The sequence below is a fragment of the Rhamphochromis longiceps genome, linkage group LG11, assembly GCF_057381845.1.
Source record: "Rhamphochromis longiceps isolate RC_006_pf linkage group LG11, R_longiceps_female_GT1.1, whole genome shotgun sequence".
Taxonomy (NCBI): domain Eukaryota; kingdom Metazoa; phylum Chordata; class Actinopteri; order Cichliformes; family Cichlidae; genus Rhamphochromis; species Rhamphochromis longiceps.
Window position 1 is genome coordinate 17598139 of NC_140567.1, and position 139860 is coordinate 17737998.

A 139860-nucleotide genomic window follows, 5' to 3' on the forward strand; every position below is an offset into this window, starting at 1 on the left:
AGCTCTTTGGTCTTGGCCATGGCGGAGTTTGGAGTCTGACTGTTTGAGGCTGTGGACAGGTGTCTTTTATACAGATGATGAGTTCAAACAGGTCCCATTCATACAGGTAACGAGTGGGGGACAGAAAAGCTTCTTACAGAAGACGTTACAGGTCTGTGAGAGCCAGAGATTTTCCTTGTTTGAGGTGACCAAATACTTATTTTCCACCCTAATTTACGAATAAATTCTTTACAAATCCTACCATGTGGATTCATGGATTTTTTTTTCACATTCTGTCTCTCACAGTTGAAGTGTACCTCTGGTGCAAATTACTGACCTCTGTCATCATTTTAGGTGGGGGAACTTGCACAATCGGTGGCTGACTAAATACTTTTTTGCCCCACTGTATATTGGTGAAGTTTCAATCCATCAGTTTTCTATAACAATTAATCTGTTATGAATCACAGGGAACCTGGATTTTAGAAACTTGTTTCTATTCCCATTTCCTAGTTCTACCTAGTAAAGAGCTGTTTGAAACTGAGAGTTAGCAGATTGCACATTTTCATATTAGTGAGATATTTAATGGTGTGTAAAGGGAAAAACTCCTAAACAGGAAACGACTACAGCATCACAAAGAGGGCAAAAAATGTATTAAATGTAATCAGTCATTTGCAACTTTAGTATGTATGTTTGTTTTTTTTATCTAACTATGCATATAAGGAGAAATAAGCATCATTCTTAACTTGCGCAATGTCAGATGAGTGGGAAATATCAGGTTATGTTAGCAGGCATGACTACGGGATTTATTAAAATGTTCTTTACACTTTCACAGATATACAAGCCCACAGATGATGAAAAGTTTGGCTGTTTTGTAACTCATGGTGTGAATACAGCATTAGTCTAAATAGGAAATATTTTCACAAACTAATAAAGTGTACTTGTGCTAGTTTGATGTACTGCTTTACTGGCTTTTTTGACTCGAGTCAGAGTTCATTAGCACATTTCTTCTTCTTTTTTTAGTTCTATTTCTAATTTTAACCAGAACTTGAATCAGAACTATCTACAATGGCATCGGGGCATCTTTACTTAATTAGTACTTAAATCTGTTTGGCAGTTTTATCCAAAATACTGTCAAGCGAGTCCATTTTTCACGTGTTGCATCGTGGCATTGCTTTTAGCAGACAACATGGAGATGTTTGCTCAGTACTGAGAATTGCTGAGGGCTCTGGGTGGCACTATAGAATATGAGCAAGCATAGGGGGAGTAACATGCATGATTTACAGGTAATTTCAAATGTAACCCTAACCCAGGGGTCGGCAACCTGCGGCTCCGGAGCCGCATGTGGCTCTTTAGTCCTTATAGTGCGGCTCCGCGTGGTTTGGGAAAATAAATTTGTTTTTTTAAGTATTTAGCTGAAGTGTATTTTATTTATATTAGTTCTTTTTTAACTTGTAGTTCTAAATTGGAAGATTATTGTGATATTGAAATACAAAAAAAAATATATTCTATTATTTTTTTTCATCGCTCAAAATAAGCGTCACACTCGCGGAAGCCGGTATACCCGCCAAAACGCCATGCATTTACCAAGACTTTCAACCCCAGATAGGCCAATTATGGATCTTCGGATCCACATTATGTCAGCAGCTGTTCTCCACCGTGAACTATGTTAAAAACAAACACCGCTCACGCCTCACAGATGACAGCTTACAGTCCTGCGTAAAGATGAAAGTGACTTCGTACAGCCCTGATTTGCAGACGCTGTGCGCAGAGGTTCAGGAGCAGAAGTCCCATTGTAAACATGTCACGGCAGACCCAACGATGTTTCCATGAACATGCTTTTCAGCATCTACCACTTTTCACACACGATTGCTGTACGCATACAGCCGGCTGTAGCTTTTCAGCTCACAGCCCGACACCCACCAACACAACAGCATAGATGGCACAGACGTTAAGGCGGCGAGGCGTGTTTGCGGGTGCCGCTCAGGCGCGTCCACTTCCCCTGCACCCCACCACACACATTAGCCAGGTAAAATACATATTTAGGCAGAATTTTGCAAATATCTATTTTTCATTTTTTTTGCAGCATAGTGCTTTTTTTCCCAATCATTTTGTTAAAAGTCAGGTCAAGGCTCCTAAAGCCCAAAGGCGATATAAGGGTGGTGGCTCACAGCAGTTTTTGTTTGCTACATGGATCATTTTAGTTCCTTTTGTTATATTTCTTTAAGAGTTCAAAATGTGTTAATTACATAAATCAAATGTAATTTTCTCTGTAGGACTTCATGGATTTCACAAGCAACACACCTTAGTTGTTCACACAAAGCATAAAGGTAAAAAACAATATATACAGTGTTATCTTCATTTTAGATGTCAAAAAGTATTTGCGGCTCCCAGAGTTTTCTTTTGTGTGGAAATCGCGTCCTAATGGCTCTTTGGGTGTTAAAGGTTGCTGACCCCTGACCTAACCCCTTTTGCCAGTAATGAAAATTACTTAATAATTATGTCAGTTGTCTCAGTTACTAATTACCTTCTATTGTTTTGGTAGCATTTGCATGCGTGTCATTCTGTCGGTAAACACAAGAGCACAAAATGTTTACTTGAACTCTGATAAAACTGTGTAGGGGTGTAGAGTGGTTTTATATTAACAATCCATTAAAATTTGTCTTACATCCAACAAGGTCTCCAAGGTCAACTCAACGATTTATTGGTTGGAAACTGACCCAAAAAAATCCTTAAAACTTAGAAACAAATTATGGTTATTGAAAGTGTAGTGCGTGTTGTCAACATAAAAAATGTACTGCATAAAAATTTAAAATGTGTCACATTTGACCTCTGACCTCTACCTCAAGGTTGATACATTATTTGGAAGGTTAAAATGATAGATATAGATATTTAAAACTAGCTTTGTCACTCTCACTTCCATTGTTTGCGCTGACAATATATAGGCATACAGGAAATGATATGGGGAATCTAAAGATTACGTGACATTGGACCTTTGACCTCTTCTTCAAGGCCAATAGGGTCAAAGTTTCATAAAGTGTCTTTTATGTATTAAAACTGTGCTTAAAATTCTGCTGTCTTTGTTTTAATTGGCAACATTTATGAAACGATCCTGGTGTTCCTGGATTCTAAATATCACTTTATTGGTCACATTTGACCTCTGCTCTCATTTTCACATTTCACATATACTTTTCTTTCAAGTCAACCCAAACAGGCATTATTTTACTGCACCACAAACTTCTTTACATACATACATACATTAACAAAGAACAAAGAAAACAACTAACAATTAATATGTAGGTAAGAGATCGTGGAGTGAGCTGGCTTGGTGGAAGTTTGAGCTCTCTGAGTGCTTCTTGTTAGTTTATAAAACACACAAATGAAAACCAAATAAACGGAGTAATGCATATCTTTTCACAAGTTAAAGTCTGAATTTTGAAAGAGCTGCTGGAGCAGGGTGCTGAATATGAGCTTATCAAGACATAGCTTGGCGCTGCAAATGCAAACCCATTGACAAGAGTTTACTGTACCGGGAAGACAATATGTTTGAACACTGAGCTCTGAGGAATGTGTTTACTAGGTTTGCTATTTTTTGTGACTACTTGCCTGTAATGTCTTAGGCAGCAGTGTGTTGAACTGCCAGGGCCACCACACAATGTAGCATGGTTTTCAATGCAGAACAGCCAAAGAAATGCAAAACGAAACAAAAGGTCTCCTGCAGCAGTTTACTGTTATTTTCAGTCTGTAAAGTAAACTTGGCACTCACTGGGTACACAACAACACAGCAATGAATGCCCTTGAGGATCGAAGAGAAAGGTTTGCCTTCTGAGACCTTGGCCAGTACTCTAAATGGTAATGACTAGTGCATTAGCAGTCGCCTGGTTGTTTAGTAGGCTGAGGGTAATGAGGAAATCAATGGACCACATTCAACAAATATTTAGAGTCTTTTTTAGGAGTAGAACTTATTCACCCTCAGCTCAGTGAACATTGCCTCGGCAGTCAAATACCATTCACATAAGATTAGTTTGAGCACATTGATATAGCCATGACTTACCACAGATGTTAGATAATATGTTAACTCGTAGTCTCTTATGGACATAAACAGTCTATCGATAGTAACTTGTAGCAGCCTGTGGGCTTCAATTAAATCCAACTATTCACCCGCCAGTTAGTCGATGAGAGCTAGACCTGCTACTTTTGTGGCTCACACTTGTTCCCTGTCTGTTCGATCCATCTTCTTCCACAGCGCAGTCCAGATTGTCACGGTTCAGCCCCATTATTTCCAAAATGTCTTCACTTTGTTTTGGTATAACAGAACTCATTTAGGAGAAGATTTTTTTCTCAGTCAGAATTCACTGAAGAGTTGCTTTATTGTCACAGCATTGACTTTAATGTAGTAATGTAATGCATTACATTTATTAGTTTTTTATTTGTCTTAAAAACCTTCAGTTATCTGCAAGATGAGCAGGTGGAAAGAAAAAAACTCACACAAGCATTTTTCCTGCACACTTATGCTAGCATCACCTGACTTCAGTTCATGTGCAGGAAGGAGTGGTCGAGCAGTTTACCACTGTTGAGGAGTGGCGATGTGGACATTACATTTTTCTCTGTAACATGAAAGGACAAGAGCACAATGGTAAGGTCCAATCTGTGCACTAGCAGAAAACAGCTATCCACTGCTGGCGACACAAGATTGAGTCTCTGCAAGCATCTGCGCAGACAGCATGCTAGCACAAAGCTAGCAAGAACCAGTGAAAAAGCTAAGTGTTTGCTGACACTAGTGGCACTGTAGACTCAATTTCTGCCTCTACCTTTTTCCGACACTGCATCACACACCATGTCAGTGTAATGAGTAGTGCAACAAATAACTTTTCCTGGGTAGTTTTAAAGTAGTGTATAGCATTATTTTTTTAAAGTACCAAGTAGTGTGTAATATCTTATTTATTTTAAATTTAAAATTGGTATTTATTTTAAATTTTAAATTTTAAATACCAATTTTTAATTTTAAATACCAATGCCAACAGTGGTCCACTCACAAATGTGTATATTCAGTTGGGGTCTTGCTCCAAAGTCAGGGCTTAAATCTAGAGGTGACCTCAGAGTTTGGACCTAGATACCATGGTATCTGTGACCTAGATGGACACAGAAACCATGACATCACCCACTGGTTTGCAGAAGTCTCACATGGAAAGCCTCAATTTCAGTGCTTTCACTATTTTATTGGGGGGTCAGAATCAGAATCAGGAGTGGATATGGCTATAAAGATGCTGCTTCATTGGCTGAGGACTTATCCACAAATCCTTATCCATTCAGGATACAACACGTTCTCACTCCCATAGCGTAACATTTTACACCAGGTGACAAATCGTCAACATATTACGTTTTCGGGCACCCAACACGTTCCTACATTACGACATCGGAAAACTGAGGACAGGCTAATCTTCCTTTTTGACACTTAGAACAACCACAATTTGCAAAATGGACTTTTTTAGTATCATCTTAAATAAAACTGAGCCTGTGTACTCAGTGGGAAAGTAATTACTGAGTTCGGGCCCAAAATACTTTTTTGCAAGTTTTTTTGCAACCACAGTGATGGTGACAGTCATTTAAAAAAAGGGCAGGTTTCATTTTAATATTGGATTCACTTTTCAGACCCGAGAACTACTCTATGTCCGTCTTTTATGCTGTCTGTGTTTGGAACATTCCTTTATATCTATTATTACTGTTACACTATCTCTTACCGTACATTACCAAATCTCCATTTGCACTATTTGCCCATTTGCACTACTCTGCCTGGTTTGCACTCAATGTCATTTACTCATTATATTGTATATTGTATAGCTTTCTTGTTATATGTAAAAATTGTATTGTATTTATTTATTTAAATTTTACTTTTTAATTATTTTACTTGCATTTTTAATCACTCTTATATTTAAATGTTCATTTGCTATTTTATCTAGGGATTGAGAGTAACGTAGTTTCTATTCTCTGTATGTCCTGTACATGTGGCAGAATTGACAATAAAGCTGACTTTGACTTTGACTTTGACTTATTATAACACATTTGTCATTTTACCAATAGTAATTTTAGTTTTTAAGACTTGTGTATTCTCTCTCTTCTGAGACATTCAGGTTTGTGGGTGTGTGCGTATACCAGCAGCTAGTACACTAACAGCAACCTTAGTTTTTTGTGAGCTTGGTGTTCTTCCTACATGCTCTTTATAATCACGTGTGTACGTCTCCTAAGTTTAGTTCATCTGCTCAGGGAGAGAAGGCTGCCAGCAGGACTTCACATCCACTTCATCAGATGTCCATCATGTCAAGGAGGAGCCTTGTGTGTGCACTGATGCTTAACATGCTGAGCATCAAAAGAAGACCACAGTTTATTTGACTTGGTAGCACAGTCAGTCTCACGTAGCCACAATATCTTCACTAAAACCTGTCATTAATGTGTATTTGAAACTTGCACATAAACAGACTCCCGAGCTCACAGAGCTGACTGCTTGATGTGAGAAGACTAAACAATAGGCATTATAATTTTCAGAAACCTGCGCAAATGAAAATTCATCCTCATTATTCATGACATCAAACGGGGCTGGGGGCCCTGAGCAGGCTCATTTGCAGCTGAATGTGGGAGCCGGTGGAGACAGTGCCCTGTTTAGCATGTGTTTGTGTTGCAGAAGTGGTGGAGGGACAGAGGAGGAGAGGGTACCAGTGGGCCACAGCTGGTGTGCCACAGTCTAAACCTTCTACCTGCTGATATCACAACTGACAAGCTGGGCCGTGATCAGGGATTAATAGTCTCTCTCTGACTTAAGTTGAGGAAGTGGACTCCCACACAGCAGTCTGCCTGCTTGACCGACTGAGCCAAAGTTGTCAGCTTGTTTCACTGGCTGTACATCTCATGCTCGTCCATCTGTCCATTTTTCTGATTACAATTTGTGTCCCTCCTTTTACCTCTTTGTGCAACTCCCTACAGATATGTGCGTGCATGTCAACATGCATCATTTTCTTTCTGCGCTCCTTTATGTATTTCTTCTCACATGTGTGTATTTCTTCTCTCTCTGCAGCTCTGTGAAACCAGCTGTGTGTGTTTACTCTACCTGGTTTACCTGCTCCAGGAGAGCAAGCTGCCTGCAGCCACTCTGTCACTTGACATGCCGGCTGACAGACTCCCGTCATGGCTATGAGGCCTGCTCGTCTGCTACATGATTTTGCAGACATCATTTGTACAGCTAGGTGGTGTGCACACACGATTCTATTTGTTTGATCTCTTTCAAGCTCTGTCTGACCAGTTGTGCATGCTGGCTCTACCTGCTTTCATTTCCTGGTCTACCTGCTCCAGGAGAGCCAGCTGCCAGCAGTAGAGCAGTCAGGCAACATCAGCTCTGTCACGTTGAGAGACTGAGACAAACATTCGCTGTGTCCTTTTCAGAGACATGATTTGTTTTAGCAGCCATGCTTGACAACAAAAAATAACAGTATGCTGAAATATTCAGCTGTGCAGAAAACACACTTCTATTGCTACATGCTTTTTTTTTTAAAAAGTCTCAGCAGTGGATTTTTCCCTTTACAGACTGGTGAACATTATAAAAAACGTGGGCCGTGGCCTTGAAATAACAAAACAGCAACATCACATTATGCTAGTATTTCTTTTTGCCTGTCTGTGCTTGTGGGAAAGGCAGGTGCTTCAGTAAAATAAAATAAAAAAAACATTAATGGTATTGAAGAAAAACCTATTTCTTAATATTCGGTAATGAAAGCTGTTGTGTGCTTCATCCAGTGGCTCCTGGAGACCAGGTTGCTCTTTGGTGTCTGTGCTGATTCTGACCCAGTTCCTTGCAGGTTTTATTCGTGCTATTGATTCTCTTTTACACATAACTGAGTGGCTGCCATCATGGAGCTGGATTTGAATGCCATTTGTGTAGGTGTTCCAAGACTACGTGCGTCTAGCGGGGATTTACTTTGTCCTCGATCTGAGCAGAACAGCTACTCAGATCAGATCTTCCGTCGAGAAATCAATAGATGTGTTTTTAAACCGACCTAAAATGTTCAGGGCCAAATTTTGAAACTGCCTCAGATTTTTGAGGCGGACTTCTTGGAGAGGAGTCCTTTATAAACGACACCTGGATTGTGCATCTCTCTCTATTGCCTCCATTATTGTAGGGTTTTTACAATACAATATAAAGCACCTAGAGGCAACCGTTGTTGTGATTTGGCGCTGTATAAATGAAGCCGAACTGAACTGTGATGTTGATGTTGGGATACACATGAAACCACTGGTTCAACGATACTGCACAAAAACTTTGTGTTGATCTGAGTGCCTGCTGCAACCCCCGTATGTTGGAAAGGGATGGAATTTCATTCATGATGACTAAAGAATTGAAGAAAAAAACTTTAAAATATAAATGAAAGGTCTGCCCTGTGAAAATCTTCCAATTACCTTCTCGTGAACAGTATTCATCGGAACTTTTTACTTACTTGAAAATTCCAAAAGTGTTTTCAGAGTTCTGCAATTGTGAATCCACTGAATTGGGATTTAGGCAGACATCGCAAGAAACAATTTTTCAAAACCTGGTCAAATAAAACCAGACATTAGAGAAGGAAAGCTGTATTTTGGGTGTCCTGACACATTAATGAAGGCACACTCACTCAGCCCAATGCTTTGATCGAGCTACCACCTGATAGAGTTATCCTAAAGCACTGCACTTTCCACTGTGACAATAAAAATCTGAAATACACTTAGCATCAAGTCGTTTACGCATCTGTCAGGTCTTACACTGTAGCAAGATTTTGCATGGTGTTTTCAGGGCTTAACACACCCAAGGTGTTCCGGCAGACAGGAAGGCAGGGCAGGTGTGAACAGCTGGTCTTGAGAGACATGATAACAGACCAAAGGAACGCAACAACCGGGGTGAGAGAACGCATAAACCCATTAAAAAAAACACAAAACTGCGAGAGAGATGTTTGTGATTTGAAGAGAAATTTTTAAAAATTCCTTTGCTATTCTCCAAAAAAAATAAGGCAGCCTTGAGATTTTTTAAACTTTATTTTGTTTTTGCCAGTAGGAAAAATCGGGCTCTTCAGTATTGTGTGGGCAAGTTGAACCTGTTATGGTGTGCAACACTGAATATAAGGAAAGGTCAAATAACACACAACAATTTTATTTTTGTAAACTGCTGAAATCATGAATCATAAAAGGGTCAAAGCATAATTTCTGTCTTTCTTTCTACTCGTTTTACTTCTTTCACTCTTATTATTTTTATCTTTAAGAATTATCAGATGCAGTGAAGGACTAGAATTGGTCACATCACATTACCACGTAAGCATACATGTTCAAATTTTATATTGACGCTTCAATGCAAGGCATGTTAGTATTGGGGTTGGCTGTAGCTCTGGTGGTAGAGCAGATCACCAACTAATCAGAAGGTTGGAGCTTTGATCCCCATCTGTTCCCACCTGCATGGCCAAGATACTAACCCCAAGTTCTCTGTCAGAGTGGGAATGTTGGATAGAAAGCACTTACATAGAAAGAGCATAGAGAGCAACTTGTGTAAAGTGCTTTGATACACATAAGAACCAACCCATTTACCATAGTTTTGCATTACGGCCATGTGGAAGCAACGTAGCTAAAAAAAAAAATTAAAGTTATGTGATCATGAGACATATTAGAGTTCCTTTTTGTTCAGAATAAACCCAATAATGGTAGATTGAGGGGAAAATAGGGGAAGGGGGATTCATCGTGTGGTGATTGTGAACATTCTGGTCAGCCAGTGTAATAGTTGCTGAGATAATTCACATTAAAGACTGTGGCGGTCTGACTGACAGACACTGCTGTCCATAGGGCCCAGTAGTGGCATAGCTAAACATCGTGTGAATTGTTCTTTCAAGAAAACGTCTAGCTCTTGATTAAAATGGTGTGATCTTTTAGTTCTTAAGGCGTTAAAGACTTTATTTTAGTACGTTTTACTTTTTTTTACTACAAGTAACAACAGATGTTTGACTGTTTGTTTGTTACTTGTAGTGTAGCTCTGTAACCTCATGCTAAAAGAGTGCCCTGTAGTTTCTTATTGACTCCAACTTTGACAGTGCTACAGCATAAACTATTAACCAGCTAATAGCCAACCTACTCTTCAGTTCAGTAACGTCCTCTAACATGACTGGAAAGAGGGCACGATCATGGACTGTGGAAAACAGAAGTATGACCTCTGGGCAGCGCTTGTGTCTTACAAATGTTTTTTTTCATGCAAGGATATGAGATGATGCTAGCACGATAGCATGCTAAACTTCAGCAGATATCTCAGCAACTGTTTATTCTTCATAATTATCTGGTGTTCAGTTCATTGTGCTTCCTTTAAACTAGCAGTCTTAAATGTCTATGCAAACTCCTGACAGGCCTGTTAGTTGCCTGGGTGGATGGTCATTTTTAGATAGCCTTCATCCTGGTATTTGCAATCACACTGTATTAACAATTCTCTGGCCTTCGATTGTCAGAAGCTGTTGACTAAAAGTGAAATTAATTCAGTCATTCCTGTAAGGGAAAAGCAAAGATAAAGGCACGGAACTTTAAGCTGTTTCAAATTTGTTATCACTGATGCTTTTTAAAGCATTTAAACACTGCATTTATTTTGAAAATCCAAAAACAGGTGAGAAATAGACCCTCAAACTTATAATTGAAGATCTCCTCCAAGCAGTGCAGCTAGAGATTTCATTCAACTATCCATTCCAGTCCCTACTTAATAAATATATCCAGTCCAACATCACTTTTATTTCTCTTATGAAAGCGATGGATGGACACAGTCTTTGTGTCCTTGTTGTAATCATACTCTTTTTTTTCTGTACACTTGCCAAGAACGTTCTGTTTGTGTTATGGATGATAACCGGTGCTGAGTTTTGCATTGCTTTATATTCATCCTTTTGCAATGAGAGGGTGCAAAAAAAAAAACAATGCACTTCCATTTGAAATGATTAAAGATATTTAGATCACTTTTAAATCCATGAGTTTAAAATTGCATGTGTAACTTATTAATGCACAAAACTGCATGTTTAGAAGTTTAGATCAACAACATGGTTGTCGGCAGAGGTAAGCAGTTTAAAAAGGATTCCTAAAATTGGAAGAATGGACTGATGTAATCGAGGACATATATATAATGGAGAAAATGACCTACACTTTGAGACTGAAATCTGATAAACACCGAAAACAGTGGACAAAATGGATAGCCTATAAGACTCACTCAGCCCCATAGGGCAGGGACCTCTCCTCATTGTTGTTGTTTTTTTTTGTTTTGTTTTGTTTTTTCCCCCTTTTCCCCTCTTCCACAGATTGGGTGTCCTTTATTTTTTTTGGTTTGTTTCTTTTGTGTTCTTTTTTTTTTTCGTGTTTTTTGTTTGCATGTACTATAAAATTGGAAAAAGCACAAAATAAAAAGTTAAAAAACAAAAAAAGGATTCCTGTGATCGAGGATACCTGCACCAAGCCTCTAGAAGAGGCTTAGCTGTAGCCTGGAAACAAGTCTGTCTGGAGTGGTGGTCAGCTTCCCAATGAAGGCGAGTTTTGGATCAAATTCTAGGCTGGGAGTCAAACCCCCCAGTCAAACTCTTTTTTTCCCTCACCGGTGTTCCCACTAATGAACGGCACTAATTGATTGAAAACGCTGGTGGGAGGGGATGAGCAAGCGGGGTTTGAGAGAGTGGGGTGGGGGGTGGATTGCAAACAGTGTCTGGATCAGATCCAGACTTATGCGGGGGCCCACAGTAATGAGCCCTGAGTATTGTGGGCTTAAACGGAGGAGGGACAATAATACAGGGTACAGTGAGTACAAGTGAACAGACACATAAAGGGGACATGTGATCCCTCCAGAAGCTGCAGCCCTGCTGAGTTTATTTTTAATTACATTAATTCCTGGAGGTCAAATCATGGTGTGCATTTGTGGCTAAATATAATGAGATTACATGTTCAGTATACATTCTGCTGAGAGTTTCATGTGCCTCATGCTGCCCCGTTGTTCTTCTTGTCTTAAACTATGCAAGTCCCAAGGAACGTAACTGCATCCAAAATAAAATCAGCAGCACAACGCTATGTCTTTATTTTAAAGATAATACACTGCAGCCAAGGGAGCTTTGGTATGCAATCACTAGGATTACAAGAGAAGCGAGTCACCTTCCCCCTTGGAAAAAAAATCTAATTGTATCTCTTGTATGTGCAATAGAATTCTTTCCGCCACTATCCAGGGCTCGTGACCAGCAGGTGAACCAAGATCAAGCACAAATCAAAAGCTTCTCTTTGTTGTTCATTTGTACCTTTACCGTCACGGAGGCCTGACTCACACTCAACCCCACCATCCATTTCACCTCACTAATGGAAGGAAAGAGTCACAGCTTTCACTCATATCCATTAAAGCATAACACATGGTGCTTGGATTGGAATAGTACTCGCTGATATGGAGCACAAGCATGTCATATTTCTTTCCAACCCGTTACACAGCAGTAAATTGTCATTGTGTAGTGCCAGGCGGGTCAATTTCTTTCTCAAAGAGCACTTTTGCCACAAAAGAGGCAAAAGTGGTCAGAGATGTTGGGGAAAGAAAAGTGTGTTTGGTTTGCTTTGAGGATTGTCTTTAAATGGCAGCGATCTGGTGCAAGACTTCTGATGATTTGTGCACATGCGTTCCTGCATTCAGTGGGAATAGCATTACATTTTCAGGGATTGCATTTTAACATCCAGTAATTACAGTCAGTATTCTCAGTAATGCTCAATATCTTAGGGGCTAGAGACTCTTGATTGGACAGCGAAGTACTTGCCTGGTAGAAGGACAGATAAGCAGAAAAATGACTCTAAAGTTATTATATTCAGATATTTTTCTTGGCTGCTTCTTTTTTTCTTGCCATTGCCTTATGTTAACAAACGTTTTTGCGCAGAGCTCAGAGCACTTCACATAACCTTCAAATTTACTGTCCATCAGCAGGTAGCAGATGGACAGAAAACCTGGTTGCTTGTGAAGCTGAAATGCCTCATTTCCTTTCTCTCGTGTTTACTACACGCTGTGAGGTTTGTAAAGGAACATTAAATCATTTACAGGCAGACTGAGCTCTGCTGCATGCAAAAATAAGGTAACCGCTTTCTTCGCTGTTTGCAAGGAGCAACGTTATTAATGAAAAAATAGTTCTTGTAATTACTCTTGCTTTTCGTGGAACTTCACTTTTTTGAACTGCTAATTCATAAACTGCTAATTCTGCTAATTCATATCGCATTTCTGACATTTCTCCTTGTACTGCACTTCGATCCCGGGGTTTTATTCATGTGTGAGGGAACAAAAGAACAGGAGTTTGACTGACGGATTGGTGCGGCATCTGCAGCAGGCTATGCAGATGTTTTACAGGTCTATTGTGGTGAAGCGAGAGCTGAGCGTGAAGCTGAGAGTTTGATTTTACTGGTCGATCTACCTTCCTGCCCTCACCTGTGATAGTGACCAAACGAATGAGAGCATGCATAAAAGCAAAATAAATGAAGGTGGCGCGGCTTTCCCTAGGAGATAAAGTGAGGAGCTCAATCAGCTCCAAGCAGACATGCAATGGAGCCAGCTGATGCGGTTCAGCACCTTTAAAAAAAAATAAATCTGTGTAAGTATTAGGAAACATCAAGTAGCATATTAACTGCACCTTAACATCATGTCCAAGCCAAACCTTTTAAACTTTTAAACTGTACCCACACTGAGCTGAGATTACGTTGTTCTCATATGTTGTAAACAGGACACAACGCAGCCTGGAATCATTTTTTATTGTCCTCATTATTTTCTTACTGTCTTACTGTTGAAACATGTTTTCGTTTAGAGACTCTTTATTAATTAATAATAGTCATTCTTTAATGACATTTGCTTGGAGTTTTCCTGTGTGCTAAGACAAACAGTGTTGGGTTCACACTTCCACAGGTGTGATTGTGGAAGTGTGTGGTTGTCGCTCTGTGTTATGCCTGTGACGGATTGGCAACTTGTTCAGGGTGTACCCGGGATGTGATCTGGAACGGGTTTCAACCCCACTGCAACCTTCCGGGCCATGCTTTAATTTCAAAATGATGGGATGGACTCCAATCAACGGTGCTCATTTAAAATTAGCAGGAGGAAGTTGGTAAATTAACACGTAGCTCATGACGCATTTTTAAATACCGTGATTTATAAAAGAAAGCCACAACAAATGGATTTTATGTATTACTGAATTTCTGATTGTGATTGCTCTTATACTGGACACTGTCGCTCCTTAACCGAGGGGGACTGTGTGCAGAACAAAGGGGTGTAGCAATGTCCGCCCTGCTAGCAGGAAAAAAACAAACAACAAAAAAAGCTTGCCTCCGTCCAGAGCATCCACACGGGATGAAACCTTCACCCACTCTATGCAGTCGTGGGCCGGAGCAGACCTTTGGCTTTCGTTTAATTTTCGCGAAAAAAAATCCTCCAATTTATTCAATTTTGGTTTTTTTATGTTTAATTAATTTTACTCGATTTTATTTTCATTTAAATATTGTACGGTTATAAACCATTTCATTAGACGACAGCTACTTTAGAAAATGTCTTTATTGTGGCGCATATACAGAAACAAAATGCCTTCTTTAATGCAGCAAAGAGAATAAAATGCTGCTGACGCATGAATGCAACCGCTTTAACGATCTGCTAATACAATATGTAAAAGTGTGACAAATACAGGGGTCCGCTTTTTTGCTATTTTAATTGTAAATATTTCTAACATACCTTAGCTTACAAAGACGCGGGCCTACTGTCTTCCACCACGCAGGAGACGTCTTTAAACAAGTCCTTTTGGGAAGCCGGGTTTACCCAGTTGAAGTTGAGTGGCATTTTCTCTTCCGCTAGCTACTTGTTTGTTAATTTTTTTTATTTATGTATATTTTAAAAAGAAATCCTGCTTTATTGTCACATATATTCTGCTTGTTTTAAGGGCAATATAGGGGCGACTCACTGCGCAGAGGAATTTACGCCCACTTTGAACGCCTCCAAAATCTGAGTAAATACAATAAAATAGATTAATAAATAAAAATGTATTTATTACCGTGTATTAGCTGAAGTTTTATGTCTGAAGTAGCAGATGATTATAAGACACACACACACAGCTTGTTTAAGAAAAAAAATTAAATTAAATTTATTTAAAAAGCAACCGACTCAATGACAGGAGTAAAACATTGTCCGTCGTGGACAAGATCACTTTGAAACGAACGTATACATCACTTCTCCACTGAAATTTGAAATATCATACTTTACAACTTCTTTACATAGGCTATAACTGCACTCAATACATACTCTTTGTCTAGACGTGATTCCTTAAATAAACTGGACGCTATCGGGTGCCTCAGCGAGAGGCGCGCGCCTCGGCAAGAAAGTGCAAGTTTAAGAACAGTGCGCGAGGCGCCGGTGTGTGTGTGTGAGTGAGTGAGTGAGTGAGAGAGAGAGTGGGAAGGAGGAGGAGGGTGCGGGTGAGGCTATAGATACAATATTCAAATCAATAATCAGCAGCTAATTAAGCAGCCGTGTCCTGGAGATGAAATGCCCATTGCTGTTTTTTTGTTTGCTTGTTTGTTAAAGTGCAACTGACAGTCCGAGGGAGGGGAAATACAACAATGATCATGTGTCTACATCCCGTGTTAGTGAATGTAACGCTAACCCCTCCTCTGGTGGGCCTTTAGTTAAGAACCAGTTCCAAACATGAAATTAATTGGCGAGGAGGGGGATGTGGGGTATTTTACAAGAGATAGTTTTACACTGCAAACCAAATCAAGGAGATGTGTTTTAGCGTCATATTCAGTCTTGTGAGCTTTTGTTTTTCTTGTGTGACTGAGGTTTGCTTGTTTTGCGCTGCTGCCTTCACGGTTTTGCTGAAATGTGAATATTTTTATTTATTTATTTTTTGAATCGCTGGCAGATGTGTTTTCGTCGGCATCAAAAGGAATGTGGAAAAGAGCGAGGATTGAAATAAAATTCGAAAGCTTCCTCGTTTGTTTTTCACTTTTGTTGTGGTTTGGTTTGCATGGCAAAAAACGCAACGATCATCTTTTTCTTTTTTCTTTATTTGTTTTTTGTTTTTCTTAAAGGGTTTTTAGGGGTCCGAAGTAGCCGGGAAACGTGAGAAAACTGAATACTAAGCCTAGCTCCCCACTTATTACTGAGATTAACAGCTAGGCTGTGGATTGTGACGTTTATTTCGAGGCCAGAAACATGTTTTCTTCATGTTTGTAGTTCGCGAGCCTTCCAGGCATCTAAAATATAAAAATGCAAGACTTCATACAAGACTAAATGACACGTGTTGCTGTGTACAATATTTAAAGACAATGCCAGTCTTTATGTGGCCGTGAAAACCATCTCAGTCGTTGTTTTTGCTCGACTCCTGGTCGCTCTGGTCATCGGTGAAGCACACGTCCACGTCGCTGTCATTGTCGCTCTTTTGCTCGGCTTCCTCGAACAGACCGCCCGGTTTGTCCTCCAGTTTCTTGACGGTCTGTCCGGGGTGTCTGGACTTGACGTGCCTCTCCAGGTCCCGCCTCCGCACCAGCACCTTTCCGCAGAAGTCACACCTGTAGGGCGTGTTTCCCTCAGCGTGGAGTCGGATGTGTTTGTTCAGGTTGCTGGGATCTCCGAAGGGCCTGAAGCACACCTTGCACTTGAGCGGCTTGTAGCCTGTGTGAGTCCTCATGTGGATTTTCAGGCCGTATTTCCTGGAGTACAGCTTGCCGCAGTAAAGACACAGATGTCCCTTTTTAGGCTTGCCAGAAGTGGTGTTGCTCGTGCTTCCAGCGGGGATGGAATCCAGCCGTGTCCGGTTCTTCTCTGCTGCGATCTCTGACAGCTGTTGTGTGTGCATGGCGATCTCCCGGTCAATGTTCGTGATCGACCCCAGGTCGTGGCTCAGCGAGGGTGCACCAAAGTATGACATGGATTCTGGGTACTTGAGGAGGTTGCTGAAGTGGAATTTCAGCGGATAGTAGGAGGAGCTGTATAAAAGCTCCCCGTTGTAGACAGTGAAGGGCATCAGGGGGATGTTACAGTCTCCACCGTAAGTCTTGACACCGTCGAAGTGAGGGAGGGAGAGTCTTTCAAAATGGAGACCAGGGGGCATTTGTGGGTAACGGGACGGGGACAGGCCGGAGTGGAAACGACTTTCTACGTGCTTGAAAGCTGAGGTCTCCTCCATGTGAGGCAGCAGCGGGAAACCTCGGATTGCGTTTGTGCACGGCACCATCGGAGATGTGGAGTCCATAATTGCAGGTGGGCACTTGGGAGGGTGGTTCCCTCCTGCGTTTAGACCCTCGCCCACGTTGCGGATTGGTTTCATGTTCCCAATGAGTTTGCTGAATCCCATAGAGCTCAGCTTTCCGTTGGCCTCCTCTCTGGAGCTCTCCGCTCCCGGGACTTTTGAGACACCAGTTGGCTTAAAGGCTGAGCGCACACCAGGATGGAAGCCCATGCTGCTTAGCATTGAAGTGGTGGCGCCCAGGCTGAGGAGATGCCCCTGGTTTCTGCCTGAAGTGACGCTCATGTCGAGGGCCCTGTCCTGCTCCTCGGAGCTGCTTTTCTTTGACAGTCCCGTTTTGTTCAAAAACGGGGACGAGGACACCGCCCGCCGACCCGAGTCTGTGATGGAGGAGTTACTGTGAGCGCTCCTCGGTGAGGCGGAGTTGTTGGGAATGTCTCCAGATTTTGGTGACCTGCTGAAGGTCTCTGTGCCCCTGGCCTGTTCGCTGCTCACAAACCCTCGCCCGTTGCTCAGTGCGCAGTGGAAGTGAACGTGAGCCTTGAGTGTGTTCGGGTATTTGAATATCCTCCAACAGTACCAGCAGATATAACGCTCCTCACCTACAGAGACAACACATACGACAACAACAGAGACATTAATGTGGAGCGTTAGACCCCGTGCGTAAAATGGCAATAACAGCCACTGTAACTTGTAAAAAAAAAACCCAAAAAACAACAACAACTGTACATGTAACCACACACACACACACACACACACACACACACACACAAAGTCAAACAAACATAAGCTTGGGCTGAAAGGATTGAAAAATCAGAAAATACACGTTTCCCATTCCCAACTACATTATCGCAAAAAAAAAAAAAACAACCTATAACATTAAAACCTATTTAAATATCCCATTTACTCTGACAGATTTTTATCAGTCACTGCTACACATCACCTGAAATTTCAATTCAAGCCTAATGGATATGATCCGGTTTCTAAGATCTGGTGCCAAATGGTAATAGACACATGGAGCCATCATAATGACCCCCAGTCCAGCACTCTGAGGTTAGGCCTAATATAGATGTAATGATTTTGTAATCCTCATACGGGCCATTGTTTATGATCACCATCAAAAGGGCAAACGCCCAGCCCAATCTGGCGCTCAGAAAACGACGCATTGAATGCGGGACTTTTCCTCTCTGTGCTCTTTCCCGTGGAAGTGACAGCAGCTGTTGCTTGAAATCGCAAGTCCCCGGAAACAATGGCGGCGGCCCATCTGTTGACGCCTCATAATGGAGGAGAGCGTATGTCCAGGAGCGCACACGGTGTGTTGGGCCGGAGAATCAGGGCAATATACACCCCACATAAAAGTTAGCATTCATTAGCCCACAATACCTTAACGCACCCACCTAATTTACCGTGAAGCACTTGTTTTTGAATTTATTTGCTTTTGAATACATGAATATTAATGGCGCGATGACATTTGTTAACCTCCAGTCTCGCGACTGAATCACCAGCCTCTTCTTTCTCCATGGTCGCCGAGGCGCGTCAGTTTCTGCTTTTAATTGCTTTTTTATTCTGTGTTTCAAGAACCGCAACTTCCAGCTCGAAATTAAATGTGCAAGATAAAATAATCGCCTGTTGATGGAATTTCCAATGAAGTATCGGTGGATAATCTTTTTTAAACCGATTAAATTCTTCTGAGCTTTTTTTTTTTTTTAACCAAGATTAAGTGTTTAATCCCCGACGCGCAAACGCCTACTTTGCACCAATTTGGCCCGCACAAATTGATTATAAATTCGAAGACGGGCTGATGAAAAATCTTAACCCATCGAGAAATTATCTTTCACAAAACTGAAATCCTCTTGTGTTCTGTATTTTAATCTTAGCAAATCGAATCATTTCATCCTAGCATTTTATTCCAAAAAATGATTTGCGTTGATGACCTGTTATCCACTGTATCGTCTTCATCCGCCCACAAGAACTAGTTTTTAATAATTAAACACCACCCAAAATACAGCTAAAAGTTCAGTTTTCTCTCCCTTCACGAATCTTTTTATTCCAGTAGGCTATATTATTCTTCACTTGATTTCTTAACCACGATATTTTATTTAACGCGCGACATGAAGAATTGCAAATGAATAAATAATCCGCCTGCAGGGAAGCAAAAAACATCCAATTGATTTCCATCTCTGAGCGATAAAGCAGTCACATTATGGGGTATTGGCAGTCATTTAACTGCACGGTGATAAAAACCCTCAACATGTCGATGTGTCAGATCTGTAAATCGGAGGCCATGGCCACAGAAGGTAGTGTTCACGTGAAAACGACACACGCGTCCTTAGAAGGAAAAAAAAAGTCACAGATTTTTTATGATATTGTTATTATTGTTGTTGGATTAAAAATCGTTCAACTGTCCACGTTAGCAGCACCACTCTCTGCAGACTCGTTTACCTTTCTCGTCGTGCGTGGGAGTGGCCGTGGTGGGGATGTCGTACCACTGGGCCAGAGCGTTGGAGTACCACACACTAAGCTCCTCTCCTGCGGGGATTTCTCTCAGCACGCGGTAGAAAATCTCAAGAAAAAACAAAAGCAGTGTTAACTTAAGAGTCCATATAGAGGGGCAAGGAATTTGCTCATGAGAAACTTCACGAGGCCGTTAACTGTGATGTCACGGGCTTAAAATATTCACCTGTCCGCCAGGCAGGTCCGACAAAGCCTCCAGGTTCTGCTCTTGGCTGTTCCTGGCGGCGCGGATTAATCCGATCCAGTCCGGGACGGGACATCCTGACTCATCTACGAACCCCCCCCTTACCAAGCGGATCTGAGCCAGGGGGGAAAAGAGAAACACGATGAAGACAAACGTGAGCAGTGAGGGCCATTTTTGACCATCAGAAAAAGGAACATTTTTAAAAGAAAGGTCGCTGCCTTCTTTAAAAAAAATGCAGTTTTGCTATTTTTGTCTTTTTTCACATTACAAAAAACGAAATTGCCACAAACGACTGTCTTCCAAGTCGAGCTACCTGAAGGGTTCAGCGGCCACTAATAATATTCCTTAAAACGCGCTTAATGCGTCTTTTTCCGCTCTGCTGATAATTCATTAAAGAGGATGACACACGGGCCTAATTGAGTTGATATGGGAAACGAATTTGAGGAGTGTCAGAGCGTTTCTAAACTGTTCAAGGACATTAAAGATCGAAGCGTGACATTTGACACAGAGATTGCACCTGATGATCGCCGGCAGCCCGGGGCCACGCATTTAGACACATCAATCACCCCCGATGACAGCTTCAACAATAACACGGCGCAGTTCAGTTAAAGATGCTCACAGAGCCGCAAAGTCTTCACTACTGCGCGTGTAAAAAAAAAAGGGGGGCAGATATATTGGTTTGCCCCCCCCCCCCCCCCCCCCCCCCCCCCCCCCCATACTTCCAGTCCGAAGTACTTAAAAAGTGCAAAAATGCTGGTCTTTGAATGGGCATCATTTAACCCCCAAGCTTCACTTAATTTAAATAATTAATTGCTGATAACGTGGGTCTAATTCATGTTTCACTGTTTCAATCTAGTTGTTTATTTATGTTTTTTAAAATTAATTTTATTTTCCTTTATTTTTGCTGATTTGTTTTAGGATGTTGTCTCAGTGGCATCTTTCTGTGGCCGGATTAGATTAAAATTAAACGGCTCATCGGAATAACAGGCCCGCCAGGCAGAGAAATGTGAGGCGGCTGAGGGGTTGAAATCCCACACAGCAGACCCGGGTCGCCCATTAGGCCGGTTAAGTAGAAGCACAGACTGACAAGTCAGCCGCTAATGGAACTCAATTATTTCCAACTTGACAGGCCAAACCAATTAAAAGCCTAACTCAAGGCCCGATGGAGTTTGACAGAGCAAGTTTAAAAAAATATACATCTAATTTCTAGTGTTGCTGGAGCTACTTATGTTTAAAAACATAAGATAATATACATAATTCTAATCACGTGTAAAATATACTATATAAATATAGTAAAATGCTTTAATGTATATTATATCAGCGAAAGAATAAAGCAGTTCCGATACAAACTTGGAATAACGAAAATGATTTTGAATAAAGGCAAGCTTACAAAAATAAATCAATCTTTATATCTTCCAAATTAATTTAAAAATAAAACCGTTATTAATAAAAAAAATATATAACAAAAAAAAACTCGAAAATGCAAAGTAAAAACAAGAACTTTCCAGAAAGAGACAATTATTCCACGTTTCTTCTTTTAATGCTCTAAACTTACCTTTTTCTTGGGCCCTACTTCCTTGCGGTCCGACACGTACTTCCCGAGTTTGAAGATGCCCGGTACCGGTCCAATCCGGAGCCCGGCCGGGATGCTGCAGTCCGCAAACACACTGACGGTGGTGGACGCCCGGGTGGCTTGCATGGCGTGGGGTGAGATCAGAACCATGAAGACTGATGGAGACGGAAGTATGGAGAGCGCGCAGGGAAGGGGGATGAAGCGAGAGGAGATGATGAGGACAGGCCGATGTCCGCCCTCAAAGTGACGCGGTGGCGTTATGCTCTCCGGCTTTTCTAGTGATGGAGCAGAGTAAGTTTACCCCCCACCCTACCCCCAGCCACGCACCCACCCACCCACTCCTGTATCTGGGGATGCAAGTGTGTGAGGGTGTTTCAGATTGGGGGGATTGTAGCAAAGAGGTGATGCTGTGCTGTAAGGTCGGAGGGAGAGAAGGAGGAGGACGTGGTGGTGGGGGGTGGGAGCGGTCCTGAGTTTGTAGCAGCAGCGGTGACTGTGTGGAAGTGAGTGTGAGAGAGTTGGGCTCACCCAGCAGCTGTGTGGAGAGAGAAAACGGGCCGGCCTGGTCACATGGAGACTTTCCCTCACCCCGCTGTATAATGAATTGCTCCAAAACGGTCAAGAGACACAAAGGGCCAGGCGACCTTCCCATCCCCGAAATCCAATTTGTCAAGGCCAGAGAAAAGAGGGTGCAGAATCAAAGGTCCAGAGCGGCCATTAATCCTCAGCATGTGGCTTTGTCCTCCAGACAGTTCCGATATTTTAACTGACAAATCCACTGTATAATTTCTCCATAAATCCTCACCCTTTTCCATTCTTCCCTTTCAAGGCAGGTTTTTGGAAATCAGTGGCTACTTTAAATCTACTTGGCTGGCATTCTTTAGGCTTTGCATACTTCAAAGGGCTTTATTCTGCCTCCGCCTTTGTGTCCTTAGATTAACAAAAGGCGCAGGAAAGTTTAGAGGACTTGTTAACTTCTATTGACTCTCGGCGTGTGCCGGGTTGAGATCAGGCAGGTACTGAAAAGAGAGAACCACCAGCAGGAGGAGAGAGAAAGAAACAACCATCATCATCTTCTTCACGACGCTCACACTTTGTTTGTTTGTGGCTCTCTTGGCTCAAGATACAACAGATTATTTTTTTTTTCTTTTTGGTTGCTCAGGGACACGAAGATAATAGAATTATTGCAGAATATATTTATTTATACCTTCATAAAAATACCATATATATATATGGTATTTTATGAATGTATATATATGTAAACATGGAAAATCGTTTGTACAAAAGGCTGTTTCTTTTAACAAAGAAATATATTCTCAAAAAATATATTGTCATTGTTATTAATATTTTTATTATTATGACAAAAAGAAAAAAATATGCTCAGTCTGTCTCTCTTATTAAAAAGGCTAGAAATAGAAACGCTGGATTCAAGGTGATTCTACTGGCTGCTTCCTGTGGCTGGACTGACATAGTAATTGAACCTGTTGGTTGATTGAATGATTAATTGATTGATTAAAATAAATAAATAAATAAATAAATAAATAAATAAATAAATAAAGTCAAATAACCATGGTAACATCGCTGCCCTATGAAAGCCATGTATCTCCAAAACTTTGCATGAGCTCACACAGGCAGGTCTGGCTATACAGTGTACTTCTTTTTTTCTTTTTCTTTTTTTTTTTTTTGCGATGTTAAGTCATTTGAGAATGGATGTTAATATATTTTAATTATTCTTTCCATATTCTTTCCAAAACTGTTATTTCTAACAACATTTTTCTTGGATCTGTAGCTCTTATGTGATGCCCACCAAAACCCACTTGTTTGGCGAACACAGTGTCTGTGTACTGGCAGACTTAGAATCACATTCACAATGAGGCTCCGCGCAGCAGGTTGTTTAAAGATACGGATGCTTTTTGATGCTGTCTATGAGTCTGAACTGAAAAAACAACAACTGGGTGATCAGTTCAGACCATGAACAAGTTGACCTCTGACCTGTCCACTGTGCACGTCTCCCTGTGTCTCTCTCTTACACACAAACGCAATTAATGTAAAACATGTGGTACTAAAACTATCTTGGAAGGGGATTAGAGTGAGGAAAGACTGTGGGTATGCGACATTAGAACCAAAAAGATGGTGATAAATAAAGAGACCCCCCCCCCCCCCCAAAAAAAAAACCCAAATAAATAAATAAATAAATAAATAATTTAAAAAATAAAATGAAATAAAAGCACTTCATTAGTGCATTTCCGCTAGTTATCTCTCCACAAAATGAAAATAAACTATTTCACACAAAATGAAAATAAACTATTTCAGGTACTATTTTCCCCCTTCGCCCCCACCTCCCTGCGCTCCTCCACAGTCCTGAACTACACGCGAACAATCTCGTCAATGTTTTTGCGCCCGGCTGTGCGGGGGAGTTATTTATTAACGCCTCGCCATTTGCGACTGGTTCCCATCCACCCCTGCTTTGCTTTAAAGGCCCGCACTTCTCCACAGTGAAATTAATTATTCTCTGAGGAGGAGGTGGGGTGAATGAAAGGAGGAAAGAAAACGAAGAAAAAAGAGGGGAAGACGTTGCCTTTCTGTTAGCGGAAAAAGTCGCCGGGGTGAATCCCCGCTCCGCTGTGCGCTCTGAAGCCCTGAAGAGTGGTCAAAAGGCTCGGTGTCAGAGTGACGGCAGTGTTGGAGGCAAATGGGATGGAAAATTAAATGAAATTAAATGGCTGGAGCGGCCTTATTGTGCCTCCTCCTATTCTTTTTTTTTCTATTTTTTTTAAGAAAAACATTAATTACATAGTTGGATCTTTATTCAGAAACTATTGCGGATTCTGCGAGTGCTCTTTCTTTTTAATGAACTCTTCTTCTCTTTAATAAACTTAAATAACGACCTGAGAAGAATTGGTGCTCGGAAGAGGTGGGAGTCGGGTTTTTTCTTCTTTTTTATGGCCCTCTCTGCCTGCCTCTTGCCAGCCTTTTTTGGATTAAAACTGTCTAAACGGTGGGGCTCTCTCTGATTTAACTGGTTGGCCATTAATGACCCATGAATATAGAGGAACAACCTGTCTGCAAAGCAACGCGGTAAATACGGAGAGCAATGCCCCACCAGGGATCTCCATTCATGCGCCCTGACTATACTTCAGGGGTGCCAAGGGTTCACCACCACCTCTCCTGGACTGGTTTCAATGGTCTAACCATTGAAGACCCCTCTGAGTGCAGAAGAAAACACATTTTTTATGTCGACCCATAAACTTTCTTTGGGTCTATTCAGGGGAGGGAGGGGGGAGAGAGCCCAATCATTGTCCCACTTAGCAATGTGGCCTATTTCTCACAGATTCCCACGTTTTAGAAATGACTTTGTTTTCCTCTAAATCCATTTATTTCTCCGCGTGTAAGCCAGCACATCTTGTGTAGCCCACCTCTCGCATTCAGTCGGTCACACTTAAATTTTGATTCAAGAAAAAAAAGGAGAAGACGAAAGAAAGAAAACTGAAATCCTCGCGCGTATGGCTCTCTGGCCCCTCCGAATCCCACCCAGCAAAACAATCATTATTATTCCTTTCAGATTCGTGCCTGCTCTCAGAGCAGACCGTCCATCTTCTCCGTGCTTTTCTTTGCTTTTGCAGAAACACCCTCCCCTGCTCATCTATGAGGTGTTTCACACTCTGAGAAACCTGGAGAAAGATGCAAGCTGCACCGTGGGCAGACCAGCTGCCTTGATGCGGGTGGGACATTTGAGACGCGTTTGAATAGTAATTGTGCTTGTATGGGACTCCCACCAGATGACATGATTGGGATTTTAACCCAGACTAATATTCAAAATCGCATTAGAGAGGAGCCGAATAAATGGCATCCGATTCAGCGCTGTTCATGCGTGATTGCATTCAAAAAAATCCCTACTCAAAAGTGGGCTGCAGCGTTTTGGTATTCAAAGTCTCAACAAAGTTTTTTTTTTTTTTTTTTTTTGGAAGGCCACTTTTCCCTGACTTCAACTCACTTTGTCTCGCGTGAGAAGACGCGGATAAAGGCGCGTGAAGTTCCGTGAATTGATATGTTTCGGTGTACCTTATAAATTCATACCTTTTCTCACTCGACCGCCTCAGAAAGAAAGTGTCACTCAGGCCGATTTTCTCTGCTGTCCGGCGCATTTAGCAGCAGATCTATTTGAGGAGTTCATTCCTAGGCAAATGTATGCAGGCAGGGTCGCCCGTGAATAGAGCAGCGTGTCAGCCGACCCTAATTGGGATTTAGCTACCCAAAGCATATGCGCCGAAGTAACAGAGAATCACCGGCTTCAAAGAAAGTCGCAACTTTTGCCCTTCTCGGTGAATCTGAGGAGCTCTTTCCCTCGCCCCGAGCAAAAGCGCATTTTTTCTCCCAGGATGAAGGTTAGTGACCCACTTCGGCGGGTTTGTCTCTGCAAGCTGGCAATGTGAGACAAACAAATATAAAGGCAAAGAGCACGCTTAAAGACATGATACCTTGACTCGCCTGCATGGCTGAATATGGTTAGACATTTTTAGCGAACTTCACGGTTATTATCTCAACAAGGAGGTCAATATTTTCTAACATTTTTCTGCGACAAGTTAAACGTTAAAAGAATTTTAAAAAAAAAACAACCCAACATTTAATTCAGTCTCGTATTTTTTTACATCCTAAAAGGAAATTGCAACTAATAATAAACATAAGCGATAAAAATATCAATGATCAGGTACACTGTCTTTGAGGGTTTTTTAAAAAATATATATTTTAAAGGAGCGCATTTTGCCTCTTTGTTTTATATGCTGTGGAATTCAGAATACTTATTTATTTATTTATTTATTTATTTATTTATTTATTTATTTATCATATTTAAATAAAAATGTACTCACTTTTTCCCCCAATGAGTTTTCTCAGTGTGAAGACGGAAGCACCATGGAGAGCTCCACACATTTAAAAAAAACACGTGAGGCTATCGATAATAAATGCTTTCCTGTTTCATTCTCACATGAGCGTCATATTTTCGACGGACAGCTTCGGGTTCAAACTAATTTCTCCTCCGTGTTTGAGTGGACTGAGCTCGTGAAAATGACGTGAGTTTAAAATGAAGTCAGTGCATATTATTCAGATAAATAATTTGTGCAGCAAGAAATACGGGGTTACACACTAAAATACTTGACTAAGTCTAATTTACTAATTTTCTTCTCTGTTCTTTTCCCCCTTTTTCTTTGTTTTGCTTTGACTGTTTTTGCTATTTTAAAATGTATTTATTGATCTTTTAATTAACTCACTCATATTTATCCCACGTGTATCACTGTTTCTGGTTTTCCTTTTTAAGTTATTTACTCAGAAAAAAAAAAAAATAATTGTCTATTGACATATATCCACTCTAAAGCTGCCAATGAAACATCAAAAAATCTTCAATCAAACAACTAAAAGTTCCATTGAAGCCTTATTACGTTGAACTGAGGAAGCCTTTCTGGGTTTCCATCCACCGAGAATTATTTGTTTTATTTATTTACTTGCTATCTTTCCTGAGATGTGCCAAATTATAATAATAATGGTACAGTAATGTTACTGCTGCCATGACAGCACAGGACCACCGGTTCTACTCCAGTCTTTGTTGCGCTTTCTGTCTCTGATTGGTGTGTTGCATGTCTTCACTCTCTGCCCCTGAGCAGGACACTGAGCGTGTTTGGCATCTGCTGGCCACATCCAATCTCTCCCGATCAGCCGCAGTGGGAAAAGGTGTGGAAATGGATGGAATGAGGACAGGAAACGGCTGTGTGCAGTCACTCTGCTGCAGGACCGCATTTGAGTGACGGATTCCTCAGCCCTGCAGAAAGTGTCAGGGCAACCATCTCGACCCTCAGGTGACTCTGTCCCTTTCCCCCTCTCTTTCTCTGTTTTGCTGTTCCCTCATGACTTCCTTTTCCCTTTTTCACTCTGCATCATTTCAAGCCAAAGCCAGGATTCTAAGGAGCATTTCTTTGTGCTAAGCAAAACATGAGGTTTAACCAGCATTGAATTATTGCTGAATGACGTTCTCTATCCTCATATAAACTCTTCAAAAGGACACAAAATAAAAGAGCAACAAGGTAATTCAATGCTGATAGCTTTATTTGTGGCATGTAGAAAAAAAAGGGGGGGGGGGTCACAAAAGTTTAGAGAATATGTTGAGTTGTCTAGTGAGGCATAGTTAAAGCCCCTGATTTGAAGCAAAAGGGTCAGTCATGGTCTTCTTGTCTGGGGCAAAAGGGCAAAGGTCAGTGTCCAAACATGGGGCTTGGTCAGTGCAAAGCTCAGAGGGGCGTGGAGGTTTAAGGGTGAGAGGAGGTCACTTGGGAATTCGTGTTGCTCACTCGTTGTCCGACTCATCGGCCGCTCCGGTGATGGTGTAGGTCTGTTCTTGGTGGTCCATTTCCAGCACATCATCCTCATTTTTGACTGTTCTGTAGAGAGACAGAGAGACAAAGTGACTGAAACAAGCATGTTAAACCACACCCGACTCTGTCACAGACCAGGTTAAGTCATTGTTTCTTAATGAAGGGTAGTGTTTGGTTGTACTTTCTGGGTGTGAGTGCTTGTCCTGTTTGAAAGAACTGCAAAAACACCTGATGGTACCTTTACCTAATGAGCACCGTCCTCCTCTCCGTCAGCTCCACAGCCTGCTCTGCATAGGCCTCGATGTTCTTATCATGTCCATCTGAGCCATATGTAGTCCCGGTGCCACTAATGCCACCCTTTCCTCCACCTGTCTTCCCCATGCCACTAGCAGCTGACAGAGCAGCATCGTCACTACCCACACCCCCACTTCCTCCACTGCCTCCAACTCCACCACCCATTCCACGGGCTACACTACCCTCTTCACTTATTCCTCCAGCAAGTCCAACACTCTTTCCTACAACTACACCACCATTTCCTCCACCAAACCCAGTGCCAGTTCTACCCATCCCACCTGAACCTCCAGTTTTACCACCTCCACCCATTCCAGTCCCACCTATGCTGCTGTCACTCTTGCCTCCAGTACCGAATCCCAGGTTTCCCACACCTCCAGCACCAGAACCACTTGTTCCTCCAGTGCCCATTGCTCTGCTGCCATTGCCTTTGCCCACAACCCCACCATTAGCTTCAGTACCTACACCTACACCCCCAGCTCCTAATCCATGACTACCAGTAAAGTCTGCCCCAGCTGATGTACCAGCAGGACCTTTTTTACCACTGGCTCCCTCAGCACCCATTCTTCCACCTAAACCTGCAATTCCTGGACCTGTTCCCATGCCTCCTGCATCTATGCCCCCACCCATTCCTACTCTGCCCCCAATGTCTCCCCCACCACCACGTCCTATCAGTCCACCACCCATTCCACCTGCACCTCCCATGCCTCCTCCACTGATGCTCATCCCGGCACCAATGGCGCTCATGCTACAGCTAGTGAGAGATAAGGTTTGCATCATGCCAGAAAGCCGCAGGTCCTCGCCCTCGATCAATTTTCTGCAGAGGAAAAAAAAGACAAAAAATTACCAAATTTATTAATATTCACTCAAAGACACAACCCAAAAATCATTTTCAGGTGGCTATTTTTCACTTACCTGTAAGTTGTGATCTCAATCTCCAGAGCCATCTTGATATTCAGAAGCTCCTGGTACTCACGCAGGTGCAGCGCAATTTTCTCCTTGGTGGATTTCAGCTCGAGCTGCAGGGCCTCAATCCGAGCCTATCAGGAAATCGGGGTTATAAAATGAATGTGTTGTTGTAGTGGCTTTGTGTTTGCATGTATGAATGTGAGAGCATGTGTGTATTTATGACTGACTCTGGTGGGATCAGGTGTGCACCCTGGGACAACATGAGCCGACATTTACCTGCAGGTCTTCCAGTTCTTTTCTGTACTTCTCTTGTGTCTCACGGATCTGAGCTTCAAGAGCCTCGTTTCTGGTCCGCATGGCATCCAAATCTCGTTCTTTACTTTGGATCTAGGGACAGTTTCAGCCCAATTATAGACACTCAATATTAATAAACGGTTCTTACATATTAATTTTCACTTGTAATACTCACATCTTTTTTGGCACTGGCTATTTCTTCTCTAACGCTTCGAACTTTATCAACATGCCTCGACGTCTTCTGGGTTAGATCTTCAAATTTGCTTTTATACCACGAATCCATTTCCTAACAGTGGAGAATGATAACGTTACAGAAGACTCAACTGTGTACTTTTCATCATCTGGAAGCGGTTTTGTGTGATATTTTTGTACCTGGAGATTTTTGGCTGCGATATCGTCATACTGGGTTTGAATTTGTTTCAAAGCAGCAGCCAAGTCGGGCAGAGTGAACGCACTCTGGGCTGAGACGTGAGCGGCGTAGATCTGTTTCATGAGTTCATCAATTTCCTAAACCAAAAAAAAAAAAAGAGAGGCCTTTAGGAATCATTAAAAATAAAAGGCAAACTTGGAATAGCTAATTCCTACGTAAAGATGTCACCCACCTGCTGATGGATTCGTTTAAGGAATTCAATTTCAACCTCTAACTGCTCCAGCTTCTTCTCCAAGGCAATGCGGGAGGAGGTGGCTTTGTCCACATCCTGAAAAATAAACAGAAGTGTTATCATGTATGTCTGCCCCTGAGAAATAATGTGTAGGCGACATTCACACCCAGGACAGTGGCTAATTTAATGTCACTCACTGGACGGAAGGCCTCAATGTCTAACTCGGCTTTCTTCCTCAGCTCCACCGCCTCCTCATATTTGACTTTGATTGCCTTTAGTTGAGCAGCTGCAGACTCTTTGGACGCCAAGGAAATGTCCTGAAAACCAAGAACGCATAAGTAAGACGCCTGTCTGCTAGATTTGAAGGTGAACACAAGGGTGTGCGCAAAATCTAGCTGAGCCTTTTGCATTTTATATTTCAGCTTCATTCTTGTGTGTGTGCCTGCCAGCACATTATCAAGTCATCTCATCTGTGCATAAAACACATCTGACAACAGCTGTAGTCTGACACCCAAATACGGTCAGGATCCCCCTCAAATTGCCTGCCAGAAATGAGCTTGTTACCAGGTAAAGAACTTTGAAAACACCAAGTTGACGTCTTGTATCGTTGTTTGGGTGGATCTTCTACAGATCGGTGAGGTGTAAACTTAATGCCCTCTTGAGTGTCTAAGCAAAGGAAGAGCAGAGGCAGGATCCGGGAGATTTCTCGTCTCACCCTCTGAACTCTCATTTGTTCAGCAATCTTCTTCAGCTCTTTCAGCTGTTCCTCATAGAGCAGGCGCAGACCCACAGGCTTCTCAAACCGGTTCTGATAGGCCTCAATCTCAGTTTCCAGTAGCTTGTTCTGCTGCTCGAGCGATCGCACCTGTAAGGACACGAAAACTCAGTCTAAACCACACTCCACAAGATGAGAATTACTCCTGTGCAACATGTTTGAGTTCAGTGTGATATCTGCTTTTCGCTGCGCCTATCAAAATAAGTAAAATCGAGTTGAAAAAGGTTGTTTCACCTTGTCGATGTATACGGCCAGTCTGTCGTTGAGAACGATCATCTCCTGTCTTTCGCTTGTCCGGGTGCTGAGGAATTCCTGGTTTTCAGCTGAAGCCACATCCAGGTCTATGGCAGGCTCTCCGCTCGGCCCAACGCACACCATGGCACCTGCACTCACACTGAAATGACTGATACAAGTTAACCTACAGCCACAGGCACCAAAATATGTTCCTTTAAGTGATTAAAATTATTCCTAAAGACAGCCTGTAGAAGAAGAATTTATTTTCGCGGCCTCGCCTGTAAAACAAAAATCCAATGGCTTACCCTGCTCCTACCATGCGAGACCTGCGTGCTGCAGACATGGTCCTTCGTCCCACTGAGTCCACACGCATGCTGCTGGCCCCGGCTCTAGAGGAGAAGCAGCCGGTGGAGGCACGACGGGCCTCTCTCCTGGTGGGGGATGGGCTCGACACCCTGATCTGGTAGGACGAGCTGCTGCTGTCCTCAAAGTGACGGCGGTAGGACGAGATCCTCTCTGGGCTGAAGCTCATGGCAGCGGTTTCTATGTGGCTTTGGTTCTGTGAAGGGAAACAGTCAGTGGTTTGCTGCACTTTACTGCTCCTGAACCTTCCTTTGTTGCACTCTCTGGTTGTCAGCACAGTCTGAGGTTTTATACTCCCCATTGACAGTCATGCTCCTGCTCTGTTCAAAACAGCCCAGGTCATGAGCCGACGCATGCGGAATCTTGAACCTCCGTACTAAAGCAGGCTTGACCTGCCTCTCAGATATGTATCAGCAGCTTGTGAGAAGCAGAAATGGGCTGGGATCATGGCTGTGGGCACAAGTCTCTCAGACTCCTTATTTTATCCAAATCATAATGGGTTTTTGCCTGGGTTACAACACATCCACCACCTTAATGTCCTGCATCAGAGGACAAGCAGGGAGACAGGCAGGCAGGCAATGAGGCAGGGTCCAGTAAGTCATTGCAGCCAGTAGGTGCATCTCTGATGTGATGTGCTCTGATGGGACGAGGGACTTTAATTGAATGCTGAGCAGAAGCTAGAGGGTGACCTGATGAGGCTGTGGCTGCAGAGGAACAAAAGAGCGCTGGCAAGATTTTGACGTAAATTAGTACTTATTAGTCTGCTCTGTTTTCAACATATTAAAACTGGAGTATGCAGAAAAAAGAAAATGGAATTAACTGCTTCAGCGGGAAGATGAGGAAGCGGAAGAAAAGGAGGGGGGAGATTACAGTCTGGAGTTTACGGATGACATGACACAGTGATAAAAGGGCATAAATGCCAGTCAGCCCTGTTCATGGTTTACATTGACACCTACAGAATCACATGGGCAGGGGTTGGACGATATTACAATGAGCTCAATTATAAAAAAGAAGGTACCACAGCAACATGGTAAACCACAAAAAAACTCAAAATATGCATAAAGCCGATGTTGGTTTAGTCCGCTTAGAACATTAAAATCCAACTTATGAGATGATTTATTCACAGTTCCATGTGAAAACTTGCCGTGATGGATTAAGTGAGCATCTATTCTCTCCTACTGACCTCACATCTTGCAGCCGCATGGGACTTTTGGGAAGAGCCGGAATATTTCAGTCATGTGAATAGTCATCTCTCTACTAAGCTGCTTGTTTCACATTCCACCAACCGTTGTTCACTATGATGATGCTTTCTGTTACAGTATTTATAAAACCTCACTTCATTTACTAAGACCACAAACTCTTATACATCATTGTGTGGTATTATAACTTTTTTTGCCTGATACTCATTTAAATATTTAATTATTACTTATTAAAATGGATGATAATATTGAACTAAAAATGCTTTGTTATTATCATTATTATTATTGGTGTTAAATGACAAATACCAGATAATTATATTATATTTAGAGGGTGGTGGCATTTGCTATGAAAGACGCCCTTGTGGCAGCAGAGAACGTTTCATTTCATTTCATTTCATTTTTATTTATTTCACACTTGGTACTACAAATCAAACAAAACAACCACATCTTCTATCAACAAAACACAACAACCATGTGTGAAAAGGAGCAGGAAGAAGAAAATATTCTTATTAAACCCTGCCCCCTATCTACCATCGAACTTATATCACCGATGGGCACCAAAAATCAGGAACAAACTAATATTGACATTTCTCTCCGGTCGAATCCCAAACCAACATCACATTCATTCGCATTCTTCATACTGAGTTATCGTTTTAAACATATAACACTTTTTAAAACATTGTAGATTTATACAATTCTTTAAATTATAATGAAGTGAATTCCACAGTCTTATACCCCTAACCGTTGTGCTCATTAATCTTTGTGTAGTCCTGGCTAACTGATGTTTAAAATAAAATTTCCTTCTATTCTCTTCTCCCCTTGAACACATCAAAAATACTCTTTGTAACTTAAAAGGCAAAATATTATTTTTAGCCTTAAACATAATTAATAATGTCCGTAATTTCACTAAATCTCCTAATTTTAATAATTTTGATTCTATAAATAATCCCAGCAAACTGATTGAATAAATGTATTATTTAATAATAAATTTAGTTAATAAATAAAGTTAAGACTACTTTAAGATACTCCTTTACTAGATGGAGTATCTCAAGGTAGTGGTTTTCTGTATGACATTATCAGTCCGTCAAATGTCAAACAGATGGCCTTATATTTGACTCTACAGTACTTTGGTATACAGAGTTCATTGTCAACTGAGTGACTGTAAGGTACCCAGGTCCTGTAGCTGCAAAACAAGCCCAGATCATCACCCATCCACCACCATGCTGGCAGCATGTTTGAGGTGTTTGTGTTGATATATTGTGTTTAGTTTTTACAAAATGTAGCACGGAGCATTATAGCCAAACATCTCCATGTTGGTGTTATCTGTTCAATGGACATTGTTCCAGAAATCTTGTGGTTTCTTCAGATGTAACTTTGTAAACATAATCTTCCATGTTCTTTCTCCTGGCAACCACTGCAAGCAAGACTAGTCTGTGTTTTTCTAACTGTCATGAACTTTAACATGCTAACTGAGCCTGTAGAGTCTGAGATGTTACCCTTGGGTTTTTTGCAGTTTTTGAGCGCAGTCTGACCTTGGGGTGGGGATTTGCTAGGATGTCCACTCCTGGAAAGCTTGTGGTATTGAATGCTCCAGACCAGCAAACTGCCAAAACGTCTCTTTTGATGGAGATGTTCACACATGCTGATGATCATTTGATCAAGTGCAATTACCAGTAACCATATGGATGCACATAGTTTTTCACAGAGCTATTAAGTCCTGTGAAAACTTAATTTTTTACAACGTTGTGTAAAGATTATTCTGTCTTGAATACCATGCAAAGCTTTGCTGTCAATTAATAGAATTTTTCACAAATTCTTGACAAATTTACCAATGGAACTGCTCATACAATATATATGCATCAATATATGGTATTAAATATGTTTAAGTGTTCATAAAACTATTTTTTCATATATATTTCTTAAATATTTTCTTATTTATTTAAAAACTGTATCAGAGAGGTGAAAACTCTAAAACAATCAAAATTAAATATTTATATAGATGTAAATCTTAAGTAAATATATTATTGCATCACAAAATTTTCTGATTCTCAAAAACTGTTTATTTTTATTTACAAGTCATTACTGTCAACACCAAGCTCAAATATAAAAGAAACAAAAATCCCTGTAAAGTGCTGAGGTGATACAACAATGTCAGGTATGTTTTAAAGCTATCAATTATGTCCCCAAAGAAAACCAATAAACACTTCTAGATAATTTACTAACGCATCTGAAAAGTCACCTAGAGGCCAGTTTCCTGTCACTCACAATGATTAAGCTGAATTTTAGGATAAACTAAAGTAACTTAAAACAATATTGTCCAAATTAAACAAGACAGTGAGATTAAAATTTGCTGATTCTGCAGGGACTTTCAGCTCAAGCTGTGAAAGAAGGAATAGGGAACAAGGTCCATGGCGGTGGTCAGCAAACTGTAGTGGAAACATTCTTCCCTGCTGAAAACAAACCCATTTATTATCACGGATGATGAAGGAACCTGTGGAGAGTTGGTGACAAATTCATACAGGATATTAGACAAGGACTTTCAATACAGTAAATCGTAGTACTTCCCCAGCAGCTGTCACCCCGGCAAGCCTCTCTATGCCTATTTATATCTGGAATTACTTAAACGAATGTCCTCTTAGGTCATCTACTAATCCTGCCCAATATATAAATAATAAAAATAATAATAAACACACACAGACTCAAGTTAAATATTAGTTTATTTAGCTTTGATAACTTTATTAAATAGTACATTTATTAATAAATGCATTAAGTATTGGCAAAGTCTGCACTGCCTGTTGAGCAATTTAATATTTACAATATGTCAACAGGAAATAATAAAATAGTTCACATTATGGAGTGGAAGACTTTATTTGCATAATTAATCTTTAGCACTTCAGAAGATTCTTTGAGCTTATTTCAAAAAGCTGTAAAGGGTTTAGAAGGAGGTTAAGCCTGAGAGAAATTAAAGAGGGGTTTCAAGAAATATTGTATGGCAGATGTGGATTTAAGCAAACTGGTTTCACCTCTTTGAGATTTTAACATTGAAATGAGGAGCCATGAAATTTTTTTAAGCCCTTTACAAGGCTGCGCCATCACTTCACATTCTAAACTCGAATAATTGCAAAAATAGCTTCAAATAAATATATAAATATCTTTCCAGTTCCATGATCACTGATTATGCTGCTCATGCTTCACCCAGTTTTGCCATCCTCCAGAGTAATGCTGAACACTGAAACAAGACACAAAAGAAAGAAAAAAGTGAACATTTGCTTTGACGAAATCACACTTTTCATAATTTAAGACTTTTAAACAAAATCATGCATTTGTATGTGACTTTACCATCACCAGACAATCACAGTGTTTTAATACTTGACACATAGACATAGAAAATGTGATGTGGGACATGTGGTATCCTTCCGAGGAGGAACAGCATTGTGTAACTACAAGGCAATAACCTCAACTATAGTAAATGCTGTCTCATGGTGGTAACTATAAAAGTCTAAGTTTAACCACAATACTGGTAAATTTTCTCGTGACTGAAAATGGCCAAGTCTAGTAAGAAACATAATGACGAGGTGGAAACCAGTGACGGTGACAGACATAAGCCAAGGACACATATCTCACTCTTTGTATCCCAGTGTGATGGCCATGTTCAGCGCAGTCTTGCTCCTGATTCCCGCCAAACAAGTAAACACAACGTTATCTGTCTGGTGAGGTAATTCACCACCATACTTTTCTTTGAAGTCTTCTGGACCCAGCTGGAGTGCAGTGTTCACTTGCGCCACTGTAAAGTCAAAAACACAAAGGTTAAGGAAGTATGATGGGTTTGGTGCTCTGGAGAACAGTTGGTTGGAAGCATTGTAGTAATATTTTAGAATAATGCCCTCCTTCGTACCATATAATATGAAGTGGCTCATATTGCTTGCGTTTTACTCCATTTAGAATTGTATGTCAAATTGAGCACATTTCAAACCTAATTAAACTTGCCATTATGAAGCCACGGGGACAAAGCACACCTTCAAATGTTTGTTTTATGAACAATATAAAAACTGTGTATGAGTTTGCTTCATTTTGGACATTTACGATTTGTTATTTACCCCCAACCCACACAAACTGCAGTATACTACACTAGTATACAAGTCTACAGCCCTGGCAGCCCAGCCGGACAACAATGTTGCAGGTAGAGAGAGCAGTACTCACGGGGGACGTTAATGGAGCCGGGGATGAAGCCGTATTCTCGGAGCTCCCAGGGCTCTCGCACATCTATAACTACCGCTTTCCGCCCAACCAGGAGCTCCTTCAGCTGCTCATAACTCACGACTGTGCTCGCTGGCGTTGAACTGAATGTGCGGAACAGCAACTCTGCGTTTAAAAACAAGACAGACAATATACTTAATGCAGTATATGAGCTCCTTCAAAACATGACAGTGAGTCACTCATGTTAAACCTCACTTTTGTAACCGGGGCGAGTGCTGACACTGCTGGACACAGAGCCTTGTCCTCTCGGGACGCAAGCTTCAAACTGGACGGTATTATTCCATAAAAGCCGCGGGACAACACCGGCAAGTCTCCAACAACTTCTCAAGGCCATGTGTGATTATCAAAGCCAGATACTGCACTCTAAATTATCACTGCTCTTCAACACAAACCCTCACTTAAGCGTATCTGCGTGGGACAACTAAAAAAAGTCACAATGCCGACAATTATCTGCGCTTGCGCAGACGTACGGATATCCTAATGGGCCAAAATTCTTTCCCCACAAATGCCTTAGTGATAGTTTCAAACAAGTAATAACTAACTATTTATCAACACAAATTAGCATCATGTCCCCTAATTAGATCAAACAAGTGCATCAAGTAAAAACAAAAAACATTATTTATGTTGCATTCGCCGCCATGGGAAACTGGGAAACGCATAAAGATGGGAAACAAGCTTTTATTTACCTCTAGTAAAAAAGAGATTTTCCCACTCAACTTGAATGCAGCATTGGGCCAACCTGAGCTGCCGTAGTGCGTCACACATAACCAGTGCTGCCTGTAAATGCTAACGAAAGCTTGACACATGTTTTAAAAGTCAAGGGTGGAAACAAAAAGATATTGAGATAACTGTTGACGGTATTGCGCGTTTTTTCTTTGAATAGCCATAATGTCTGCGTGTAATTTTGGATAAAACACACCAGTTCAGTTTTTATCCTACCAAGCTAATGTAGCTGGCCTTTTTTTGCAACCCAGGAAGAGCTGACATCTCAGTGTTGGCTTCATATTAGCTGACAAAGTCAACATAGGAGCCTAACTTTAAGAGGTGAGTTAATACATATTCCATTTTCGCTAAATCTAGTATGAAAAAGATAAACTAATTTTTAAAATTTCCGTAATAAATGGGTTAGGCGCCTCTTATTCTCACCCAAACCGGGCTGCCGGGGTTGTTAAGGCCTCTTAATCATGGTGTTGTCCATTAATAGAGTTATCTGTCGTAAAAACTCTGATTTTCTCCTACTGCCTTTATTTAGCAGTGGCATATCATGTAGCCGTAGGTATTGTGACCGTTCGCTTCCAGATTTCTTGCAGTTTAGAAAACGTTTAGGTCAGTAGCATGTTAGGCGAAGGGTGTAAAAATTATTTCAAAAGGAGTCCACCAGGAAAATCAGCTTAAACCTACAAGCAGTGGAAAGTTTTTGATTGGTTAAATCAGTCACCTGATTTAATCGCCCCGAACACACCAGCTTGAGAGTAGCGTCAAACACACCAACTTATAACAGCCAAACCACATATTGCATTTACCGTTTAATTATTTAAATAATCTTCAGCAGAGGCTATTCTGGTATGGCAAAAAAAAAAAAAAAAAAATTTTTGTTGTTGTTGTTTTTAGTGCTGTTGTCTTGAAAGTGGATTTCGTTGAGTCGGAGCCCAGCAAGGAGGAGTTGGCTTGGGCTTTTGAATGAAGGAGAGAAAAAACAACTGCTTTAATGAAAAGTAGTTTACTGAATATATATAAAATATGAGAAAGCAAGAGTGTAATTGTGCAAACATAATTAGTTATTCTATCCTAATATATTTTTTTTCACTATTGTTGGAAGCAAAGTAGTGCTTGACGATTCAATGTTTATTTGTTTATTTATAAGGAACCCCATTAGCTTCCACAACAGTGGTTGCTAGTCTTCCTGGGGCCCAAGCCATCAAATATCTCCAAATAAAATGTTACAACAATTAGATCTACAGTAAAGTTTTACAATACTGAAATGTAAACATGTGAATATTAAAAATTATATAAAAGCAGAAAACCAAAACAAAACACTCAAACAAAATACACAATTTCCATTACAAGTGATATTACCCTCTACAATTTTTACAAATACATTAAAAACTGCCTAAATAGGCTTTTAGGTGATATGTATGCATAGCTATTTGAATGTAAACACATGCTGTCATAAAGTTTTGATTTGGCACATTTCTGTAGGACTGTGCTGTAGTACAATGACAACACAATAAATGTGTGTGAGTGTGTGCATTTAACAATTCCTGATATAAACTGTAGGGGTTTTTTTTTTTTTTTGCTATTTTGAAAGTACCTCATTCTGTTGTGAAGAAAATAATAATAGCAGTTGTGTAGTACCTGGATAAACAAAATTATGTGTGGGTGTCCTAAATGTGTAAAACTAAACCAGTGTTGTCCCTTCTTGCTTTCAGAGCACCAGATGCGGCTGAAGGACCCCTTCTCCTTGAAAGCCGCCGACATGACTAAGCGGACTAATAAACCAAGAAAACCTCGAGATGAGGAATCATCAGATGAAGTCAGCGGTAAGTCACCGTAACAGTACATGCCACCGGACTGTTACGGTTAAGACTATGAATTTTGACTTGGTAGAGTCCTATAGACTATTCTTGAGTATTTTTTGTCAATGTTGAAAAGTCTGTGAGGTTTCATTCATTATTCTTATGGGATCAGTGCAATTCACCTTCAATTAAAAGGATCCTTGCTTACAAGACACCTTGTCTGTTAACAGGACTGACTTGCCAGCATGTGAGTAGAGCAGTGGACCTGAACTCAGTAAAGAAATCAGTCCTCTCGAGTGTGTGGTCGGTATGCTCAGAGTGCCTAAAGGAAAGGACAATGATTGATGGCGAGCCAGCAGCCTCTCTGGACATTCTGGTGTGTCTAAAGTGTGGTTTTCAGGTAAGTTTTTTTTTTTTGTTTTTTTTTTTAAATGATAAATAAAGCAAAATGTGATGCAGCAGAGTTTAAACTAAATTGAAATAAACAACAGAGTAAGAACGTCATTATCATATTCAAGAGTCTTTAATTCTTATTTGTGTATGAACTTGACTGCTTCTTTACTTTCATGTGTACACTCACTGGACACTTTATTAAATGTGCCTTAATAGTGCCGGGTTGGACTGCATTTTGCCTCTAGAACTGCCATAATTCTCCACAGTATAGGTTCAACAAGGTGCTGGAAACATTACTTGGAAACTTTAGTCGTTGTTGATTTGATAGTATCATACAGTTGCTGCTTGCATGTCCAAAATGCTAATTTTACATTCTGCCCTGCTCTGTTGCATCGAGATCTGGTAACTGTGGAGGCCATTTGAATACAATGAACTCATTGTCATGCTCAACAAACCAATTTTTTAAAAATTATTTATTTACTTTTATGTTGTTGTTCAATTTTGGTGAGCCCGTGTAAATTGTGGCTTCATTTTTCTGCAGACACAGTCTTCTGCTGCTGTAACGCAGCTGCTTCTAGGTTTGATGTGTTCTATGTTCAGAGATGCTCTTCTGCATTCCTCTGTTGTAACAAGTAGTTATTTGAGTTACTGTTGCCTTGGCTTTGTGGGGGAAATCATAGATCAGCAGTTTCTAAAATATTCAGCCCTTCTACCACCAACAGCCAAGCTATGCCCAAAGTCACTTATATCATCATTCTGATGCTCAGTTATTGCCCCTCCCCTTGAGGTTGAAGGTATTTTTGAGACTTAAAATGTGGTTTTAGTTTCAGGGTTACAATTAGGTCATGGTTAGGTTTGGGCTTGGGGTTAGGCATTCAGGTTTGTTTGTTAGGGTACGTGGCTAGTGAAGAAAATGTCCATAATGAAGTGGTTAGGCCTGTTGGAACTTTCAAGAAAAGAGGAAGTCTAAACATGACCCTGAATAAAGATTTTCACCCTACTGTGCTCTTGAAGATTTGTTGCACCTTAAATGTTGTGAGCCCAGAGTGTATTTTATGGTTGCCAACAAAGATTTCTGTTTTTACAGGGCTGTAACCAGTCAGGGATCCAGCATGTTGTGAAGCATCAACAGGCTTTCCACCCAGAGTCACACTGCATCACCATCAGTTTGAGCACATGGAAGGCCTGGTGAGAAACCCAGGAAGTTAATTGTGAACTGTCATGAAAAGAAGCAAAGGCTGCACACAATGGTGCCCTGTTTGTCACCTTGCGATGGCATGTGTCAGAATGCTGCCAGCATGTGAGCTCAAATAGAAAACAACAGGCACCTGCAGTCTTTTTGATCCTGGCTACCACAATTCTAAGACCAGTTTGTTTATTTGTAAATTATTTTACATCATTTTAGGCTCATAAATAATAAAATAAAATTTGTTTTCCACCATTATAATTAGGAATGGGAATCGAGAACCAGCTCCCAGTAGTCCAATCCATTGGAACCATTAGTCTGCCTGCTTATCGATCCTGCTTATCAGATCTTGAGCTCTTGCTGCAATCAGCTGATTTCAGTTTGTGTGTCAGGGGAGGAAAAAAGTGTCACAGTTTACAGCATGGATATGGACATTACTTTTATTTTTATTGCATAAAAGGATGAGAGCACGATAATGAAGTGGAGACTGCTCCAAGACAGAAACAACTGCATTATATTGTTAACACAACTTTGGCTCTTTACAAGCACTTTCACCGACACTGTGCTAAGCTAGATGGGATGTTAAAGCTGAGTAAATGCTGACACCAGAACAGCACCGTGATAAAGTAAGCAGTTATTCGCGGTGAAGCCGCTGCTTAAATTCAACAGGTAACAGAGCCTGAGCGGTCTGGCTGCAGCCTCCGTGTCTACCTGTTCATGTTTCTACAGTAAAATCACTGTGACGATCAGTTTAAAGTCTCTTTTCTGGTTTTCATCTTTGATTTGTGTTCATACATCAATACTAAGAGAAAGATCACGTGTGTTCTTATTAGGATAGGGATTTGTGCTGGTGTGTGGGGCTGTAGCCTGTAGGTTTATGTAGTTAAATGGTAATTATGAGACGTTGCGTTTCAGATCATTTTACAGAGTAACATGAAAGTAACGTAATGAGTAGTTTTTAGTAGAAGTAATTAAGTAGAAGAACACTTTAAGAAAGGTGTTCTGTGTAATATATGTAATATATTTTTGAGTAATGACCCCAACACTGATTCATTTTTATCAATTCCCATCCCTAATCATGATTTCTAAACTGCTTTCCACTCTAGCCAAGCAATTCGGATGTTAAATACTGTCTTATTAGTTTCTAAAGTAAAATGAACCCGGTCTTATTAACCTCTCTCTTTGTGACAGGTGTTTCGAATGCAGTGAAGAGCTCTCGACTCATTGCAACAAGAAGGCCTTGGCTCAGAGCCTGGACTTTTTACAAAAGCACTCTGTCAAGGCAACATCAGGTAAGGTGTTTTCTGGCCATCCACTGTTGTCAAATTAAGCCTCAGTTATACAAAACGTACATGCTTACTGCAGTTTCAGCAGGGCCAAATGACAGTGTAGCTCAAGATTTATCATTCCTTTAAACTGGTGATCCTTTCTTTAGTTGAATACATCTCATGTTACATAATTTGCTTAATATTCTGGTCAGTCTAGGTTTTGTGTCTATGAGTAGAAGGCAAAAGCACAATAACAGTATATGAGCCAGTTAGCGGCTGCGTTGTGGCCAGATCCACAAATAAGACGGGCTCCTATCAGAAAAGTTATTCTTCTAAGTGAAGGGCTGACATTCCAGCAGTCGGCTGCAGTACACCTGCTCCCCCTGGTGGCAATGGTCATGTGAAGTTTGACCTACTGTTCTTCATGCAGAGACACCCCACACTATTCAAATGGGTGAAATGGTTGTCTGATTTTTTTGTTTTGTTTTGTTCTGCTTTTCTATGCTGCTAAGTGCTTGAAGAATATTCTTTCTACCCTTCTGTCGGTCTAAAATTGAATTAGAGCAGCAAACTTGTCATTAAAAGCAATAAAACTTACTAGAAATACTAAGAACTAGATGTAGAATAGAGTTGGATTTTAGTTGCAGCATTTTCAGCATTACTTACTACCTTCAGACTTGTCCTTTTCCCTCACTTAGACCACCTGAGCCCCCCACCCCACACTGAGTCAGTCATCCATATAGACATCAACTCCCATTCTCAATACTTACATGTACCTACACCTTCAGCTCAGTGTGCATCTCTTGCTTTGTGCTGGCGTGCTGAAAGACCTCCTAGCAGACTGTAGTTGATCAGGGTGGTGGGCATCATCACTTTCAGTCTCTCAGGCCGTCTCTGCATCGCCCGCTGCATGCTGCCCAGTTGCCAGTGGCCAGAGGCCAGCCACTGAGGCCCAGGCAAGCTGGTCCCCAATCTAAGCCATGGCTGTGGAAGTTGCAAGATTGATTCTGCCGCTATCTCTCCCCTCACTCCCTCCCTTGCCCCCACCTTGCATATTGCATGACTGCACATATTTGTGGAATTAAGCGCTTGAGCGCTGCTTCCCCGGCTGGGTTCCCTGAAGAACAAGCGCAGCTGCGCAGGGTTCAGCCCTGTGATCTGTCGTTCTTTGTCTTTCCATCGCTATCCGTTTCTGTCCCTAGCTTCCTCTGTTAAGTTGCTGTATGTCTCACCACCTCTGGGCCTGTGTGCTGCACTAGTGGGAGCCAGGGTCCTCAACAAGTCTGAGCAACTGGATCCTAACAGCTGGAGCGCGTTAACTCTCAGTGGACATGCACACACATTCACAGATACACATAACGCCGAATGTTAAAAATAACTTTCAAGTCAAGCAGATACCCTATTTTCTTCCAGCTCATACTATACACTTGGCCTCTACAAAGAGCTTTAAGTTTCAGTAATACACTTAACTGAATTCTCACTGGCACAAAGTGTTCTTTGCAGCACAGAGTACAAGCTCTTCCTGGCACAATAAATCTGAATATCTTTTCTCCTCTAAGTACATTACATACCTGAAAAATTCAGATTATTTGAAGTGTTTTAAAAGTGTCTACATAGTGTGTGTTACACACAGACTCCAAAAGAAATGTACAGAGAATTCATAAGTTAGACATGTGGTGGGTTGACAAATTTACATAGGTATACACTTTTGATTTTGTGTTGTTCATTTTTAAAGACTATAGGTGAGCAGTGTTGCGTGTTTTGTTTTATATACCTATGTCTGTGGAATAGCCTTTTTTTGTGCACAGTGCCAGGCCACAGTCCGTTGTTGGTGGGGATTGATCTGCCGAGCTGGACTGTAGCTACCAACAGCTCTGCTTCTTTAAATTATGTGTCACCTTTTTGTCACCTTTCTTGCCACTTGATTGTTTCACACCGGTCGGCCAAATGGGTATAGAAGCGGACAGCCATTGTTGCAGCAAAATAGATGGTCGTTGCTTGTTGAGGAGCTTGTGAAATTGCATTTCAGTGGAGGCCAGGGTTTCTCAAGAAGCTGCTGTTGTACTCTGTTTTTTTTTTTCTTTCTCTTTCCTATAGTCCCTAAGCACAAAAGAGCCCAGCAAGGATTTTTTTCCAAATCTATAATAATTTTGTACAACAACAGCTTCAGGAAGAAAGAAAGTCGATTAACTGTGGTCTCTCACCATCAAGGCCTTCAGCTCAAGTGCCAGAGTCCCGGGTAAAAAAGCGACTTGACCTCAGGGGGGCTAGAATGCAGCATGTAAGACAGCTGGGGAGTCTTTGTGGAGCAAATTAAAATGTTGGTTGTGAATCGAGTCATTCTTTGCATTATAATTGTAAGAAAATCTGAGTGTTAATATACAGTATCACTGGACTGCATGTGTGTATTAATGTATTCAAGCAATTTTCTTTAAATATCTTTGAAAATGATTCAGGGTTGCTTTACAATTTTTTTTCTTTTTTTTTAACATAGCCAAATCATCATAAACATCCTTGTATTAAACATTAATTTTAACATTAATTAAAGCCCACCCTGTGCACATGAACTTGCACCAGTAAAGCCTTATCCACATATAATGTGCTTCATTGGTTGTGTCATTGCTGTGTGGTTGACAGCTTGCTATAGTCGACATTCCTAAGTTTTGGATGTGAAGGTAACCTTGTTGCATGTTTCCAGAAACATTCTAAATGGAGGACTTTGACCTGATGTCAGATTGCGATATCCTTCCCTCTCATAGGTTGTTGCTTCGGTCACTCTCCTCTAAAAGCGCCAGACCAGTTCACACAGTTTTAGTTGATATCCAGCCACTTTGCCCTGTGTGTACGCCCAACATTTTCTGCATTCCCAATAGGAGGCATGCAGTAAAGAACTGTACAGACTGCAGCATCACTACTACTGACCTGACCTGAATACAGTGCACAGTCGTGTCAGACAAATGTAGCTGCACAACTTATATATGTGCTCTGCCTTTGTTTCTTTTCCTATTGTAAGAAGTTTCATGTTCTCATATCTGCTGACACAGACACGGACCCCTAGGTAAGAGTCAGCACATCAAAGCTGCATTAAGTGGCTGACTCTGAATGTTGCTGGATCAGAAATAACATGGATTTATCTCTCATTTCCCTTTTATAATTTTTTTTCTCCAATTCTCAAAGGCCAAAACAATTTTGTTTGCAAAAAGTTTATTGCTGTGTGGTGTTGGTCACACTCACATTAAATCCTTTTCTAAATAGGTTGCTGTCATGGTGGGAAATTTATCACATGTTTATATGAGGAATATTTACATATTGTTTGCACCAGGGCTGTTTGTCTCTGTTGTACTCAGAATTGCACTTCTAGCCTCCAGTTTTGAGACCGTGGCTTAAGTCAGAGATATTCTGTAGTTGGATTACGGCACTTTTATTCACCTGATTTCCTCACCCTGGTTGTTAATTTTGTAAGCCATAATTCTTAGTTTACTGTCAGTTTAGCTTTGCCGAGTCAGTAGCCAGTAAGAGGCTTGTCCCCTGGTGGTGCTTTCATGGAGGTAATCAAGAGTGCTTCTGTCTTTATTCCCACCACCGCACATGAAAGTAGGCCAGATAGTGGGTAGTAAAATCTGTGCGCTTAAATGTGTGTGTGTGTCTGTAAGTAACATGGCACTGGGTTCTCTTGGCCTCAGATGGCAAGGAAACGGGCTTCTCATGCCCTGCAGTCACAACAAATTAGCAAATTAATAAGACATTTGGTGTTGCCTGGCCTTCCTCTTGACTGGCTGCTCTGCATGAAGTGAGCCGGCCTTGGCCCTCTGCACTGCTGCACTGTAAGTGAACGTGGATGACGCCCACTGGCCTTTGCATTTGACAGTCTCCCAGCCCAACTGTGAACTGCATTAAGAAGGCAGAGTAAAGGCCTTTTGAAAATAGACTTTTGCAGACTCCTGTGCTTTGTCTTGATGATATCAGTATAAATTTACATTAAGTTTCTCTTAGATATAAAAAAAAAAGTCTTTGTGGTGCGCTGCTGCTAAAAATAAAGTTGAAAATATTAATTTTTAACAAAACTGGTTATGTTTTGTTTTGTGAGCTTGAATTTTAGTCTGATGTTAGCCTTGCTTCAGCTTGATAATGTCGAACATGTAAGGCAGTTCGTTGTTTTTTTCTCTTTCTCTTTTGCAAGTACTTTTAGTAATATTCCCTGCCAAAGTAAGCATGTTTCTTTGTATTTCCGTTGTGTGAAAAAGAGCAGGGAGTACAGGAGGTGTTGGTGTATATGCATGCATGTGGGTGAGCTCGAGCACCACGATGCTTTCCTCTGCCCTGGGGAAAGGCTCCACAGTGTCACTGCTGCCCATACTCGGTGGCTGAGCAAGGAGAGCCAGGTGGTGGTGCCGAGTGCAGCACAGTCAAGCGTGGATGCAGCTCATGCTGACATTTGCCTGCGCTGACTGCTGCGGGGAGAGGAAAAATCTGCTTTTCCATATGCTTGTGCTCGTCGCAACCCTTCCCTCCACGCTCTACTCCCCCACACTGCCCTCTTCTGCCCATCGCTCCCCCACACCCTCCTCCGCCTCCAGTCTCAGCCAGATGGCTCCCTGAACATTGTTTACCTTGGGTGACGGTCCCAGATGCAGTGTGTGTCCATCGGCATCCCCATTCCATCCATTTCATTCCCTCATTCCTCTGCTTCTCTCTTAGCTCAAGTGCAGGTCTCGGCTCTCGCACTCAAGTTGCACTTTGTTGATTTTTGTGTCTCTCAAATACCACAACAAGTAGACATGCTCATTTACACACTCTTACTCCCACTCAACTATCTCTTCTGCTCAATTGTCCATACTTGCGTAAATGTCTCTTTTCACACCTTCTCAGTCTCACACCAAAACTCCAAAAATACACCGATTTTTTTTTTCCCTTCGATCAGGCCATGGCCTTTCCTCATCCCCACTTGTTTTCCATGCATTGTATGTGATGACATATGGGAGCTCCCTTATGGCTGCATATTGAAATTGAAAATAGGCCTCCAGATGTTGCCAGCACAGAGAGCCAGATGCATTTAGCACCACTGGGTGGAGCGTCTCAGCAGCATGTTGTCCCGACAAGCTGAACCTCGCCCCTGCCTTCTTGATCCCAAATCTAGAGGACAAGCTTAAATACGCTTGCTTCATTTCTCATCAGCGCTAAATATTTTCTGTTAAAGCAATATAATTTAAGGCAGCAGCATTGGTGCAGGCAAGAAAATACAACGGAAAAAAAAAACTATGCACTGTGCATTGTGACAGAGTTGTTGTGGTATTTCTTCTCAAATCTATGTAAAAGAAAAGCTGACCTTTTTTTTTTTTTAGACACTGTTTAGTGGAATTTGATTTAGTATAAAATGCAAATTTTTAAGGCCACAAATAAAAGTCCAAGGCTCACATTCCACCGACTGTGACCAGGACGGTCGTTTTAATGCCCTTGGCCTTGGGGAGGGAAAGCTTGCTTGGTAGCGGCCAAGAGTGGGCTTACCTATCGCTGTATGTTGAATAGCTTTTTCAGTAAACATGCACAAAGAGTGATTCTATAAATTCAATATGTGCAAATGCAGGGCCATTTTGTTTTGAGGAAGAGAATGGCAAGAGCAAAGGTGCAGGTTCTTTTAAAGGTTTACTGTTGTATTGAATTTCTCGGTTTGGACATAAGCAGGTTCAGGCTAGTGACCTCGCTGCTAGCTTGCTCTCTTGACTCGCTTATATGTATAAAGTGTTCATGGACCAAACTCTCTTTGTGTTTCTCTGCAATTATTGGATTTCTCAACAGCCTTTGGACCTGAAAGTGCTTCCATCAGTCCCTGCAAGAATTTGCCATTTTGTAATGAAATGTCTTATTATCAGCTCAGAAGAGAGGTTATATTTTCTATGCAGTAGGAAACTCATTGAATTTTTTTTTTTTTTTTACGTCAACTGTTGTAACTTCTGTTCAGCAATATTTTTTAAATACGATTAAAATGACATGAAAATCCTTTGACTCTGAATTTTTTTAATACTACAATAACAAACTATTAGATTTTTTTTTTTTTAAATCATGCTGGCGTATTCACAAATTCTTTACACTGAGGACTGACTACTGCTAAGAAGAATTCAGTTCTCAATGTTAATAGAATAGAATAGAATAATCCTTTAATTGTCCCACAAGGGGAAATTTGGTTGTAACAGCAGCCAAAAAGACATATACAAACAAACAGGACACAGGACACGGAACAGAAACATACACAATTGGATAATATGGATGCCATTCAGAGCGTATTGCAAATGGCATATTTCAATTGTCCTGTACTGCATCAAAGAATATATTTTAGCTTTTTACAAACCCAGCTTGAAAGATTGCTGCAGTCTTGGTCATAACAGGGATTGTCCGTGTTCACTTCTATCACTTGTGCCTTACTCTGACCACGGGGGGGAGGGGATCATCTACAAGATGATCTGCCTCACTATAGCGTACTGGGCTAAAGACTTTGGCCACTATTTCTATATATACTACTAATTTTCTAGAAAATGGAAAATGGTTGTTGTGGTTTATTTAAATGGTAAATGGCCTGTATTTGTATAGCGCTTTACTTAGTCTCTATGGACCCCAAAGCACTTTACACTACATTCAATCATCCATCCATTCACACACACATTCACACACTGGTGATGGCAAGCTATATTGTAGCCACAGCTGCCCTGGGGCGCACTGACAGAGGCGAGGCTGCCGGACACTGGCGCCACCGGGCCCTCTGACCATTTAAACATATGCAAACATAAAGGAAAGTACAGGATACAAATCAAAAACTGGGTTTGTACAATTCTAACAAGTTCATGTGCTCATTATTTTTTAAGAAGCACTCCAACACAATCCTCTGAAATTTAGCATTAAACCATGGCAGAGCCTCCAGCGTGCTTTTAAGACGGCTGTAGACACTGTGGTAAATCTTTCCTGACCTCTGTAAATACTGAAAAGATTTTGACTAATAATTTCACATATTGATTCATCACTCCATCAGTACTGTTGCCACTGATCTTCAGTCCAGTTCTTGTATAAGCCTTTTCTCCCTGTTTCCGTTCCTTAAGAATGGCTAACTGCCAGCAACACTTCCAGTGAGACCATTTCTGATGAGGCTTTAGTGAACAGTAGAACTGAAGGGTCAGATGCATCATATTTCTTTTTGAGCTATGATGACTTCTTAGGTGCATCATACCTAGATATTTTATACCAAGTTTTCAGCTAATAGCTCTTTGGTAATCACCTTGCTGGTGCAAGAAGTTTATTATATACCTGTCAAAACTGTGATTCTGACATTATTCACACATTCTAGTGAAGAAAAGGAAACAAATTGTGTATTGCAACAGGCTGCTATTACAGTTATCTGTTATGTATGGATACAACACTGGTTCATCCTTAATTTAGGGGCATTTTTTTTCTTTTTAAGTGGATTAACAAAGAAATAAACAAAAACAAGAAAATATTCCTCTAAAAAATGAGTGAAAAAAGAGCTTCAGAAGAGTTTCAGAAAGCCTGGAGAACTATTGCTCAAGACCAGTTTAAAAGATTACAAGAAAGTCTGGTTGCTGGGAAGCAAAATATAAAGAAATGAACGGTGGCTCAATGCTTTTGCCCTTTACTGTTTAAGGCAGAAAAACAGATCCTGTTAATGAAAATCCCAAAGTACTAGGACTAAATAGACAAAAATATGATGAACATCAAGTTTCCAGATCATTAGAGAAATTAAAGAAAAGCTTTCTCCTGACAGACAAACAAATAAATCTTTCAAAATATTCATGAATTAATTTGACAAATGAAATGCACTCTGACTGAAATATCTTCTCATTCTTCACTGCAAATAGGTAATGTTAATTAAAGAGTAGTACATTTTTGAGTTGCTTGTGTGTCTCATTCCTGGCTTGGTTATTGTTTAGCATTTAAAATAGTCTATTTTCTTCTTTAATACCAAACAGAACACATTCATTGTTTCTCATTTCAGTATTCAGCTGTGTACAGTGATCGTTTTAGGGAGTTGATAATGGCTACATTGGTATTCTCATTACTGCTGGTTCACTGCGTAGACCTCTTTCTGTGCCTAAGGCTGCTAAATTAAAAAAGCCAATCTGTAGAGGATTATGGTGTGTTCCCACATCGGCGTTTGTTTCTGAACAACAGCTGCGTTTTACCTGAAGAAGCTGCAACTGTCACATATTTATGTTTTTTATTTATTCATGATTTTTTACCATGATAAACTCCAAAAGTAAGATGTCATGTTAAGAACAATAAGTTAACTAGTGAAGAAGACTAGCATGTGTCAGTAACGTGTTATTGTTGACCCATCATGGTTTTAGCTATATTGCTAGCTGCTGGCACGCCATCAGCCCACACTGCTCCAGTACTAACTCTAGTCTGTCCCCAGCAAGCTGTATGCCACTGTTAGATTCTGACCATCTGTGTCTTACTTTCTGTGGAAGGTTAGTTTTCATTGGTGATCAGGAGTAACAGCTGGCTCTGGAGAGCCATCTCTCCAACCCCAGCCCCCACTCCTCCACCACTAACCAGCGGAAACTTCTACAGCTGTCATCTGCTTTCCCAAATGACCCAGCTCTCCTTCCAGCTGCCATCCCAATACCTTACTCCCAGTCCCAGTTTTGGTGCAAGGCAAAGTCTTTTTTTTTTCTTTCTTTTTTTTGGCCAGTATTCCAGGACAATGGAAATTTGTTCAAGACCCCCACTTCACTTGGTGCATCTTGACTTCAGTCTTGTTATGAAAAATAATATTAAGGTTTAATTCAAAACCACGTGCACACTATAATCCTGCCATTTAACTCTAACTTATAGCCTTTTACTGTACCTCTTTGTTTTATGTGTTCCAGCAGTATCACCCAAGATCATAAAACTCAGAGAAGAACCACCAGATTATGCTGACCCACCAAAAGGCAAGAGCTCAGTCAGCAGTGCTTTGGTCCCTGTTAAGGGAATCAATAACCTTGGTAACACCTGCTTCTTCAATGCTGTTATGCAGGTTGGTATTGCTATTCTGTTTCTGTTACTCGTCCTTGATGATTTTGTTTTTACTTGAATCTTACTCTTTTTATAATATTGGGTCAGAACTCAAGAACTGAGAAACTTTTGCCATTAACAGAACACTAAAATATTCAGAAGCATTGTTTTTGGCATACAGCTCCCAAGGAAAGTGACACCAGTGGCATCCTTTAAAAAGAAAGAAGCCATAGATAGTAAATGTGCATGAACTCTTGGACATCTGTGGAAGACAAGAGTGGTGGATGATCATAGTATCCTTTCTATGGTAAAGAAGAACTGCTTGAGAACATGCAGCCAGGTGAAGAACACTGTGAAGGAGGGAAAAAACACAGGGTGTTCACCACGAGTTGCAAACAAGTGATCTGTGGCCTGAAGCATACTATGATCTGAAAGACAGTAAAACTCGTATCAACTATATTGTCAGCTCGCTTTCAACAGTGTTGACTGGTTGGTGTTTGCAACTCAAAGATAAGTTAAAACATATTCTGAAAGCAATCCAGACACTTTTGAAGGTAATGAAGTGAACTACTGCAATGGCCAAGTCTATCACTTACTTGCAATACTGGAAAGCCAGAAAGACCTTCAAACAACTGGAGACCACTACAGCATAAAGGCCTGGAAAAGCATCACAAAGTATCAAGCTCCTCCTTTAGGGAGGTGCACGGATTCTAAACATCAGGGAGTCATTGCTTTCAAAGGATACTCAACGTATTTAAAATGGACATTTTATTTTAGACCTTACATTGGAGACCTTGAAAATGGATGACTCTGGACAAAAAATAGTTGTGATTCCTCTGTGGTTGATGTGATATTGGCATTCAAAGCCAAGATTATTTAATTTGAATCACTGTACAAATATTTCCAGACTTTACTGTACACAACTGGCACTCGGTTGGTGCAGAGCACGTTCACAGCACAGCACAGCTATAGAGCCCTCCTCAGTTTTTCCCTGGTCATGTCATGGTGACTGCAAACTGACATGCCTCTTCAACAATGAAGCTGTTTTTTTTCCGCCATTTTGTTAATCACCCTCAGGGTCTCCCTCGTTGATTGAAATTCGAGTGAGCGTGCTTTACATGCTTTTCCCTCCCTCTCCCTGTCTGTTTGTATTGTCTCCTTGAAAATTGCAATCTTTCTGGTGAAAACACATAATTGTCAGAGGATGAGCTGTGTCTGTGTTCACAATGCCAGCTCCATTGTGTGTTTTCCATAGCAACAGTCTTTATTGCCAGGATGTGACAAAACAAATATCTCTTGAAAAGGGAGGAAAAGATGCTTCTCTAACATGAAGGGACAATGACTGCTTCAAGCAATCTCCTCGCCAAGGATCTTCTCTGCATTTAATTCATACAGATCATAGATAATTTTGCCTTTTTCAGTGATAAACTCGACACAAGTTTCTAAATCATACTAAAATGGAGAAAACATTGTTGCGCAGCTATTTTAGTTGACTACATGATATTGCCACAAGCTAAGTGCAGAAACATTTTTATATCTCTAAAACATTATAGCTTTTCTTGTTTCTTTGCCTTATGAAAGAAAATCTTAGAATCTGTGGTTTTGATCAGTTGGAGCCACTTCTTTAATGTACAATATTCTCTAGTTAAAACCAGTTGATCTAATGCACCTGATGAATATTGTTCCCCAGTTGAAATCAGAGGCAGAGTGTCAGATATGGTGGGGGAAATCAACACAGCTTGGTATTGTGTTATTTTGTATGGATATAAAGACACCAAATATCAATATTTTATTAAATAAATTCTAATACTTAGAAAAAAAGAGGGCCCACCTCATTTACCTCATCTGAGATAATGTTAGCTAATTAAAATTAACCGAAAAACCATCCAACACTGGACACACTTGGTTTGACAAAGCTACCTTCAGTCACACAACTACAAAATAGGATCTTCAGTACATTTTTAAAAATTGCCCTTTTTTCACATTCTGCATCTTGTGGTGAGTAAATGGTTGCTTAGACCTTGAGAGTGTTAGATCCTCACAACAACTTTTGATTGCAAGAGGCAATGTTTCCGCAAACAGTTCCAGTCTGACTTGGACCGACTGCAATCCCTCTGAAAGATTGTCAAAAGTGTGAAAATAATTTCTGTTTAATTCATAAATACAGACAGATTGTCTGCATGTTGCCATCAGTCTGAATGAGTCTTTGTCACTGAGGACAACTCCATAGGATTCAACTGGCTGCCAAATGGTTGTATACTGGTTATATAAAGCAGGAATGTTGCTAAGTCCAAATGTAATGGTTAAATGTGAATTTCACATGTGAGTTTTAATGAGTTATCACAGTTAATTGCTGTACTGTCATAAATGATTGCAAGTAATTGCCAACTTGACCCAAATTTAAATTGCAGACTGATAGCAGACTTACTGGCAACATTTATGGCAGGTTTTAGTGACAGTGTTGGTGTGCTTGACCATTATTTACAACAAAACCATAACATGAATGAAACAGATACTGACAAAGTCTAACTTTGAGGACATAATTTGCAGTTGGGGAAAGGTGACAAATCACAATAGATGTTATTGCAGTACTCAGTATATTGCAAAATGTTAAACTGCATTAATATTGTATAAGCGAGTCCCACCTTTAGAAAACGATGACCCCGCTTAACAGTCTTAACATGATTCTGTTTTCCTCACAGAACCTGTCCCAGACACACATGCTCATTGACCTTATCCAAGAGGTGAAGGAGAAGGGGTACAAATTGAGGATCTGCCCCCCTCCAGAGACAAATCTGGTACAGCTTATTATTCTCATTAATAAAGGAGAATTATGCATATTTTAATATGCATAATTACAGAAATTTTTGAATGCTGTTAGAACTTAGTAGTAGTTAAAATTGAAGTATTTTCATGTTTTCTGTATTTCTGGCCTTATTTCATAAACAAGATACTAATTACTTCAAATAAGAACAACATGTTTTACTTTCATGTGTTCTTCCTATTCCAGAGTCCACTAACAGTAGTGCTGCCCAGTCCAGAACCCTTGACTGCCGCCATGTTTGCCTTCCTCCACAACATGAAGGATCCAGGGAAAGGCTGTGTCAATCCCAAAATCCTCTTCAACCAACTCTGCCAAAAGTAAGGCACAACCTTTCATATCACCTGCTACTTCCTGTGAACCCAGAGCCTCTGCTTTATGTGTCCCCTCATCTGTGGGGAACATGAGAAGTAATGTAAGCTAGTGAAGCTGGAGCAGAGGCTATGTTGATTTGAATATTTTCATTCTGAAGCAAGCAGAGTTGGCAAAAGCAAAGGCATTCTGTACTTAAGTAGAAGTACAAATACTACTGGTAACAAATACTCCAGTAAAAGTTGAAGTACTGATACAACTTCTATACTCAAGTAAAAAAGCACAGGCTCAGAAATGCACTTAAAGTAAGAAACTTCTGTGGAGGATGCTTCTATTTTTATGCAAGGCTAACTGAACCTTGTGCTATATTAACGTAATGATAACATAATCTCAGTAGATTGAAATCACTTTCACTTTCGTCTAACTTTTTTCATTCTAATGATACTCATCTTGAATCAGAAGACAAAGAAGGAAAATAAAAAATGTGTATCTATTTTCTGTTGCCTACACTGTAGAGGGTCCTGCAGAGTATGTGGCAGTCTGAAGTCTAATCACTACCATCTATTCTGGTCCTGCCCAAAAATTAGGGTTAGGCAAGATATCCACAAATGTTTGAAAAAGATTTTCTGCACACAAATCCCCTTTGATTTCTTATATATGTACTTAGGCCTCCCAAATATAACTAATCCAGCAGATAAATATCTACTGAGAATTATGTTAATGTCAGCTAAGAAAACCCTGACAAGAAAATGGCTCCAAGCATTGGAAGGAATACAAGAACTGCACCATACTGTCTACCAAATATTTATAATGGTGAGGCTCACTATGTCTTTGCAGCTTTAAAGAGAGAAATTCAACAAACCCTGGTTTAAGTGGACCCAGTATATTAAAGAGATAAGAAGTAATTTTGTCTAAATAGCTTACCTTACCTAGTAAAACAACTATGAGGTGGAAAATGCCATCAAGACTGGGCCAGCTGTTTCCACCGGTCCTACTGTTCGGTTTGTTGGTTTCTTTCTTGTTTTTTGTGTGTGTGTGTGTGTTTTGTTTTGTTTGTGGTTTTTTTGGTTTTCTTTTCTTTTTTTGCCTACAATTAAAATCACAACCAGATATTTATTAAAAAAAAACATTTTACATAAAAAACATCTGGAAAATTCAATCGGGACATACCACTTCCATCTTGCTACAACTTTGAGGAGTTGAAATTGTTTGTCATATGTTTGTCTCCAATGTTTAGCAAAATTGCGTATGGACAAATACTATACATATAAATGCCAGGTTTCTTATTTTCAGGAATGTTATAACGCTCCTAATGTAAATACTTTGTGCAAGATAATCAATAAAAACTTACAAATATTTAAAAAATGTAGGGAGTAAAAGCAAAAAGTAGGCAGAAAAAAAAAACAACTTGCATATATCTGAAAATAGTACGTAAGCACAGTAAAAAAGTATCTGTACTTTGAGTACACAGATTTTATTGACAAACCTTTCAGACATTTTGAACTCTGGTTGTGTAATTGCGGACCTAAAATCACCAATCATCATACACCAGCTTCAGACTCCTGCCAATGTTTGGTTTCAGGGTCAGTGAAGTCTCTGCTGAATGTCTTTCACACACACTAACCTTGACGTACACGGAACATGCACTCAAATCACTGTACCGCTGTAGCTAGCCATTTGTAGTTCTCCTGCTTCTCTCCACATGGCTGTGCCACCTGTGTCGCATTTGATCCAAGGTCTGACAGACTGTGTGACAGGCAGACCTTGCTCTTACATGAAAAGTGTGGGTGTCTGGTTGGCTGACTTATTGGTTGAGCTTGGTACCCTGCTGGTTGGGTCCACCGTGTTTGTGTGTATGGAGGGGGCTGGGGCCTCACACTGTTTAGTAGTGCAGGTGGATGACCAGAGCATTTGACATTGGATGACTGGATCGTTCTCTGGTGCGGCTTTTACAGTTATTCTGGTACCTAGCTTTTATCAGACAGACCTCTGTGGGTGTTTGTGTAGTGTGTGTTTGTGGGATGCCACCTCACCTGGCACCACCTCGCCCTGCAACGCATGCAGGCAATTGTGCATTCAGACAGCAAGCACTGCACACTCTTATGCACTCATACATGTCTAATTTCAAGTAGAACTAATCTATTCCACTAATATACATTTGAATAGACAGATTTGACTTTAAGCTTCACCACACTTTATGCTACTCTTTGTTTAAACTGTATCAAATGATTAATCTATTCATTTTTCCATACAGCTTTATTGTAGTACAGTAAAATGACAGATTTAATACATTGTTTTTATGCTTCAAATGGCAAAGAGGTGGGAAACAGGGGATATGTTATTTTATTTTATTGCTCAATTACAGCGTTCATGTTTATTCCCAATGACAATAATATTTGATGCACTTTATTATCAATGTTTTGTTTTTATAACTTTTTTTTTTTTTTTAAGGTAAATTCAACTCACATAATCTAATACAGCGGTCTCCAACCTTTTTTGCGCCACGGACCGGTTTATGCCCGACAATATTTTCACGGACTGGCCTTTAAGGTGTCGCGGATAAATACAACAAAATAAAACTAGTACCGGTACCGAAAAAAAGAAGATTTATTCATAACACGCGTGAAAAGACCCAGGAAAACAGAGTTAACGATCAAAACGATAACAAAATAACGCTGAAAACCGATAAAAACCCTGAAAACCATACATTGCACACCTGAGCCTCAACTCTCGCAGCCCAGTACCAAACGACTCACGTACCGGTCCGAGGCCCAGGGGTCGGGGACCGCTGATCTAATGGATAGAGATATAAGCATTCAAGTTATTGTATGTTGTAGCCTTTTACAGGTATGAAGTTTATGTAGACTTTTTGCATCCCATGGTGTAGTGGTTAACACATTCACTTGGCAGGTGAAAAGTTGCTGGTTTGCTCCAGCCAGAGACATAAATCCCCTTCATGGTTGCGTCAAACCAAACGTGCAGAGCTATTCGTTTTGGTGAACCCCTTGTTTATGGCAAGGAAGCAGGGATGACTGTTTTTGGTATCGCCATCTTGATGTCTTGAAGCCAAATTATCCAATTCAAAAAGTGAGGAACACTGAAGTAACGCATTCATCACACATCGCTTTGAAGCTGACGGACGGTTGTTTGTGGATAGCCAGGTTCCAGTGGTCTGGGCGAGCCTCTAATGTATGTACTATCACCTGGAATTGAGAGAAATTTTTCTTGGGTGTCGCCCACTTCCCATCGCCAGCAGTTATTTTGCTTGTAGTCACTTGTCTCTGGTCACAATTGCTGCAGATTCCTTTCAGGCTGTATGTAGTGTTCAATATATATTTATTTTTAATGAGGGGTTTTGTTTTGTCTGGGTTGTTTTTTTTTTTGGGGGGGGGGGGGGGGGGGGTTGTTTTGGGTTTTGTTTTTGTTTTTTGTTTGTTGCTTTTTTGTTAGTGTTGTGATTGGCAACTTAACTTTTTTTAAATTTACTTATACACCACAGAACATGCATGATTCTGAGCCTGATGATAGCCTGCGCTATCACCTGTTTTTAGACGACTCCTCACAGCAGCCTATCTACATTTACTCAGGCCTAAAGCCTTTGATCTGAAAGGCCAAGGCCAAGAACTGCTCTTGTTTACTGGGACATTTTTCTTTCTGTTGCAGCGACCTTTACAGTACCTGTACTCTGAAAATGTCCTGCCATCCTCTGCAAGTTCTTCTCACTCAAAGAGGATTGGGTCTGCCCTTGGCCTGTGAGGGCTAACAGCGCTTTTATCATTTCTTTATCAGTCTTTCCCTGTATGTTTGTGTTAGCACACTGCATAATGGGGCCTTCAGTCTGTGATCAGCACAGTTTAAATGGTTTTTTTCTACTTAGCAGGGGTTAATGATTATAGCCATGGCTGATCCAGTGTTTTACAGTATTCCCACGCAGAGCAGACTCTGATTTAGGCTTTACTCTCGGTAAAGGGAAGTAAATCTGCAGGCTGGAGCTGTTGTGCTTTGAAAATAAGGTAGAAGTTGGAATAAACAGCACTAATCTTCTGAATTATAATGACAAACACAGTCTGTTTCCGACACCTTGAAACAGCCATATGAGTCAACCTATTCTACTCAGCTCATCCTGAAGTCGAGCCCATTTTTGTGTTAAATGTGCGTGTGTTCACATGGATTTGACCTTAACCAGCTGAGTACCCCACAGCTTGCTTCCTCATCCTCCTGCCAACAGCACGGGGTCTGGTCTGTGCTCAGACCAGTGCCAAGCAGTGTGTGTCGGACGGCCAGCACCACACTCTGTATCTGGTGCCAGTGAGGGTCCCAGCTTGTACCCAGTGTACTACAAAGCCAGTCAGTGGCACAACCGGGAAAAAAAAAATTACAGACACAACTGTTTGTCTGTTTTCCTTTTTGGACCTGGACTTGAAATGTCTTAAGTATTAAAAATGACATTTTTTTGAGAATTTTCATCATTAATGTCCATCACTTTATCTGGATGCATTCGCTACACATGTGTAATGCACAATCTGGAGGAAAAAAGGCCACACAGAGGGCATTCATCAACACCTGCTTCTTTCAAGGACTGATTCCATTTTCAGGACAGCCACTGGACACTCTTGTGGTGCAAAAAAATGAAAAGTATGCTGGCTCTCTTCTCTGTCCGTGTACTGTGTCCACATACTCACATCTTTCAAAAATTGTTCATAAATAAGCCTTGTGAGAAGCCTTTCATCCCTGATAGAAATAGCACATGACAACAATGGATCCCATCTAGTGCTGGCATCCAGGTCACTTGCACATACAGCACACACCACATTAAAAGAAGAGAGACAGATTCAGAGTTGGTATAAAAATAAGAATAATAATTTTGACATGTGCACATATTCAAAGCTGGCATTGAAACTTTACATCCTTTCCCTCAGCTCTGCTGCTCTCTATCTGGTTTGTGAACACAGGACACCTTCGAATAATGATGTTGAGAGCTTCATGATCAAAACCAGAAAAATATGAATTAAAAGTACAAAGCCAATCTTTGATGGCGGTTCAGTGATTTTTTTTTCTTTGTATTTTTTCCCTGTTGCACTAGAATTTTTGTGCGTTTTTATGGAATATTTCAATAGGCATAAAATCTTTTTATATTACAGTTTCAAACATTGTGCCATTTCTCATTGACGAATCAACCTTTAAATACGTTACTGTGTCATGATATATGAGTTTTCTTTCTCTTATACAGCACTAGTATGTCAGCATCAGTGAGGGTGCAGACCAATCCATGTAGTCAGAATGAATGTTTTTGGGGGGTTTGTCTCTCAATTTCCCATTAGTGAAGTCAGTAGTTAAACTAACAATGTTCTCAGAGTGACAACAAATGTTTATTATTTTTAATTTGAAATTATTCATAGTGTTTAAATGCTGCAGTGAATGCAAACATTGAACTGCAATGTTTTAAAGCCGTCTAAGAGTAAAGGACTAATAATAATAAACGTGTGTGTGTGTGTGTGTGTGTGTGTGTGTGTGTGTGTGTGTGTGTGTGTGTGTGTGTGTGTGTGTGTGTGTGTGTGTGTTCGACTTGGGGGGAGCTTGTGTGGCCTTGTGTCTGGTACTAACTCATCCGGCTATTAATTGTGTTAGCACCGCAGCTGTTTGTATTGGCCAGATTGAGAGCAGGGCTACAGGGCCCTTCTGCTTTGTCTCCACTGGGATGAACTTCCAGACCTCCTCATTCCCACTGATACCAACCATGTGCATTCATTTTTTTTTCTTTTTCACTGCCTCTCTCTTTCCCCCCCTTTTTTTTCTGTCTCACGCATTCTCCTCTCTGTTTTGTCTTCATATTTCTCTCTTTTAGTTGATCAACAAATTCAGTTGGCAAAGCTAGATGGAGGCATTCCTTTACTTGCTGCTCTTCCTGGAGGCTCGCCAGTAAATAACATATGTTCTCTGTACCATCTTCACCCCTGCACGTTGCCTTCTGTTTGCACAAAAAGAGGCATGAAAGACAGAGATTAGGATTAGATGCGAGTATGTGGGGCAACTTTGATCTCCTCCAGATTTACAGGTTCTGACCTGTGTTGAAGAGAGGTGCTTGGCCATTTCTCTCCTGGACATCCATTTGTTCATGGCAATGTGTCAAGGGTGTAAAAAGCTGTTTTGGTCTGAGTGATCTTCCCACATAAGTAGGATTAGGAATGTCATTAGGAGAATGTATTGGTCAGAATTTATATTTGACACACTGCATTCCTTTTTAATAATTATAATAGGATTAACTGCTTTCATCAGACAGGAACAGGTGTGCAGCATTCCTATTCAGAACATTTTGGCAAACAAAGAAACTTAACATACAAAGATCATAGCATAGCAAAAGCTCCACAATGGCTTGAAAGGAGTTAACCCACTACTACGCACTGCCCACCTCTGACCACCCTCAATGTTGTCTAATCAGGAATGTGGCCTCTCAGTATGTGTTATCCCTGTTGAACCAACCTGTCCTTTGGTTATGTGGTTGCCTCGGCCCAACAGGTTGCAGTAGCTCCAACCTTGGCTACCCATCTGCCCCTGGCATCTGTCCTCACATCTGCTTCACCGTGGACAGCCAGGGGTCGGAGCCAAGGAGAGCCTCCCCTCTAACCACTCTAATGGTGTCCATTCGCTTTACCAAGAAGATTTGTGCACAGCAGAAAGTCTGTTTTGTGGAAGTATCCAACATAGAGGAGTGGTGACTTGCCTATGAACCTCTTCTTATATTGCTTAGAGAGCTTCATTGTATTTATTTTTTACTTTTTTATGGATGGAAGAATGGTATTTAATAAGACTTATTTAAATCTTTTTTTTTCATCCAGTATAATTTTTTTTTATAATAAAGTATAATGAATTTATAATTTATTGAAGTTCAGTGTAATAAGCAACTGCTTTCACAAAAAGAAGATGTTTAATTTTATCTGAGGGGGACCTGCTTTCACACAGTTCATTTGCTAGTAGCAAATAGGTGTTCATCCTGGTAATGGGGTTACTCAGATGGAGCTAGAGCTCATCTGGTGGTCTGTTCACATTAGGGCTGCCACAAACGATTATTTTGATAGTCGACTAGTCACCGATTATTTTTGCGATTAGTCGACTAATCAGATCATCATCCATTAGACGTAAAACTACAGCTTATTGCACCAGCAGCATCTGCTCTTATATAACTATCATTAGCTTACAGCTTTAAGTGTTTAAGGTCTGTGCTAACTAAAAATAAAGACAAGATGATAGTTTATTGAATTTTAATGAAATTTGCAGATTGTTTCGGTGAAGATTAATAAACTCCTTGCTATCTAAAATATAACAGGACACTGGAGTATATTCTGGAGCATCTCACACTTCTGATAATCAGCTGTCTGCTTGACGTTTATTCAGCTGTGTAAAAACTATAACTTTAATCTCAGACAAACTGATTTACTCAGGAACAAATAAAATACTAAAAAAAAAGCCAAACAATAACATTTTTAAGTTATCTAAGTGACTCATATATATTTAACCTGAGTAGCGAAAGACGGCGGTGGGTTTGAAAACGATTTGCGGGGAGTCCGGTGTTCTCACGGCGCTAGTGAGCCTAGCCCCCGGCTCGCTAACGAGCTAGTGGGTAACAGATGTCTCCGAAAACGTCGGAGCGCTTTTGAAAATATGCGGTGTCCTGATAAACTGAGCAGATATTTAATGTTTACACAGCTACATTCTCGCCTGAAAATATGTTAAACGTTTATTTTGTGACCCAGAAAGAATAATAAGAGTAACATTAAAACTAACTAGCTGCCGCCATTGTTGGAAACTGCGCTGGGCCGCGCTATGAATTCTGGGACACAGCTGCTTCTTCTTCTTCTTCTTCTTCTTCTTCTTCGGGGTTTAACGGTAGCTGACATCCTTGTACATGCAATGCTGCCATCTTCTGTTTCAGTCCGTTATTACACTCTTAAATCCTGCCACTTATTCCTGCGTCTTTTGTGATCGTACAAAGTTTCAAACGACGCGTCGACTATTAAATCAGTCGTCGACGATTTTGATAGTCGACGTAATCGTGACTAGTCGACAAATCGTGGCAGCCCTAGTTCACATTCACTAAAATTGCTCCTCCTCCTACAGTTTTGGTCAGAATATAATCAAACATGTGATCACTGTGTGTGAGTTCACCCAACCTGTGCTCAAGCTCAAGGTTGTTTTTGTGGTTTTATGAGCACCCAATTATGATGTACTGAACAATATTCTATTCAGGCCATTTAGTGAAGTTGTTAACCTAAGATCCTGGATATGACTGTTTGCAAGCGTCCTCGACTTCTCGGTGGATTTTAATTCTCATTATATTGCGCATTAGAGCCAACCAACGACAAGTGGACTTGCAGCTTTCTTTCTGCCCTGCACAAACATTTAAAATCTGTGATTTGTCTTGGGTCATGAGCCTAATGAGCTACTCTGTCATTGATGTTCTGGTTTTAAATCATATCTAGGGACAATTCAAAATGTCTTGTTTGGGTTTCTGCTAACATGACTGTATGAAGAAAATATTCTGTCCACCAAAATAACTTTAACAAATTGTTTGTTGGTCCTTTAAGTGTATAAGTTTTATACTGCGTCCACCTGGATTGTGAAAGGAGGAGTTATAGTGGCAGATAGGATTTCACAGATCCAGCAGTGAAAACTCTTGAGAGACCTTGACGCACGGTTTCTTCTTTTTGCGTGTTTTGCCATGGATTCTAATTGCTTTGTGTTCAGTGGTTTTCTTCTAGACTCGATAACGTGTTCAGTTTTTGTGCACAAACAACAGACTCTTTTGAGTCAGATTCACTCCCACGTTTGATGTTGTCACTGTTTTCACAAACATCCATCCTTCAGTTAGTCTTAACTTTGTTTTCTGGGTGTTTTTTTTTTTTTTTTTTTTTTTGTTTGTTTATTTTTTTTTTGGGTTTTTTGTTGTGTTTTTTTTTTTCTAAAAAAAATATATGTTTCTGTTTTTCTCCAGAGCTCCATGCTTCAAGGGCTACCAACAACAAGACAGCCAGGAGCTTCTGCACTACTTACTGGACTCCATACGAGTAGAAGAAACTAAAGTATGCCTTCATACATAATAGGCTTTCATGTATTTCAATAATCCATACGATTTTTCTAAGCCCAGAATAAGAATTGGGCGATGTTTTGTTAGATTATGTTCTTCAATCAAGCACAAAGTGTTTGTGGTTTATTTTTGTCGTCTTCATTCAGGTGCATTTAGAACATTTTGTATGAGATAAATTTGCAGAAAATATGAACAACATGAATACATATTAAGGTTATAGCAAACATTAAGGCAATAGATTTATGTGTTTTAGTTTCAATGTGCTTAGGTATAGTTTTCTGCTGACTAGGAAATATGTGATACAAAAACAAGATTTAATTTCCGTCTAGATTCCTTCAGCCTCCTCTGTTTCGAGATTATCTGCTGTTTTTAGCTCACTTTGTGGAAGTCCCTTTCTGTCCTCTTACATTTATGCTTTGCAATGGGTGTTGAATCACCTGCAGTATGTCCAAAAATTGACCTTTTAACCTAAATTTAAATTCTGGGGAAGTGAGAATTTTGTTCTTTTTGCCACACAAAACTTGTGTGTGCTGGATCAAAGTTGCTGGCACTGCAGTTCAAGTTTTCACCAAACTCTTGTCTTAAAAACATCAAAGTCTTACAAAGGGAGCTCTGTCTTGACAGTCTGAGCCTGCTGGATGAATTTATGGTACACCCTTTTAATGTCTGGAAAAAACCTAACATAAGCTTGCTTCTGGTCATGCTGCTGCTGCCTTCAGTCTTGGATGCTGCAGACTCTTTCAGTGAAGAGTGCTGTTTGGTCTCTGGGTCATGGCCACAGACTCAGCTCTTATTGCCAGTGAGAAAAAACATCGGGTCAGTTAGACACAGAAGTTGATATTTACTTGTGGAAATTATCAGAATAGGACTTCCATGACTGAAAACGAACAGCTAAAGGTGGTGATCAGGGAGTCGACCTTGAAGGGGAAAGTAGACAAATTTAATGGATTTTATCTATTGACTTATTTTTTGTATGAGCAGAGTGACAAACATGATCACACCTCATGTCAACATATAAATATCCAAACCTAAATTGGATGGATAACACAAAGTACAACCTCACAGAGGTGCTTGATTTTTAAAGTTTGCTCAAACACTCAGCTCGATTGCTTTAAAAAAAATGCACATTAGTAACTTGGTGATGATAGTTCAATCTCACATGCTAATAATTAAGTTAAAAAATGCATCGGAATAATTCAGATGGTTGATTTTTAGCTCCAGCGGTATTACAACTGTGTTTATTTCAAAAGCCATGAGGAGCTAATCATTGTCTTACTTGTTGTTAGTCCTATCAACTGCTCCACATATGCATTGTGCTGTAATTCAGTAAAGATCTTAAAACTTATCCTAGATGGCTATCACCATAAGACATTCATCTGTGTTTTTGTGGGTGGCTTTGTTCGCTCACATAAACCCATGTCATCTTTAGCCAGCAGTTGTGGTCAAAGCTTATGGTGCCATGTTTTTGGCAAGTACAGAGAACCCCTGCCCCCACAACCCTTCATGGGGCAATTAGGAGACCCCACAACAGCCCATTGGAGGGTGTGATCCCACCAGTGGCTGTGTGAAACCAAGGAGGAGAAGTTAGCGGGTGTGTTTAGTGGTCAGCCCCGGGCCCACGAAAGGGCCACGGGCTCGGCTCCCCTGTTCCCATTCAAACTTGTGAACAGTAACAGTTGTGCCACTTAGGGGACTTGCAAGTGGCATAACCGGCATCATTGTGTGATCTTGGGAAACCCACAGCTGCTGAATGAGCTCCAGGGCCGTCCCATTGTGCTTGAGGGTCGCCCACAGCCTCCTCCCAAACACACATGCACACACACTCATCAGCCCGTCTCCCAATCCAATCAAGGAGGTAAAGAGGGAGGGGGGGTATGGCCTCCGCTATTCATTGACTCAGAAACTCATTTATGCAGCACATTCAGAGATTCAGTGGCATTTTAATCCTACATTAGCGAATGCCTTTTTTAAAACTCATAAGTCATACCAGTTACTAATGTTTCTTGTAAAAATCAAAGCATTATTATTATCCCGTGTTCTCAAACAGAAAAACAGGATGCACACATCAATTCATGAAACGTTGATTCATTCATAACTGGAATAAACCCATTTGCTTCTTATTTGTATGAACACACAAATTGAATATTAGTGATAGTACATCCACATCATTGTGTGTGTGTGTGTGTGTGTGTGTGTGTGTGTGTGTGTGTGTGTGTGTGTGTGTATAAGAGAGCGGGAGAGCCACGATATTGTGTTCCTCTGTGTGTAGCCAACCTTTTAGAGGCCCTAAGTGTTTGTGTTTAATGGCCATTAGTATCAGAGATCTGAATATGCTAATTTAGACCCAGTCAATTATCACCAATTAGCTGAGATGGGAGGTATTACCCTCCCAGGGCATGGACTGTCCTTCTTTGCCCTGTCTTCATTTTAGTTTCCACCCCTGCACACTTGTACCAACTCTCTTCACGCCCCCCGACCAGATTCCCCTCCCTTTGGCCCATCCTGTGTGAGACAGTGCATGCTGTTACTTTTGGGGGAGAGAGATAGAGAGCATGGGGGTTACTGGTAATTAATTAGTAGGAGAGCCACATCCTGGTTTGACCACGCTCTCTGAATGAGGTGCAGACTGGCCGGGCTGGGATTAACAGGGTTTTTTGACCTAAATAGCCAGTGCAGTGTGTGGGTCCCGGGACAATGGGGGCCGACTGGTCTCGACTCAGACATGGACCATGGCCAATTATCTATTGATTGGTGCTTTACTGTGGCTGTGCCTCTTCACAGCTCTCTCACAACACACTCACTGACCATGTCACCTCCAATAAGACAACGACACACACACGAACATGCACATTTAATTAAGTGATTTACATGATAACATTTTTGGACAAGCACAATAATTATTTTACACTAATGATGCTTATAATGGGTATACCTGTCAGGCTCAGCTGCAGGCGAGATTGTGATATGTCAATAATGGATGTAATAAAGAGAATTCAAGAAATATCCCCCCAAAAATGCATTTTATTTGCATCATTTATATAATTAATTTGATTTATCAATATTACCTCAAATGTGACTTCTAGTATTTTTCTGGTTTTGTTATATGCAGAGGGTGAAAGCAGGCATTTTAAAGGCGTTCAACAATCCTACAGAGAAGACAGCAGACGAGGAGACCAAACGCCAAGTCAAAGGTTCGTATGGAGGCGGCACACGGCAGAGATCAATAGTTCCATCTTGTGGCATTTGGAGGAAATGCAGTTAATTTACTCCTGAAGCAGAGGACAGTTTCATGAAGAGAAGAATAAATATCCTCATGTTTTAGCGCACCCTTCCAGTTGTGTATCCAAAATTGATTGTGTATAATCAGTTATTTATACAGCAGCTAATAAATTTAAATAGTTAATTATGATCTGTGTCACTTGTTTTTTATTGACCCATGTTCTTCCTTTGTCTCAGCAGTGAAAGTAGTCCTTTATTTGCACTTTTTGATCTCATTAATTCTCAATAGTGATTGTAAATTGTGATGCTTAATAGTGTTTAAAATGGAAATTATAGTGTTGAAAATTTTGAAGGTAATCTTGTAACAGCAATAATCACAATTTTCATGCATAAATAATAAAAGAAAACCTTTTGTCTTTTTCTCCATCAGCATACGGGAAAGAAGGTGTGAAGATGAACTTTGTCGACCGCATCTTTGTCGGCGAGCTCACAAACACAATCATGTGTGAAGAGTGCGAGCACGTAAGCGAGTGAAATAAAGCAAAGGACCTGAATAGTCGGGAAGAACCAATCAGGCACTGCTCTGTAGGGTTTTTTCCCCTCTGTAGAATTAGAACGTATGAAGCACATGAGGGTTGACAAGCTGGCATTTCTTAAACCAACCAGCTCTGACACGAGTCGCTTTTTAATAGCCGTGTAACCTAGTTAGGACTCATTGTGAGACATTTCATGCCTTAATTATTTGATTTTTTTTTGCTTTGAATGATTGTCACAGGAGCAGCACTGGTATTTTTCAGTTAGTCAGAAATTGGCAGACATTTATCTCTAACCAGAAATGAAAAGACAACAAAACTAAGCAACAAGATTTCTTTACCAGCTGTGACGTCCAGGAAACATTCCAGAATTAATCAGCGGTAACAAATGGAAGTCAGTGGAAAAACAAACATAAATCATTTCAAGGACCAGCTCGAATACCAACTGTTTACAGCAGGCATTTACAGTAAATTGTGGAAGCTTAGAGTGGTTAACAAAGCACATGCCTCTATGCAAACTAAAGAGTATCATTGAAGATGGAGAGCAGCAGGTGTGGAGCTAAGAAAGAGGAGAGGAAATGAAAGCATTTTCAGTCATCTTCTCTTAGACTGCAGCAGAACTATGATTTTAACTGTTGAAGAGATTAAAAGTTTATATCATGACACTGACTTGCAGTTATTTATCTTTCAGATATCCACAGTAAAGGAAGCCTTCATTGACATCTCTTTGCCCATTATAGAGGAGAGGGTGAGCTGCTGTAAATTACATTCATTGTGGATCATTTAAAGGATACAAATTAACTCTCTGAGACAGTTTGAGCTGGTAGTTATCTCACAGATTGCTGGGTTAGTGGTGCATTTCTCTGTTTTATGTTTTGTTTTGTTTTTTACTGGCCAACCCCATCTGCTGAAATCAGTTCAAAGTCCTTGTTGAAACTTTTTCTTTGCACCTTCATGTTTTTGTTGTGCTCAGATATCAAAACCTTCCAACCCTGGTAGGCTGGGGAAGGGCACCCGGGAGCAGGAGAGCCACACAGCTCACAGTGAGCAGGTTCCTTCTGCAACACACTCTGTCAACAGAAATACCAGGAAGCTGAGTGGACAGGTGAGACTGTTGTACAGGTCTATTCTGCTCCTTTTCTTGAGCATCATCATTATTATTATTATTATTATTATTATTATTATTATTATTACCGCTGCCAAGAAGGTTATGTTTTTGGTAGTGTTTGTGTGCATGTTGTTCTGTCTAGAAATGCAATCGTATGGACAGTTTTGAATGAATTCTCCTAAAACTTTTTCTGGGTGTAGATATGTGTTAGCAATCCATTGAAATTTGACCATGAATGGCAACCACCAAGATCTGCAAGACCAACTTATTATCTGCAAATTAACAAAAAGCCTTAGAACTTAGGAACTATGATTCTTACAAGTATGGTGTGTATTGTCAACATATAGAAAGTACTATAAAAATATTACAATTTATTGACCTCAGGGTCAAAGTGATTAATAATGCTTGTAGTGGCGAATTTCTGTCCCAAGCTTCGAAAAAATAATTCTTCCACTTCTTAATGTGAGCTGTTCAGATTTATTTCTGACTCGTACATACAAACAAAAGATGTCACGGTCAAAAAACTATTTGCTGCTACAGCGCACACTTCCATTGCCGTCCTGGCTCACTCTAACCTGCTACAACACATGCGCTGTAATGTTTTCTTACCCGACACAAATTAAACACGCAGCATTTATTCTCTAACAACATATCATACAAAATTAAACATGTAACAATAACTGAAACAGTATCAAAAATATTTCTCTACAGATTGGCTCTAACAATGCTATTTAAAGAGCTAGAGCTATTTAATACATTTTGAGTATAGTTGATTTTCTTCTGACTTTATATGCATTACAGTAACAGTTATAACAATTCAAATACACGGCATTAATTGTTTTGGGGTTTTTGTTTGTTTGTTTTTTTAGGAAAAGAAAATAATAACGTTTTTTTTTTCTTCTAACTAAAGATTGAAACAATGTCCACATAAATAAAGAAAACTAAAGAATAATTGTACTCATCATCGAGTACATTATAATGGGGTTCACCAGGATAAATAACGAAACCAAACTACAAACTTCTCAAAGTACCTTTAAAAAGAACAAAGGAAACAAACTGAATATATAGAAAATGCAATGCTGTTCTCTGAAAAGTAAATACTGCCCAGAGAGTGAGCTGCCTTGGCAGAGGTTTTCTCTCTCAGAGTGCTTCTGGTTGTCCTTGTTATGATCTTGGTCTTTTCTCTTTCCTTTATATGAAAACTGCTGTAGGTATTTGGTTTCTCTGACATTGGTTTCTGTTTTTCTAATGCATGATTATGCATTAGATGGACTGTTGTGGTTTTTAGTTTTGGTGAGAGTTCCTTTAGAAAGACTCTTAGAATGCTTGTGTACAGATATGAGAATTGTATTTTATTTTTTTTAATGAATGAGAATTTAAAATAAAAATGCAGTATCCTGTGTGCATCCAGTCTTCAGTGTGCATGATAATGATAATGTACGTGTTCTCCCTTTCCACAGAAGCAACAGAGCAGGAGGTCTTCCAGCTCTGTGGAGGAGAAAGGAGCAGGCTTTAGTGGGGACCGACCAGAGGACGAAGGTGTTGCAGGTGGATCAAGCCACTGCGTCTCAGTTTGTAAGATGGCGGCTGCCGGCAGCCTGTCGGACGGCAGCGAGAGAGACTCGGGCGCTCAAGACAGCAGCAATGACGCCGACAGCGAGGCCTCTGAGAGCGAGTGGACGCCACGTTCCTCCAACCAGAGCCACAGCCACAGGCACATGTCTACCCCATCATCCACCTCCACCCTCACTCCGTCCCCTACGCCTGTCTCCGCCTCATCTCCTTCTTCATCGTCTTCCACAAGGCAAGGCGGCGCTGTGGAACAGCTAGTTAGCGCCGTCTCTAAAGTCAACCTGAGCTTCAGCTCTGGGGACTGCTCTCCATCTGCACACTGTTCTCCAGAGGAGCACGGAGAAACACAGAGCCGAGACAATCTCCACCATCAGCACCACCAGGGGGCCTTCCAGGCTCTGTCCCACAGTTACACACCCAGTTCCAAGGAGTGCTCCATCCAGTCCTGCCTCCACCAGTTCACCTCTGTGGAGCTGTTGATGGGCAACAACAGGCTGCTCTGTGAGAGCTGCACTGAACGTAGGATGAAGCAGCTGCGCAAGAGCAGCTCAGCAGGTAAAAGAAAACAAGCATCTGGAAGCAGAGTACAATGCTTTGAGGATGAGGAACCAGCATTTTCTTTACAAGCATATTTTAAATTATTTCCAGATTATTGTACATTTGAATCCCAGACCACAGGTTGTCTGTATGCTACACGCAAAATCTTCCATCGGAGTATTCTTCACATTCTTTACAGTTGGTTGTGTGGAGTTGGTATTTTTGTCGTTGTGGGTGGGAAAGAATAAGAACATACACAGAAAATTGTCTGTCCAATCCTGTAGCGGTCCACTTCTTTGTAGTGTGAGTCATAACATACACAGAGCTGAAATCTCAGGCCTTGGATCTGGGGACTCACTCTCATGAGCTGCTGCATGTCTTCACATATCAGGCTGCTGCTCTAAAACGACCGCTCAAGTTTGAACGGACGTCCAGGAATCCATACTGCCCATACTGAGTGGCTGATATTATTTTGGCTTGCTTCTGTGTTTGTCTAAATTACTCAAGTAGTTAATAGTTGTAGCTGACATTACTGTGTTTTTGTGTTTGCATAGATAAGAAAGTGGAGAAGGTTTACACCAGCGCTAGGAAGCAGATGCTCATATCCTCACTGCCTCCTGTCATCACATTGCACCTGAAACGCTTCCACCAGGTAGGCAGCCATAACTCTGTTTTCTTCAGCAAAATCATCAGTAAGTTTGAGAGCCTAATTGTTGATTGGTGTGTGTACGTGTGTGATTTTGTTGGTTTTTTTCTCTCCTTTAAGGCAGGGATGAACCTCCGTAAGGTGAACCGCCATGTTGACTTTCCTCTGATCCTGGATCTGGCTCCTTTCTGCTCTGCGTCCTGCAAGGTTTTACAGTTTAAATTTTCTGAAAACTTTCCTGCACCTTCAGATTTTTTCCGTGACTACATCACTTTGTTGGTTCAGCTTGTAATGAAAGTCCTTGGTTGGTGGTAGTTTTTTTTTTTTTAAAGTTTAGTTTTACTTTTTGCTAATCTTTCTTTCTTTTTTTTCCCACTAGAACCTGGCAGTCGGTGAGCGTGTCCTCTACAGCCTGTACGGGATTGTCGAACACAGTGGCTCAATGCGTGGAGGCCACTACACTGCATATGTAAAAGTGCGCGCTCCACAGAGGAAAACAGAACAACAGCACAAGAACCTGTCAGGTCAGGGGCCAGCTCTCCTGAGCTCTTTCAAGACCTTCTATCTGTTATTTTCTTTCTGTGTTTTTGTAAGCTTAGTCAGTGTTTTGGCAATAAAACCCTGACTCCCCTGTAACCTCAAAGATGTCCTCCACAAAGAGCAGGTTGAATGGAAGTTTTTTGTGTTCTTTGGAGCCATGTTTTTCTCTTTCCCTCTTTCATTTTCTTTTTATATCGTGTCCAGGTTTGCAGAAAAGCTGAAAAATAGCTGAAAACCTCAAGGAAGAAGTTTTCCTTGCTGCTTCCAAAATAATGTTAAGAAATTATGTCTTACAATAGGAGCTTTTAGTTGGCGATGACACACAGGTCTCACATCTCTACAATGAATGCTGACAGACTGGTCAATCGAGCAATTTCTTATCTTAAGGCCTTGTGACATCTCTATTAAATGAAAGTTTGTCTTCCTCAACATTTCTTCTTCCTGCTATAGCTGCTCAATGTAAAAGTATTAAAGTAACTTACTACAATAATTTCATTTTAACTCAGCTAAGCTTGAAAGTATTATTTTGTATATATAATCATGCTTTGCTTTTTTTCATGTGAGAGTAGTTGGTAAAAAAATTTATCTTATTGCCAACATGTCTGCAGGTCCTTTTTAAAAATGTGTTTTAATTAAAGACTTTAAAAAGTATTCAGGTTTTTTTAATTTATGCAGTCTTGTTGCTATAACACGCAGGTAATAGCAGTGAGTTAGCCTGTTGTAATCTGTGACCTTGTTATTTGAGGCTTTCTGTCTGTTTACTTGATGGCCCTGGTCTTACCACTTAGTTACCATAAATCGAGTGTTGTCAGCTCTCAGAACAGAGTTTAAAATGCCCCTTGTGACATTTTGAGGGTTATATAAAGTTTCATCCATTGTAACATATAGAAAATAAGAAGAGCACAATGAGTCCACTTTGAGCTAGTTTCAGCACTCCTTACTGGCTAGCATTATTTTAGCTTTGTTGCTATGGAAGCATGAAGTGACAGCTTGTCCCAATATTTACTCCCAGTAACCCAGTATCTCCTTGTATTTCCACCCCCCGACTCCAGGAGGAGCCTTTATGCCTCACGATGTTGACACTGTGGGTTTTGTTTTTGTTTTTTCCCAGGTGCCAGGGACACCTGCAGCAGCTCCCAGGGCCAGTGGGTGTATGTCAGCGATACCACAGTTCAGATGGTACCAGAGTCAAGGGTACTCAACTCTCAGGCATATCTGCTCTTCTATGAGGAAATCCTCTAACATGACAGAAGAAAGTATTTATCTCTAGAAAACCTCCTTTTGCTTTGTGTTGTTTTTGCAGAAGCCTGTAAACTCCTCTTACTGTATCTTTGGGTGTTTTGGAGGCAAGAAAAGGGAAGGATTTCACTGTATACACCTTTGTATTACTTAAATTGGCACCTTTAAATATTGTAGATGTATAAAGGATAAAAGGATTTTATTTTGTGGCTTAGAGATTTTCATTCATGTTCTGTTTTTTATTATTATTAATATCATCATTACTATGAAAAGCCTGCTCTTTAAAAAGAGGCTAGGTGAAAACCAGAGTGTTATTGAACCTGAGCTGTAACACAAATGTTACGGTCTGTCTCAGCCACAGTCACGTGCCTGAGATGTAAAATGCATGATAGTTTACAACTATAACTAACTGGAAGTGGCAGAATTTTACTGCATGCTAACCTGTACCCGGCGCCTATGAGTTGGTGTCGGTTGCGTGTATTTGTGTGGGTGAGTGAGCGAGAGACCAGTGAATGTAGTTTGAAGGTGCTGTGTACCATTTTCACATCAGTAAATGATCGCCAGCTTAAATCAGACTTGGCAGTCTGGTTGTGTTATGAATGTAAATGCTCCACACAAAATATTTGAATTGTGAGGCAATGGCTTCAGTGAGAGCGTGATCATTAGTGACAGTAAAGACGAATATAGACGAGGAGGAGCCGAGAAGCAGCATTCTGTGGAGTTCACTGGAATCTGTGTTTGTACATTTGAGACACCCAGTCTGAAAAATCAGCCTTGGCTCTGTTGACGCAGGATACACACTGGCTTAACATACTGACTGAAGTTGCCACACAGCACCTTTAAAGAAGTAGCACAACATTATTCTACTTCGGCCTTTTTCAAAAGGATTGTTTTCTTAAAATCAGAATGTATAAATGTCTGACTATCAGTGAATTGAATTTGCCAAAGACAAGTTTGTTTGGTTTTTTATTTCTGCGGCAAGTTTGAGCTGAGTTTCTTTAACATACTCTCCCTCAAGGTCATCGGTGTAGTTCTCCCCCCCCGCAGGCAGGCGCACTTGATGTTTATCGCATCAACAAAGCACTTCTTCTGCCTTCATTGTATTTCAGCTCCACCCGAACACACGAAAGTGTCAGACAGTCAGCACCACAACAGACTTGCTCTTCATTCTCTAATGCCATGAATAAGCTTGAGCATAAAAGAAGAAAAAAATGAGAGAAACATGTTAGAAAACAGTTTAAAGGCTTAAAAAAAGGCTAATAAGAAAAACCTCTTTCTGTAATGTGCATGGGTTGATGTTCTAATGAATGTATTGCCTATTCTTCAAATGTCCATGACAAATGACCTGTTTTTTGTTTTTCTATGAAAATATTTTAGATTCAACTACTTTTATTTCTCCTGCTTTGCCAAACGATTAGACAGAAAAGAGTTCAACGTATGCATCCAAGTTTATGAATTATGTTCGACTGCGACAGAAAAAATACAAAATCTGTGCCTCTCTTCACGGTTAAGAAACCCGTGGATGGTGAGAAGACAACTTGCAATCATATAAAGAGGGATATGCGTGGGTTATTTATGTACAGTATTGCTTACTGTAAGCAAAAACAGTACTGAGTGTATGTAATTGTACATATAGGACAATACAAAACTCATGGTGCTCCAGGCGTGCAGGGTTTCCTTCCTCAAGACAAATTCTTGCTCCCAGAAAAATATTTAAATTTGCTTATGGAATGAACATAAAACATAATGTATAAAAATAAACCTAATTTATGAACAGTATATTCAACGATATTCTTTTTTTTTCTTTAAGCTTCTCTTGTGCAACAGCTCTAGTAGTAGAAAAGAAATCACAATAGATTTAATGTTTTCTGCTGCTAAATTGGTGTCATGCTGGGTTTTGTTTTTTGGGTTGTTGTTTTTTTTTGTTTTTTTTACTGCAAGCAAGATGCCGTCGACAGTCTCCCTCTTCCTATCTCGGCTGTCACTGCGGATCCCGCCGTGCCACATTCAGCCAGTCTTCGCCCGTTATCGGCCGTGACGGGTGCAAAGCAGCACTGCTTCAGAACATGTCGGGAGCTGGTGAAAAGGAGGTGGGTGTGGAATCAGGAAAAAGGGCAACGTCCAAAGACATTCGCCCCACGCGTTCTCTCACTCCCACACGCTGTGACATCCCGGCTGTGCGGCTGGAACATAGAACATGTTGTCAAACCGCCACCAAACAAGACGAGTAAATCTTTTCTGAAGTGCGTTTGTCTATTTTTAAAGGGGGGCTTTTGGCTGGAGGACATGCTGCTGAGGCATTTGATGTGATTTAATCTTGTGTAATGAAAAGCGCCCTCCCTCTGCATGAGACAGTTTTAAGAAACTAATAAGGTGCTGCTGTAGAGCTCGTCTACCAGCAGTGAAGGTTAAATTTTTACTGCTCTCACTGTCAGCCTGGCCCAGCTGCACACCACGCTGCACATGCACTCGCTAATGTATAACACGCTCAACACGTTTTCACATGGAAGCATTCACACACTTGGACTGCACACGCCTCAGGCTTTGTTCTTCACAGGGAAAATGCACCAACACTATACCAACAGAGTACACGATGGTATTAAATCACACCTGCACACGACCTCTTCAAACACACGACATGTTCTCATAAAGTGCTTCAGTTCTGTTTTAGGAAAAATAGTGGGCTCCATCCAGTCTGTTTAATGCTGGAATCCTGCTGATTATGGCTTAATTTATACATGCCAATAAATAAGTCTTAAATTATGCAGTTTGAACCTCCAGAATGACACTAGCACCTGTTTATGCTCAGCAAATGGCTCGATTCCCAAATGGACACAGCAGGTGAAATAAGTATTGAAAGCATCACAGATTTTAGGTAAAAGGAAAAAACATTTCTAAAGGTGCTATTGACATGAAAGTCTTACCAGATGTTGGTAACAATTCACACAGGGAAAAAGTTTTGAATGCAAAGAAAGGTACAGAAAAACCAGAATCAGCAAGTGTTTCAAAGGGGGGGGGGTTTAGCAAGGTGATGATCCCAAACACCATCAGGGAAACGCAAATGGTTTCAGAGAAAGAAAATAGTGCTGCTAAAATGACGCAGCCAATCACCTGACCTGAATCCAACTGAAAGAACGAAACCTCTTGTGTGTGCTCCAATTGTGGGAATTTTGGAAAAACTGTGGTGCATTTGATGGCACCATAACATCACATCAACAAGGTCATGGGTTTGAATCTCCTGTGTGGAGTCTGCATGCTCTCCATTTAATGCCTGGGTTCTTGCCAGGTGCTCCAACTTCCTCCCACAGTCCAAAGACATGATTGGGGTTAACTGGTGATTCTAACTTGGCTGTAGGTGTGAGCTTGAATGGCTGTCTGTGCAGCTGGGATAGGTTCCAGCCCAACTGTGACCTTGAAATGGTTAAGCAGGTGAAAATGAATGGAAGAATTTTCAGAATATAAATATGTCTGAGTTATTTATTTTTAATGTGAACACCAACATTGCTTCATTCTTCTGTTACTCAATATCATAAACCTTAAACTGGTGCTGTTTGCTATTAAACCTATGATATTCCCCATGATACTGATGCTAAAAGTTAGTTATTAATAAAGCTTTGTGAAACAAAAGCTCTGCCACTTGGTTTGGGTGTAAGCTTGATTTGCTTGCCATTTGTAACAGCGTTTTACAGCTGTGCGAATTTCATGTGGGTATCTCCTGTACTTAAGAAAGTAATGAAGGTGAAAAATACTCAAAAAGAGAACACAAATTAGGAAGAACCAAATTTCGACCCAGCATCTTGAACAATAATAAAATATTAAAATGTGACATGCACAATCTGTGGCTGCATACAAATCAAGTGTTTGACAATGAAGTGTTTCATTTTAAATGTGTTATTGGAAAAAAAAAAAATTCAAGCTAAGAAGCCTTTGATGTTAAATGGCTGTGGCTGCTTTTTGTGCAAAATATTCATTCATTACAAATGAATTATTTTCTGCAGTTTTTTTTTTAAACTAGTTAAAATGATAATAATAACTGATGATCTATACTTTGGAAACTATTTAAATAAAAATGTGCAAGAAACATCTTCAGTTCTAGTCTTTGTCAGATTACCTCTAAGCCTCATGAGCTGCTACACAGACATAACCTCCACAGGAATGAAGCATACAGGACTGATATTAGGCTAACCTGCTTACAGCCTTATACTGTTTTCCAGCCGTTTTGGTGCTGAGGCACGTGATCCAACCAGATCGCCAAAGTCACCATAATGATTGTAAATAATAGAGATGATCTGATATGTTTGAGTGTTGGGCTTCATGTTATCAAAATGAATACGGAAGCGCGATGGTCGTTCAGATATGTTGGGTTATTTATTAATAAAAACAGGTATGCTGATGTACATGGTACAAGGAGAAAAAGACACATGAACACATCCATCACTATGAAGTAACTACTTACACTATCTATAACAACTGCTGATATCTAAACCATCCTTAATCTGTTAGTTGTGCTCTTCCCACCTTTCTTTTGAAAGAAAATTAACTACTGACGTCCCACGGTTTGCTTTCTTTCAATTTCCTTTATTATTTTACTTTAGGCTGTTTCATTTTTTTCTATTCTAATTTTGGAAGTTCGCTCACTCAGCTGAGTTTTGTCAGGGAGCTTGATGATAACAAGAAGAAGAAGAACTGCAGAGAAACGAGCAGTCGAAAACAAAAAATAGACGTTTCATTACAGGCTTAGAAGGGTCCCTACAAACAGGAAGGCCCTGGGTAGATTTGTTGTTTCAAATCCAAATGGCTGTGGTTCTGAATGCACATTGCGGCACATGCTCTATACCCTCTATGAGGGCGTACGTTGAAAGGCATTTCGGCATTCCAGTTACATGAAAACTACGCAAGCTATAAATGGGTGCTAAAATCACACTGACATCACCATCTGAAGCCTTTGGCGTGCTGCCTTCACTTGCTGCTCGTACAGAAAAGTTTCAAGTGGAAAGACTTTTTTTTCCTTCCGTTTCATTTTCAGTTTAATCCCATTTATTCAAGGTTTGACAACAAAACTATTATTTGAGGTTAGGAAATGCACCCGTCATAGCTACAAAATTTTAAAATTAATTAAATGTATTTAATAGCTCAAATTAGAACAACAAATTCAACTTTTTTGACATAGGACAAATGAATGTCCAGTTCACAAGCACTGTATTGCACATACAGTCAGAGACTAGATTGAGTATCTCTTCGACCTTTCAAATAATCTTCCAGCAAACTTATACTAACCATGGATACTGAATGATTTGTAACTTTCCTATTTAGTTTGAAGGCAGCAGTTCTTCTTTCGTACTTCCTCCGAGCAGCTCGCCTGTACAGCCATTTTGATTTGCGACCGCATCGCCGGAACGAACCCGTCAGGCAAAGGTGGGAATTCTGTAAACTCAAAGCACAGCTTCAGTGTAAATTTCAGCCACTCTTCTTTCCCATTATGGCCTAATTTAAATGAGTGAACCTTTGCTTGGTTGTTGAGAAAAATGTGGTGCTAACTGCTGGTTTTCAGACACAGCCTAGCCTAGCTAATATTAGCTCACGTTAGCATGGCTAAGCTTTCATAGCTAAAAAAAATTAATTAAAAAAAACAAAAAAGAAACAATGCACAATTCCCGAATTAATTTCAGTATCCTATGTAAGTAACGACACAATGTCTCACATTAGGTAGCATCCTAACGTTAAGAGGGAAGTGTCTCCCACCGTACAGCTAGCCGGTCAGTTTGAAGTAGCGTTAGCACTTTATTGCAGCTTGCAATTTCCATTGCCATTTGGCAAGTGTAATTCTACACTGACACACCTCTCCATGTTGAGAGTGCACAATACAATTAAATGTAGCTGATCTGGGTGTTTCAGGTGTAAATCGTGAAAGGAGCAATGTGGGACCAGGGAGGACAGCCCTGGCCGCAATGGCCTCTTAGCCAGCAGCAGTGGATGCAATCTTTTCAGCATCAGCATGATCCAGGTTAGTGAGTGATGCTCATGCACCACAAATGGCATTTTTGCTCCCTCAATAAAAAAAAAAATCTAAATATTTTACAATGGATTCAAAAACTGCACTGGCAACTAGTCTTAATGCACTTTTTTCCAGGTCAAGTGGACTGGGCAGCCCTGGCGCAAGCATGGATAGCCCAAAAAGAGTCTACAGGAGGAGAGCAGCAGAACATCCAGCCCAATGGTCAGGACATCCCAGGCCTCGAATCTGTTGGACAGAATAATCACAGCAACTTTCAGGGTGACCCAGCATTTGGCAGAATGTGGCAACCAGGTACACAATTAAGCCTTTGAGCCATGGCTCTCCCCCTGGGAAAAAAAAACAAAAAACTGTGGAGATTTCTCTTGTGGCTTGTTTAAGTATTTTGTGTTTAACAGAATGGGGAATGCATGGCCAGCCCCCTCCTCCTCCACCCCCTGACCAGGCCTGGATCCCTCCAGGGTCAGGACCAATGGATGTGGTGAACCCCAGCGAGGACAGCAACAGCCAGGACAGCGTGGAATTCAACTCTGAAGCCCACCATGGGGTTTACCCCCAGAACAGCCATGGGTATGGGGCACAGCCCGACAGCTACGCCATGGCCCCCATGGCCATGAACCAGTTTGATTATCAGGTATGCAGATGCTACGGTAGAAACTGTTGAAGCGTTTTGGTTTTAGTGTGACAGCCAAGTAGCACGAGAAGGAGCAATCCATAGACACTCTGCCGGGTCCGAGCATCTAGGCGTATCAGTCGTTTGCTTTCTTGATGCTGTGCAGAGGAAGTGTTGGCTTGTTGAGGATCCAGCATGGTTTGTTATTACTTTATTTGTTGAGTTTTTTTTCTTTTCCCCTTTTAACCCAAGTATACCTTTTAGCTCAGTAAGGAGTGGGGAAAGACAACAGCAACCCCATACCTAGTGACTGCCAAAACAGAGGACCTTAAGTACTTAGAACTGACTTTAATTTTGAGTTTGTGCTGTCTCTCAACAGCATGGAGCTGCCTCATCATTTGCTCCGACACCAGCAAGCTTCCACTCCCCGTACTGGCAGGGTCCTCCTCAGAACAGACGAGATGCCAGACCGCCTGGGTTTCGAGACAGGCCAAGATCCCCTATCCAGCTCCCTGTCAAACCTGAGGCCCCAGCAGCACCATTAGGTGAGTCCTGATGTCTGAATTTTTTATTATTTTTTTTAGTTAATTTATTTAAATTCCTGAACTTTCTAGAAACATTTCAAGAAAATGGTATTGAGGTATGAGATAAATATCAGTAGATGACTATATGTTTAAATAATCGAAGTCCTTATTCCACCTGTGTTGGCTTCATTTTATATGCATACAAAAGGTATTTATAAAAATTTGGTTGTTTAAAAAAAGAGTTAAATTTAAATAGGTGATAGCTGTAGAAACCGATGCACCATTATTAATACAACAACTTCTTTGTGTACATGGATTTGTACTGGAATAGTTTAATCGTTTGTAAAATATATGTGGATAACACGTTTGATCTCCAGATGCTGTAAAGAGACGCACACTACCTGCATGGATCAGAGAAGGTCTTGAAAAGATGGACAGGGAGAAGCAAAAGAAGCTGGAGCGCGAGCGGATGGAGAAGGAGCGTGCAGAAATGGCAAAAGATGACGTTAAAGGCCATGAGGCTGATGAGGGTGGTGATGGCCCACGTCTGCCCCGCAAGAGTAAATTTGTAAGGAACTCATTTAAGACCCATACTGCAAATAGTTTTGTTTTCCCTCTTCATCTGTAGCAATGATTGGCTATGTTTTCTTGATTGAAACTCATTCTTCTCTTCTGTTTGCATCAGGACAGTGATGATGAGGGCAATGATGATAATGACAACGAAGAAAAGATTTCACTAAAGAAAGCATTTTCTGCGCGGAGTCCCTCGCCCCCTGCAGAAGACAGTGAACCTGAAATGACTGAGGAGGAAAAGGAATTCCAGCTGGTCAGTTTGAACTTTCAAATTACATTCAAGTAGTCAGATTTGAGTGTGATTGTGTAGGTTCTCAGTCCGGGTCATGGCAGTTTTGAGTGTTCGAAAAGGAGGCAACTGGACTTCTTTTCTGATTTGTAGAGGTGAAATGTGTTTACAAACCAAAAATGTCCAGTTGACTCCTTTTTGAGCGCTTGATTTTAATCTAATTGTTGAAATTGATAAAATATTGAGATGTTTGTTAATTTGTCCTTGTTTTAGATGGTGATGACAAAAACACTCCTGACAGAGATCCTTCTTGAGGTCACAAATGAAGAGATCCTGCATGTGGCTAGAGATACTCACAGGAAAGCCACTCGAGGTCTGGTCTTATATTTTCCTCTTTTTGCATTATCTCTGCTTGTCACAAAAACATTATGTTTAAATCTGGACAGAATTCGTTACGTGCCTCTTAAAATTACTCCGTAACACCCTGTAAGTGAGGGTGACTGAGCAGCATACATCAGAGTATGTCTGTCTGATATGCATTTCCAACCATTCTCTGCTAATGCATCAGGACACAGCAGAGCAGTGTTTGTCACAGACAGTATTGAAAACCTGTCATGGTATTGGAGGTGCTGCTGAATGGCTGTAAGACTGAATAAAGTCTCAGCGCTGACTCACCTGTAGATACAAGAGACTTCCTCCAGTGAAGTGACTGTGCATTAGTACAGATTGGTTCTTTCGCTCCTGTCCGACTGTTTGACTTGGATGTGTGACAGAAGTTTGTTTGTTAACCCTCTCTCTTTTCTCCATTTCTTTTGTTTTATTTTATTATTTTTTTCTCTTGTTACCAATGGCAGCTCTTGTGCATAGTGCTTTATCTGTGGCCCCATCCCTTTCTCTAGCGACTCTTGCCTTTGAGAAAATGGCAGTATGTGTTTTAACATGTTGTTCCTGTTGTTGATGTGAATCAAAGCTCCTGCAAAACAGCTGGCACAGTCAAGTGCACTGGCTTCTCTGACCGGTCTCAGTGAGTATCCCTTTTTCTGTCACTGGTGGGGAGGGAAGGGAAGTTTCTTTGATTTATAGTCGGGGTTATTAGTCGGAACGTGGGAAAAGCTGTTGGCACAAAGCGTGACACCCAATATTTCACTGCTACTATTTAAGGCAAAAGTGGCATCTGACTTGCTTTTTAGATCTGTGCTTTGAAATTAGAAGCATGCTCTCAAAGACATTACAGACTGTTGAAAGTGTTTAAGAGCTGTATGTGTACTCTTTGTTAATAAGAGGTTTACTGGTGTGAAGTATAAAGTTAAACAAGATTAAGTGCCTTTCATGGGGACTAGGGCTGCCACAAACGATTATTTTGATAGTCGACTAGTCACCGATTATTTTTGCGATTAGTCGACTAATCAGATCATCATCCATTGGATGTACAGCGTACAGCTTATTGCACCAGCAGCATCTGGTCTTATATAACTATCATTAGCTTACAGCTTGAAGTGTTTGTGCTAACTAAAAATAAAGACAATATGGTAGTTTATTAATTTTTAATGAAATTTGCAGATTGTTTCGGTGAAGTTTAATAAACTCCTTGCTTTCTAAAATATAACAGGACACCGGAGTATATTCTCCAGCGTCTCACACTTCTGATGATCAGCTGTCTGCTTGACAGTTTTAGCTGTGCAAAAACTATAACTTTAATCTCAGCCAAACTGATTTACTCAGGAACAAATAAAATACTAAAGAAAGCCAAACAATAACATTTTTAAGTTATCTAAGTGACTTATATATATGTTTAACCTGACTAGCGAAAGACGGCGGTGGGTTTGAAAACGATTTGCCGGGAGTCCGGTGTTCTCACCGCGCTAGTGACCTAGCCCCCGGCTAGCTAACGAGCTAGTGGGTAACAGATGTCTCCGAAAACGTCGGAGCGCTTTTGAAAATATGTGGTGTCCTGATAAACTGAGCAGATATTTGAGGTTTACACAGCTACATTCTCGCCTGAAAATATGTTAAACGTTTATTTTGTGACCAAGAAAGAATAATAAGAATAACATTAAAACTAACTAGCTGCCGCCATTGTTGACAACTGCGCTGGGCTGCGCTATGAATTCTGGGACACAGCTTCTTCTTCGGGGTTTAACGGCAGCTGGCATCCTTGTACATGCAGTGCTGCCATCTTCTGTTTCATTCCGTTATTACACTCTTAAATCCTGCTACTTATTCCTGCGTCTTTTGTGATCTTACAAAGCTTCAAACGATGCGTCGACTATTAAATTAGTCGTCGACGATTTTAATAGTCGACATAATCGTGACTAGTCGACTAATCGTGGCAGCCCTAATGGGGACCTTGAGTTTGGATTGAGTGGTTTCATAAGTGGAACCTGATTTGAGAGCGGATCTTAACAGTTTCCAACACTCAACAACCTGGGGGCTCTGTTGTGGCAGGCGGGCTCGGTGACTATGGTTCAGATGAGAGCGAGGATGAGGATGGCCGTAGCGTCCGAGGATCCGAATCCTCAGACACAGATGAGGAAGAATTACGTCACCGCATCCGGGAGAAGCAGGACGCGTTCCGCCGCAAAGAGCGGGAGATGCAGCTGCTGCAAGAGAAACAAGCTCAGGAGGCGCTGCTAGCACGTGGTAAATATTAAATGTCATTTGTGCAATGTGTGTTACTAGTTCACTTTTAACCTGAGTCTTTGTTTTCTGTTTGTACAGAAGAGATGGCAAAGGAGAGATTAAGTAAAGAAAGGGGGGAATATGATGAGAGTCAGTCAGAATATCCACACAAACAGGACATGAAAGAGAGGGAGGCAGAGCCCTTGGCAGACAGGCGCAGGTCCCGTAGTGAGAGGGAGGGTAGTGAGGGAAAGCATTCAGGCAGAGGGAAGGAACGCTCAGGGAGAGGCAGCAGCGATTCTCCCACCAATGGTCACAGCAGCAGCTCCCGCTCCACCTCCAGCCACAGCAGCAGTCGATCTTCCTCCTCCTCATCTTCTTCCTCGGTATCTTCCCGTAGCTCCTCTCGATCTTCCTCCCCGCGAAGGAAAAGGAGACGTAGTCGCTCCTCATCCCACAAAACCCGGCAGCGCAGCCGCAGCCACAGCTCACACAGGCATCGTAGTGATCGCAGTGAGAAGGGCAGGGACAGGAGGAGGAGCAGTGCAGAGCGATCAGGCCGCCACAAGAAAGATCGGAGTGATTCCAGGGAGCGCAGGAGTCGAAGGAGTAGATCTAGGTCCAGAGACAGGGCCAGAGAGAGGGCCAGAGGAAGTCGCAGTCGCAGCAGAGACAGGGAGAGGGATAGAGAGAGGAAAAGGAGTCGGGAACGCAGGGACAGCAGTCATAGTCGCAGCAGCAAACATAAACAAAAGGCCTCTAGTAAAGACAGAGAGAGGAGGAGGGAAAGGAGTCGTAGTCATGAGAAAGACAAGAAAAAGAAGGATAAAGATAGAGACAAAGAGGTGGATAAAAAGAAGGAAAAGCCAAAGACCAAAGAGAAGGAAAAAGGGAGCTCTGTAGTTAGTGAAGAGAATGGCAAATCTAAGAAAAGGAAAGAGAGCGAGTTAGGAACCGATTCTCAAACTGACAAGCACTCGCGACATGATAGTAAAGCCAGCAAGAAGGGCTCGGCCAAAGCTAGCAAGAGGCACTCAGACTCTGACTCAAGTAGATCCCCCTCCCCTGAAGTTAGCAAGGAAAAAAAATATAAGAAATCCAAACGTAGTCGCTCAAGATCGACGGAAAAATCTCACAAGTCTGGTAAGAAGGCAAGCCGCAAACACAAGTCTAAGTCGCGATCAAGGTAGTATTCGTTTTTTTCTCTTTCAAAATACTTTATAATACTGTTTTCATTGTGATTTCTCTCGAGTCTTTGATCTGTTGTAGTAGCTGAGAGGAAAATGTTGGCTGTTATGAAAATTTAATGTTTAATACAGCTACACGTGCCTGACTGTGTAAAGTCAGGTCTCATGAATTAAAGGCTTAAATCTTTCACAACGGTTTTCTATGTCAAATGCAAATATGCCATGACTGAATACTAGCAAGTACCGCTTCCCTAGAGCATCTGCCTGATTTGTCTGGTTCCTGGCCAAAATAGAGGGCGAAAATGTCAAATTGAGCCAAACAAACAAATTTGTCTTTTCGCCATGTTCTGCAGTTTAATTTGCATCTGTAGAATTTGTATAACATCAGTTTTTATGGAAGTTTTCTGCCATATTTATAGTCTTGACAGTATTTTTGGTGAAACGTGTTTTGTTCTGTTGTGCACTGCAATCAGTGTCATTAGTGCAGGAATAATGTCGTGTTCATAACTTTCTTTCAGGTCGACGTCTCCCTCCCGTCGTAGCAGACGCTGAGGAGCACAGTCACTGCCCTGATCTGTGCACTTTGCCATTTTAAATTCCATGAGTTGAACAGGCTTGTCTCATTATAGAGGCAGTTGTGTAGGTGAAAACCCCCTCATACTTTTCTTTTACTGTAAATATGTTCTTTTTAAAGTATGCCTGAAGAACAAGTTTGAATGGTAGGAGTTTCCATTATCATGCACAGTTTAATTACACACTAAAAAACTCAAGTGAAACTGTGTATATTTTAAAAAAAGATTAACTTTTTCTCCAATTATTGTAAGATGTCTAATAAACTGTTTCTTGTCTTGCCTCACTACCTCTCTGACCTTAATTCAGTATTTACTAACACAGTATTTAATGATGCGTGTTGCAATTGCATTAAACTTAACCATACAAAGCAGGATCCTGCTACTTCCCAGAGATTACAATAATTCCCACTTTAAGGCTGCATGTGTTCAGCTGTCAGTGCTGCTGGATGGAAGTAGTGTTGCAAAAACCGTGCATTGATAGAATGAATGGTAGAAAGTAACTTAAAACATTTTCTCAGTTTTCTGAAGAACGGTTGCTTTGTCCATAAGTATTTACAAGTTGTGCTACTTCTGTTCCACTAGGTACTGCAAATGGTGCACTTTGTATTCCTTACCATATTTTATATAAGTTTTAGAGTGTCACTTTTTAAGCTAAATCTACAAGTTTGTTGCTGTTTTGTTATAGATAAAGCAATGCAGCAATATTTAAGTGATTAAATAAGTTATTTTAATCAAATCAATTTAGATCTACAACATCAAAATGTAATTTAGAAATCTAAAAGGTTGTTTTGTATAAGAACTTTTACTTTAGGAAAAAAATATTTTTTGATGCTGTAGTTAGGATAATGGTTTCTGTTTAAAGCATCAAATTGCTTGTTTGTTCATACTGAAAAACAGTTATTCAATATAAAATATTAACACTTCAATAGTTTCACTTCTTACATAGCACATCGTTAAAGGCTCTCAGCTGCAGGTGAGCCTGAAAATTGTGCTCAGTGTTTGGTACACCATTGTTTCTGATCTTTTTTTTTCTTTTTTTTAAATCCTGGAACATAAAAATATAACATGAGCACATCCAGACAGTTTTCTGAAAGGTGATGCTTGGATTTGGCCTTGGAAAAAAACAAAAAAAAACAACTCTTCATGTCATGCATCCGAACACTGAGTCCAAGCGCTGACGAGGGAGCACAGGGGAGCACAGGTTAGTGTACCACATGAGTACTTGAAGCCTGTGCAGGTTAAATGCTTAATCACATTTAGAATTTGGAGACAACAGTCAACACAAAAATCTTCATCTCACGTCCCTCAAACCATTCAGATGTTTCCACTGTGCCAGAAACGCTCTTGTCATAGGTGATCTTACTGTTTTGTTCCACATGTGAACATAATACAAGTTATCACAAATTACACCCTAGTAGTAAAAAAAATAGTCATCAGTAACATATGATTGGCCAGTGAAGTTATCAGTTTTGGTTTTTCCCCAATGAGTAAACTTTTTTTTCTGTTTGTACAGAGATGATTGGCACTTTAAAAAAATGAAACTAGTTAAATGTTTGATCAGGCATCACAACTGAGAGCATGACTCCCACGAATCCATTTTAAAACATAAATTTAAAAAAAACTGGGAACAAATAAAGCTGTCGAACTTTCATTTCCTACTGTGCAAACACTGATTTTTAGTGAGTGGTTTGCAATATCCGATTTCTTTACTGATGGATCCTATTAACCTGCAAGTGATTACTGGGTAAAGTGTATTGGACAAATGAAACTAACCAAAGTCATTAGACTCTACTTTGTCCAGTTGGTCAGGTCTCAACTGGGACTTTTTAATTTTTAAACAATCAAGGAAGAACTTGGCATACTTTTACTGCTCATATTTATTCTTTCGAATACCATAGAGCAGACACAAGCAGTCAAAAAAGAAAACTGGCATAGCATAAAATTAAATACATAAAATATAAATAGATGAAGAGTGGCAGAGGCACTGGGTCCTTAGCAGCTCAAGAGGACATGGGGAATAATTGAAAAAGATAGTCAACGTCAATGATGACGAAACTGAAAATAGTAACTGTAATCTGGAAGCAGGCTTTACAGGGGAGCATCTCGCTGGTTTTACCTGAGAGGCCCGAGAAACTAGAGTGGAGAAGTGGGCTCATCTCCAAAGGCAGAGGAGGGCAGCAGTGCAACGGCGACGGTGAGAGCTGCGCTTAAATCTCAGCGTAGAAGAAGAAGGAAACCCAGCGACGCTGAACTCCAAAGACGAAGAAGACTGTTTATTATGAACTTCACAGCTAGTACCTCGATGGTTTTATGACATGTACTCCAACAAGTTTCGCCGCCTCATGTTAGGGCTGCACTGCCTTAAAACGACCGCTGTTTGTGGCCTGGTCCAGAGGGCCGCTGGTCGAAGCGGGTTCGGCTGGACTGCGGTGTGTAAACAGCGGACGCTGTGGCTGCAGAGGAGCGCCTGTCGGGAGATAGAACGACGTGCTGTGCTCCGTCAAAACGGGTATTTAGCAGACACACTCGTGTGGTGACACCTTCCTTTCCAGTGCCACACTGTATAAGAATATTTGGGGGACCGGAAGCAGGGCTAGAAATCAGTATTTTTTTTTTTCAAAAGAAAAAAAGAAACTAAAACTCAGTGAAATTTAGCAGCATACAGCTACTGCTTAGACTAAGAGGTCCGACGAGGCTCACCCTGGTAGCTCTACGACTCTGGACAGCTGATACATAGTGCATCATAAATATGTTACGGAAACAATTCTAATTACTACTCTGAAATTTAATACAAGCATCCTTTTGCATCCAGAAAGATAGTCAGGTTTGTCATTTTGTTAAATGAACTGGACTGATTTGTGAAATGTGTGATGCTCCTCCAATACTCCGATACTTTATAGTCAAAGTATCTTAAAGTTGAGTACCTTTGTGGATGGCTATCATATTAGAAAGGCTTCCAAGCAGATTATCTCTGCACAAACCGATTCATTGCTTACAGACACGATTTTCAGTGTCTTGATGTGTCCTGTGGCTGAACTCTTTTCACCATTTTTTTTTTAGAACACTAAAAATGCTGCCTTTTTCTTTTACTCAAGTGATAGCATTTTGAGCATGTGACTTATGCATGAACTAAAAAAACAAAATTTGGCACAATTCAGCATTTGTAAAAATTTGCACGTCACCAGAGATTGCATCATTACCGAACCATTTTACACGTTTTTTTTTACATGTCTTTACTTGGTTTTAGCAAGATGAACTGAATGAAATGGGTACTGAGGGTTAAATACCAGCACAACCTTTTGTTTTAGAATTTGCATTTGCGATTTGCATCTTCAGAAACTATATGTTTGATGTCAGTAGCAAAAGGGCTTGGTATTTTGCTTGTTAGATTAACTCATTTTCTTCCGTTTTACTGCACTCAGTGTGTCCAAAGTATGATGAGCACAGCAGAATGCAAAATACTGGATAGGATAAGAAAAACAGTAAGCTCACATATGAGAGCCAATGATACTGATATTGGTACATAGCCCAACACAGTGCATCCAGAAAGTACACGACTGCTGGTGTTTCATCATGTTACATCCTCATTCCAAAATGATTAAATTCATTATTTACCTAAAAAGATCCACACAATACCCCATAGTGACACGGTTAATAAAAGGTTTGCTTTAAATTCTTTTAAATTTACTAAAAATAGCAACCAAATATGTTCATATATGTATTCAAAGCCCCCGCTATGACACTCAAAATCATGTACATCCTGGTTCCACTGGTCATCTGATGATTCTATAACTTGATTGGAGTCCACCTGTCTAAATAAGGCCCCACAGTTAACAGTGTATGTTGGAGCACAAACAAAGCAAGGAATTGTCTGCAGACCTCTGACACAGGATTTTATTGAGGCACAAATCTGGAGAAGGTTACAGAAAAATTACTCTTCATCAAAAATATCACCATCATCTGTAAATAGAAGTTCTGCCTGAGTCAGGTAGGTGACCAAGAAAGCGATTGTCAGTCTGACAGCTCCAGCGTGGAGAGAGGAGAAACTTCCAGAAGGATAATCTTTTCTCCAGCATTACGCCAATCAGGCCTGTATGGGAGAGGGTCAGACAGAAGCCAATTCTCAATAAAAGGCACAAGACAGCCCACCTGGAGTTTACCAAAAGTCACTTGAAGGACTCTTAGACCATGAGAAACAAAGATTGAACTAAATGCTAAACATCATGTCTGGTGGAAACAAGGTATCGCTCATCACCTGGCCAATACCATCCCTACAGTGAAGCTTGGTGGTGGTAGAATCATGCTGGGAGATGTTTTTTTGGCAGCAGGAACTGGGAGACTAGTCAGCCTTAGCTTGGATCGCAGACTGGGGCGAAGGTTCATCTTCCAACAGGACAACAACACTAAGCACACAGCCAAAATAACAAAGGAGTGACTTTAGCCAGAGCCCAGACTTGAACATGATTGAAGTTTGAGATCTGAAAATGGCTGTGTACCAACTCCCACTCTGTCCAACCTGATGGAGCTTGAGAGTTTCTGCAAAGAAGAATGAGAGAAACTGCCCAAAGATAGGTGTGCAAAGCGAGTAGCATCAAACTGAGCAAAGACTTTGAATACTTACATGGCATGTTTTTTTTCTATTTTTAATAAAATTGCAAGAATTTCAAGCAAACCTTTTTACTCATTATGAAGTGATAATCAAGTCCATGTTGGAATAAAGCTTTAACATGACAAAATGTGGAACAAGTGAAGTGCTGTGTATACTTTTTGGAATATGTGTGCAAACAGCTCGACTCCACACACTCAACACAGCTGTCGGGCTACTCAGCTGCAGGTTCTGGAGAAGAATTTTGAATCAAAAAGTATAGTGAGATTTTTATTATTTATTATCGACACTATAGAACAGTCTTTTGTTGGTTCCTTGTTTATTTGGCTTGGTTGTTTCTACTTTAATGGCTGTTTTTTGTTTGTTTTTTTTCCACATGCAGCGTTCGGTCAGCTTCTCACAGCACCGTGGACCCTGATGAACTGAGGAAGTTCCAGTCGTTGGCAAACAAGTGGTGGGATGAACAGGGAGAATTTGCAGCTCTTCACGCCATGAACGACCTGAGGGTGCCTTTTATACGGTACACAATCCGCCCGTCAATCTTCATCAGAGGCGCCAACAGATGGTGTCAACGTAACATAACCCAAAGGAAAGCCGGGCGGCCTCGTGGTATCTGAAAGCAACTTGTGAGGATACAAGGAAAAATAAGAGAAATTGAAAGTGACAGGGTTCTTCCAAATATCAGTACATTTTCAGCCAATAGTGTTTCAGCTGCTTTGGCTCTACACGTGTGCATGTTTTGGGGGTCGGCTGGGGCTGTTTTGATTGATAAGATCTGTTGTTCAGGACCCTTTGCTGTAATCATGACAGCCATCCAGCCAAGAGCCCAGTGCTGTGTTCCCCTCCCCCACCCTGGGATCTTCTTGGTGGTGGTGGTGGTGATGATGATGTGTGCTTATGGTGACAGTATGACAGATCTAGTGTCAGTGATGTCTGAGTGGGGATGATTTGCCCAATAAGATTTTACCCTCAGGGCAAGTTGAAATGAGAGACAGCAGCAGTGCTGCCACTGTTGCTGCTGGAGCTCTGCGACTCTGATAGTTCATCCTGCCAGGGTGCCTTATTTTCTTCATTGTTTCAGTGTGTGCTTTAGTTCTGTAATACATGGTGTTGTACACAGACTCAGGATCTGTGCAGATACCCCGTGTAGTAACCAAATGCAATGTCTTTAACAAAACAGGGTTTAGTGTTTGATTTGCCTTAGTTATTAGCAAAATGGTCTATTTTGTCCTCAAAATGTTACACTGACAGCAATACAGTGAATCATAACTATACATGCAATGGTGACAAACTAAAGGAAAAAAATCTGCCCTTTATTGTGAGGAATTCAGAGTTTCCATCATACTTGTCCTCTTATCAAAGGATACAGATTTATGGGAGTGGTCTTTTCCAATATGGCAGTTGTAACCTTCTGTAGGACATGAGTGGGTCACTGAAAGGTTTGATTATTATGAAAATGATGCGAACCATATGCTACAGTTTTCACAGTCAGCTGATCTCAACGAAGTTGAACACAGAGATATTTGGATCCATATGATAGATGGCTTACTCTACCAGCATCACCAAAGTGAGGGAACACAGTATGATAGGGAAAAAATGTAGAGGTCATTATTTGACTTTTTATTCATTGTGTATGCAAATTTACCTGTGTGACAAAATGTTTACCCACAGTTTCTAAAATATAAAGTTGGAAAACACTCAGAAATACTTCAGGTTTGAGACTGAATTTCTTTTTGGGGTTTTTGGTTCATTAAGTCAAAGTAAATTTTATGAAAATAATCACTGAGTTCATGCTGACGGTAATGGTTTATCATGTGCTGATAGTTCAGCAGTAGCTTTTGTCTGGCTCTGTCTGGGTGGTGGTAGTGCGAGGAGGTAGTTAGATGGATGTAAGTATATTTTGGCACCTTAGCAGAGCTTTAATGACGAGCATGATGTGCAGTCAGGTCTCAGCCTGTTCCCATGTTTCGGGCCTCAGGCAGGAGGCTGTCGGACTGTATATCAGGGAAGGAAGTGAGGATGCTTGTTTGCTGGCTGACACTGTTGCTCGGAGCGATTTGAGAGAAGATGGTGTAATACACCATGGAGTTACCCCTACACTTCCTCATGCTAAGCGGCTTCTCATAGACTTTGGAGGTTCACAATTTCATATCTGCCCACTGTTCTTTTACTTTTAAGCGTTAGGTCTGTTGTAGAGTATTCTGAAATATCTTGAAGACTTGGGAATGGGAGATATATTTTTACCTTGCACAGGGATAACCTGCTGAATGTGCACAGAGCGCGCCATCCCGGGAAGCCACTCGCAGGACTGAAGATCCTGGACGTCGGTTGTGGAGGAGGCCTGCTCACAGAGGTAAAAAGCGTCCGAAAGCTGCAGACTCAGAGCAAACAACAGCGCCAAAGAAAAGCGTCTTTCCTGCTACATATTATCTGTCTGGGCGCAATTGTTTCAATTGCTACCTTTCACGTCACATTGAGTCTTTTCTTCCCTCGTGCAGCGTAAATATGTGCCTTTGATGTGCTTCAGTGCCAGGCTTCTCGCATGCATACGCAGCAGAGCCTGGATAAACATTTCAACGTCAGCCCGGTGCTCGTTCTGCTTTGATCTGACTGGTCACGGCGTGGTGGATCGGACAGTCGGTCGTTTACAGTTGTTTATCTGTTTGTTAGCACTGATAGCTGCATGACTGGGACGGAGCTTTGATGTGAGCTGAGGACTCACCAGCTGTGCTGTGTGATCTCTGAAGACAAAATCAGGTCCTGTTCTTATACAGCTCCGTCACACAGGTTGTCTTATTGAGACACAGACACACATGATAAGAGCGCCTGTTAAGGCTGTGACTGTTATTGTGTGTCTGACCGTCTCTTAGCTAACAGTCCTACCATCACACGGGATCAGCAGCGGAAGGATGGATATCAGGCCCCTGGGCGAAAAAGCTCTTCAGTCAGACTTGGATGTTTAGCTTTTGTCCACAGGAGGGCACCGTTCACACCAAACCCTTATTTAGTGCATGTTCCTGCATATCGCTGCTATGTTTTTCCCCACTCTATTTACAGTGCCAGCACAGCGTCTTGTGGAGATGAAATGATGCTTTACTACCATGATTGATATTGTTTTAAATTTCATGAGTTGTTGTTGTTGTTGTTGTTGTTGTTTTGGGTTTCTTTTACTCAACAACCACAAAATCTCTTGTATTAATTGACATGTTTTAGATATATTATAAAAGCCTAACATTGAATTCAAATAACTCTCATTAGACCTACACTGTGCTGTATTTACCTGCATGTAAAACAACAATCCCCATTTACTAGTTCTTCTTCTTATGAAGATGGACAGGTTATGGATGAGTGTGGATGAAGTGAATGATGGAAGTCAGGAAATTTTCTTTCTCTCATTAAATTTTGTATTCCAGAATTTAATAGTTCATGCAAATCGGTGCCTATTACCCCCCAGTGAATATATTACTGTAGATAAACACAAGGCTTGTGGAAATGTGAGTTCCAACACATAATCAGTGACTTCACAGTCAAATGAGCACAGCATCCTGAAGAAGACAGGTTAGATAACAAAGCAGTAACATTTCAAGTTTGTTAGTACAACATTATTTGTGTGTAAGAGTCAAGTTTTTCTACTAAGACTAAGTAAAATATGAGTTATTGTGATACAGATATATATTTTTTTTATAATGCAAGACAAATGTTGCTCATATTGTTAGCTGTTGTGGTTGAACAGTGACTTATTTTTTAAGTATTTAGCATAGTTAATATGATTGATGTATAATGTTATATTTGTCATCCAAAGAGGACAATGAAAAATCGTATTCTTATTCCTCAAAGCTAATGCAACTAATATATTATTCATTTAAAATGTGTGCTTTGTCTACTTTTATCATTTTTAATATGGTTTTGTACTGTCTGTTCTTCTTTTAAGTGAATCGTATTCGGCTCTGCTTTTTAAAAAAAAAAGTTTGACGTGCAGTTCTCTGCTCCTCATCCTCCTCCAGCCCCTGGGTCGTCTGGGAGCTAAAGTTTTGGGTATAGATCCAGTGGAAAACAGCATTGGCACCGCCCAGCTGCATTCGTCCTTTGACCCGGACCTATGTGAGCGGGTGTCCTACCAGGTGTGCACCCTGGAAGAGCTCTCAGGAGGAGAGGATGAAGGAGCGGGACACTTTGATGCTGTGGTGGCGTCTGAGGTTGTGGAACATCTGGCTGACCTGGAAACGTTCGCCTTCTGCTGCAGCCAAGTGCTAAAGGTGCTGTTTGTTGTTTTATTGTTTCGTTTTGTTTTTTAATACTTTGACTCTGATATTTGTGTGTTAATACTGCACTTGTGTTTGCATATCAGTTAGAGGTTCCCTCTCTCTGAATTAGACAGTTATGGGTGCCCGAGTCAGCACCGGGCTGGACGGGGTCTGTGGATGACCTGCTGTGTTTTTCTGTGTGTGCCTTGTACTTATCATTGAAAAGTTTCAGTGAAAGCCGTGGTCCATACTGCAGCCTGGGGGTCAGAATCTCCTAGGTTAGTGGGCCAAAAGTAGCTGAGAGGGGGGGGAAAAAAAAAGCTTAATACAGGAGGTTAAGTCATGACTGGAATTCTTTCTCTCTCTCTGGTCTAAATCTTTCTTCTGCACTTTCATTAAAAAAAAACCCAAACACAATAATGTTTAATATTTAGTATTTACTGTTATATTTCCATATATCATCGTGATGTTGTTTATTGTATTGCTCTCGTTTTCTTCTGCTTGTTTTCTTTTTTCTTTCTCAACAGGTGATCCAGGTGATTGGTATATGTATTTTTTTTTATTTTTTTTTGTCTGCTTATTTAGTTGGTTTTTTTTTTTTTTCCCCTTTATCCCCGTCCCTCTTCTCCGCTGTTTTTTTTTTTTCACCCTCTTCCTTTCTCCCTTTTCTTTTCTTCATTCAAGTCTGTCCCATATCTAGCAAGTGAAAATAAAAAAATAAATTAAATAAACAATAAAAGGTGAATCAAATAGACCATTACGGCAAGGCTGGGATGGTCAGTTTGGTAAAGTAAATCCGTTGGGCATCTTTCCTCGCCTTTAGACAATAATTCTGATGGCAAAAGAGCCAAACGGGACAGGCGAAAAGAAAAAAAAAAAAAAAAAAAAAAAAAAGAAAGGAAAAAAAAAAAACCCCCAAACATTTAAATGTACTTTTCTTGACCACGCATACATATATTTTTTTGATGCTCATGCTTTTATTTATTTTTTCTCTCCCCCCCTGTTCAACCTATTTTTCTTGGCCTTGTTGAACTTTGAGGTTTGGCATCCTTCCAGATCTCGCGCGCTGGATTTTGTCCTCTGAAAGCCTTAAATCCATTCTATAAATACCCTGCTGCATCTCGTAGAAGAGCTCCTCCCTTGTATATCACCTGCAGAGGTGTCATGAAATGTGTTTCCAGAAGTAACGCAGTCTATTTAATTTATATTTCATGAATCAAACCTTTCCATTTTTGCTCCCTGTGTGCAGCCAGGTGGCTCACTATTTATCACGACTATAAATAAAACCAACCTGTCCTACGTGCTGGGCATTGTTGTAGCGGAGCAGCTGCTGCGCATCGTGCCCGACGGGACCCACGACTGGGAGAAGTTTGTCAGCCCAGTAGACCTGGAACGCCTCCTGGAGTCTCGTAAGTCCCTTTGGAGGGAGGAAAAAAAAGAAGCTCCCACTGATTATAGAAAACAGACTAAAAATGCAAAGGTTTTTTTTTTTTTTAATAATTAAGTGGGCAAATCTATGTGGAACTAAGTAAATATACCATATTACAAAAGGTCGCTACAAGATGTAAAAGTTTTTTTTAAACAGCAGTAAATTTTGAGGATTTCTGTGTCCATAAATTGTCTGCAAAGCTCATTTTATAATTCGTGTTCAGGAGTAGTGCAAAAATAAAAATCTAATTTTGCCTTTTGTGTTGACATCAGTGTCTTCCTTCTTTGTTAGATGGTTTCTCGGTGCAGTCTGTCAAAGGAATGCTGTACAACCCCCTGTCGGGAGCCTGGAGCTGGACCGACAGCACTGCCATCAACTACGCCCTCCACGCCGTCAAACTGAGAAAACAGGCTGAGGACAGCAGCCTCCACCCAGAGGACCACACCATAGAAAGTAGCAGCTGAGCCACGCCACTTGAGAAGAAATCCAAAAATGAGAAATAATAACTCAGACGCGAGCGGCCCTGACATCCTGTCGGCCAGCTGTGACGCAGCACATGAGACTGAGTTTATTCAAGGAAAGGGACAAACTGCCTGCAGATAGAATTAGAGATGTGCTGCATTTGGCAGACCCATTGATGCTGTGCTGTGCTGCGTGAGCGCTGAATACATGTCTAGTGTTTGATAAGCTGTGTAAAGCAACGGTGCATCCTTTAATTGTGTAATCATTTTCAGCATATGCTGTCCTGCGTCAGTGTGGTGTTTGAGGCTGAATAGTTAAAGGTTTGCAACATCCTCCATTAAAACTGACCTCACATCAGTTTGATTTCTCAAGAATGAACGCATGAGAGTGAAAAATGTGATTATTTGGAATGCTAACAAAAAACAAACAAACATGATTTCGGGTTTTTAGATGTTAATATTAATTTATATTTTGTGTCCAGAGGGGAGGGGCAACCATTTCCTGTGGGATTATAAGGGGTCTGGTCTCATGTGGAAGTATTACATAATACAGATCTCCCTCGTGCAGAGAATAAGTCATGCTTGCATGATGGTCTTAAAGAGACCAGAAATATGACTGTAGAACATGTGCAGAAGCTAACAGAGCACGCTGTGAGGACTGAGCACTACACCTATTTCAATTTCAGATATGTTGACATTTCACCGGTTTAAAAAAAATAAATGCTCTTTGTATATACATATTTTAAAAAGAACTCTCCCTCTCACCCTCTGGGGGGTGGTATGTGTGTGCTCCTCACGTTCAGGTCCTCTACCAGAGGCCTGGAAGTTAGAGTGCTCTGTGCAGTGTCTTAGCTGGTCCTTGGACTGCACTCTCCTGGATGGAGACCTTTGATGTTGTGCCTGGAATCTGCTCAAGCTAATTTTCCAGCTCCTTTATGCTTCTATTACCACTAGGACCACTTTGGATTTTACCTTCCACATCTGCTCCAGATGTTTCTTCAGCACCTGGTTCTCCATTTTCTTGTGCTCCTTCTTCCCGATGTTGCTGTCCGGTAGGATTACAACATCTATGACAACTGCGGTCTTCTGTTCCTTGTCAACAATCACTACAATACTGCTTGGTTTGCCAGCAGCTTCTATGTGGAAGTGGAAGTCCCACATGACCTTACTCCTGTTGTTCTCAACCACCTTTTGTGATTGAGGACTTGGGGACTTCTAGTCCATATGCAGCACAGATGTTCCTGTACGCTATCACAGCCACTTGGTTGTGCCTCTACATCTACGCAGTTCCAGCTTGCTTCTTACATCCTATTACTATATGTTGGATAGTCTCTGGGGCACCTTTGCACACTGTTCAACTTTGTTCCCTTTGTAGACTCAACCCTCTATCTGATGCCTAGAGCCTGTTCTTGTGCTGCTGTGTTAGAGACTCTGCGCTGTGCTTTAAGTCTGTGTTGTGCCAGAAAAATGATTTCAGGAATTTGCCCCAAAATGATTGTCTATATTTAAACTGTTTTAAATGACTTGTCAACCCACAGTCTGTCAAACACATGACAAGCATGTCTCTTAAGAATGATATCAAGCCATTTTGAGCCAGAAATAAAACAGTCCTGTCACAAGGTAAGAAGCTGCAGTCGGTTTTTGGCAAAGTGACTTTTATGTATCCTATATTTATCTAGGTAAAGAGCGTCATTGCAATCAAAAATGTCTTTTTCACGAGCGATCTGGCCAAAAGTGCCATTTAAAAAAACAAAAAACAAAAAGTGTCATAAAGATGCTTCCTGGTGTCAAAGTCGTTTCCTCTATCTGCCGACAGTATCTCTATGTGTGTGTTTACTAAATGCCTTGCTCCAGCAGTGCCTGCTGTGTCATATTCCCAGGCTGGTTCAGCAGTAAACACCAATACACGCTCCTGCTGTAATGCGCGCTCCCGAGAGCCACGAGGCCGCGCGTTTAACTTGCCGTAGCCATGGCTGCGGTAAGCACTCACCCTCCTTCACTGACCTGACGGGGTCAGACAGCAGCAGGCAGGTAATTGGCACCAGGATGATACCGGCGGACACGTAACTACTGGATGTTCTTTTGTCCGAGTTGTCTACATCCTGTTCTCGGCATGCTCGACAAACAGATCTGGAACTCACCTGCTGGATTAAAGCGTCAGGATGAACGAAGTCTTCCACTTCCAAAGTTGCTCCAGAGTGAGTACTCCTTCCTATTAGTGCATTTACCACTAAGTTATACAGTTAGACTGTAAGTAGAGTCTATACCCACAGCACACCGCGGTCACAGCACAGTTGGCATAGTGGATTTGCAATCCGTGTCTTACTTTTCTCGTTTGCGTAATGTGCTTCAGTGTGATTGCACAAACACACTGCACTCCATAGAATTAGCAGTCTGTAGTAGCTGAAGCGGAGCAGTCAGTCGGTTGGAGGCCGCTTAAAATGTAGAAGCGGAGCAGAAGGGCTTATCATCATGTTTGGCTGCTGTTGGCCAATAGTTTGTTTTCGTGGTGGTGAGTGAGTCTCTGCGTTCAGGGGCTCGCCAGGGCGGGGTGGCTCCGATCCTCCACCGGAGAAAGACAATAGGCCGGCTGCATGAAGTAACCGGCATTTGATTAGACAGCAACGGAAGTTGCCCAACTTTGCCACAAAAATAAAAGGACTGGGTAATTCTTTTTTGCGTTTCTAGCCCTCTTTTTACCTTGATCTGATGATCAAAATGTACACTCCACTACACGTAATATGTGCTGTGAAAGTTATTAAGTTCTACAGGTGTTAATCACATAAGTTTCTTAGCAGCTCTATGCAGAACTTAATTAGATCAATTGCTTCTCTTTCTTGTAAACTCTCGTTTCTATGGTGGGGATTGGACATCTTTTTGCAAACCAAGTGTATCTGACTAAAGCTCTTTGAGAGACTCAAAAAAAAAACCCAACAACCTGGAACTAAACATGTAGACGTAGCTTTGCACAATTCACAGTTCAGATTAATTCATGTTTATCTTAGTCTGTCCCTTGAGAAAAAAGGAAGCACCCATTAGTACCTCGAAACTTTGGTCAGATGGGGATCTGCCATATAAACAGAAAATAAGGGAATACATGATGGGCCTGCTTTAAGCTTTTTCCATTATTTGGAAGCAAAACAGCCAAATAATCTTTGGTCCCAGCTACTTTAATTTGTTTTTGCTAATAATAAATTAAACCTATTTATTTGGTCAGACAAATCAGATAATGATTCGACTACTTTTAAACGATTAAAACATTTCATGAACAAAAATGAATAATTTAGTTTATATCATGTTCAGATTTACGATAGAATTCCATTCACATGATATGTGATGGAAAACTAGCAATAACTAACAGCCACTGTGTACGGTTATTAAGAGCAGAAAATGTTATTTTGCAAGTAAAATATTAGGTGCAAAAAATGTAATTGTAACAGTGTGGACACTGACATTTATTTTGAAATTAGGGACCGGAAGTCGCGGTGTTGCCATTGTTATTCGCGCGATAATGCTGGGCAGATCCTGCGAAGGAAAGCGAGCTGGCTGCCGAGCCTCATCTCAGGGAGTGATGTTCCAGATATTTACCTTTTCCGCTTTCCTGGATCAATATTAGCCACACCGCCGCCATGCCGTAGACACAGCGCCGGGGGTCTCGATGAAGCCTAACGGGGACTGCAGCAGGGAGGACGCGGGGCGGCTGTAACCGAGGGAAGAGGATGTACTGGGCTGCTGGTTTCGCCTCTTCCCGGCCGTGTGTTGTTGAACTGGGGCGGAATCACAGCCTGCCCATCGGGCTGTGCGGCTCCGAGCAGCAGCAGTCGTTGTATGGCTATATCATCGCCTTTCCTCTGCAGGATTACGGAGGCATCATGTCGGTTTTGGGCTCGGACTCCTGGTGGAAGAAGACCCTGTACATCACCGGGGGGGCCCTGCTGGCTGCTGCAGCCTACCTACTGCATGAGCTGCTCGCCATCAGGTAGGGACGCGCAACATTCCTGAGCTCTTTATCATCTTTATCACCACCAGGTTTCTGTTTGTTTTTTTGTTTGTTTGTTTGTTTGTTTGTTTAGTATTTCTTTTGCCTCCCGGGGCTCACGTTTTGATCGCACCCACCCCCGCTGACAGTGACTGATGAGTGACACCGCATAAAGCATTATGGATACAGGAGTGTGTACATGGGGATGTGGTTCCTCTGCAGCTCTCGCGGGAAGAGGCTCTTGCTGAGGTTGCCGTCCCTCGTTTTCTCCTTCAAAGGACACGACACTAGGTGGAGACTTAAAAAAATAATTAATAAGCGAGTCACGCGTCCGCTTGTGTGCCAGTTCCCGTGCGGAACACATCGGCACCTGAGCGTGTCTAAACGAAGCGCTCCTCGGACGCTGCGGAATCAGCCTGACCTTTAATGAGCTGAGACACAGCAGCTGTCCGCGTCATTTACAGTTGTTTTCTACAATGAAAGCTGGTGATCAGTATGCGGTCACTGTAAGAGAGATTAACACGGGACTATTGTCAGAGCACAGACCGCCAGGCTGTGAATGGACGGATTATTTATTTTTTTCGGCCAGGCCAGTGCCAGGAAGTAAGAACATCCTGTTACAGTGGCCTGGTAGTTTCTGCTTTCACTCCCCCTCCTCGATCCACAAGCTGCGTGAACCGTGCATTTCGTGCAGAAACTCTGAATCACGTGCAGGCCGCTGAGGCTGGCCCCGCAGCCTGCCGGCGTCATCTGTCCGTGCCATGTGATGTATTGTTGGCAGAGCTGCTGCTACGACTAGTCAGCTTTTGTTCTCCTTTTCCCAGCTGAGAGATCTTTGAGAAGTTCTTTAAGTGGTTCCTCTGAGAGACGAAGCACCACAACGTGCATGGAAGAAGGACGGCATGCGTAGATCAGGCGTAATAATATGATGTCAGTTTCTCTGCAGATTTAGAATATTTTCAGCACCATGTAACTGTGGACAGCTACCAAGGAGACCTGCAAGGTTTCAGCACCACAGTCAGCTCAAGTTTATTTATTTAGCATCACAACCAACAACTCCTAGCCACCACTGTGACAATAGAGAGGAAGAGCTCCCTTTAAACAGGAAGGAATCTCCAGCAGAGCAAAGTTTAGGAAAATCAAAAATATTTGCTCTGATCTCAGCCGCAAACAGGTGAAACCACAAGCTATGGGAGAGACTAGACAAAAGTTAATGGCATGCACTAGATTTATTTAAAAAAAACAAAAACATGGGGAGTGAAAAAAGGTGAGTGTAGTTTGTAGCTGCCTCCACCAGTGTATGAATGTGAGAGTGAATGAATAGTGGTATTGTAAAGCGCTTTGGGTGCCTTGAAAAGCGCTACATAAATCCAATCCATTATTATTATTATTAGTAGAAATGTTTAGTGCATCATGGGAAGTCCCCACTGCAGCCTTAGCCTGCCTTAGCCCTAACTACAAACGTTATGAAAAAAATAAGAATTTGTCGTCATGCAAGCATGAATTTATATTTTCTGCAGAATGTGGTTTACTGAAAATAAGCAAGGCCTTCCCTGAGAGAAAATAAAAGGCTTGTTTGGATGGCAGCATACGTTGCCTCAAAGCACACAATGCACACAACCACAGATGCTGGCACTGAAATATGGACTGATAGTAGATTGAGGGATTGCTCTTTTCTTTATATTTTAGGATGGAGCATCCATGACAGTTTAATCTCATAAGTTGTGAAACACTCAACCAGCTGTGTGTTGTTGTTTTTTTTTTTTTTTAAACAATCTTTTGTTGACTTGGGGTTTTTGAAACATGTTGCTGATATTAAATTAGAAATGAACATATTATTTTTTAGAATATAATAAAATATAAACTCTGTACTATCCTGTAAAAACAGATTTGTATTTAGTTTTTGTTTAGATAACATCCAGCCTGGAATGGGGTCAAGTTGCCAATTACATGGAATCAGTTTCTGATAATACGGTAATTAACTGTGATCAAGTGTTACAGTGATAAATTGTTCACAGTCAAATATCTGTTGTTACAAATGAATTCGTGTGACTTAGTGATTCGCTTGCTTAGCATCGTCAAGCTAACTGTGTCCAGTATTGGATGGTTTTTCGTTTTGTTTTGTTTTTTAACGATGTATTTATTGAGTTGTTTTATATTGCAAAAGTTCAGCTGATTTCATGTGAATTTGCTCCGCTAACCTTATCTAATGCTGGTGCTACATGATATGAGCTCTCTTATTGTAGTGTTTCCAGAGTATTTTAATTTATTTAATAAAATATAGATATTTGGTGTCCCTTTATTGATACAATAGTGCCATGCAAAATATTGCTCTATCATTTTTTTTCTGTCACTCTAAAAGTGGCCTGGGTAAAAAATTTTATTTTACTTATTTTTGTCTTAATGTACAGAAATACGTTTTTTTCCCCTCTGAATAATTAAAAAACGACATCATGTTGTAATGTGATCGTAAAATAGGATAGAACTCAAAAGAAAAGCAACCATAATCTATAATATAATTTCCACAAACCTAACTCTAAAAAAGGATGGTTAAAAGTGGAGTAAGTGTTGTCAGACCGCTTTGCAGTTACACAAATTTATTCAAATATAGGGAGCCGTGGTCAGTGATAAAAGAGATGCTAAACGGAGCAGATGGGGTCTGTGTGTGTGTGTGTGTGTACCTGAGATGATGCCTAAAAGCTTCTTCAGGAATAGAAATAGATGCCCAGATGAATGTGTAACGTGATTAGGAAAGCGGTGTAGTAAAATCAGATTAGATGTAGTTTTTTTTCCCTGTGCTGATGTGTTAGGTGTAGTTTTATTTCTCTGGTTGCAAAAAAGGTCTTAACTCTAATTGCCATATTAGATAGCATTGAGACACTCCTCAACTACAATTTTAGCACGGTAATAGCAGTGTAGGAATACCACCAACATCCTCCCTGCACAATTGCATTCTAGCTTATTATTATCTTAAGTGTCTTTAGACAGCAGGCCTACAGTACAGTGGGAGGAGAGATGACTCATTTAGTCAATATTCTGACTTATAACTGAAGCTCTTAATACCCCTCGGCTAATACAGTGGAGCAGTGTAAATACAACTTTGTGGATTTTAAGCCTTAGGTAGCTCAGCTGCTCCTTGTTTCACAGAACGATCTATCAAAGTGGAAATAAAATTTCTAGTCTTGACAATCACTTAAAGAGTTTTAATGGAGTATAATAACAGCTAGTGATGCCAGTATATCTCAAAACACATAAAGTCACTTGAAGTACAGACTCATTATGTAAAAGTTAGTGACCTCAGTGTGAATAAAGAAAGTGTTGTTTTTTTGGTTCCTTTTAATACTTATTTTCATTTATTGTTAGTTTTATTTCTTGTATATGTTATTGTTTATTTTATTTATAGTTTTCCATGTTTTACTGTGATTTATATTATTTTTTTTCCTTTTTGTTTAATATGTTTGTTTAAATCTTGATGTTGTCTTTCAACAGGAAAGCACTTTGGTCAGCTGTGTTGTTTTTCTGAAGTGCTCTATAAATAAAGTTGGATTGGGATTCATTGGAATTGTTTAACATAATAATTTTTTTTTTTTAAACTTGCAAAGAAAACAGAACTCGGCACGAATAGTGTGTCACCGTGCTAGAAAGAAACTGCAGGTGTGACCTACTCCTCACAGGGAGGTTGGCCAGAGCCTGAAGCTGAACTCAAAGTCCTGTTTTCTGTCCAGATGCTGAGTTACGTTTGGTTTTATCTCACTGGCCCCACTGCACCAATTGACCCTGAAAACAGGTGGAAAAACCGGTTGATTTCGGCTTCGCTGGGTTAAAATGAAACATTTTTAGGCAGTTTTTCCTCTTGGTATCTATGCATAGTTGGAAAAGCTCGAGACACCAAAGCATACTTTCATCCACACAGAATAGATGAAAGTATGCTGTTAACGTTAACACTGGCACAAAATGTACAAAATGAGACAATGTTAGCGAGTTTAAGAATGGTCTTTAAAGAGGTATAACGTTTACAGGTACAACATTTATTCATTGAGTTTCCCCCACCTTTGGTTTCTATGTAGGAAGGAGCAGGAGTTGGACTCCAAAGACGCCATCATCCTCCATCAGTTTTCCAGGCCAAAGAATGGTGTGCCCAGCCTCTCGCCCTTCTGCCTCAAAATAGAGACGTATCTGCGGATGGCGGATCTGCCCTACCAGGTGATAACAGAGAGGGGAGGGGGGTGTTTCTGCCTCTGAAGAGTTGAAGTTGTTTTTCTCTTCAGCCATTAATAGCTACTTCTGTTGCACAGCCTTAATGTCTCTCTTCCATCAGCATCAACACTGGGTAGCACAAGCTAATGGCAGCTTAGAAATGGGGTCCCATTTGTCAACAGCTTCCATATAAGGACAAAAACAATGAAAGCTGTTGGACGTGACGGAGTTGAAGATCTTAAGATTTTAGTTGTTAATGACCATCTTGGTTGCAAAAAATGGATGCAATGAGGAAGACTGGGTCTGACTTTGAAACCACATGCTTATTATGGATGATGACTTGTGATTTACAGCTTGTTAGTCAATGATTGTGTAGTTTCATGCCACAAATAAGTCTCCATTTTCACATAGGTCTACAGTCTCTTTGTTTTGTTAATAAAATGTACACACAGCCCAGGAAATTCATGTGCAAAGTTGTTTCCCTTTGCAGAACTACTTTGATGGCAGGCTATCTCCGCAAGGTAAGATGCCCTGGATCGAGTACAACCACGAACAGGTGTCGGGGTCAGAGTTTATAGTGGACTTCCTGGAGGAGAAGCTGGGTGTGAACCTCAACAAGAACCTCACCCCACAGGAGATAGCTGTGTCCCGCGCTGTCACCAAAATGGTTGAGGAACACCTCTACTGGTAAGTAAGTCGTATAGGTATACAGTGCTTTAGCTGTGCCTTTGAAAGGCTTTTAAGAGCTAAGACTTCAGGCACTTTAAATGGAAAAGCCACTGTCAGATCATTTTAAAGACCAAAAGCAGTTCTCTGTTTCTACAGTTTGATTTAATTATTGCACTTGAGGGGTGAAATTATGTGGTGCTGAGTTGATTATGTAATTTTGTGTGTATGCATTCATATTTAAATGCACACTTTAATGTGCTCAGTGCTAAACCATATGAGGAACCGCCTACACGGATCCTCCCGGGAAAAAAAGGTCCAATTTATTTTAGCAGCAAGAAAAAAAAAAAAGACACACTGCAGATTTATTCTAAAAACAAAAAAGTAAGATTATTTGTGCATTGTTTGTGCAGCTTTTCAGCCCAGGCTCTGATATCTGCCATCCTTCGCAGCAGTGAGTCACTCCAGGATCACTGGGGGAGAGACATGCTGCTAGGAAATCGTTTTCCACACTCCATCTACACCGAGAGGAGTGTTTTCCATTACCTAAAAGCTCTATCTCTCTTTCTCTATCCATCCCCCTCACAAAGGCGCACGCACATACACACACTAACTCGGTTTGATCCATGTGGTATGGCCTATTGCTCTCTATATAATAATTTTAGAACACAATTTGAACTACTCATTGGTTTTAGTTCACTTATAAAAAAGGAACAACGGATGGAACAATTTGCTGGCTTTGTGTTATAAACTGAATCTGCTCCATTTCTCAAAAAGCAGCAGAGGTCATTCATGTAATCTACATTCACGCTCCCTCCCGTCTTGTCTCCTTGTGTCACCTCCCTGCTCCTCTTCCTCTGCTTGTCCATGCACCCTGCACCAAGTTTGGACCCACATATAGACCTATTGAGTGAATTATTTATTTCAGGGAAGGGCAGCATGACAGCGTGCTGCTCTTTGTGCACTGAGACACAGCCTAGAGATAGATTTGGTTAGATCGTGCACACAGAGAGTTGCCTTCCTGATTCATAGTGGCATGGTTATAGAGCAGAAAATGTTCTCAAAGCTAGCTTTACTATTATATACTCATTTATTTTGCTGTGCTTTTTAAAAATACAAATCTGTTAATAACTCTGTAATACCAGAAAAGGATCACTCAACTATACTTTAAAGTAGACATACACAGACAACTAGTGTTAGCAGCTGTGATCCAGTGAATGTCAAAGAGGAATTTCAAGAGTAAAACTGGGCATAAATACAACTTTAAATTGAGATTAACCTTATGCTGGATATTTAAATGTCCAACTGTTTGCAAACACAGCAGGTATAACCGCGGATTAAAGGGGGATTCGGCAGGAGGAGGAACTCTAAGATGGGCTGTAACACATCTATGGTGAAAAGAATGAGTTAGAAATAAGTCACGCAGTAAAATGATTTGTTTCGTGAGCTCCATTGGACTTTTCTTTGTGTGCAGGCTGTGATTGGCTGACTTGGGCTGCTGCTCTGATATTCACTGCTCTTTGTGGATTTAGCCAGCAAAGTTCACTAAAATACTGTATAAGTAGATGTTTCATAAGCTTTATGGCTAAATGGCCCCAACTCCTAGACACTATAAAGCTAGTATAAAAGCCATAGTTCACAGAGTGAATCTAATCGGCATCATTACCCATCATTACCAAAATGATCCCTGCCACCCTCGGTGTAACCAGTCCGATGTACTGTTTAGCCTGCACTAAACCGCCAGGTATTCCCATGCAACCCTTGAATAACACTGTTTGTTTGACAAGAGGTTTCAAAAAATGTAATTTAGTACAGCATCAGACATGTATCTGATTATAAAACTCTAAAATCAATGAGGGCATTACATGTAAGATTTAAATTTCCTGTATGGAAACTTTCTTGTATTGAGCAGCCAGAACTTTTGAAAACAGTCATCCTTCATCCATCCATCTTCCTCTCTTTCTTGCATCCTTCTCCATCTGTCAGGATCACACATTAGCATTTTTTTCTCTCCCTGGGAAATACTGCAACTGCAGCTTTATCTTGAAAATGCAGTTTGTGGCGAACTGCACAGAAACATTTGCAAAGGTTGCATTTGAAATTACCTGGGGATTAAAAATACTCTATTTATGCTTGCTCCTCTTCTGGTTTGTTTGTTTATTTGTTTATTTGTTTGTTTGTTTGTTTGTTTAAAGAATACAGACACTTTGGACATCAGATAATATAACAGGAAGTAGCATTTGGCCAATGGATAGTCCCCACTCTGAAAATTAATATAACCCAGATTCTTTAATTCAGTTTCTATTGAGCAACCAGTCACATACAGCAGAAAAATGACAGAGGCCAGGCACTGGCCTTTAGATGAACTGAGGGGTAAAAGCTCTAACCCATGTAGGTAGAAACATGTAGGTCTCCCCTGCACTTGTACTATTATCAACAAACAGCTTGGCTGTCATTGAGTTCTGTTGTTGAGCCAAAAAAAAAAAGAAAAAAGCACCAAGCCCAACTTCTTCACTTCTTCAGACTTTTTCAGATCATAAACAGAAAGAAAAAAAAAGTCCTACAGTGTGAAAAGTCCAAGTGTGTAAGAATGTAACAGCTTAATCATAGTATCTGGATACACAGACAACTTATGCAGAACAGAAGCAACAAATGTATGAAATACCAGAGTTGCTGTTTTCATTGTCTTTGTTTTATGGAGTGAATTCATGTGAAACATTTGTCCTTTGGTGGTTTCACAAGGGATTTTGAGGGTTTGAGTTGGGTTTGTTTGCTTGTAAATAAACAGGATTTGTTGGACCACAGTGTGAGAAAAATCTCAATATAGAGATACACTATATGCTGCCATTTCTGCAGCATTGCTTTCTTTTCATGAGTAACTGTAAGTTGCCGGTGCTTTGCAGCAGTAGGCGTCTATATTTTATCACGAGCAGCAGGAACGGATTCCAGGCATTTCTTTCAACCCTCAGGCCGACAGTTTGAAGGGCTGAATATACGATGTTGTGTTCTGGCAGCAAGTGAATGGGTGGAGCACTTTTATTGATTAAGTTGAGGCTAATTGTCATTAGACATAAAGCTTTACGATGCAGTGGCTGGACCTTTCATTAAACACTTTTATTGGAATCCCACTCTAATTCACTTTGACTCAGCATCATAGAGTAAAATATTACTGTTGGTCCTTTGTAAAATTCTGGTTTGCCACCATATTCAGTTTTAAAAATACAGCACTAGACTGGAGAGATGAATAAACATGGCTCTTCTTTCTTGTATTAGTGTAGTTTTTGGTTTTACTTGAAACGGATCTAATGATTTACAGATCTTTTTAATACAACACAACATGACAATGTTTCTGCAAAGCAGGGGTGAAAATGCCAAAGTGAACACAGACACGCAGTCACTGAACTAACTAAATAAGATTTAAGCATTAAGGCATTAAAGCTGTTTTTCCTTGTTTTTGCTTTATTTATCTCCTTTAAAAACAGCAGTATGAACAAAAACATGCTTTTGGAGAACTGTTATATCCCTAACCTTTTGTATGTGATAATTTTATGTTTAAATATGTGTGCTAATATTGATGGTGTTATACCTTCTAGCATGTTCTTGGTACATGAATTGTATGCTGAGTGGGATAAGGTTTTTTGGCTGTGTAGAAATCATTTTGTATGTTCAACTATAAATGATACAAATGAACTGATGGCTCAAAGACTCAGTTTCAAATGTGGTTTGTTCTTTTTTGAAAAGACCACGATGATTTTAGACCAACATTTGGAATACTTTTTGATCTTGAGCTAAGTAAGTACAGGAAGAGTGTAAGAAACTGACAGACTGTAGGTGTAGCTGAGGCTCACTTTTGATTTAGAGGAGTAGCTTTTTGCCAGCCAGTGTAATCGTAACACAGTGTTGTCTACATTGTGTTTTCCTTCAGGACAATAGCCTACTGCCAGTGGGTGGATAACCTGGAGGAAACACAGAAGCTGCTGGCGATGAGTGGGCCTCTGAGTGACACGCTGAAATGGATGCTTAGCCACCTGAATGGTGGCATGGTGCGGCGGGAGATGTACGGCCACGGCATCGGACGCTTCTCCAAGGAGGAGGTCTACACACTGATGGAGAAGGACATGAGGACACTGGCCACTCTACTGGGTACGGACGCCTGTTCAGTAGAACTAAGACTAACCTCATCAGGACTGTGGTTATAGAGCGATACGCTAATGCTGTTATGCAAGCTGATAATGGAGCTAGTGTTATTTCTTTTTTCCATTGGCTGCAATGAAAATACATGAATTTGTTACTGTGAGCTGATATTTCTCAAAATATTCACAAGCTCCTCTTAATTGGTTTATATTTATCAGAACAAAATGTCATTTATCTGCATTTTTGCACTTGAATTTTATTGAGGTACAGACAGTAATAAATGAAAACAGAGAACGTTCTGGATGTTAGCTGGAGGGATGCAATATAAGTGTGTTTAGAATAGTGCTTTGCATCGATCTGCTTGTGTCATTACAGCGAACAACAGCTTGTATAAAATGGAAAAGTCATTCCCGAGTGAAAACATTGGTACACTCCACAACCATCTGGCTTCCGTCTTTTAATGTTTGTTACACACAAGTACCAGAAGTGTTCATCTAAAATCTGGCATTTTAACCAGAAGAGCTGATTTCCCAACTTCAAAATGAAATTAGTTTACTTTGAAGTTTGCTCTCTGAAGGGCAAGAAAAGCACACAAATACTTAGCAACCTTTCATTAACCTGCCTTCCTGTAGTGTTTTGGTTTCCCTCTGCATTACTGGAAGTGTTTACAGGTTACATTAAAAACATCTCTAATGGCATTGATGATGATGTGTATAAGAGCAGGGATTCCCAACCAGGAGAGATGTCAGCAGCTGCCTGGGGTACTCAAAGATCACAGAGTATTTCCACTTATTTGAAAAATGTATGAATAAATTGAACAAATTTAAAAACAAAAGTAAAAAGAAGTTCATTTCAGTTTTATTTATATAGCACTAAATGACAAGTTTCAAGGCGTTTTATATTAAAGTAAAGACCCAACGATAATAAAGAGAAAACCCCAACAATCAGACAACCCCCTATGAGCAAGCACTTGGCAGAGTTGGGGGGAAAAAAAACATCCAGCAGAGCCAGGACAAGTTGGGGGTGAGGGGAGGGAGACGAGACAAAAGACACACTGTGGAAGACAGGCAGAGATGAATAATAACCGATGAAGAGAAGGCAGTATGGGAGAAATATGCTCTGTCTTTCTAGTCAGTGTTAGCACTCTCTGCAGCAGTTCAAAATGTGCTCGGTGAAATGTGTTTAGGTGGGGGGAAAAGTATCCAAAAACAACCGTGAACTAAGATTTAGTGCTAGTGATAGATCATTTTGTATTGTAATCTTAAAATAAAGCCGTTCACACACCTGATGCATCAAATTTGTACTGATATTTCATACATTAAGATGGATATTGAAATGGTAAAATAATACTATTTTACCTCAGGCACACAGCTAGACACTGCTCTGGCTCTTTGAAATGATTTCTGTCTCCTCAGATGTGATACTGACTCTGCTAACAAGAGCTTAAACTGCCCCACTGACATCCTATATGTATAAACATTACATGACCAGCTCATATCCCAAGAATTCGGAATATAACATTTTTTTCCCAGCACACTCAGTGTGCAAAGGTCTTAATGATAAACATCTCAAAAAGTGAGCTAAAGGTAGTTCATGAAGTCAGTTAGTGCATCAAAAAAGCTCAAAGTAAAGCGAAAACTGTTGGTTTACAAACACCTTCTGCCAGTACAAGTGGAATGAAAATCATCTGTAGCAAGAAAGCTTTCAACAACACAGATGGAATGAGTTGCAGAGTTGAAAAAGGAGTACTTTAATTTGGTTTTTGATATCTATTATGTGTCTGTGTGTGTGTGTTTGGTTACTTTGTTTCTGTTATTGATTTGCAGCAGGTAAATCATCACTGTAAAAACTGATTTGTTTTAAAGTCTTCTCAGCTCTGCATTAACATGCCACAGCAGATTACTAACAGCCAACATGCCAGTACTGGTGAACAGGGACAGTATCAGCTGGCCAACTTGTTGCTTCATCGCTGCTTATTAATGTTACTAATAGTTTTAATTTAACCATCTTTAGCTGCACAGTGCTGTGGAAGTTCTCGTATATTCCCTTTATCGTTGCTTGAAATTGCTGTTTGTTTTCTGTCTTGCAGGAGATAAGAAATACTTCATGGGGTCTAAGATGTCAACATTAGATGCTACAGTGTTTGGGCATCTAGCTCAAGCCATGTGGACTTTACCTGGAACACGACCAGAGCAACTTATCAAAGGTCAGAGGATCTATTCAGTAATTGCAAATCAACACATACATGCTGTATTTTATCACAAGTTTTTGTATATTACCTTGTCCTTGCAAAATTTAAGCATACTTGTGAGATGTTTTCACTGGTGCATTTTTATGTGTAGTCCACTAGATGGCAGTGCTGTTCTGCTGCAGTGCAGTGCTGCTTACACAAGCTCAGAGAGCAGCTTTAAAGTCTCACACAGGGAACACTGAAGTCTTTTTATCTTTTCAGAGAACAGCATCAGAGCTTGATTCTGTGTTTTAATCCATAATTTGTGATCAAGGTGATTGTGGGAAGAAAACCGGACACAAGAAAAGACTAACAAAGGCAGTAAGCACCTGTGATACCACCTGCTAGTTTCTTCTCTGTCTTCAAAAAGATTTACATGTCTCCACAGGAGAGCTGATCAACTTGGCCATGTTCTGCGAGCGGATGCGGAGGAGGTTCTGGCCCGAGTGGTTTGTTGAGGTGGAGGATTTTTACTACGACGGAGACAGCGAGAGCAGCAGCGGGGGCACCCCCACGGGCCTGCTGGACTTCGGCCTCTTCTCCAGGACTGACACGCTGGACGACAGCGATGGCAGCAGCCACTCAGCCGGACGCACGCACACACATTCCCCCGACTCTGACCGCTCACTATTTGATTCGGACGTGGGCACAGGGTCTGACAATGATGCTCAGTTTAAAGAGGAGTCAATGCCAGACCTGGAAGTTTGACCTAGGCAGACTGAGACTGACCGAAGGCTAGAACAGTCGGTGCTACAGGCTGCTGTGTGGTTTTGCTTAAATAAATCTGGCTGGAACGATGTGTCCAAGCAGCAGCTCACACACAGCTGAAAGAACTATTCCAGCTCCTCCACCTGTAATGCCCAGCATGTTACAACTTCCCAATGGGCAGACTGGGCGTTTGTATGCGGACGATGCAAAATAAACCTTACAAAACATGCAACTGTACAGTCAGTTCCCTCCCGTAACGTCAGAACTGTCCCTGTGACAGTTCCTCTTTGCCTTATTTGTCTCATCCTAAGATGCAGAAGCTAGCGCGAAAGGTTAACACACAAAGGAACCATCTCATGAAGAGCGCGTTGGCAACAGAAGAGTGCTACAGACATGACAGGTGGCACTTCACTTGCTATGAAATGATGCAACTAATCACCACTCTGCCGTGTGTCATAACGCACAAAACCACTGAAACAGGTGGAGATTGAAAAAGGAACAGCTGCCATGTCTCTGCTGTTAGCCATCCGTGTGCTGAGGAGTAAACACAGATGACATTGAGCATCAGTCCGTGCATTAAGTTGACCCTAAAGTCATTTTCCTCATGCTCCCTCATGCTTCTGTATGTGGTGAAAAAAAGTAATTCAATCATTTTGTCTAAAAGCCCAGATACACTTACTGTATAGGCCTGTTGAACAGAAATCAGGAGGTAAGGTTTGTGCCTATTTCTTCTGCAAGCTTCATCCTATTTTCTGCCCAGTAAGTAATTATCTGCCTGCACTTTGTTATTGTTGAACTTGGAGAGTTGGGGGGGGGGGGGGGGGGGGTGTTGTTGTTGTCGGGTCTTTTTTTTTTTTTGGTTTTTTTTTTTGTAGTTTCTTCCAAACTTCTTGTGGTCTTATCGAAGAGCTGCAGTTCTTGTATTTGACCACTAGATGGAGTCAGCAGTCCGCCTGTTGCCTTCTACATCAAGGTCACTCCAGACTAAGGACGTGCAGTACATTTAACACAAGAAATGTCCACTTCTTTGCTAAATCTCCCATTCATACGTAGCGCGCGCGCTTGTGTGTGTGTGTGTGTGTGTGTGTGTGTGTGTGTGTGTGTGTGTGTGTGTGTGTGTGTGAGAGAGAGAGAGAGAAAGATACTGCATCCTACAACTTAGCGCAGCAACAACTCACCCTCAGCGCTCAGAACATTGAGACAAATGGGTGAAACTCCTTTGCGACATTTTTTTGTTATGATATAATTTATTATCAGTGCCACTTGATATTATTCTTTCTACAATAATTTATTTTTTGTTAAATATATACATATATTTAATGTTATTTCTTTTTCTTATTGCTCTCAAAGAGAGATCTTAATTTGCACTAGTGGAAATTTAATTTTCACCTCATTTCAGTCGGAGGAGTCAGCTGTGAAGGCACAGAATGGAGACTGAATGACGCTGATAAAGATCAAGCTGCAGTGGACTGTGCTGCTCATGTCGGCTGCGCATATGCGAATGTTACCGGGTGTGAATGTCATCAGTGAAGCAGCTGATAAAGTGTTTGCAGACCGGACTGAGTCAGAATACCAAATGAAAAGGAAGCGACTATAGCTTGGTGGAAAATCTTGATTAAAATGTGGACCAAAGTGTCTGGGCCGGGGGGAGCGTTCGTTTTTGTCTGTCACGTTAAGCTCGCTGGAAGTGCTCGTAATGAAAATGTGATGGCTTTTAAAAACTGACTATGGTACATAAAAAGTAAGTGTGACTTGCATTAAAGGGTCTACAAACCCTGATTATAAACTTTTTTTTTTCTCCTCACGAGTGGCACTAAACCGTGCAGATAGTTTTGTTTTGAATTCTCCAGGCTCGGAGTCTCTTTTCTTATTTCGCTCCACGAGATTAATGGAGTTTCATTTTAATTCCTGGAAAAATTAAAAAAAAATCTTCATTCAGCTGGCTGGATAGATGGTCAGAGTTGCCAGATTCATTAGTTTTTATTTCACAGAAAGAGGAATAAATAAAAAGTAAATGAACAAAATATGAGATGGTTAACTTAAACACTTATTAGCCTAGAATCTTACAGTGCAAACAGGTTTCATAGGTTATATTCACGTGCTGGCAAAAAAAGGGCCCAAATCAGATTCCTTTGCTTAAATACCACTCGTGTTTCTTCACAAAAGCACAAATCACAGAAATCTGCTTTCTTTTTTTCAATTCTTTCATATGGAGCCCTGAAATACAGAGTTTTTTATTCAGTGAAAATCAGAATCCAACCACTCCGGGCTCCAACACTGCCTCCACGCCTCAATATGAAGCTAGGAGTTACTGTACCACAAAAAGCCACGATCTTTCTCTTCGTCCTCTCTGATTAGCCGGCCACTTCTGCACATCAACTTAAAAGTGAACCGGTAAACGCATTTTTTCGGCCTCTTGTCGCTTCTGTGTAAAAGTACGATGCACGGGACGCTGTTACACATGCGTCTCACTGTTTTTCTGATATTGGCTAAGAGAGGAATGCAAAAAAAAAAAAAAGTGCCAAACAAACTCATCGGAGGATTAAACCAGAATTTCTGCATAGGGCCTTGGAGTGTGAACCCAGCCTTCAGATGTCTGTCACAAAAATCAATTGACTTGTAAATCATTCAAATTAAATATTAAAGCTAATAAGATGACCTTTGATTTTTGCATGTTTTCGAAACATTTTTGAACATATTTTACCTGTCACCAAAAAAAGTTTTTTTGAGCAACTATCAGACATTTCTGCAGAATTATTAAAAGCTGTTGGTAACTTCTTCTTTTTTTTTCCAGAAAAGGATCCATTTATTTTTCTAATGCAAACAGAGTCGTGTTGCATTTTTCCCTCAGATCTACAAAGAGGCACAGCACCTCTCCGGTGATTGTTTTGGTCGCGCAGGCTGCAACTTAACTGCTTTTTGTTAAGTCTCACTGCTCTCATTAGTGTCATTCTAAGAAGCAGCTGGCAGCTTTTTAGCTCTAGACAAACTGCTTAGCACCATATGACACTAATAATGACAGCAACTTGCTGGTGATCATAATTGAGCTTATTTAGCAAGTAAAGAGCTAAAATTTCCTTCAGAAGCTGGAGACCAAACCACTGATAAATTTGAGTGAGTACTGTAGTTATATCAGACAGCCAGGAATGCCAATTGAACAACAATGCTCTAAATCTCTCTAATGAGCAAGTGTATAGAGATATATATATATATAATATATTGTTAGCTTACTGGATTAATATTAAACATGTCCACCTTTCTAATAATGAGTTTATGTTGGTAATCTCTGTGAGCCAAAGCTCAGGGTTCAGACTGCTCTTAATGCTCCGTTTTAGACATTTTTTCCACTCTTGGCTCTCACTGCGATCAATGAGGGGTTATCCCTAATAGCTTTGGCAGTGGGAACAGAAGCCGACCCACCAGCTGTTCAAACCTGTTGTTTGTGAGAGGCACCCAATCAGAAGAAATTTGTTTTTAATGTATGAGAGGTAAAAGAGCTTGTTTCAGACAGAGGCCGGACTGAGGGAGGCACTGTAGAAGATACCTAAGGTTTATTTTTAAAACTATGAAGTGGAAGTGAGAGTGGCAGTTCACTTTAAATAAGGGGGAAAAAATCCATCCATTTCCATCCTTATGAAGGAAAAGTGGATATCTCAAAACCTGGCCAGGGAAAACCAAAACTGTCTGCATGTCTATGTATCATCTGAGGAGATGACTTTTATGTTTTGTTTTTTTTATTGTTTTGGGGAACAATCCTAGGTAGCTGCCCAAAGGCCAGAGATGAACTGAGACTCAGGTTGTAGAAACAACCTTCTTCAATCATGTCAACCTGTGGTTTGCATTCCGACCTGATCCGCACCAGTCTTGGTTGTGTGCTTCTCAGTCGCTTCATCCAGTCTGGGCATGATATTACAGTACAGTTGGACTGCATTAATCAAGCCATATTAAAACTAGATGTCTTGTTATTGGAACCACGTCATAGCGTTTGCTGCTGGTGTAATGTAAATATTGTATGTGTGACAAAGTGTATCATACTGTATGTAGAGCTGACTGACTGATCAAACTACCTGTGGCAGTCATACAAGCTGGAGTGACTGGATGATTTCAATAAAGACTAGCTGTGACAATTTTAACCACACCCTGGTTTCGTGTTCACTCTGCTTGTGCATCTCAGCTTAACGGAAAGGGGCCGAAGTCATGACGCAGCTTTATTGACACGCACACTGTGCTGTCGTATCCCTAACTGCATATCGTGCATGTGGTGGTGTGTTTTCAATCATGCTAAACCAGCCACAATCACTCATGTGCAGAGGGGGGCTCATTAAGAGTGTGCCATGACTCTGTGGGCAAGACGAGAGGAGAGGAGCAGGAGCAGGAGGAGGAAAAAAAAGATCATTAGGTGAAAAGAGAGAGTTGAACCAGGGCGAAGAGGAAGTAACCAGGAGCAAGTAAAGGGAAAGGAGGAATGAGAACGAACTAGAGGAGCAGGTGGTGGAGAGGAGAGAAGAGGTGAAGAGGCCAGGACTGAGGAGTGAAGGGATAAAGGGAAGTCACTGGAGGAAAGAGAAAAGGAGCATCAGGAGTTTTTTTGGAGGGGAAGAATTGGAAAAGACAGGGGTAGAAGGAGAGGAGAGAGAAAGAAAGCAAGAAGTCAGAGCGGAGTGGAGAGAAAAGGAGGGGATGAGGCGGCTGGGCTAGGGGCCCGGGGAGGAGAAGCTAGGGTCACGGATCAGGAACCAAGTTCCCCGGGGACGGAGCAGGTGCAGGCTGCGAGCAAGGCCTTTGGGCCTGAAGGGGCTGCCAGAGCTTAAAACAATCTGCACTGCTCCTTTTTTAATTTGGCTCTGCGAACAGCCCACCCTCCGCACTGACTGTCTCTCCCTCGCTCTGTGCTTAACAGATCAGCGATCCACAAAGAGGGGTAAACACACACAGAGCAAAATTAAAATCGGAACTCCCTTGGCACAGCAAAACAAATTAGAGCAAACAAATTACAGAGAGTCAACACACAAATAGTGGAGCATCTGTGGCTCTCTGGACTACCAGAGCCGGTGGCTACCTACCACACCACCACCACCAGAATCAACCTATAGTACAAGTTCACTACAATCTGCGTATCAGTCCCACACAAACACACTCACACAAGATATCCTTTGAAATCACCCAGCCCCACGTTTAAAACCGTCCTCTGCATTGTGCTGGTTTAGGCTTGTTTTTTGTCTTCAGCATGTGTTGAAGCAGCTGCGGAGGGTTTAAAAGAGACTTCATAATCGTCTTTATGAACATCGGTGTGTAAGACATGTGTACACTTACAGCAGTCTAGCCTCATTTGAGCAACATTAAAAGTATGGAAGAGAGCAACATTTTCTCTGATGGTCAATAATGATAAATTATCAGTTTTCAGTCATTCACCCCTTTAGCTCCAAACAGGTTCTGAAAACAATGACTGGTTGAATTTCTGACACATTTGCTGTATTTTCTTAGGATACACTGCAATAACTATGGTGATCATCATCTAGTACTTTGCTTATATAGTTATATATAAAAACTAACTAGTACAAATTTACTATTTGCTCATGGATGTGGATCCATTAATAAATTAAGTCTTCCAATTTACATGTATTAAGTCTGTTATTGTAGGTTAGCTGTTTTTGTTCTTTTTTTTATTTGTTGGGAGGGGGGTCTTTTTGATGTTTTTTCCATGCGTGTGAGCTCTGTCGGGCTTGGCTGGCCCTGTCCCTTGGCCCTGTGGCCCCTCTGGCCCTCTGGCAGTGACTGTGGCCTGCCCATCTGCCTCCTACTGCCTGGGTCTGGTGGGAGAAAGGCCATGGAAGACCTCCCCACGCCCCTCTTAAACCTCCTCTACTGCTCCCGCACCGAACACCCCCACCAGCCCCCAGGCCAGCTGCTCAGGCCCCGGAATCTGCACAATGCTGCCAGGTGGGCCCCAGGACATGCAGTTGGACCCCTTCACATACGCAAGCGAGCACAAGTGAACACACAAACACATGCACGCTCTCACAATACCAACACATATGCTCAGTAAGCCTCTTTACAAATGGAAGGCCTGAAACACACATGGTTACACGGGTGGCCCACATGAAAAAAAAAACTTCCTCTGATACGCCCACGCACGTTCTGAGCGTGTGCCAGCTCTTTAACACACAGCCTTTGTAGGCTCAGGTGTTTCCCACAGCTCCCTATAATGGTCCGAGTTCACAGGGGTGGGACACCAACAGGTGGCGCTGTTTTCTTTACTAATTACGGCTTTATTTATTCATTGGCATGTGCAGGCTTCCAGATGACTTTGGCTGGCCTGCTCATTCACAGGATAAAAGCCAAAGTAAGTGTGTGTGTGTGTGTGTGTGTGTGTGTGTGTGTGTGTGTGTGTGTGTGTGTGTGTGTGTGTGTGTGTGTGTGTGTGTGTGTGTGTGTGTTTTCCAGTTGTTTTTTTCTCTCTCCTCTGGGGCATACGCCATCTCCAGGTACTTTTTTTGGTACTCTAAAGTTTCTTTTCTTCATTGAAATAAAATTATTATGTAATACGATAGTGTGCCATCTATCTTTGCCCATCAGTGTCAGCAGTTAAGCACCACAAACCACTCCCCCCTAAATAAACCTGAATCAAGTCAAGCCATGTAATATAAACAACATCATTAAACATGTTATGTTGCCATACCATGTCCTCTCTGTCTATGATTTCATGTTTGATGTTCCACAAGGATCGGTGTTTGGATCACCTCTAATTTAAAGTTATCATTGCTTTAAAAAGTTAGATTCTTCTCTTATATATTGGTTGTGATGTCACAAAATCTGCTAGTTTTTCATTTGCAGACCTCCAACACCAAAACTGGCCCATTCGTAACATGAAAATGTAACCCATGACAGAAACTGCAAGGGTTTTTTTTCCACCAAAAGTCATGGAAAGATGATAAAAGTCTTTGTGCTCGCAAGTAACTCATTCCACAGCTGATTTTCAAAATCTTTTGGCTCTCCTTTGCTTTAGATCGTGCTTTCTTAGTCCTCTAAGAGAAATATGTCTTTTTATCTGTTAAATGTGCCACTCTGCTGTTCATTGGTTGCGTCTAATGTGGGCCCAAAACTGAAACAAAGAGCTAAAAGTCATAAAATTCCCATAAAGCTGATGATAAATGTTGTGTTTGATGATAATTCCACAAGGGTTTTATATATTTCTTAAGGCATATGTGTTATAGCAGCATTTTTACATTTCTTTTCCTGAATATTTTGGTTATATTAACATTGTTTGTTGTGGTGTGATGTGGTGACTTTGTTCTCATTCCCTTTCTTCTGATCTCAGCCAAATTCATAATCTGTCAAACATTAGAAACTTTTCCTTGCCAAGTTTTCTTCACTTTTCAAGATCCTTGGAGACAGAGCGAGCCAGCGAGTCCCCCGATATTGTGGTGTGTCGCAGTACAGAGAGACGCTGCCATGGACCAGACCCTATCATAGCTCCCCTTCTGTCGAGCCATTATCTGTCTCCCCCCGTGCACCTCTTCCCTTTTCTCCCCTTTCCCTCCCCTCGCCTTCCTCTGGATGTTATCTCCAGCTGCTTATGCCCTAATACCCCAATTGTTGTGCTCTAAAAACAATAATTAGCAATCCCAAACGAGACTGAGGGGCGAATTTAACAGCTTTCTTCTGATGTGTTTTTTTTTCTTGCCTTTTTCTTTTTATCTCCCCCCTCCTTTTTTCATAAGAGCAAAGAGAGGTGGAGGGGGGGATTCAGGGAGGTGTTGGCAAAGCCTCTTTAAACTCTCTGGTATTATGGAGGATTATTTTTGTGCCGAGATCCTGGCTTGTGTGCCTGTTTTTTCTCTCTCTCTCTCCTCTCCTTTTCTCTTCTTGGTTGTGGCAGACACGCTAGGTAAACAGTTTGTGTCACACTTGATTGCGTTTGAGAAATTAAAAAACAAGAATCACAATAGGCCAGGGCTGGGGGATGAGGACTGGGGGGACACTGACACCATAAGACCCTGGCTCTTTGGGGACCCCTGGTACGACGTGTGACAGAGCTGCCCTCGCAGCCACAACAATACAAGACCTTGTCCTTCAGAGAACACTCCTCGCTCCCAGTCTCTGAGTCTATCTGCACTGGGCCACCTGCTCTCCTTCTCTCTTCTTCCTCCTCCTCCTCCTCCATGACTCCTTTCAGAGAGATGGTGTGTTTGAATCTGGCTCAATTATTCAAGTACTTACAAGCACAAACACTCTACCAGGTTGGAGGTGTGCAAATGCGTATGCGCTTTCTAGACATATTCCCCTAGTGATTCACATACAAGCTGTGTCTATACACATAGAGAGTGGAACATCTGTGCCTGTCTCTAAAATCAGCGCAAAAAGTTAAAATACAGCAAGCCATTTACAGTAGACACTGAATAAAGCTGAGCTCGAGAAATTGTTATTAAAAAGCTTCTCTCCAAAATGTAATGCCCTCTGTGCTGAAATATAGATCCATAATGTGCTGAAAACAGTTGGGCAGGAGATATGCCCGAAACACACAAAACTGTGTGCAGTTTAGATGCAGTCCCATAGAGGGCAGTGCAATACTACAAAAGAAAAATGATAGCGAGCATGGCTTCGCAGTCCATAGGCGAAGGTGCAAAAGTGTACAGTTAATATAAACTGTGTTGTTTGGCTCTGATGAGGACACAGTTGACTAAATAGGTTAAAGCTTTGAATGCTATCTATTCATCAGTTATGAATTGTGTTTTTATGGTTCAGTGTAATGCTGTGCAAACAGGGACTGTATCTTAAAGATGGCTGCAGCCATCTTTAAGATGCAGTGAAGTGAAAGTGCTTTAAACATGTGCTAATTCTGATAATAGCCAGCAGAGGGAGACTCCTAATGGTTACTATCATAGATCACATTTAATTTTAAAACAGCAAGATGCCCACAGGGAAAACGCTCAGTTCCAAGTTTCAAAAACTTCCCTAACCAATAGATAATATCACGGTTACTAAGCCCCATTACAGTCTATGGTCCATATAGGTCTACATTGTCTTCACAAAGTGTATAGACATGTCTTTTTAAAAGAGTCAATGGAGTGTAAAGACAACAGAAGAGTGTTGCCTTGCCAGTGTCTGAAAAGTTTGATCCCCACATGTTTTGAACCTAGTGCGTGGGACCAACAGAAACTTCTGACCTGAAGACCTCGGGAAGTGCTCGGGAAGAAGCATGAGGTTTCAACAGGTCAGAGATATACTGGGGAGCTTCACCACATAGACTTCTAAAAGTTGAAACTAAGATTTTAAAATGAAACCTAAAATTTCCTGGCAACCAATGAAGAGAATCCAAAACTGGAGTAATATGTGACTTCTTGTTAGTGCCAGTTAAAATGTTTGTAATGCTCTAAAAACCGAATCAAACAAAAATAATGCAAATAGTCAAAGCTAAAGTTACAGCTAAAGAAAAAGCAGAAACCAGAGCTCCCACCTTAACCTAAAACACAGTTATAGCTAATACTTAGTTTGATAAAAACATTTACTATATACTACTAACTCCTTGTTATTAATTTGCCATCCCATGGGGCAACAGCGCATGCTGCACTGTGACAGTTGGTATAGTATGGATGGATTGATGGTGCAACAGCTATTAAACAACAGCTGTAAACAGCTGTAACTTCTATTGATCCATTCTTTTTCGGAATAACTATCATACTCTGTCCAGAGTAGCCAGCATCAGTAACTTAATAACTAGCAATTATTCCTCCCACAGAGTGGATGAATCAGGGCCTTGTAGTATACTACATTTAAATTTTCTAAAACTGAGAAAGGTGATTAGTTCCAGGGGCTGTTCTTTGTTTGCAGTCAATTCTATCAACCCTATCTGGACATGTGCATTTTTTCAACAAAAGTCTAATCTGTTTATTGAAATCAACAATGCAATTTTTGCCTTTTTTGTTTGCTTTTCCCCTTAAATTTTAAGTCAGAATTTTATGATAGTGCTCACTGTATTATTGTTCACATGGATTGTAACCTCTCTTATTACTAGTATCTGTGGTGTTTTGACATTAAACTTTACATAATCACACTGCCAAAGTATACGAGTAAGTAATTACATAAAAATTCACAACATGTAACCTAATAAGAAAAATGACTTACGAATGATTCGTTTTTTCAGTAATCAATAAGTAAATCAACTTTTGTAAACAGCACAGTCAGGATGATTCATTAATTAAATATATCTCAACACAGCAGAGCTATTAAAAGGCCCCGGTTACGCCAATAATCACTAAAGCAGACTATATGCTCAAAAACAGGTGACGTTCAGTGAGATAAGCTGCTTGTTAAAACAGAGTTATCGACTGTCGCTGCCACCCAAAAGGTTTGTGCGAGATAAGACACTCAACACAGGCACAGAAATGCTGACGTGGAAGAGAGAAGTGTCATAGCAGCAGTGTCGTAAGAGGTGAGTTCAACTCCAGTAACACCTATTCATGTTACACTCAGCAAAACCTTTTCTCATCTTCTTGTAGCAAATTATCTCAGCCTAAAAACTGCCTGTAAACCCAATTGGAACACTGTTTAAGCTAACATATTAAGGTAGTATCACACTGGTGCTATGAACTTCGTGCTAAATGTATTTCTGAGTTATTTGCCATTTCATTATAAAATAAAAACTTTCTTCAACTGACTGTTACAGCAGGCTGAAAACAGTCTCCAAGTGTTTCAAACAAATTAGCTGCAGCCTCAGAGACCCACGGCTCGTTTAATTTCCTTTAGTCTTTACTTTGTGTCGAAGCATTTACTTTTGACTGGCCAGAGAAACAGAGACTAGCTTTAAGCCAAACACTAACCCATTTATCACCCTTAGTTCTCTTGCCTGTGTTTTTCACTTTTTGTTCTGTTTTTGTTACAATCAATCATGTTTAATTCAATACACCTCACTTTACTAAATCAAATCTGGAGTTTTGGATAAGAGTTTGTGCTTAATCTTGCAGCACATTTGCTTATGATTATTTGCATTTGACAATTTTGCAGGAGTAAACCTGAGACAGGTTCCACCCAAACTGTCACAAACTGCGCCTCTGTCAGGGGACCAACCTAAAACCGGCCTGCCTGCAGCTTGCAAGCCTCCCCCAATATATAATGCGTTGTTATACTGTCACTGCAAGGAGCGCAACCAACCCCATGGAGACAGCACCGAAATTCATTAATCTAATTAAATATGTCGTATTGCCCAAATGAGACGCTGGTATGGCTTTGCTGCAGGATAAGTGCAAAGTAAGGCTGGGTCCCACAAGAGTAGCATACGTGCAGACGTGCGCTAACGCTACTGCGCTTCATTACACTCTTAATTACCTATTGTTTCTAACTAGTTGGTGGCGTTTTAATGAGAATCTACAGGCAGTTAAATGTAATCTAAATTTTCTAATCTACTGGTCCATTACCAAGGAGTCAAAATGTTATTGGTTTTGTGAGTAATCAGACTTTTAAATGGTGCTGATATCACTCCCGGAGGGCAAGGAGTGGGTTTCGACTGTGTAATTGAATTCAGTTTTTTTTTTGTACCCTCCTTCTTCTTCTTCTTCCTCTTCTTTTCTGGGAGCTGAGAGGAAGATTTTTGTGTTACGGCTGGCCGCTCGGGTCGAGGAGCATGTCTTCGGTTCCGGTTGGATCACAGGGTTTTTCCGCACATGGGTCACCATGGCGACCCCTATGAGAAAATGTGTGTGCGTCACAACAGAATGTGTGTTTGCGTGTGTCTGCGGAGTGTGAATATGTGCGCATGCATTTCTGCGAGAGTGTGTTTGTGCCCCCGTCAGCCTCAGTGCTCTGCTGTGCTGTCACCTGCAGCCAGATAAGCCAAAGGATTTATCACCCACTGAATTGCCTTTGAGTGGTGGATAAAATGGCTCCAATACATTCTCGTATGAAAACGCTGCGAGGTTAATGAGAGCCAAATTCACAGAGGGCTAAATCTATTAGGTTTTCATGGACGGAATCAATCAACATGCACCACACCGGCTGATTTGTCATATTGAAGCATTGCCCGTTTGAATTCCAAAACACAATCCTCCTCACAGAGTGATTCACTTTGATTTTGATTGCCTCTTCATCAAGAAGATGACAGCTATGAACTAATTTTCTTTTCTATCATGTTACACACTTATTAGCTCCGGCTGTCCTTGGCAGATGACTGATTCTTTTCCTTTTATAGAGCTACAGTTGGATTTTCCACAGGTCTGTTCAAACAATCACAATATTCTTTTTTTTTTAAAGTCAAATTACTTTGGTTTCATCTTTTTTTTATTTGCATAAAGGATAAACCACTGTCTAATTAAATTCTACCAGAGATGTGCTCGTACTTGAAGATGGATTTCCCGATACTCAGTTGATGCCTATGGTGCATGCTGTATATATTTTCATCTGAGGTAGTGCAATCATTCAAAAAGGTCAAGTTAAAAAAAAACTATCATCATATCATAGTGAGGAAAATGCTGTTATGAATCCACCACCAGCAGGCAGTTAGCTTAGTCCAGCCTGGCTCTGTCCAAATAAAGATGTCCTAAAAAGAGCAGCTAAACATTGATATCAGCTGTCTGGTGCTACTTTTTGAAATGACTGATACAAGTGCTCTTGTAAAAACAAAAGGGAGTGTTTCATTGTAAAAAGAACCACAAAGTCAGCATTTGAAGCAAGCAACAACCTCCAGGGTTGTAAAATTAATCAAACGGTGAAACTGCAGTTCCTGGAATGGCAATTTCAGGCTGACTCCAAGACATAGATGGCTACAGCCTGGTACAAAAATATGCTTTGTTTTTCTTTGGATTGTTTCCACCTTTGGGCAGAGAGTGGGTAGGTAGAGCGGGTCATCTACTAAGCGGACATTTGGTGGATCAGTTCCCCGGCTACACCAGTCTGTATGTCCAAGTATCCTTGGGCTAGATACTGAATCTCTAATTGCCCCCAATGCATCCATCAGCTTCAATCTGTGTGCGAATGTTATACAAGGCCCTTAGGTAGAGAAAAAAAAAACACTTGTATGAATGTGTGTGTGTGATTGGGTGACTGAGGCTTGCAGCAGAAAATGCATGAATGCTCAGAGTAGAAAAGCACTAAATGAGTATGAATCCATTTAACTTCATAACAGCTGTATGGTAGATTGATGTTTTGGGGTTGTTTTTTTTTATAACTCATTACGCCCACACAGCTGTCTGCTGAGCCTCACCTTTACTAACTGCTGTTATTAGATTGGACCCCTCAACCATGTTTGCAGAGTTTCTGGTATGGTTTATAAATGCAGCTAGCATTAGCTAATGACGCTAAGATCTTATCGAAAATAATCACTCATTATTAACACTATTTTGCTTTTTTTTTTTCTTTTCTTTTTGGCTTCCTGCTTTTGTGCTTTCTTTTGTTTATTTTTTAAAAAAATTGTTTTTATTTAAGCTGGCAGTTTAAGCTAGCTTAACCCCAGTACAGGCAGAGCTAGCTTAGGGTGTTAACCATAAATGCTAGTGGTGGTTGCGAGCTAGCTTTTCAGCAAGGTCCATCAGTAATTCACTACTTTTTAAAAACAACAACAACAACAAAAAAAAACCAAACAGCATCCACTTGTCAGTCAAATTAGCCAAGCCCTTCATGATGAATAACAATAAGCTCCTATCATACGGAAACCAAATATGCTTATTTTTGCTTTAGGCATTTTCACTTGACTCTGTGGGGACTGAAGTGTCTTTGACGCTAGCTTCATGTTTCCACTTGCCTTGCAAAAGCATATCCAACTTTAGTCCTGGATACTGGACTTTGATTCGTATTCATGGCAATTTTTTATTTTTCATTTTTTTGGGGCGGTAGATTGTAGTAGATGGAGGTAAAATTTTAGGACATGTACAGATTAACGAAACACAGTAAAACGACTTAATTTAGTATAATTTAGACAGAAACTCATTAATTTTATGCAGATGCCAGATTATAATGACGATTCGTTGTTTTTTGTTTTTTTTTAATGTGGTCAGTCAGGAAGTTTATTATTCTTCAGTAGTCTGACACTGGAGCTGATAAAGGATTTCCAACAGCTCGAGTCTCCGCTGGAATCTCAGATCTTTCTTCAATAGCTTCCTTCAGTCTGCGCCATGTACAGTACAAGAGAGCTGGCATCACTTTCTTCACTCTGTGTGGATGCTGTGATGCTCCACAAGAGAAAATGTCTAATCATTGCAGAGGAAAAAAAACAACAAAAAAACGAAAAATGCATTTGTCTTGAGCGTCGCCTACCTTTCTCCCAGCGTGGTGATGGATGACAGCCTTGGTGTTGAGTGTGTGTGCGTGTTTGTCTATCGCAGTGGTGCAAAGTGACCAGGGACAGGCGCCAACAGAAAAAGGCCCTGTCCCCCAACTAATGAGCAGCATTATTCAAATGGAGTCTTTGTTGTCAGTGCACCGCGCTGTAGTCCGCACTCTGCTGTCACAGGCAGCACTGGCTGATGCACCGCTTCCTCATGTTGATGCTCTATCAGTTTATCAGCTATTGAAATGCATGTGGGAAAATAAGGCACCTTGAAAGTGCTGGTGTCATTCCCTTACTGTCCAGCTTGCGCAACACCATGCAGGTGATCACACTGTAGAAAAATTGTGTTATTTATATTTGTCTATAGGCAACACAAGCGAGGATTTTGTTGCACTCGATCGTCAGAGGAGTCAGATGAAAGGCTTTTCATAGAAGGATTACCCTCCATGTTACCAATACATGGTGTCAGCCCAGGATCAAACAGTAGGTGGGCACTGAGCAAAAGGCACAAAAAGAGACAGCAAACACAAAATGTCAACAAATAGAAGAATATCACCCAGTTTGTCTATCACACTAGGAAGTCACATGAAAAAAAAAACTGGGTGAGAGGCTTTCAAGGCCTGTGCCAGCTAACAGGAGCAGTGGTGAATAAAGAAGGGAAAAAAAAGATGGGGAGTCGAAAGAGAAAAATCTGCCCTTCTACAAAGAAGGACAGAGAAGGAAAAAAAAAGAAGGCAGGGTGTTAGATGAAGCTCCTCCGACCGAACCCATCTCCAGCTGTCACAAATCATTTCTGCTCGGGAAGTGAGGGGAGGCGAAATGTCAAAATATTTGAATAAATTCCACAGAAGCCTGTTGAGAGTGGGGCGGTGTGGTGAGAGGGGTATTGTTGGCGGCAATGGGGTGGAGAGGGGATGAGAGGGCTGGGGAATAAAAAAGGGGTGGTGTGGGGGTGGGGGGGGGGGAGCACCAAAGGAGGGGGTCTGCATGAAAAATAGCCTTCAAGGGCCTCAGGAGCAACATGAGCTAAATGGAAATCAAAGGTGTGGCCAATGCAGTGATATTTTAGCTTATTTTAGACGATTTCCTCCCTCATCTTAGATTAGTGATAATGACCGCGTCAGTAGGTGACAGTGTCGATATATTTTGCACTCTCACTGCTTCTGTGCACTGTGTGGCACTGATCGCCTTTCCTCTACATGTTTATTTTCACCAGATTGACATGTGCATTGTGTACAGTACCTAGGTCTTTGTATCCTCATTACACCTGTTAGAGTGCAGTGAGCTGCAATCTGTACAGCTTTGGCTTGAAACGGTTATTTTACCACAGCTTCCCATTCGTTTCACCTGCCATGTACAATATTGGTGTTTTGTGGTTGTTCCTTCACACGTCCTCAGACTGCATCATCCATACCGTTTTCTCTCAAATGTCCTTCCTCATTTATAATTAAACCTCTGGTTTTAGCTAAATATTTATATCATTCCCACTTGACATTGTTAGTATGTTACATGTATTACCACATCTCTGATCGTATCTACAAAGGCACCCTCAGGTAAAATGAAAGTTTAATCTCATCTGTTTTGATAAGTTGTCTAGGACATCATGCGTGTGCAGCGGTCTGCATGTTGCATGTTAATGTAAAACAGAAACTATAGGGCCCATCTACACTGAAAAAAATAACCTGTTGGATTAACATTAAAAACATATGTACATCGGTTGCACGCAATTAAGTTATGCTTTGTCAACCATAGTCTTTTTTATGTTATTGTAACTACACACAATTTATTTTGCAATGAACATGGTTTTTTGTGTTGTTGATATGCTTTTCATTTCTGTTGAATATTTATAGAAACCACTTGTTTATTGGCCACTAACTGTTTATGTAAAATGTAAAGGTTAGATTATCAAGATTATTCTCTGCTAAGTTTATTTTATATATGAGGGCAATCCCAAAAGTAAGGTCTCCCAAAGCAGTGGTGACGTATAGAAACTGTTCGTACGGCTGTTGGCCACACTGTTGTTATTGGTGCTTCCTCCACTCCCAAACAAGCATGCACGGCTTCGCTGGGATGCTCAATCTTGGCTTGGCAGCCCTATGAAAATAGAGCTCCCATTGAACGCTACCGCCAAGTGCGAAGCGCGCGCAGTTATTCTGTTTTTGAACGCAAAAGGACCACTTTAAAATTCATCGCCAGTTGAGAGACGTGTATGGACAGTTGTGCATGGATGTCAAAAATGTTCGCAAGCGATGTAGAGAGTTTGCAGCCAGTCGTACTGAAATTCACTTCAAACAAAGGAGCGGGAGACTGTCAGTTTCCGACAAGACAGTCCCGAAGGTTGATGAAAACATGCCTGAAGATTGGCAGATCACTCTGGATCAATGTTCCCTCTAATTTTTCATGTGTCTGAGCGAACACACAAACTCCCTGTGCGGTCCTTTGGACCACTGTGAGCAACAGCAGACGTGCACTGTGGTCACGCCAGCATCGAATCCATCCAAGTGACATGGTTTATTAAAATAATCAAATTACAGCATTTATGTTAGACTACTTTTAATTAACTGCTTTAGCCCACTTACAATTAAAATGTAAAAAAAAATCTTGTTCATGACCTGTGTAGTATGTTAACACTATTGGAAGTAAAAATAATTTGAACTCCAATTTTGAAAACACAACTTTTTTTTTTATTTAATTTTTTTTATAAAGCTCTGACTTGTATTGTGAGTATGAGTCTGTGGTCTGGGAAAGAGTCCTGTAACTCTCTGTCCGCAAGATACAGTATATAATGACCAGTGTTGGGCAATTAATTATATAGTTACTTCTTCAAAAAAGTAACTGAGTTTTGCAAACAATGAAGTTTTTTTGCAGCTGTTTACCTAAAAATGCAGCCAAGGCGGGTTTTTTAAAAAAATAAACATTTCAAAGTATTTACAGAACAATCAGCTGTTCTGCATCAAATTTGATGCCACACAAATTATTTGTGCCACTCCAACATTTTAACCTGCAAGGACATAACCAAGAGACCTAAACTGTGATTAGCATTGGCTTGCTTCTATCACCAAAACATCACAATAACTTATGCTACAATCATTCTAGGGAAAACAGTGGCCAGACATCGCAGCACAACCACAGTTACTGTGACCATGTCCAATGAACTTGCAAACTGACTGCTTTCTAAATAGCTGCTTCAATGACTGAGACCAGGTTTGTGACCACCTGAGATCAGTTGCCAGCTTCAAAATCCCTTTGGTGAATCAAGACGGCAGTAATGCAGTGATCATTTTGCAGTTGATTGAGTTGGCATTACATAAAATGTTTGTGGTAATTCAACTTGTGATTGAAAATGATTGCCCAGAAGCAGAGGGTGTGGCACACTCAGTCTCAAGGTGACGAGAAAAAAAAAGAAGAAAAAATGTCATGACACTTTCTGTTTCTCAAAAGAGCCGTGGCTTGAAAAGTGAACACTGGATGCTACAGTTTCACTGTGTACTGTAATTTTACCAGTGTTCTACAAAAAATAAACAAGGACACATATTCAAAGTAGTAAACATATTGTTCCCGTGTCATAACTGGAAAACTGTTCACTTGTACAGCCTGTTCCTGAGAACCAGGGCCTTGTTTGAAAGGCTGTTCCCTTCGAGCTCCATAACCAGTTTCTCTAATACCTTGAAGGTATACTTACAGTGGCTTGCAAAAGTATTCGGCCCCCTTGAACTTTCCCACATTTTGTCACATTACAGCCACAAACATGAATCAATTTTATTGGAATTCCACGTGAAAGACCAATACAAAGTGGTGTACACGTGAGAAGTGGAACGAAAATCATACATGATTCCAAACATTTTTCAAAAATAAATAACTGAAAAGTGGGGTGTGCATAATCCCCAAAATGTTAACATTTACTGAGAAACACATTAGGTGTGTGATTAGGTGTGTAATCAATGCTAATCCTGTGAGTCCTGAGAATGCTCAAAGAGGTCATGCATTTCTGAAGCGAAATATCATTGCAAAGAAGCAGAATACCATCAGAGCATGGAGAGGTGCTCAACTGTGAACTCAACACATATTCCTAATTCATGTAAAAGAAAAAAAAGTAACCCCCCCAACATAAGGTCTATAATACCACAACAGAACAGCACTAGAGAAGCAGGAATAAGCACCATATATCTGTACAGCAATAAATAAATTTTGCATATTTATCTCCTATGTTTTTTCTCTCTTTACCCCTTTTACTCCTCTCACTCTCTCTATACATCACAGTCAAATAAATTGTTGGGGTTTTGTGTGTGTGTTTAACATAGTGTAAGCTGTTAAACTTTCTCCACAAGAAGTGTTATATGTTATGTTACCAGTACATTACGTTCACTGCCCCAGAAAATGAAATAAAGCCCCACGTCATACACTTTCTCTGCTGCTAATGACTACTGCAAGCCCTTCATAGCTGCACCAAGTCAAGCGCCTTAAGTGGCACTTCAAGCTTTGACCACCACTGCTCCAATCTTACAAAATGCAGACCCCAAGCTGCTGGATTCTCTTCAAAAACAGGACTTGAATCCTTTGGAGAAAAGGAAAATGGATGTTTTGGAAAAAAGTTCAAGTACTCTTTGATGCAAACATTGACAAAAAACATGACATAGTCTGTTAGCCTAGGCTTATCAACAGCGATGAACCATACCTCACAGGGTTAAGACTCAAATGCTTTAAAGTGAAACTCTTTAGCCAAGCTTTAGCACCTGTTGGGACAAATTGTAATGCTCTTTGATTGTGTTTGTAGAAGGTGTAGCTAATTTCTCATTTGAAAAGGTTTACATACCAAGCCTTGCACCTACTAGGCCGAGCACCAAAAATCAAACCCACGTGCAGGAAACCCAAGGCGGAGGCAGAGTAAAGGGTTTACCAAAGGTTTATTAACTAACACCAAAGTGACGTTCACGTTAGGGTCTTGGCCAGGGGAGAGGGACAAGCAAGGGGACAGGTCCAAGAAAGCAACGGCAGCTGCTGGTGATTAGGTAAGTATGTGCAGGTGGGAGATGGAAGCGTTGTGGGAGAGGTGGTGCGGTCCAGGTGGGTTAGGTGGTGTGTGGCAGCTGTCCTGAGTGGTGAAGGTCCCGAGGTGGTGTAAGGGCAGGAAGGCAGGCAGGTGAGGCAAGGAGATGATTCCGAGAGCTGGCGGGTTAACCAGATTTCCAAGATGAGTGGTTCAGTATGATGGAGTTTTCCTGGAGTAACTAGAACATGAGATTACAAGGTTAGTAGAGCACTTGAGATTCATGAACATGAAGCGTGAGGCCTGGTTACCAACATAGGGTAGTTGACGAACTGGCGAGGAAGCAGTGTCAGCAAGCAGATTAAATCTCCAACCTGATTGCCTCAATCAGCTTCAGGTGAGGGGGGCTGTAGGTGGATACCAGGGAGGTCCAGACCTTCAATGGAATTTTACAGCCACACACCCAGACCATGACACAGATATTCCCAAATATGACCCAATCATTTGGACTGAATTACCTGCCGCAATTTCATACCAATCTAAGTTATGGAAGCACTCCCAATTGGCTTTTAGTCCCAAAAATTAATGAAACATTTTTTTCAACAAAAATAATAATTAAAAAAAACCTTCACAGCACTAAGCCTGTGGATATGACCATGTCTCATGTGACTCCTTAGAGAACTGTCTGAAGTTTTAGAAAGCAGCTTTAATGATGTAACTGGGGTTGTTTAATTGCACTAAGATCAAACTAAAATCAGGAGGAAAGAATAAAAAAAGAAAAGAAAAGAAAGAGATCTTACCAGTGGCAGCTAAGTCAGTGAAAATGTGGTATTGAATTGCACTGTGGGAAATGTAGTCTTGATTATATTGGCCTCCACATGTTCCTTCAGTTCTGAGCATTGTTTTTCAAATTGCATTTCCTAGATCCTCAAATACATACGTCAGAGAAATGGAAAAAATCATTAAACAATATGTATGAACTGAATTCCTATAATGTAAAGAATACATGGATCTCTATTAGTTTGGATCATTTTCTAGAGAACGTCTAGATGTCTCTCTGTGTTTTCCTATTTCAATCTGATATATATTCATGAAAATATAATGGAAAGGGTCCAATTTCCCCCCATCTTGCAACATTAAAAAAACCCTACCTTCTGAATCCTGGATTTCTGGTTTCCTGAAATTTGTTTATGAATTCATTCATAACTTTTTATGTAATTCGGTTTACAATGACAAACAGACAAACCATTTACATCCAGTCTGTAGCAGAAGCAAAAAAAAAGAAAAGAAAAAAAGAAATACAGTAACATATAATAATCTTATTGTCAACTAGTGAGAATTGCAATATTATAAATAATCCAGTTTGCAGTTTTCAGGCTTACCTGAGATATAACTTTTAAAAGGAAATAAAACTAAACTAAATAACAGAAACAAACGACAGATTTGGATTGTGTAAGTCATCTGATTGTGCTGTTTTGTATGTTTTCCAAACACTACATATATGTAAAATGTATACAACGCAGGGTTGTTCAACCAAAGGGCAAAAAACGTGCAGCGTTCTCACATAATCATATTATTCTGAAGTGAACATTTGCTGTATCAATGCATCAGATGGAAAGAAACTGATAGTGAGATTGGCTGCTGATAGCGTTACAGATATTTCTGCTAAATCCTGTTTTGAAATCAGTGCAGGTGAGTTGTCAGTTGTGGGTATATGTCAAGGTTGTGACATTGGTCCTCGTGCCTATATATTGAATATTGTGCTTTTGTACCCCTCGGGTCTGAACTGAAGCAAACAACATCACCATGATCTAATGTTTAGTTCTGCTTCGTTTCCTGCTGCCCTCCTATTAATATTTATGGTGCGGGTTGAAGAGTGAATTAAGGACAGGTTCAGGTGATAAAGGTCTGGTGATGCTTGTTTGTTCAAAGTCTCTGAATGCATGTTCTCTGTCCTCCCATGTGCATCTACTCTCTTTGTTCAGCTGATCCCCAGGGTGCATTAGAAGTCGCAGGGTCAGTGTCTCCTCTGTTTGCCTCTGAGCTCACTAACACTGTATTTAATTAGGCCTCTAATCAGCCACTAAACACACAATAAAATGAGACAATATGTATCTGTTTACTTCCCTCTCAACTCTCGAACACACATACTCTGCATATTTGCATGTATAGTTCGTAAAAAAAAAAAAAAAGAAAAAGTCATTTATCGGGGAGAAAGATCAAGGTCATGACTCCTCTTCACACTCGATTCCCTGAAACCAATTAAACTGTCGGTCGGTGAAGTTCAGTTGGAGGACAAGGACTAGAAAACAATAGCAGATGACAGCTTCTGTCCGCTATCTCTGGCTGGGTTTTCTTGCAGCAGTAATTATATTTGCAGATTTTGTCATTAAGAGAAGTTTTGCAATCAGTGGAAAATGTTCAAAGCATCTTGGTAGGCAAAGTTATCAGAGTTTAGCTGAATGTCATGTGACAGACTATGATTGGAGGTCAGAGCTGTGCGAAAAGTTAAATGAAGAGAAGAGTAAGTGAATGATGGGGATGCTGCAAGATTTAAAATCATAATGACAGGTAATAGTTTTGGTATATAGTGATGCTCACGTGCGTTTTAGTGTCTAAAAGGAAGAAAGGAAACTTAATAAACTGGTTTGCTCCAGTGGATGGTGGTGACAAGGGCAGCGAGGGTGAATGGATCCCACAATCAGGTTTGACAGGCTGTTAAGTGGGTTTCATCAACTCAGAGCCTAACTCACACACAGCGTTGGTGCTTACTGAATGAAATATCAGTATGATTATTCAGAAACTGCGCTCTCTTGTAGGATGAAAGTCTGGATAAGTAACAAGAAAACCAAGGTGGATAGAATATATTAAAATATTTCATCTAATGACTGAAACAGGGAAATTAGATTTGTCTTGGAGTTTTATACCTGTGTGTGGCCTCAAGGCAACAGAAAAATCTATGGGTGTAGCTGTGTGAGGGGGCGGAGTGACTGATGATTAATATCATCTAAAATCTCAAATCATATGGTTACATCCTGTGACATAGATTTAGATTTCTCTAAGTTCTTTGTCATAATGGACTCTTAATGGAGTTGACTAAATTGTTATTAAACATACTTTAGTATGCTTGAAGCTTTATCATGTCATGTATAAATAAAACACAGTTAAAATTTCATGTAATTACTATTACTGTCAATCAGTACTTGACAGAAGGTGTTATAATTTTTTACCAGATTAAAACTTAAGCACAGGAAAAGAATTAAAAACAAACAAAAAATGCATTGCAAATTTCAATGTATTTTAACGACACTGTAAACTATTTATCATTTGGTAGCACTTTATGGCTCCCAGCAAGGGTGTAATTCTGCTAGAATTAAGATGTTATTAATTTAGCTTAAAATACCTATACACTAGCATAAAGGGGTATAATTTCACATTTTTACAACAAAGAAGAAACAATTATACTTTATGCTACTTTGAGTAATGTCAGGTATTTTAGAGAAGAAACAGACTACACTGTAAAAATGGTAAGTAGTGTGTAACGTAAGATACTTTACAAGGAAGAAGATTTATTTATACTGTGAGTAATTTTAAGTAGTGAGAAACTTCGATGTATTTTAGCACAAAAATAATACTTCTCCAACCTACACTGTAAATGTGCAGTACATACAGGGCCGTAGGCTTAATTACGAAGTAGCTTAACTTCCAATCTTATTAAATAATTATACCTTCTTTTGGTGTGCATGACGGATTCTTCACTATTCAGTTGTACTCTGATAATATGTATAAAAATCTGATTACTTAAAATTACTTACAATATCATTTTTTTCTTGTTTCTTATAAAATACTTGAAGTTACACACCATTTAAAATCTATTACCGTATAATTATCTCTTTTCCTGTTATAATACCTCTTATAATTATATTATTATTATTACTTCTACTATTATTGAGTATCTATGGATAAGCATTTGTAAGTAAATATAATTTAATTGTAATTTCAGATAAAATGCATTGAAATTCCATTTAATTCAATAGTAATAAGTAAAATAGAGTAAAACAGACCATAGGCTCTATGCAAACTCAAGTCCTAATGAATTAAACATTCATGTCCATGTTGTTAATTATGGTCCATATTAGAGTCAAAAGAACAGTAAAGCTGGCCAACATTGTGACTGACAAGTCACGCCACATGAGATTGTAGCGTCCCTGGAATTTTTTCTGTAAGAACCACCAATCACATTCACCATGATGTCCTGATGGCTACACCCATCTTATTATGGGATGGACTGCGCCATGACACACACAACCATGTGAGTAGCAGGACAAACTGTGTTTAACTATTCATCTAGAACCATCATCAGATTAGTTGCACACATTAAACCACACCTCATTAACCTGTTAACATGCTCACATTAGTTTTTCATTCAGAGCAACATTGTGACCAGTTACTGCAATATAAAGTGGAAGACACTTTTTTTTAAATTTCTGGTATTTCCATGTTTAGTTTGCGCTCAAATCTGCCACCACCTCTATATCAACTAACAGCAATGTAAATCTTAACCTGCTAACGACTGCACTGCACCTTGCTTTCTCTTGTCAATCCTATACAGCTTCTCAGTTTCCACAGTCCTTCAGCCACACCATTTTCCCAGCTGTAATGCCTGAAACATGTTGACCTGTCGATTAAATATATACAAGTGATACATGTCCAGCCATCTAGAGCTCATGGCACAAAAACAGATCTTTCTGATGCAAATGATGCTGTAACTTGTGATCCGTTTATAAATCAAACTTCTACGACTGCCTTACTCTAGGATTAGTCCCAGAGTGCACAATATTACATTTCATTCCAGGGAAGTGAATTAAAAATAAGAGGTTAGCCACAGTGCAAGGCCGCTTCTCCCTGTATCCAATCTAAACAGGGATGAGCAGGCATGCTCGGTTACTCTTACAGCCTCATGAGACAGTTCCCCATGTGGGGTGACCACACTGCAGCTGGGAAGAAACACACACATACTCTGTTCCATACAAGCAATAACCAGCTTCTCTTCTTCTATGCAAAGAGGCAGGAGAGCAGCACTCTCGTTATTTAACTGGCTTTTGACAGCTGGGGCACAGCAGAGGGACAGAAAGTGTATCAGTGCATGGATGTGCGTGTGAGTGACACAAGGGAAAATAATATATTGTGTGTGTGTGTGTGTGTGTGTGTGTGTGTGTGTGTGTGTGTGTGTGTGTGTGTGTGTGTGTGTGTGTGTGTCCAACCTGATTTGCATTTGTGGGTGCTCGGCCATGTGCATATGTATGTGTGGCACAGTGGACCAGAACAGAGCTCTGACAGTAGCAGGACTGCTGCTCGCTGATGCTTGCCTGGAGGAGCTGACAGCAGCTTGGCCTGTCAATCACAGAGCATGCCCAGTAGCCCCCTATTCACATCATCCTTTCTTGTTAACTCTAAATCTGGCTGGGTAGTCTTTATATATGTGTGTGTGTGTGTGTGTGTGTGTGTGTGTGTGTGTGTGTGTGTGTGTGTGTGTGTGTGTGTGTGTGTGTGTGTGTGTGTGTGTGTCTGATGTGCTTCTGTGTTACAGTCTTCTTTTAGACAGAGATCAATCAAGATAAAGTGATGAAAACCCAGTACAGGATTTGCTAAGAAACATGTCATGCTGTGAAAGTTAATCTGATCTTGTAGTAACATGTTCAAGCATCAGCAGATATAATGCAGTGATGTCAAAGTGAAATTGTTCATCACGGTCAAGAACTATTAGTATCACAATCAAAGGACCTTTCTTGCAAGCCATAGACAAGTCTCCTATTTTTACAAAAAAGTGACAGATTTAGCAGGATGGGGTATATTTTTATCTGTAAAGTCTCTATAACACTCTATGACAGAGTCTCTATGACAGAGGGAGAGAACAAGAGAGCTCTTGTGGTCAAAGGTAATTATCTCCACTTGTCACCCACAATGGATGCCTGCTAATGAGAGCTGGACTCATGATTGGTCGCCTGCGGGTGTGTCGAGGCACTCTGGTCTTTTGGTTTTGACAATAGAGCCTCGGTGTGCTGCAGAGACTGAGCAACTGGACAAGTCATTCAACGATGCAAAATGCCAGCCAAAGTGTGACCGCCATCATACGCAAGATCTATTAGGCTCTTAATTATCTGGGGATACAGGGTGGAGAGTGTGCGTGTATTTTGGAATATCACTAAAGTTTTATGAGAGGTGATGCCAAACACTGAATTCTGTCATGGTCTCAATATGATTAATACATGTTCTCTTATGTGCAATATCAATGTAGCAATGTACAAGAGAGCAACCAAATGCAGGAAGCAGGGACAAGCAGAGACAATAAATTAAAATGTTTTTTGGGGGTGACCCAAAAAACATTGTACCCAAAGTCCAAAAGAGAGTTCCCAAAAGCAGCACAAGAACTGAGAGGTAGCCAAATGAAGAGCAAAGAGATGATCCCACTACAGACGTGGAGACACTACGTCTATATAAATACAGGCCATTTACAGACACAGGCAGACCATGTACACACAGGATAGAATGTAGAGGTGGGTGGATCGATCCAAATATTGATAATATCGATACCAAAACTGGTACAAGCACGATAGGATCGATACTTTGTCATTATCACCTAAGCTCAGTTTGTAACCCACTGAATTGTGTGAGGTTGTTTTAGTATACTTTATTTTGGAAGTGAAAAAATGTGCCTTAAACCTGCACTATAATAAACAACTGAACCTTTGTGTGACTGCCGTGTCTTTTTTATTTATAGCCTATAGCACATTTAAACAACAGAAGCTGACCCAAAGTGCTTTAGAGATGAACACTGCATCTCTGCTGCATTCCAGCTCTCCAAAAGACCCAGTTTCCAAATACATGAAAAGCTGAAAGATGTGATTTGTTTTATCAACTAATTATTGTGCAAAGTAAAAATCACAGTGATTTAGTGGTCATTAAAATGTGTTCATAATTTGCAAATTGATGTTGACTCAGCTCATAAATCATGCTGCTGTCTCCTGTATAAGCTGCCTCTATAGTATAAGTATTGGTATTGGAATCTGCAATACTGACCCTTGTTATTGGATTGATAGAAAAATTTGCAGTAAAGCAAGGCACTTGCAGAAAGACCACAGGTGAAACCAATGAGTGAAATCAAAGGAAGCAAATATACAGGAGGAAAGTAACTCTTCAAAGCAATGCATAGGATAAGATAGAAGATAGGGAAGGAAAGAACATCAGAAGCAACTAATTTTAGAGGGGTTTTTTTTTTAGCAGTTTTGGGTCTTGTGCCTGTGGCCTTTGGTTCTGGTTGAAGTTACATGATTTTTTTAAGTGTCTGTCCGCTTACATAAACCAAACGTAAAATGTTGCACCTACATTTATTTTAGGTTTTATGTAATGTATTTCCCCATAGTTAATATTAATGCAATAACGAAGCAATAATTTCAACCTCGATGTCTATTACAGATTTCCATCAAGAGTCTTCAAACTGCGAATATGTTTTGTTTTTTGCTTTTTTCCCTCAACATCACTGTTTGTCTATTACTCCGCTGGTTTTAAAACAGCAGGAGGGCTTCACAAGTTGAAGAAGATGGCTGAGTTTCAGATTTATGAAACGTGTGAGCTGTGTGCTTTTGTGCCCAGGAAAAATAAAACACTTCTTAAACCACCAATAGCTCAGCACAAATTGCTTTAACCTTTGTAGAGCACCACTGTGACTTCACTCTTCTTTGTATTTATAGCCTTTGGAGTGTTTGCCAAGCAATGCGAAAACATTTTCATCTTTTTCTTCGACATGACGCTTTCATCATCTCATGCACCATCTTTTTTTTCTTTTTTGAAAATCACTTGTCCTTCCTGGACACTTCACTTGAAGCAGTCCAAAAACTTACTGCCATGAGGACGCTACAGCAAGCAGCAAACACCGAGTTTTCTTTCTTTTTTTGTGATCACTTGATGGATTTTGTTGCATAACAAACTGTGCAGCTGAAGTTTGCTGTCTGTTATCGTTGAAGAGTTTAGGTGATGAGGAGATGGTGGAGGACAGACTTCTCTTTTGTAGACAAGAGACTTTTAGCATGTGAAAAACATTCAGTTTGACTGGCAGCCCCAAAAGATAATATTCAGTATTTGTACAAATTGTAGCGTACATTCATTAGAGTTACGACTCTTGAAAATGCAGTGGGCATGCTAGCTTTTTATTTTTTGTTTCCTTTTGAGTACACCATGTCTACATTACCAGCTACTTGTTAAAAAATAAAGTGGCATTACAAAACCAAGAGAAGATGTGAGAAAATTGGCAAAATGTTTAAAGGTTTATAGAAATGTTTTCCCGTACCTTTAATTTATTTATTTTTAAAAGTTTCACGGGTGCTTTCAAGTGCTTTTAAATTACAAGACCACCCGGCAGGATCAAGAGTGCTCCAGGAGAAAGAGAAAGCACCAGCAGGAGATTTTTGGTGGTGATGATAGTGATGATGAAGGTTCCTGGTTGCCACCTTTAAGCACTTCTCCCCAAGCAGTTCAGTAAAATGGCTTTCTAAGTAGTCCTAGCTAAAGCAGACCAGCTCTCCACTGCTATTTTCACATGCTCCATCAGAGCAGAAATGACTAAGCTCATTTCTGCTCTAATGGAGCAAATCAGAAATCAATCTGCTCCATTACTCTCTAAGCACTAATACTGCCAAGAGTAATGAACTTCTTGGAAACATCACTGTCCAAAGAGGCTTGAATCACATCCTGACGGGACCAGGAGAAGAGTCAGCGCGCAGAGACATCGCATTCTTTGCTGTGGTGCTGCACCACTTCCTGCTGTCAATAGGACAGTACAGGGTGACCTCATTCCCAGTACTGAACCCCTTGCCAC

General features: G+C 40.7%; 7 protein-coding genes across 12 annotated transcripts; 4 read left to right on the forward strand and 3 right to left on the reverse strand.

Annotated features, from left to right (window-relative positions):
- Positions 1 to 14568: 14568 nt before the first annotated feature.
- Positions 14569 to 21780, reverse strand: prdm13 (PR domain containing 13). The gene is made up of 4 exons (XM_085422550.1): positions 21479 to 21780; positions 19906 to 20037; positions 19668 to 19788; positions 14569 to 17827 (listed from the first exon to the last, which is right to left on the reverse strand). The coding sequence occupies exons 1-4, from the start codon at positions 21644 to 21646 to the stop codon at positions 16338 to 16340; spliced, it is 1911 nt and encodes a 636-aa protein (XP_085278676.1). The 5' UTR covers positions 21647 to 21780; the 3' UTR covers positions 14569 to 16337.
- Positions 21781 to 27565: 5785 nt separating this feature from the next.
- On the reverse strand, positions 27566 to 31585 carry LOC146658825 (desmin). 2 transcript variants are annotated; one of them, XM_085421777.1, is made up of 11 exons: positions 31269 to 31585; positions 30964 to 31123; positions 30670 to 30819; positions 30152 to 30271; positions 29955 to 30050; positions 29725 to 29859; positions 29528 to 29638; positions 29335 to 29445; positions 29065 to 29189; positions 28097 to 28966; positions 27566 to 27924 (listed from the first exon to the last, which is right to left on the reverse strand). In XM_085421777.1, the coding sequence occupies exons 1-10, from the start codon at positions 31493 to 31495 to the stop codon at positions 28099 to 28101; spliced, it is 2103 nt and encodes a 700-aa protein (XP_085277903.1). In that variant the 5' UTR covers positions 31496 to 31585; the 3' UTR covers positions 27566 to 27924; positions 28097 to 28098. The 2 variants fall into 2 exon arrangements, with proteins under 2 accessions (XP_085277903.1, XP_085277902.1); XM_085421776.1 differs by having other exon boundaries at positions 27567 to 27924; positions 28103 to 28966.
- A 2999-nt stretch (positions 31586 to 34584) lies between these two features.
- tstd3 (thiosulfate sulfurtransferase like domain containing 3) lies at positions 34585 to 37519 on the reverse strand. Its single transcript, XM_085422553.1, has 4 exons — positions 36978 to 37519; positions 36726 to 36887; positions 36150 to 36309; positions 34585 to 35754 (listed from the first exon to the last, which is right to left on the reverse strand). Exons 1-4 carry the CDS (start codon positions 37114 to 37116, stop codon positions 35694 to 35696), a joined length of 522 nt encoding a protein of 173 aa, XP_085278679.1. The 5' UTR covers positions 37117 to 37519; the 3' UTR covers positions 34585 to 35693.
- Positions 37520 to 37543: 24 nt separating this feature from the next.
- On the forward strand, positions 37544 to 76742 carry usp45 (ubiquitin specific peptidase 45). 2 transcript variants are annotated; one of them, XM_085422552.1, is made up of 18 exons: positions 37544 to 37826; positions 39212 to 39322; positions 39529 to 39698; positions 40779 to 40879; positions 42069 to 42169; positions 51025 to 51170; positions 53851 to 53946; positions 54159 to 54289; positions 63271 to 63358; positions 66473 to 66554; positions 67013 to 67104; positions 67807 to 67863; positions 68089 to 68220; positions 69684 to 70350; positions 70887 to 70984; positions 71099 to 71185; positions 71358 to 71502; positions 72630 to 76742. In XM_085422552.1, the coding sequence occupies exons 2-18, from the start codon at positions 39220 to 39222 to the stop codon at positions 72758 to 72760; spliced, it is 2427 nt and encodes an 808-aa protein (XP_085278678.1). In that variant the 5' UTR covers positions 37544 to 37826; positions 39212 to 39219; the 3' UTR covers positions 72761 to 76742. The 2 variants fall into 2 exon arrangements, with proteins under 2 accessions (XP_085278678.1, XP_085278677.1); XM_085422551.1 differs by having other exon boundaries at positions 51022 to 51170; positions 72630 to 76741.
- A 1301-nt stretch (positions 76743 to 78043) lies between these two features.
- pnisr (PNN-interacting serine/arginine-rich protein) lies at positions 78044 to 85374 on the forward strand. 3 transcript variants are annotated; one of them, XM_085422556.1, is made up of 12 exons: positions 78044 to 78172; positions 78653 to 78761; positions 78888 to 79064; positions 79169 to 79404; positions 79763 to 79928; positions 80285 to 80475; positions 80593 to 80733; positions 80983 to 81082; positions 81680 to 81733; positions 83155 to 83349; positions 83431 to 84514; positions 85034 to 85374. In XM_085422556.1, the coding sequence occupies exons 2-12, from the start codon at positions 78674 to 78676 to the stop codon at positions 85065 to 85067; spliced, it is 2466 nt and encodes an 821-aa protein (XP_085278682.1). In that variant the 5' UTR covers positions 78044 to 78172; positions 78653 to 78673; the 3' UTR covers positions 85068 to 85374. The 3 variants fall into 3 exon arrangements, with proteins under 3 accessions (XP_085278682.1, XP_085278683.1, XP_085278680.1); XM_085422557.1 differs by having other exon boundaries at positions 83155 to 83346; XM_085422554.1 differs by having other exon boundaries at positions 78045 to 78172; positions 83428 to 84514.
- Positions 85375 to 87301: 1927 nt separating this feature from the next.
- coq3 (coenzyme Q3 methyltransferase) lies at positions 87302 to 96186 on the forward strand. The gene is made up of 6 exons (XM_085422560.1): positions 87302 to 87596; positions 90076 to 90213; positions 91947 to 92046; positions 93698 to 93949; positions 95187 to 95346; positions 95658 to 96186. The coding sequence occupies exons 1-6, from the start codon at positions 87403 to 87405 to the stop codon at positions 95828 to 95830; spliced, it is 1017 nt and encodes a 338-aa protein (XP_085278686.1). The 5' UTR covers positions 87302 to 87402; the 3' UTR covers positions 95831 to 96186.
- Positions 96187 to 96722: 536 nt separating this feature from the next.
- faxcb (failed axon connections homolog, metaxin like GST domain containing b) lies at positions 96723 to 114585 on the forward strand. Of its 2 annotated transcripts, XM_085422559.1 has the most exons (7): positions 96723 to 98025; positions 99685 to 99806; positions 103874 to 104009; positions 104494 to 104690; positions 108595 to 108812; positions 110893 to 111009; positions 111422 to 114585. In XM_085422559.1, the coding sequence occupies exons 1-7, from the start codon at positions 97990 to 97992 to the stop codon at positions 111739 to 111741; spliced, it is 1146 nt and encodes a 381-aa protein (XP_085278685.1). In that variant the 5' UTR covers positions 96723 to 97989; the 3' UTR covers positions 111742 to 114585. The 2 variants fall into 2 exon arrangements, with proteins under 2 accessions (XP_085278685.1, XP_085278684.1); XM_085422558.1 differs by lacking the exon at positions 96723 to 98025 and having other exon boundaries at positions 99278 to 99806.
- Positions 114586 to 139860: the final 25275 nt, after the last annotated feature.

Bases quoted from the DNA above. Each gene is read 5' to 3' on its own strand.
- faxcb (XM_085422558.1), top strand. From the start codon at position 99,547: ATGTACTGGGCTGCTGGTTTCGCCTCTTCCCGGCCGTGTGTTGTTGAA. The intron at 99,807-103,873 runs GTAGGGACGCGC...GTTTCTATGTAG, and splicing joins CATGAGCTGCTCGCCATCAG to GAAGGAGCAGGAGTTGGACT. The intron at 111,010-111,421 runs GTCAGAGGATCT...ATGTCTCCACAG, and splicing joins ACCAGAGCAACTTATCAAAG to GAGAGCTGATCAACTTGGCC.
- LOC146658825 (XM_085421776.1), bottom strand. From the start codon at position 31,495: ATGAGCTTCAGCCCAGAGAGGATCTCGTCCTACCGCCGTCACTTTGAG. The intron at 29,639-29,724 runs GTACAAAAATAT...CTCCACTGTTAG, and splicing joins TCGCAGCCAAAAATCTCCAG to GAAATGGATTCGTGGTATAA. The intron at 29,446-29,527 runs GTGAGTATTACA...AACTGTCCCTAG, and splicing joins TAGCCAGTGCCAAAAAAGAT to ATCCAAAGTAAAGAACGAGA.
- usp45 (XM_085422551.1), top strand. From the start codon at position 39,220: ATGCGGCTGAAGGACCCCTTCTCCTTGAAAGCCGCCGACATGACTAAG. The intron at 39,323-39,528 runs GTAAGTCACCGT...GTCTGTTAACAG, and splicing joins ATCATCAGATGAAGTCAGCG to GACTGACTTGCCAGCATGTG. The intron at 42,170-51,021 runs GTAAGGTGTTTT...TATGTGTTCCAG, and splicing joins CTCTGTCAAGGCAACATCAG to CAGTATCACCCAAGATCATA.
- coq3 (XM_085422560.1), top strand. From the start codon at position 87,403: ATGTACTCCAACAAGTTTCGCCGCCTCATGTTAGGGCTGCACTGCCTT. The intron at 87,597-90,075 runs GTATTTAGCAGA...TTCCACATGCAG, and splicing joins GCTGTGCTCCGTCAAAACGG to CGTTCGGTCAGCTTCTCACA. The intron at 95,347-95,657 runs GTAAGTCCCTTT...CTTCTTTGTTAG, and splicing joins GGAACGCCTCCTGGAGTCTC to ATGGTTTCTCGGTGCAGTCT.
- prdm13 (XM_085422550.1), bottom strand. From the start codon at position 21,646: ATGGTTCTGATCTCACCCCACGCCATGCAAGCCACCCGGGCGTCCACC. The intron at 20,038-21,478 runs GTAAGTTTAGAG...CCCCTGGCTCAG, and splicing joins AAGTAGGGCCCAAGAAAAAG to ATCCGCTTGGTAAGGGGGGG. The intron at 19,789-19,905 runs GTGAATATTTTA...TTTTTTCTTGAG, and splicing joins CGGACCTGCCTGGCGGACAG to ATTTTCTACCGCGTGCTGAG.
- tstd3 (XM_085422553.1), bottom strand. From the start codon at position 37,116: ATGGCCTTGAGAAGTTGTTGGAGACTTGCCGGTGTTGTCCCGCGGCTT. The intron at 36,310-36,725 runs GTGAGTACTGCT...TTGACTTTACAG, and splicing joins CGGCTCCATTAACGTCCCCC to TGGCGCAAGTGAACACTGCA. The intron at 35,755-36,149 runs GTGAGATATGTG...GTCTTGTTTCAG, and splicing joins ATCACACTGGGATACAAAGA to TGTTCAGCATTACTCTGGAG.
- pnisr (XM_085422554.1), top strand. From the start codon at position 78,674: ATGTGGGACCAGGGAGGACAGCCCTGGCCGCAATGGCCTCTTAGCCAG. The intron at 79,065-79,168 runs GTACACAATTAA...TGTGTTTAACAG, and splicing joins TGGCAGAATGTGGCAACCAG to AATGGGGAATGCATGGCCAG. The intron at 83,350-83,427 runs GTAAATATTAAA...CTGTTTGTACAG, and splicing joins GGAGGCGCTGCTAGCACGTG to AAGAGATGGCAAAGGAGAGA.